Source organism: Lampetra fluviatilis, chromosome 4 (genome assembly GCF_964198595.1).
Source record: "Lampetra fluviatilis chromosome 4, kcLamFluv1.1, whole genome shotgun sequence".
In the NCBI taxonomy this organism is placed as follows: Eukaryota; Metazoa; Chordata; class Hyperoartia; order Petromyzontiformes; family Petromyzontidae; genus Lampetra; species Lampetra fluviatilis.
In genome coordinates, this window is record NC_136278.1 from 27,525,273 (window position 1) to 27,669,451 (window position 144,179).

A 144,179-nucleotide genomic window follows, 5' to 3' on the forward strand; every position below is an offset into this window, starting at 1 on the left:
GGTAATATTTCACTCTTACTGCCAAATATGTTCTTTCTGTCAAAGTGACATTTTGGTTCTGTATTTGTCAAGCGACTAATGTGCATTCATACTCCAACATGCTTTGCAATTTATTTATTTTATCATCAAATTAAGCACGATTGAGAATATGCCGAAAATACAGACAGTGTTTTAATTGCAAACGGTAATTGACAGACGTAAAAATAATATACTGAAAGTATATAATATGCATATTTTACGTTTCTCTCGATATGTGTGCAGCAGATATAATTATGAGTACAGTACTCGGTAAAGTTGCAGCCTTGCAATTGCTTGCAGATGCCACTGCTGGCAGAAGGGCCTCCACTCGGCGAAGCATTTGGCCTACTCTTCCATGCTGACTAAACACACCCGATCTGCCGATCGACGAAACGGGCTGTATCTGTGCCCGTCAATGGTGAGCACACACTTGGCATCTTAGTTAAAGCACAATTATTGAGCCCTTCATACCTTGACAAGTTAAATCATCGCCGTAGCCTGCGATGAAATCAGCTCGTGTGCTGGTGCTTAAGTGTCTTATTACAAGGGGAGGGCAGAGGAGTGACCCTCGCAACAACGAGCGGAGCGCCGGGCGGCTAAAACACAGCAAGTTGGCACAGTCCGTCAACCCACGGCACCTGGGTCTGTCCCGTGACCTCATTGTCAGCGAGCCTTCGACACTTCACGTGGCCTCGGAGTGCACCTGGCCTGGCACAAGCGCCGTGATGACGTCACCGCCACTTAGTGGCGAATGGCGACTGCCGTTGTCGTTATTACATCGGAAGATTGGCGAGAGACGATGATTATTTGGGAAGCCCTTCAATCCAGCAGTGGATTGATCATGACCGCTGACGATTACGAACAGCTCATGGAGAAACTCTGGCGTCCACAGTCATGATGAGGGTGATGGATTGTGCCAATCAGCTAAAATTGTGTATTTGGTGACGCTCCATTGGAAGTGGTGCACAAAAAAATACTCAACGCGTCTGTTAATAACACTGCCTGAGAAGGAAGATATGTAAGCATATAATAGGAGACGTTTTCAGGCAATGCTCCTTCAGAGCATATCACGTGCCATGAATAATCTTGATTTGAAGCTTTCGTGACTGCAGGAATCCATACTCTTTAGTTCTTTCGGTAAAGTCACGTAGGTATAAAAATAAAATATTACCACGACGTTTCGGGCGCAACACAAGCGTCCGTCACCAGGTGGGAAAGCATATCCTGCTGCTGATGCAGACTGTTTAAAAAAGTAAAAAAAAACAGTCTGCATCAGCAGCAGGCCATGCGTTCCCACATGATGACGGACGCTTGTGTTGCGCCCGAAACGTCGTGATCTATTTTATTTCATTTTTTATACCTACGTGACTTTACCGAAAGAACCAAAGAGTATGTGCTCTGAATAATGGCAAATTTGAATGGCCAATCATCATCAGCTATGATCAATCTATTGCCACCTCTCGCAATCCTGCGGTGCAACGGTGAAGCAGCTCGCAGCTGTAGATGAGCTCATTGTATCGCTCCATCTCCTTGGTAGACGTCCTCTCGGGAAACACCAATATACTTGCCCTGGAAAGGGCGCGACATACATTCTAAATAGAATAGAATGTAATGCTTTAATGCGTCTCGCAACTTAAGGTGGATATGCAAAGAAATAAATTCCAGCCTTTAGCATCATTGTGTTTCTTAAACCTATTACAGCCATGTGTTCTTCCCTCAGTTGAGCCCCCGTGACAACGCAGCGACAACGAAACACATCGTTCCTCCAGAGGGGAGGAAAACATCTTACAAACCATCTGGTGATGTACTTGAGTTAACCAGCTTCTAATAGCTCCGCTCTGTCCTTCACCTTTGATCCTTTCTCGTCTGACTCACGGTGTACTAACCAGCTGGAAGCAATCCTAAACAGTATTGATGACTTTGGTGTTGTTTATCTTTAAGCAAAAAAATACTCATCGAAGGATATCGACAGGACAAAACAAACTAAGTTATGCGACAAAGAGTCGGCGCATCCTGTGTCTCGCTAAGAGGTTGAGTTTTTCAATCGAAAACACTTAAACGGAGCAGTTTCATGATTCATAATACAGATTTTTTTTGGGGTTAGATAGCATAAAATGAATGTGTCGTTAAACCCGCCACAGCCAATCTACAACATTTACAATCAGTTGCTCTCAAACACACCGGTGTGCTGTAGTAGTCACGAAGTGACATGTTCTGTTTACGTGACAAACCTTACTAATTGGCTGTGTCGGGTGGTGGCGGGTTTAACGACACATATTTATGCGATCTAACCCAAAAAAACACGTATGATGGATTATATTGGTCACGAAAGCCTACGTGTGAAACTGAGTTTCATGATTGACGCTTAAAAAGATTGCATCAAGCGCATGTATTTGCATTTCACTCGGACACATTTATTAATTCATTCATATTTCGTTGCAACACTGTCAAAGTCATTGGACACTAATGCGGCATGTGCACTTTGTGAACACTGTAGTTTAATAAGAATGGCATTTAGGTGACAGTCGTAATCAAAAAGAGTCTGTTGAATTGCACCAGCGAACTGGGCCAGTGCATTATAACCTCATACTGGTGGTGACACTGCCCAGGGGTAGCGAGTTCGCAGCTCATTGCGGAGGTTTGCTGGTTGAACCTGGCAGGCCGCCCTGGTTATTACTGTGGGTGTATTAACCATGAAATACAAGCAGTCTGCTGCACAGCGAGCTTTAAAAATCCGATAACGTCATTTTAAAAAAGAGTAGGCCATTGCGCACCAACGACAAGGTCAGAATCAGAATCAGAAAGGGTTTTATTCGCCATGAAAGTTTGCACAAACAAGGAATTTACTATGGCAGGAAGGTGCAAATAATTGGTATACAGTCTAACTATACTAAAATTACAAAGTCTAACTAATACTCAGGGGCTAAAGTATGTACAATTTTGAATAAGTATACAATATAAAATGTAAACTAGCCGTAATATACAATCTTAAAATACAAAAATACAGATAGGGTAACATATTGTAAATACGGCAAGGTGTAATTTTGTAGATAAAATGTTAAAGTAAGTGTAAAAATCATTTTAAGCCCTTGGCCTTGCTGAAGAATACCAACAAGAAAAACTCAAATTACTTATTGGTAAACACATAGCAGTTTTCCAAAATTGTCACGCCTATCGTGTATGCTCCAAAATTGAGACATAGCAGTTTGCCAGCCCCGACTGTGATAACTTAGCAGAAGCCTCGTGAAAATAGAAAATAGCTGAGACTAGGTCTTCGTTCTTCGAGCTGTCCGTCGCGAACAACGATGACTGCGGAGAACAGCTCGCAGCAGCGTTTCCTCGCGCGCCGGTATGATGAAGGGTCCCAGTCCTTGAGCGGAAGCATCGGCCGCGTTGTGGGCAAAGAGTTGCTGTAATTCTGCTGAGTGGGATTCGAGATGTGGCGCCGCTGCTGCTGCTGGCGGTGTCGATGCTGATAGGGCATTTTTCCATTTTTTTTACACGCTGTTGTTGTCGTTGTATCCTCAAATCTTGTAACTCAATTTTAACCCACTTCCCAATATGGTATCGACTGCAAACTTGGTATACTTATGTCATACTGATGACCATACTATGTTCTATCATAAAAAATAGAATTTAAAAAAATCAACAATCTTTTTTATATGTTATGTTTCGGCTTGGGTCTAATTGTCCACGGTAAACTGACGTTGGCTCTAATTGACCACGGGCCCCTTACGTTCTGGCAAGCTTCGGGGCCACTTCCTGGAGTCGTGGAGTTCTTCCATTTCTAGTACGGTACATTTCATTAAAGCGTGTTTAAAAAAAAGTTTCTTTTAACTATTACTTATTTGACTTCAACCCTCTTGAACGAGTCGGCTACAGCAGCCACTTCTCTCCACTGCTGACATTTCCTCGCAATGTGTCCACGTTGATATTTGTCTGCCTAGAGGTGTATTTTTAAGGACGTTTTTGTAGCGCAGTTTCTTTGGCCACCAGGGACACGCTTTGCCCTCAGTGGTGCTTCCCTGGGTAAATAATTTGTACGAATGCTGTTTTTTTAATTCAGTCTTGAAGGAAAAACGATGACCAACGTGATGTTTTTCCCTTGCATGGGTTTTTCATTTCCTGTAGACATTGCAATTCCCCTTTTGTGAATGTCACGCCTATCGTGTATGTATCTAATGCTTACAATTTACTCGATGCTATTAGCAATTGTAATGTCAATGTATATATATATGAAAAAAACAATTTAATGTTCATATATCTGTAAACTGTCAAGTGGGTGTGAGTGCAATCTAAGGTGTTATCTACATCCTACAGTTGAATAAATGAGCCTACGTGTTTATCTGTGGTAAAAGCATTTTGTCCAAAGGTGGTGGCCTTTAAAAATAATGAATACTGATGCTTTTACTCACATTTTTCTTACACACAATCGATAGATTTTTTTTTTCATTAAAGTAACTTCCGTTGTTAAGACTGACATAGAATGAGAAGGATACCATTAAGCACCCTTTTGGGACTGTAGTGTCATGTTTGGGCCGTACAAAATAATTTAATCGTAAAAAAACTGTTTAACTGGAACAAAATTGTGTTAAAGGGTATTTAAAATAATGTAAAGAGACTTGATAATTATGTAAATTACGTCAGTGTAATTGTTAGTTGATGCTGGTACCCATTTGTAATATACAGGGTGTTTTAAAAACATGGACCAAATTTGAAATCGCTATATCTCTGCAACCACGAACCGCCCATGAATGAAACTCTTACCACTTGAGAGGGCGGGGCAAAGAGAGGGCGGGGCATAGAGAGGGCGGGGCATAAAGTGGGCGGGGCGTAGAGTTTCAAATGATGCATCTCCCAGCGCCCAAACAGCCCCTAGCATCAGTCATTCGCAAGATGGCGACCCCACAACACAAGGCGTTTTGCGTTCTGCAGTTCAGCAAGACTGAATCCGTAATTGCGGTGCAGTGCGCGTTTCAACGGCGTTTTGGCATCGATCCGCCAATGTCAAAGAGCATTCGTCGTTGGTCCCGACAATTTGAGGAAGCAGACTGTTTGTGTAAGGGGAAGAGCACAGGGCGACCACGCACCTCAGAGGAAAACGTGAGAAGAGAGGCGTTTGGGACGAATTCAACTATCGTCTCGATGTTGTCCGTACAGCAGGTGGAGGGCACATAGAGCATTTATAAAATGGTTAGTAAAACTTGATAACTCATTAAACCGTTTGTGACTTTTTGTGTAATTGTAACATGTTACCATCGTGAAATATCCTGCTTTGAAATTGGGTCCATTTTTTTAAACACCCTGTATTTATCCAGATTATTCCACTAAATGGAAGGAGTGTCACATGATCAAAGATGGTGGCACCCTTGCCCAACTGTATAGTAGAAGAGCAACACGACGTTCTTCCTTTTTCTTAATCTGGCAGTGCACAGACAAGTTAAGTGAATATATAAGCTGCAATAGGGTGACAACTATATGAATCATGATGATGTTTACAATATAGTGGAATGGCTCCATTGAGGCAAAAATGTGTTGTGTTCATGTATGCATCTGGCAATAATGCACAACACATTTATCTTGTTTGCTCTGTGGTCTTCTCACATTTTTGGCCCCCAATGGGCACACATTTTTTTCAGGAAATGCAACTTATGGATTACAAAATGAAATGTTCACTCCACACTTTTCCCTACAGCCACTGATTTGTGCTTCATTCCTTTGGCTGAACTGCCTCTTCTTTTCCACAACACCAATTACACATATCTTTTGTGTGAGTGGTCGTTGCCCACATATGCACTAAACTGGCTCAAATTTTCCTTAGCTTGTGAGATCTGCCAATATCGGGCACATTCTGGGTGATTTGGTTATATGCCATTTATTCATATTAGCCTTTAACACAAAATCATCATCTCAATGCAAGTCCTGACAGCAGTTTTCATGATTCATTTGTAGTCATTACTGCACTTCATAGTTTTCAGCATATTGCAGTTTCATTAATCAATTGAATTCACTTGTCTTAACACCCTGAAAGGTTGGAAACCTAACAGTAGCTCACTGCTTTTCTCACGTGCAGTTGTGCAAGGGCACCACCACCTTTTGATCATGTGATACATCTGCCACCTAGTGGAAAGTTCTGAAAAAACTCTATGCAGAAATGCCACTGTGGTTATTTCGAATTCATTATGCATCATATTGTCGTTTTCTCCAAAACTGTATCCCGATTGTGCTATGTCATGATATGAAGTATCCATCTAGATCTCGCGCAAACAAGTACAACCCTTCATGTTAGAGAACAGCCCATCCATCTATTCATCAATGTCAGCTCTGGGTGCAGAGGTTGACTGTCAACATATGCCAGCACTTTCTCTTGGTACAAGCTTTCACCATGTTCCCTTTACTGAGCTGAATCGGCTCCTTGATGTCATTCTAGCGTTTTCATCTTTGTCTTCCTCTTGACCTTTTGCATTCGTGGCAGTCGTGCAGCCTGCAAATGTTACACGATATGCCATTTTTATCTATCTGACGGTATAAAAGCGGCCTATGAAAGTGGACATCACCGAACTACTTCTAAGATGCCTTCAAGTGACCTCTAGTATAGCCATCAAACAAAGACAGTCACTGCATCGGGCACATTCAGATGCGCTTCTGTGACCATCTGGAATGCTTTTCCTTCCGATATTAGGAAGTCACTGGAGCTATTGGACTTTTAAATCTATATTGAAAACTAATTTCTTCAGAACTGCTTATTGTGTTTAGTTTGTTGTCCTTTCCCTGCACCTACGATTAGTGCGGTTTGCTACGTAACGTTCGTCCCTTCAGAATAAAACGAATACTTCTAGATTTTAAGTTTTCGTGACTGCAAGGATTCATACTCTTTGGTTTTTTGGGTAAAGTCACGTAGGTAAAAAATTTAAATAAATTAAATCACGACGTTTCAGAGGCAACACAAGCTTCCATCTGCAGGTGGAACCGTCACAGCAAAATTATTGTATCGAAAACGAATACTGTTTAATTCTTGGAGCCGGAATTCAAATTAAGTTCAAATCCCTACGAAATGCGATGGTTCTAGATTTGAAGCTTTCGTGACTGCAATGATTCATATTCTCAGGTTTTTTCGGTAAAGTCACGTAGGTAAAAATATTAAAATTAATGAAAGTAAAATAAAACAAAACAAAAATAAAATTCACGACGTTTCGGAGGCAACACAAGTCTCCGTCATCAGGTGGGACCGTCACAGCGATGGGTTCCGTGCAGTAATTGGTGACTGAGCTGAAACCATTAACTCACTGCGCTTGGCAAGCCAGTTAAATCACAGGCGGCCGTCTGAATTCCAACTCGTGCCAGTTCAACACTTTTAACATTTCAGCCCACCGGCCACCTCCTCATTATGCATTTCTCTCCCTAAAACACACCGATATAGATTACTGTTTTTGTACGGATTTTTTTTACAGTGTGTATAAATCTAGATTGAAAACTAATTTCTTTAGCACTGCTTTTCGTGTTTAGTTTGTTGTCCTTCCCCAGTACCTCTGATTAGCACGGTTGGCTACGTACGGCGCGAAAGAAGTTCAACATGCATGCATACATACGAACAAATATATTCAATTAACTCATCGAATGCGTGCCGTAAAACGCTAATTAAACTTCCATGTTTGTGTACGCATACTAGGGTCGTGCGTTAGTGTGTATTATTCCAGTGTGTGATGAACATTAACGTCCGTGTAATAATTTTGATGTGAGGATGGAGCATGAATCAGCAAATATGTATCCAGTTGTATTCCATGTAGAATAATTTTAATGTATATTATCACGTCTATAAATAGACATGTAAAATGCATTCATTAATTAATTCCAGCTATTAATAAAAAATATATTTTAAAAAATGATGCTACATTTTCTCATACGTGTGTATGGATGATACATCGTTTTAACCCAGCAGTATAAATGGATGCACCGTAGTCGATTGGCAGGTTGCCTATGGTGGGGTAAAGTGTCGGTACTCTCGCCTCTTCCACGATACCTGGCCAAGGCTCTCTGGTGCTCTCTCTTAGAGGGCGGCCCTTCTATAGCAGGGGTCTGAGAAAGTCATTTCAGGGCCGCGCCTTTACCTTCACGTGTGCATGGATGCTCAGTGATGCAACACAGCAGCACATTTAAACACCACAAAACACACACAAATGCAAGAAGGCATTAAAATAACGGTACATTTTAAAGCGATAATCATTTCAAATATATGGGCAACTGATTCTTTATTTTAGTGTAATTTTATTTATTGAGATGCAGGATACATGCTATGGTTACAAAACACAACTCGGATGCTTACCGCAAGATGACAAAGTCATAATAAAGGAATATATGTTGCACTTGTACAATTCTGTATGTGGAAAATTTACTTTATTTTTCAGTTAATTTCTATCTATCAAACAACAAACAAAAAGTGTCAAAATACACAGCTTATATGCATATGCAAAGCTATCTTAATTTCCTGCAAAAGTGCATTCTGGTCCTTCTACAGAAGTGCATTCTGGTCCTGCACTATTATTCTGTTATGATCAGTTTTTTTCTCCGGTCACAACAGAATATGTAGATCTCTTCTCGTTGCATCTAACACGCCACACTTTTTGGCAAATAAGCAATTTCCATTTAAACTATGAGCAACGGGAAAAAAGATTCCATCAAATTTAAAACCAAGTGGGTTTATTGTCATATGTTATGTGCACACACGCTCACACATGTACGTACAATGCTGGAATATCCATATAGGTTCCATCACTCATATTTGTGACACATTGCATTCAAAGTAGTTTTTATCGAAGTGAGCAATCAAGCACTTTACAATAAAAAATATAAAAACGCTAACCTTTCAGCTGTATGTATCCTGCATATCTTCTATATATGCTTATACTCATCATTTAGGTCATAACCATTTTTTAGGTAACCACTGTTACCTAAATCATACTCATTACAGTATTTAGCTATAGTGGTTAGTGTGTTGTACGCCGAACCCAGTTAATTCAAGTTCAATTCCTGGCAATGGAAACATCACTCTGAGCGGGTGCTTACCCCCCCTCCCCAACCCTCACTCACCAATGCGGTGAAGTATGCTCAAACACAAATACAAATCTCCCCTGTGTAGACTTAACAGACTGTTGGGGCAAGTGCTGTTAGCGAGTAGCACCTATGAAGGCAGGAACGCCACACGAGGGAGTGGCTGGCCAGCACCACGCCCTGCTGCCTTTGTCTCCCTAGTGGCAACGTTTACACACTAATATGAGGCTGAGTCGACCTAGTGGAGACCAAGGAACCGGTTCAGACGATCACCACTGGTGGTGGCCGTGAGCGGGAATTGCACTCGAGTCACCGGGTTCCTAGCGCAGCGTGCTAACCGCTCCACTACCACTCCCCAAACAATCCCCATGATCAGCACAATGTAGCGAGCCTCCATCCAGAAGTAGATTGACAAAGAGCCATGAAGTGTCACCTATTTACCGAGGCAACCACTCTCCACGAAAACATCTACATCCGTCTGCCAAAGACATGAAATTGCAGGATCGGTTACAATGCATTCATAGTATTACAGTGCATATTGATTTTGCTTCAATAATTCACGCTGCAAAAACAGAGAGGCTATTGAAGCTAGTGTTTCACGTTCACGTATTTGAGCTCTCACAAAAATGTTGACCGTTCAAGTAAAGAATGTGAAATATTAACTACACCGTGGGCAGAGGTGCACCCAAGGGGTGAGCCCAGGAACACAGCTGCCACTCGGCCTCTGTCCCTGACATTTTAAGACGGCCGATATGCCGTAGAGCAGCGGTCCCCTGGTCTACGGCTGCAAAAACAGAGGACCGGTACCAGTCCGTGGCCTGTTAGGAACCGGGCCGCACAGCAGCAGGAGGTGAGCGGTGAGTCAGCGCGTGGCCCGCCCCCATTGTTTTGTTATTTACCACTTCCTATTCTTAGGTTTTTTCGGTAAAGTCACGTAGGTAAAAACATTAAAATTAATAAAAGTAAGATAAAAATCACGACGTTTCGGAGGCAACGTCGTGATTTTTATTTTACTTTTATTAATTGTAATGTTTTTACCTACGTTGCCTCCGAAACGTCGTTAATAAAAGTAAAATAAAAATCACGACGTTGCCTCCGAAACGTCGTGATTTTTATTTTACTTTTATCAATTTTAATGTTTTTACCTACGTTGCCTCCGAAACGTCGTTAATAAAAGTAAAATAAAAATCACGACGTTGCCTCCGAAACGTCGTGATTTTTATTTTACTTTGATTAATTTTAATGTTTTTACCTACGTTGCCTCCGAAACGTCGTGATTTTTATTTTACTTTTATTAATTTTAATGTTTTTACCTACGTGACTTTACCGGAAAAAACCTAAGAATATGAATCCTTGCAGTCACGAAAGCTTCAAATCTAGAATTTACCACTTCCGTCCGCACCTCTTTCCCTGCACTGTTTTGGTAAGCCCACAAGCTCACCCTAGTAGCCAAAATGAGTAAAGTAAAAAAACAAACGTCGCTGGAGAGCTTCTTTGAAAAGGGGGAAAGACCCAATGATGACCACCCCACCCCCCCCGGTCCGTGAAATAATTGTCTTCCACGAAATCGGTCCCTGGTGCCAAAAAAGGTTGGGGACCGCTGCCGTAGACATGTTTTTGTTGTTGCGACGATGACCACGGAAGGGTTTCGTGGTCGTGCCGTGCGGCTGCCTGCCTGCTGTGTTTTCAGGCCGTACCCCACGTGCAGTTTGGCATGACGGGATATTTTCAATCTCAATTCCAGGTCAATGAAGAAGCTCTCGTCCACGTTGAGCGAAACATCCGACATCATTCCAAGCAACACGTGGTGTAACCTTAAAACAAACGCGTGCCGTTATTTCATATATATGTAAAACGGTAAAAAAAAAATTAATACGGTAAATAGATATTTGAACAATTTGCCATCTATGATTTCCTTTTGTTTAACTGGGTGCCTCACTGACTGTTGGTAGATACGTGTTGAGAAATAGGTCAGTGGATAGTGCTGTGGTAGCATATGTGGTGGGATGGATTGGGTCGTGGTGGGGCGGGTCTGGATAGCAGCTGGAGACCAAGATAAGACAAAAACTTGAAGTAATAATCTCAGGTTTCTGTCCACTCTAGAAAATAGTTGGATAAGTGGACTGTGGTTTGCACTAATACGTTCTCTGTCACCGTATCACTCTAATTATGATTCCGTTTCTGGAGTATCTACATTTAACTGGGTAAGCAAACATTTTGATTCATGAATTAAATTGAAATACTGCTGTGTATTTTATCATGTTTGGCCATATCTTACCATGCTGGTCAAATCCACCAGGACCACATTCAAATGCAATATCAGGCCTCGAGTTAATGACTGCGGAAGTGGTTTCCAACATTTGTGGACCCTAACACCGCTATCAACCAAAAGTGTTGTGAAACACCATGCAAATCGCTTCTGAAACAGTTCCATGGACTACGTCCCACGAGCTTGTGGAGCACCATTGGACCGGGGACGTCAGGTTTGGGAACCGACAATGGTCTAAATAATCCTTAAAACAGTCTTTTGTAATTTGAAGTGTTGTTACAATTTTTGTGTAAATTGCATATTCCTTTGTTTGTGCACGGAACATGCCAGTCCATAGCTGGTTATGACCTATACATGTCTGTGCGATTCATTATTTGACTATACTTCACCAGAGTGGTAAGTGTTGGTTGGTAATGGTATTGAGAATATGAAACTAAACTATTTAAACTTTTAATTTTCTTTTACCAGGTAAGGCCCACTGAGCTATATAGCTCTTTTTCAGAAGTGACCTGGCCACAAATGAAAGCTTAACGAAGTGGCTTGTCATATGGACATTTATAGCTGCCAAATACTCTTAAAAGCATGTTTTAAAATTAGCAGGGAAAAACTGGAGGAACCGGAGAAAATTTCACGCGATTACGGGGATAGAAACATGCAAACTCCAAATATGCAGGCGTCGGGGTCGGGATCTAAACCAAGGCATCCTGCAAAACAGCGAAAGAGTTAACATCTCCAACAATGGATTTTGCTACTCTGCCCTCTACTGACCCATCAAGCCATGTGACAACCTCTACGTGTGCATGGTGATCCCCTATCCAAGCACTATCCAGGCCAAAGCCTGCTTAACTTTGGGTACGTTCTGAGTGATTCAGTCAAAAGTGTTGTTTATTTATCATACTTGATCAACAACATTTGTGCATTTTAATTAATTTTGAGGTGTCGTGTTGTTATATTACTGCAATAATCCATGCTTTGCTTGGATAAGTCAGCTACATCAGAATGTGTCGAAAATTGTGCCCACTTCTCCCAATCCACTCGGTAAAACATATTTGCATATATATTCCATGAGGTTAAAGTTCATTTGAATTGGTAAATTGGAAATTAAAACTCAGCTATCCCATTCCATTGTCTCTGCATTGAGCCATTGCTTGCAATGTGAATCCCATTACAGTGTTTGTACGAACTGTGATAATTAGAGATGACACCGGCCAATTAGCGTACTAATTGTATATTCAACAAGTGAGGCGTGTGTATCGGATAGGTATTAATACAGGGTTAGACTTTATTTTATAGTTTCAGAACTCGCTGTCAAGGTCGGTCCCCAAATGCAATTTTTTTGCACGACGCACAACACAATCAACAGCGCTTTCCTACCAAATTTGGCCTTCGCATGCAAGGGCAACTCCACATCGAGCGGTGGGTCACTCTGTGTACCATTTGAATGAGTCCCCTTCCCGTCAATAAGAGCTACATTTCCCCACTGATGCCAGAGCTAGACATCGACAGTAAACTGACTCATGAGCGAATGTGAAAATTATACTGTTAGGTTTTTTCGGTAAAGTCACGTAGGTAAAACATCAAAATAAAAGTTAATAAAAGTAATAATGGAAATAAAATACAATAATAAATCACGACGTTTCGGAGGCAACACAAGTCTCCGTCATCAGGTGGGACCGTCACAGCTAAAATTACTGCATCAAGTGATGCAGTACGGTCCTACCTGATGACGGAGATTTGTGTTGCCTCCGAAACGTCGTGATTTATTATTTTATTTTATTCCCATTTTTACTTTTATTAACTTTAAATTTTATTTTTTACCTACGTGACTTTACCGAAAAAACCTAACAGTATGAATCCTTGCAGTCACGAAAGCTTCAAATCTAGAATGTGGAAATTAGCCAATCATAAGAGCATATTAACCTCCTCCACCACTCCCCAACTCATGTTCGTTCCGAGGTTGGAGACTATCAATTGACTTTGCGTCGGGACCCCGGAACCCCTGAGGCTGACTGTGCACTGGTTGCTCTCTGCCACGTTTAAATATAGAATTGACCCCACGGGTGGCTCTCGGCTGCTCGAAGCCCCCGCGTTCAGACGGGATAAGGTTAACGATTAAGGAAAGGGCAGCGAGATGGGAAGGAAGCTCCGTTTAAGCGGGCTGACCGATATTCCTCGCGAGGGTCCACAGCCGTGTTTGTTTCGCAATGACTATTGCTAATTTATCCTCGGGTATACTGGATGCTAAAGAGGACAACACTGCAGTAATTGGTCAAAAAGGAGAAATTGGTGAACGGTTTGGCGACATACTACGCATGTTGTATAGATTTATATTGTATTAGTATCCAACGTATTGACATTTAGAAAGGAGGTTATGCCCTGGCGAGTGATGAAAGTGTCACTTGCAAGATCCTTGTATGATGTTTTGATCCTTGAGCTGACTAATTAGGGATAAAGTACTTCTCAATATTGCTGTGGTTATGGGCTGCACATGCCACGTGCAACGTTTAGAATGTGTGTGCTTTGTTTGGTGTTCAGGCTTTACAGAGCTCGTCCAATACACTAACACAAGCGCGAATTGAACCAGAGTATTATGTTTGACATTCACACGGACACAGTACCGCTTGAGTGATTATTTTAAAATACCTGGTCTTTTGAACACGCTCTGCGGGAAGCATCTGTGAATACTGTATACAATGTATTGTTTCCCTCAAGGGATTGACTTAATGTCTGAAAGCATCGTCTATGATTTGTCCAAACAAAAGCTATTTATTCACAAGCATGAACATGTGTATACTTTGGGTCATGCCGTATTATAAAGAGTCTTACATTGGTCGCTTTTATGTCTCTTCTCACATTGTTATTGTAAACATTCTGAAGCTGACGTGAACGATAGCGCGGTGACTAGCGGATTGCATGATGAACCCTGAAAGGTGAGTTTGAGTCCTGGCCACGGCGGACATTAGTGGCAACATGCATGTCGTGGGATATGATCAAATATCCCCCATTACTGACACAGCATGGGAAGTTCTTCATCCAAAGGTGACTGGCCCTAATAATGATTCACACTCCAGATGGGGGTGAATGGAATGTGTAAGATTACTACTTGAATTATTTTTTGAATAAAAAAAATTCGTATAGCTTTGTGTAAAACGTGAAAAGCACAGCCCTGCAATTCCATCTTTCATGCCACTGCTGGCGGAAGGGCCTCCGCTACAAGGATTCCTGGGGGGTCATTTGACCTCCGCTTGCACGCTATCTCATTGTTGTGGAAGAAGTTGAAGAACCTACATTTTACCCCACGGCGCACATTCTGCCGACCGACTAACTGCTTGCGTTGTGGCCGAAAAGTCGTGAGAATTGTATTTTATTATGTTTTATTTTGATTATTTTATTATTTCCCTTCCTCGTGACTTTACCGAAAGAACCAAGAAGATGAATCCCTGCAGTCACGAAAGCTTTACATCGAAATTTAAGTGGAGAACTTTTTGACTTTTTGAAGCTATTGACATACATTTGTTATCATGTTACAGTCCATTACGCGTTCTTTTTCCATTAAAACTGATGGTCCCATGTAAGTGTTAACATTTTTTTGAAGCACCCCCTTTGTCTTCTTACGATAGGACCCAACGGCAGTGAACTGCCAATACAGGGTAAATCTCACTCCGCTCATTGATATTGACAATGGTTCGATTCATGCAGCTGTAAGGTTGCCACGCTGTATCAAAGTGGCCCATCGCGATATCGTGATTGTGTAGCCAGATCTGACTTTGTGAGGTTCTCAGCTTAATCTGACACTTTTAAAATGCCACCTCAATCGCCTCATTAACATGCGTGCAATTATCTTCTTGGTTCTTTCGGTAAAGTCACGTAGAAGGGAAATAATAAAATAATAAAAATAAAAACAATAACATTCTCACGACGTTTCGATAATTTTTATGTTTTGTTTTTAGTATTTTATTATTTCCCTTCTACGTGACTTCACCGAAAGAACCAAGAATATGAATCCCTGCAGCCACGAAAGCTTTAAATCGAAATTTAAATGCGTGCAATTGTTCACCCCCCCCCGCTCCCAACCCCGGGCCCATTCCTTCCAACCCCCTCGAGGGATGCCATGAACTCCATAACATGTCATCATCATGTTCGTGTCCGGCCTTTTGTCAATCCACTGCTGGATGAGGTCCCTCTCAACGTCATCGCGAGTCGATGAATAACAATACAAAACAATAATTGCAACTTACACATGCGCCTCAATGCACGACGCCATCGTGAGCTTAATAAAGAATATCAATTGATGAACTGATGCATGAGTACACCTCTTCATTATACCCGCTGTTAGATATTAGTTTTTTTTTGTAAATGGTTAACATTTCATTGCTGTTGTATAGTACGTATGTTGAACTTATTTCCCACCGTACGTAGACGAACGTGCTACTCTTCGCTGTAACGTTGTCCCACGTTTGTTCCGCAGACATACAACCGTTGATCATTTATCACTCCGTGTCCAATGCCCATGTTGCCAGGGTAGCATACTAAGCTGTGCATGTGGCTAAGTCTGCAATATCACGGTCGTTAAGAACAAGGGGGCAGATGTGCAATCGGTCAATTGTGTGCACATGAAAGCGTGTGAGGAGTTCGTACTCTTAGCACGAGGAGCTGGTATCGTTCAGTTTGTTGGTGTAATTTTGTTGTTTGTTACATATATGCTGACTAACGGAATCCTGAAAGTACACGTCATGCTGCAAGTTGCCTCGCACAATGACTCACCCTGACAATCCCGACTCGATGTGCTTTCACCGCAAAGCAGGGGGTGTACAGAGCCAGAGGTTGACTAATAAGTACGTCAATAATAAAATGTGGTTAATCCAAGATGTTCCTTTTGCAATGTACTGTTGTTATTAATATCATCGGTTTTTTACAAACAAAGACTGAACACATCTCGTACAAGCTGAAAATTGAAATTAAACTGCGATGTGCTGTTGAAAGTAGAGTGCTTAATGGTAACAACTCGCGTGTGAAGTCGTCACACATTTCACATTTACAAACCAACCATGTCAGTTTTAACTGACGTTGGATTTACTAATGGCCAATTTACAGGCAACGAATGGCATCTGCAATCACCCACACTATCCATTCAACAAGCTCTTCTGCAAATGTTGTTCAGGAGTGGCTCTCGATGATGACACAACCAGCTTGGAGTCATTATCATTTTAGTGTTTTTACAAACCTCGTGACAAGTCATCCTGACATTGCCATCCATTGTTGTCATAAAATGAAATTCTGACTTGTTTTTTTTTTCGAAGACTATTAGAAACGCTTGAAAGCTTTCGCGACTGCAGGGATTCATCTTCTTGGTTCTTTCGGTAAAGTCACGTAGAAGGAAAATAATAAAATAATAAAAATAAAACATTATAAAATAATTCTCGATTTAAAGCTTTCGTGACTGCAGGGATTCATCTTCTTGGTTCTTTCGGTAAAGTCACGTAGAAGGAAAATAATAAAATAATAAAAATAAAACATTATAAAATAATTCTCGATTTAAAGCTTTCGTGACTGCAGGGATTCATCTTCTTGGTTCTTTCGGTAAAGTCACGTAGAAGGAAAATAATAAAATAATAAAAATAAAACATTATAAAATAATTCTCGATTTAAAGCTTTCGTGACTGCAGGGATTCATCTTCTTGGTTCTTTCGGTAAAGTCACGTAGAAGGAAAATAATAAAATAATAAAAATAAAACATTATAAAATAATTCTCGATTTAAAGCTTTCGTGACTGCAGGGATTCATCTTCTTGGTTCTTTCGGTAAAGTCACGTAGAAGGAAAATAATAAAATAATAAAAATAAAACATTATAAAATAATTCTCGATTTAAAGCTTTCGTGACTGCAGGGATTCATCTTCTTGGTTCTTTCGGTAAAGTCACGTAGAAGGAAAATAATAAAATAATAAAAATAAAACATTATAAAATAATTCTCGATTTAAAGCTTTCGTGACTGCAGGGATTCATCTTCTTGGTTCTTTCGGTAAAGTCACGTAGAAGGGAAATAATAAAATAATAAAAATAAAACATTATAAAATAATTCTCGATTTAAAGCTTTCGTGACTGCAGGGATTCATCTTCTTGGTTCTTTCGGTAAAGTCACGTAGAAGGAAAATAATAAAATAATAAAAATAAAACATTATAAAATAATTCTCGATTTAAAGCGTTCGTGACTGCAGGGATTCATCTTCTTGGTTCTTTCGGTAAAGTCACGTAGAAGGAAAATAATAAAATAATAAAAATAAAACATTATAAAATAATTCTCGATTTAAAGCTTTCGTGACTGCAGGGATTCATCTTCTTGGTTCTTTCGGTAAAGTCACGTAGAAGGAAAATAATAAAATAATAAAAATAAAACATTATAAAATAATTCTCGATTTAAAGCTTTCGTGACTGCAGGGATTCATCTTCTTGGTTCTTTCGGTAAAGTCACGTAGAAGGAAAATAATAAAATAATAAAAATAAAACATTATAAAATAATTCTCGATTTAAAGCTTTCGTGACTGCAGGGATTCATCTTCTTGGTTCTTTCGGTAAAGTCACGTAGAAGGAAAATAATAAAACAATAAAAATAAAACATTATAAAATAATTCTCACGACGTTTCGGCCACAACGCAAGCAGCCGTCTTCAGGTGGAGAACAGGTCTGTCGAGAAGGCAGAGTCTGCCTTATTATTTTATTATTTTCCTTCTACGTGACTTTACCGAAAGAACCAAGAAGATATTAGAAACGCCTTTGCAAATAGCATCATGCGATACGGAATGTGCATAAAGAATGTACGAACAACAGAGATATAGTTGAGCCAATTAATAAATTCAGTGTAAATGCCTGGTATTATGTAATTTCCATTTGTGTGTGTGTTTTTAAAGCCGTTCGTGAATGGGGGTGGGGGGTGATAATTGTTTGACAGGGTATAATGTCACTTGCCTTCTCTCCGTTTAGATGCAACGTGTCCCCTAGTTTTAAAACGACTTGATGCCTCACGTGATAACGTCAATGGAATGTCAAACTCAGGATTGGCCGCTTTCGGAGATATCCGAGAAACAGTCTCAGGGAATGCTTCGGGGGTGTGGTGGCTTGTGCGGCGTGGTCACCCTGCCGATTTAAACACACTGGCTCAGAAGTTTTCCAAATCAACATCTGGATCCTCGCCAAGGACCACCAAACACAAGCTCAGGGTCCCCAAGGGTGCTCACGGAGTCCCTGATTCAAGAAACAAATAGGGATATATTTTGATTTAAAGCTTTCGTGACTGCAGGGATTCATATTATTGGTTCTTTCGGTAAAGTCACGTAGAAGGGAAATAATAAATAATATTGTTTTATATATATATTTTATATATTTTTATTTCCCTTCTACGTGACTTTACCGAAATAGGGATACGTACAAAAAATCAGCTTAAATTCCAATCTTGATCAACACGATGACAAGTAAATCAATCTCTTTGCACCATGTCGTCCGAATAGCTCTCCTCTATGACTATTCATTTACATTTCTCTACCACTACATCTACATCACTTGTCTACATGTCTTCTGTCATCTAGCTGGGACCTAATAACTTGAAAGGTAAGTGATGGGAGGCGTGGGAGGGGAGGGGGGCCCACAAACATAATTTCTGCTAAGGGCTCCCAATGGGTGAGTAACACCAATCATCCTTGCCAATTTCCCAGTCTATGATCACCACCCAAACCTCCCCGGAAGGAGCATCGCAGCTGGCCAGGGTCGTGGTGTTTGATGTCAAATAAATCACGAAACACCACCTGGCCAATGCGCCACTTGTGCCCTCCCACTGGAAAAAAAACAACAAATAAAACGTGGGGTGGGTGCCCCTTGGTAACCAATAATGACCAAATTCTAACACGCAGGACGTAACATTACAGAGTACGTATACAAGTCGAGGTCAATGACGCATGCACGACTGGAATATCTGTAGAGATATAACACGGAGAGAGAAAAATGCACTTTTGAAAATACTAATATGTGACTCGAATGATGTTGAAATGATTCTGGTTAGAGGATTGCTCACGGCATGCCAATTTAGTTAATTGTTGCTTCTCGTATTAATCCTCACCGAGGCATAAATCCCACAAGAGTAATTCTAAATGCTTGTATTTTCACATTTCAGTGAACCATTGCGCAACCAGATCAATGACCCAATCAACTTTTGCTGAAGTATGCAGTATATAATCTGCATGTAATATATGTATATTGAGTGCATGCGTGTGTGTATACACAGGCTCATTAAAGGTTGGATCAATTTTCATAAATAATTACAAGTGATTACCGGCCAATTCTATGGGCTGTGTGCATTGCATAAGATGTTTACAACCATTCTGTTTCCACGTGCATTTTCATAAATAGTAATATGTATGTTTAGGACAATTACAAGCCAGGTACTCATAGGTATAAATACCGTAAACACAGTTGAACACGTAGGGTTTCGGGACCAATAGTTTCCATAATGTCGGTGTTTTGGGTTAGATCGTGTAAAAAATAAATGTGTCGTTAAACCCGCCATCACCCGACACAGCCAATTAGTAAGGGTTGTCACGTAAACAGAACGTGCCAATTCGATACTCGTACAGCACACCGGTGTGTTGGAGAGCAAATCCACAACATTTACAATCTGAGTACGACGTTTCGCCTGATCGGTGGCTGTCTGATTGTCGGCCTGATGATGCTAGTTCCAATGACTTGCTCTCCAACACACCGGTGTGCTGTACTAGTAACGAATTGGCACGTTCTGTTTTATTGACAAACCTTACTAATTGGCTGTGTGCGATGGTGGAGGGTTTAACGACAAATTTATATTTACGCGATCTAACCCAAAAAAATTGTTGGAGAATCCCATCACGTATCAACAAATTCTCGACTGTAAACACGCATATCAATTAATTATTACAAATTCCTGCGATTATTTTTTGGGACGACAATCGTTTCCATACGTACATATTCAGCCCCGAACGCTGCCCCTCTATGATTCATGGTTTCTTGTTGAGTTCGATCGTGTTCGTATGCCACAATCGGTGAAAATGTTAAATGTAGTACATTTCATATCCGTGCATATCTCATAGCGTAAGGCTACCACCACGAGATGTGCTACGTTTCACGTCCATCGTCTGCAGCAGTTGTCACAGTCGAGGTTGATGTAATTACGTTGCAATCCCAAGTGAGTGATTTGCAGGTAATTTTTCAAAGTTGACACATTTTGACCATGGTGCCAGCACACAATGGCCTACAACTTTTGTAATGAAGCAGACGGCGCGTAAATTATGGTTATTACACACGCAGTAATAACCAGGGCCACCTGCCAAATTCGAACCACGAACCTCTGCTACATGCGGCAAACATGCTACTAATGAGCCATGCCATTGCCCCAGATGTACGTACTATATAGATGCTTGGATGAATGAACTGATGGTTATATTGGGAGGTGGATTTATTGAATGGCTTATGGATTTATCGAGATGCCGTTGCATTTACATGCTTAATACATCAACTGTGTAATTGGATGGATGTGTTTATAGATGTATCATGGAGGGAGGTTGGATGTATGTACGTATTAATACAGGCTAGTAATAATGTAATTGGAAGGACGTTATTAACCAGGTAAAGTCTTAACTGACTGTGATGTTTCCATCCAACCTGCCTATGTCAGCTGTTATTTCGACTCTCTGTGCCTCTCTCTCTCTATGCCTCTCTCTCAGATCTCTCATGCTCACATGGCCGTTGCATTGCACTCTCGTTCCTTTGGATTGCGCTCTCATGCTCACATGTCTTTTGGATTGCACTCTCATACTCACAGGCCCTTTGGATTACACCCGTTGGGTTGCACTCCCTCGGAGAGGAGGCCGTTCTTCTTCTCCTTTTCTACAGTTACATGCTAATCTCTCACATTAACATCATGCTGATCCCTCACATTAACATAGCCACTTCCGTGCCCTCTAATTTCTCACATTAACATCATGCTGATCCCTCACATTAACATAGCCACTTCCGTGCCCTCTAATTTCTCACATTAACATCATGCTAATCCCTCACATTAACATAGCCACTTCCGTGCCCTCTAATTTCTCACATTAACATCATGCTAATCCCTCACATTAACATAGCCACTTCCATGCCCTCTAATTTCTCACATTAACATCATGCTGATCCCTCACATTAACAGAGCCACTTCCATGCCCTCTAATTTCTCACATTAACATCATGCTGATCCCTCACATTAACATAGCCACTTCCGTGCCCTCGTCTAAGAGGCAACTCTCCTAGCTTAATTTTACATGCTAATTTCTCACATTAACATCATGCTAATCACTCACATTAACATAGCCACTTCCGTGCCCTCTAATTTCTCACATTAACATCATGCTAATCTTTCACATTAACATAGCCACTTCCGTGCCCTCTAATTTCTCACATTAACATCATGCTGATCCCTCACATTAACATAGCCACTTCCGTGCCCTCGTCTAAGAGGCAACTCTCCTAGCTTACTTTTACATGCTAATTTCTCACATTAACATCATGCCCTCACATTAACATAGCCATTTCGTGCCCTCTAATTTCTCACATTAACACCATGCTAATCCCTCACATTAACATCATGCTAATCCCTCACATTAACATAGCCACTTCCGTGCCCTTTAATTTCTCACATTAACATCATGCTAATTTCTCACATTAACATCATGCTAATCCCTCACATTAACAGAACCACTTCCATGCCCTCTAATTTCTCACATTAACATCGTGCTAATCCCTCACATTAACATAGCCACTTCCGTGCCTTCTAATTTCTCACATTAATGCCATGCTAATTTCTCACATTAACATCATGCTAATCCCTCACATTAACATAGCCACTTTCGTGCCCTCTAATTTCTCACATTAACATCATGCTGATCCCTCACATTAACAAAGCCACTTCAGTGCCCTCTAATTTCTCACATTAACATCATGCTAATCCCTCACATTAACATAGCCACTTTCGTGCCCTCTAATTTCTCACATTAACATCATGCTGATCCCTCACATTAACATAGCCACTTCTGTGCCCTCTAATTTCTCACATTAACATCATGCTGATCCCTCACATTAACATAGCCACTTCCGTGCCCTCTAATTTCTCACATTAACATCATGCTGATCCCTCACATTAACATAGCCACTTCTGCGCCCTCGTCTAAGAGGCCACTCTCCTAGCTTACTTTTACATGCTAATTTCTCACATTAACATCATGCTAATTTCTCACATTAACATCATGCTGATCCCTCACATTAACATAGCCACTTCCGTGCCCTCTAATTTCTCACATTTACATCATGCTAATCTCTCACATTAACATCATGCTATTTTCTCACATTAACATAATTCGCTCCGGCCACTTCTTTATGACCCTTGGGCTACACCCATTTCAAACCTTTTAACAACAGTACTGCCTCAGCAGCAGATCATGCTTTCCCACCTGATGATGGACGCTTGTGTTGCGCCCGAAACGTCGTGATTTATTTTATTTTATACCTACGTGACTTTACCGAAAGAACCAAAGAGTATAGTGATATTGTAGTTTAAGATGTTCTGCTCGAAGGAGCTCATCTCTTGTTAACATACACTGATGGTAATTCCACATTCCTGTGATGAGGGAGGATCATGGTGAAAAATAAGAGGGCACTATCCATAAACATTGACTCGCCAAAGTAGTACTGATTTTATCTACCCTAGTGGGATAAGGGGTTCAATGATGCATGCACACTGAGCACTGCGCCATTGAAATTGATGTACGTGAATGTATATTTAATGGAGATGGAGCTCCTATTTTACACGACAATGTCAGGGAATCCCATCACATATCAACTAAATTAGTTAACGGGGGGGGGGGGGGGGGTGAAAGGAGTTGTTTTCCTGATATGCCTGGGTAATGTTATATTCAATTATTCACCAGTCTGTGAAAACTATAGGAATCATTTAGTGGCCATTGTTTGGCTCCTTATATCTATCTGCAAAATCGTGGATGTAATCGGAAGGCCGATCCACAGATTATGGAATATAATTAGCAGATCAGCCAGACAATGTGGGGTTAATATAGCAGATAATAATCGGAGAGAAGCAGGGTAAAAAAAAAACTGATACAGCCCCCCAGAATAGCAGCCCTGTTAACAACTCGTAAATGTCTTGAGGGTGTGGTTGATGGTTTAACCCTTTTATTCACATATCCACACTATTATCTGCGATGGTGTGGCTCTAGTCGTAAATGGCAAGATGATGTGACGCCTCGAATTCACTTGCTTATCCACAATGGGATCTCCCCACACACACACACTCGTCGCGGATAAGAGGTAAACAATTCCACCCGTATTGTACCCCCTGTATCTGTACGACGTCGTTCAGAAACGTGGTCATTGACAAGGATGGAATAAAAAAGAGGAACCCATTGATTAGAAAACAAAGGTTAATTATATCCTTCAAACTGTTAAGGGCGGTTATTTGTTGTCCTTCCCCGCACCTCCGATTATTATCACGGTTGGTTACGTACGGTGTGGAAGAAGTTCAACATACATATTTCGACATGATGGTTGGTAGTCAAGAATAATGACGCAGTAGCAGCCGTGGAATGAAACGGAATGCGTTCGAAATGATGATATCAGCAGGCGCTAGGTGGATTAGTAGGTTGATTATTACATCTTAGGATCGTTAAAGATGGTCACGGCCTGCATTTAGCATTGAATTGACCATGGCTGAGTATTATGAAGGGATGAAAGCCGATGGTCCAATAATAAATAACGCAGCTGCACCCATTCCAAGTCATGAAACGCGATCGAGAGGACGTCAAACGGATGAGACGACGCGATGAGATAAACGGTGAATTATCGCAATGATGATGATGAACATAGCAGGATCGTGAGAGATGGCGACGGCTTGGGGAAACCTGCATGCCAAGCAGTGGATTGATCTTGGGCTGATGATGATGCCTGCCGCTGCCGCTGCTGCTGCTGCTGCCGATGATGAATTGTATAGAGAGTTGCGGAGAGGGCATCTAACGCGCCGCGTCACGGAGCCCCCCCAACCGCCGCGCCCTATAAAGTGTGGAGCTGTTCGGGAGCGCCTCCCTCCTCCTCCGTGCAAGGCTTCACAGCTCCATTCGCGAACAACAAAAAAAAGGATCCCTCGCTCGCACGCTGGCTGGCTTCCACCCGGCGTTGGGCCATCCCCACGGCAAAAATAACATTTGGGAAGAAAACGCAGTAATTCTCAAAATAAATAGAAGACGCAAAAAAAGTAGACGCATTATTTTTTTGGGTGGGGGTTGGAGGGAGGGAGGGGGGTGTATTGTTTGTGTCAAGAGAATCTGTCTTCCTCCACCTATTTCCACGAGGACGTCCACCCCCCAACGCCCAGCCTATTGCTAATATTCTTCCTCGAGCGGCGTTGCGGCAGTTGTTTATTTGATCGCTGCTCGCTCACGTATGTGCGTGTCTCCTGCGCATAATTCTCAAAGTGTGAAAATTTGTCGCCAGCAGTTCAGCTCCCCCCCCTCACCTCCGTCTTCATCCTGCGTCTGCCGGTCCGCTGCTCAGTGTTTCGTCAAGTAAGGAACCACACGCACCTAACACGCGCACGCACACATATAACAGCTAAGCAATGCGCATTGCAATGCCAGATCTAGTAATGGGTGACTCTTTGAAGTGCTTATTATAGGTGTATACAGGATCGCTGCCGGCTGTGTGTAGCTTCTGTGTGCTTGCCGGCGTTGCGTGTGATGCACACATTTTTATTTTTTGACGACCGGGTTCCAAATACAGCCGCAACTGCTCCGATCATCTTTGCTCTCGGTTGTATCAAAGGTGGTTTCTCTCTCCATGTGTTATCCCCTAAAGCCCATCATCTTATTATCTTCTTCCGCGCAATGTTGTGTTTCCCCGTTCGGATTGTGTGCCGATCAATTGAGTTTCGTCTGGCGTACGATGCTGGAACATTGTCGAGCGAGTAAAATGCCAGACCCTGCGCTGAGTGTGGATTTTGAATGGTCGTTGTGGTGACTTATTCCCCAAATAGCTTTCGTTATTCAGGTTGGATCTTCAAAGAAGGGTGACTGTTGCAAGGGTGAGGGGGTAAATGAGGGAATAGGGAGTTAATGGGGGAAATAGGGGGGCTGTTTGTTTTTTGGTAGGAGGGGAGGGGTGGTGTTAGGAATACTATAGTATGCAGTACATACAGTCTATTGTTATAATTCGTAAATCTAAATTCACTGCGTAATCGTGCAATTAACGTACTAGAAAAAAAAAACCAGCATGCAAATAGAATCCCTGAAATACCCTTAAGGAATTGAGCTCCCCAACAGAGTGCCTCCTTATCACTCCATTACATCTTGCCCGTTCGCCTGCGGTGCCCGCTTGCAGCCTCGTGCAATCATTCGGGGCATGCGTTCCTTCATTTCATTCCTCTTTGCGACAATCGGTGAGTGGGGGGTGGATGGTGGTGGGGGGGGGGGTTCGTGTGCAGGTTGTTTCACGTTATTTAATGTTTTACTCGTTTGTGTCTCCACACACACACACGCACAGAGAGAGAGAGACACACTCACAGACACACAGAGATGTCCAACCTCACGGATCTCGTTGGGCGCACGGCGCTCTCTCACGGAGGCATCCACATGCCCCACAGCGGGCCGGGCTACGCGTGGGAGTGCAACCAAAGCCATCACCTCTCGTCGTTGGCTGACAACGGCACACCTCACCACCAGCTGGCCTTCTTGTGCAACAAGAGCGACGACATGCTTGACGACGACGACGACTACGATGACGACCCCCACGTCACCTCGCTGGTCGTGGCTGTGGTCATCACCGCCCTCTACTCCATCGTGTGCGTGGTGGGCTTGGTCGGGAACATCCTGGTCATGTACGTGATCGTCAGGTGAGATGCCACGCACGCAGAACGCACACACACACACACAACGCACACACACAACACACATACAACGCACACACACACACACACCGCGCGCACACGGCTTTCACACACACACACAGGGATACATTTGTCATGGGATAGATTCTGCTCACCCCCACCCACCCCTTCCCCCGCCCACCTCCACCATTCCTACAAAACTTGGGGAGGGGGGGAGGGCTGGTGGAAGAGGGGTAGGTGGGGCAGGGACATTTTCCAGAGCTAGGTGAATTCAAGCCCCGCACGTGCGCATGGTTTTTGTTTTTTATCGACGGCAGCAAGGGGTTCTCTAAACTGCAATTCTCGCGACCCACCACGGATGAGTCCTCCCCGAGTTTACCAATTTGAAACCTCCTCTCATTTGTACGTTAGAAATTGAGTCGTTGCTTTCGACCGGTGATTGCAAAACGTGTCCCACGTGCTGATTAAACTGCCCAGGCGTCTCGCGTGTGGGTGTGTGCTTACGCGTACCTGTCCCACTATGACATAAGAGCACAGGTTGATAGGTACCTTGTGAGTGTGTGTGTGTGTGCATGTCACATTATCTGTCCTGCACCCCGTACCTTCGATTAGCAAGGTTGGCTGCGTACGGTGCAAAATAAGTTCAACATACGGTGCATATATATTATAGGGAAGTGGTGAGCTCAGCGGTTGGAGCACTGCCCCACGAATTCAATGACCAGAGTTCGATTCCCATTCGGGCCCAAGAACAGTGACGATTATTTGAGCGGGTCCTGGGCCTCCCCTAGGTCTACTCAGCCTCAAATGAGTACCTGGTGCGGTGTGTAAACATCATCGCCACTGGGGATACAATGGCGGCCGGGCGTGGTGCTGGCCAGCCACCCCCTCGTGTGGCATTCCGGCCTTCATAGGTGCTCGCATAGCAGCACTTGCCCCAACAGCATGTCACGGCTCTGTTTTTCTTCGTCACATGCTATGCATGGGAACATTCATAGATCTATTGTGTATGTGCGTCGCACGTGACATTGGGGCACTCATTCAAATGCAAAGAGATTCTGTGTGTGGTAAACATTTTGCTTTTTTGTGTCTAGTGTTGCTCGCTTGCGGATAACATATGCTACCAATGCTTATTCGTATTGAGTACGAGTCGATCCTTCCCTTTTCCCCCTTTTATATGTAAAAGAAAAACGTATTCCCCGACACGCGTGAATGAGATGCGATCAGTGGCCATACAATTCTCAGATATGTAAGGTCCCACAATACTATAACACTGAGTTCTGCCACACTTGGATAATATATACAGCACAGCGACAAACTCCAAATTCCTCAACGATCCAGTATTGTAGACGGCTTCGTCTCAGCAATCCCAAACCCTGCAATGATTCGATAATATATACAGCATCACCACAATAAGCCTGGATTCTGCAACGATTCAATATTTAATTTCGATTTAAAGCTTTCGTGACTGCATGGATTCATTTTCTTGGTTCTTGCAGTAAAGTCACTTGGAAGGGAAATAATAAACATAAAACATAATAAGATAAAATTCTCACGACGCTTCGGCCACAACGCACGGCTGCTTGCGTTGTGACTTTACCGAAAGAACCAAGAATATGGATTCAATATTGCTTCAGATTTTCCGATATCAAAAATCGCCACTTAGCTCAAAGTCAGTAACACCACCTCCATTTCACCATTTTCACTTTGGCTTTGTCAATGCACACACCGTCCAATTCACCAACACCAAGAATCACCACTTACTTCATAAAATGAAGACCACCTCCGTCTCCTGCCAAAACTCTCCCTTTCACCAGGTGCCTCAATTCCCACTCTTTTTGTCTTTCCCCCTATGCCTCCATCCATTTCTCCCCACCCACACGCACCCACTAACTCAGCATCCCAATCTCACTCATTCCCGTATTTCGACGTTGCACTCAGAGTATGAATCATTGTCTGTGTCTTTATCTCCCATCCTCCCACCACTCTCACTCTTTACTGCAATATTAAACCAAAGCACGGAGCATACTCGCACCTGTGACGAACGCCTTCTGGCCCCTCTTGTTCCCACACGTTTGCACTGTATTTTTAGATTTGCGTGAGTTTATGTCACTGTTAGACGTATGTGCACATGAACCTAACACTTCATGTTTCACTTGCACTGTTTTTTTTACTTGAGTGTGAGTTTCGTTTATGACCGTTAAACACCTCGTTTGGTAGTTGTGCAGTATCCCTAATGGACCCTGTACTCGTTCTCTGCAATATCGACGTCGTTGTCGGCTGTTGTCGTTGCTGTGCTCACGCACCGCGGATCTCACTCGTAACATGGCCGGGTGACTGGCTACACCAGACCATCCGTGTGTAATGACAGGGCTACACCTGCTGACATGACAAAGTGACACCTGCTGGCCTGGGAAGGGATTCACGGGTGCAGGCACAGAGGTAGCAGCCAATCAGGGAAGGAAGCGGACCTGGGGCAAAGGTAACAGGTGGGGTTAACCGAGATGCTCCGAGAACCTGCTCGAAGGTTCCACGAGAGGGCGTGGCCGGAGGCGGGGCTTAGCCACGCCTGGGGGGATATAAGGGGGAGCGGACCCGGAGCTCGGGGCTCGTGTGTGGGGTCCTGAGTCCTGGCTCCTGGCTACGTCGCTGCTCGCCGACATCTCTCTCTGTCGTCTGGCCACGTGGAAGATCTCCTGCGTGAGTTCCATCGCCGTCATCGTCACGCCGCCAGCCAGCGGCGGAGACGAGTGAGGGCGAGGGTACCCCGCTGAGTGATCGGCTGTGCGTGTAGCCGGTAGAGGTGTTATTGCCTTGAGCTATATTCGGTGAGAGGAAGAACCAGCGTTGGCCTGTGTTGTGCCCAGTGTGAGAATAAAGAATAACAACTCTCTATACGATGTGTCGTGGAAGTCACTCATTACACGTGTAACAAATCATGTGAACTTAAACTCTCTCCTTGTCTGTCTCGCTCTCTCTCTCTCGCAACCGTTGTGTCTATCTCTCCTTGTCTCATTGTCTCCCGTGTCTCTGTGCCTTTCTCTCCTCGTCTCTACGGCATGACGTTAACTCTCTCTCTACGGCCTGCCTCTCCCCTCTGTGCCCCGCATCTTTTTTTTAATCCCATCTATTCCGGCCTCCCTTCTCTCTCCCTTCTTTCTTCGCTCTCCCTTCACTCTCTCCCTCACTGCACTCGGTAGCCACAAAACTGCATCTTCCCCATGGGTCATAACATGCGTGGGTGCCGTGTGCTTTCCTTCATAGGCGCTCGCTAACAGCACGTGTCCTACTAGTTGCGTTTAAAGTCGATCTGGGGGATCTTTGTCTTTGCCCAAAATAACGCAGGGAGCACGATGCAATTTGATCAACGCTCTGCACAGTCGCGTTGGACGCGTTTTAGCAACCATCAGGCGCGTGGAAACGACCTTGCATGAGAATGCAGGTGGACTTGTTGTGGGCGAGTGGTTGATCAATGGGGTTGGTAGGAAAGGCAGCGAGCAGATCACATGATGCATATTAATTTTTGCACACTGGCGTGCCACAAGGCAGGTAGGCTGCTTGCTTACGCAGCTGAATGCATTCATTTAAACACGTGCACGTTCCCGACAAACAATGGAAGAAAACAGATGAGGAATGAGTTTAGGATTTAAACAAAAATATGTATTACTATGCCCAGTTTTGGATTTCATTAGTATGGTTTTTATGCGAATTATGGAATGTTACTAAGGTTTTCTGTTGTCGTTTTAGACGTTAATGCATTCATTGTAATATTTTACATAAAGTGTCATTCGTAAAACATACGTTTTTACGTGAAGCGTTTTACATATTTTTAATATATTACGCGAAAGATATTTGGCAGATTATAAAAATCATGTCCGGCAACAGCACTTACATGAGCAAAAGCAGACACATTATACTATTGAGGTGATGTCACTTCTGTGGCGTCACATTTTTGGATCAATCCGCAACTACATTTATTTTGGATCATCCGAAATCTACGTTTTGTGACTAATCTAGAAATCAGGAGCACATCTCTTGTACACAGCTTCTCTGCACGGTGTTATTCTTAAACGAATGTGTTCTTAAATGTTGGTGAGACGATCAAGTGCGGCTCAAACATATTAGCAATTTCCGTTACATTTCTAAATACTTGACCAGTCACTCACTAGCACATCACCCATCGGTCACATTTTCTCATCTCCCTTGCATAGAAACGGGAGAATCCCACTTAACATCAAAAGTGACTTCTCAAGCATGTACGTTGTAGGTGGATTCTGCTGTGGTCGAATGGTTTATCACACTGGACTTTGCAATACAGAGGTCGCCAGTTTAATTTCCGGCCGCGGCAGTTGCCACCATTGCAAAGTTTCTCAAATCTCCCCACCTCCGTCCACCCAGCACCTATAAATGGTTACACCAAAGTCACTCCATCGGCAGATTGCGTGTGGTGAGGTAAAGTGTGGGCACTCTCACCTCTATCAAGATATCTCCCCGTTGTAGAAGAGTAGGCTAAATGCCTTCTAGAGGGCCTCTCTAGAGCTCCCTCTAGTGGAGATCCCTTCCAACAGCAGTGGTGTGAGCAAGCTATTGCAGGGCTGCACCCGTACCTCAACTTTTTGGAGCCAAGGCTATGCAAGCGAAACGTTATCACCATGGGTTGTCGCCGCTAAAAACCGGGGCGATGACTTTGAACACGAAATGTGCATCTCGCTAGTTGATCCGCAGCCATTGTGCGCGCCCGTGTCACCTTTGCATTGCATAAACCTCCGTTATCCTGCCAGGTAGAGTTCAACGACAGAGCGAGTGGTTCACTTCGTGTGGGTTAACTCGGCCCATTGTCCCTCCTGGGTCATTCAAATGAGTGGCACTTTTTGCGTGTGGAAATCAGCAGTGTTTGCCGTATGCATACACTCGTCCCCCCCCCCCGCCAGAGAAACGTGGACATGTTTTGTTTTCCGCGACTGCCTCTCGCGGCTTTAACAAGATATGAGCACTGCCTCAATGCGCATTTGATCAGGAAATCACTTTGACCTTTTGACTCATTTCCACTAAGTGCCCCGCAGCTGTCATGGTTATGATGCGTGCTATCAGCTTGACAGCGTGCTGATGACGTACAACCTGCGCCAGGTGTTTGCGCGGCGACTTCGCGTGAAGCCCAACGGCTGTCGACAATAAGCCGAACTTATTTTTCGCACGCTTCGGTGTCGGCTGCATATGCATCGACAGCTTTCAAAAATGGGAACAGCTGCTCGCAATGAGCTACGGAGCATTTTACTTGCCACAGGGAGCCACTCGCAACCAATGCCACCGGCTTTGGCACTGATCTTGCAGATTATAGCCCACCACCGTGGTATTTAAGATGTAATGCTTTTGTAATGGCAATTTAACGCATTGGAAGCGGTGACCCCCATAACTTCTGTCAAAATGGGGTGGATCAAATCTGTAAATTTGTCCACAATTTATACAAGGGAATATAAATGCATTGGAACCCATTTAAATGTTCCAAATTGTGTTTAGCTATTCATTTTACACGTGTAAAAAGACTGTCGATTGATAATCTATACTAATGAAGGATTATAAAATGTAAATGCTGACCTTCAGAATAATATATATGCATCACTGCACCTCCAATTAGAACGGTTGGCTATAGACGGTGCAAAATAAGTTCAACATATATCCATGCATGTGCTGAATGTGATAAGTTATAACAAGTAAGGAAATATGTTGAATTCTTACATACTGACACTAAATAATGTAATCTATTCATTACAACATTTTGAAATGTACTACACTTAGGAAATCTGAATAATGTATTTTTTTGCCACAGCAAAAAACATTAACACTCAACTAAATGTAAAAAAAATGTAGCATAAAAAATTAACACCCATGGTCTGCATTCTAAAATGTTCTGTAAAACATGATGAGGAAATGAATTGACAGCACTGAGGAGGGTAAATGGAAGCACGGTTCTCCGAGACAGGATCCAGCGAAGTAACGTAACTGACCTTTAGCCAGACATGGGGGTTTGCGTATCACAAAGAACAGTCCCTGATGCCTGGACCACATGTGGACTTTAGAAAACTATATTTATTGGCCCTTGCTTTTACAGCCACGTCTCACTATGCCTTGAAAGGTCTGTCAGTTTAATAAGTGGGAGAATATCTGGTGACGTTAGCTCATGCAAACTTACACTTGTGCAATGCTTCATTGCAGGCGCGCTGGAGGAACTGTGTATATTAAAATGTTCTTCCCCGCTTGTCGCAATTATCGTTTTACATGACTTCTCTTGTTCATCATGTTTCAAATGTTTATGATCTTCTCTTTCAACAGCCGACATTTACAAACTGGGTAACTTTTTTTGGTTCATATAATTTTCAGTAGTTTTAATTGTGTTGTGTTCAACCGCTAGGGAACTTGTTATTTGTGTTACGTGCGGGATTCAATTTGCCGAAGAAACCCTTACGAGCACTTGGGAAGATGTCCTTTTGGATGGAAATTTCTCACTCGGGAAAGAAGGGCAATTGTTCATAACATTGCTGCAACTGTATTTTATGCGTACTGTATATGATAACGTAACTAGCACACGCCATGAAAAACATGTTTGCTGGGATTTGTAAAATTAATTTTCTTGAATTCAGGCATGCCGATCAAAATGGTGTCACTTTTTCAAAGTGCCATTTTTCCCGTCACACGTGTGCAGTAAAAAAGGAGCAAGTCTCCATGTAAGATGCATGTAAAGGTGCAGCCCTGCAATGTCTCACACCACTACTGGTAGAATTGCCACCATTAGAGGGAGCTTTGGAGAGCTCCTATGAATTGTATTTTGCCTACTCTTCCACACTGGCCAGACGTCTTGGAAGAGGTGGGAGTAACTGCACATTACTCAACCCACCACACGCAACCCGCCGATCAAACTGTGGGTCTACCCATGTATGCTGCTGGGTGGACAGTGGGATTTAAAATTTCAACTGCCATGGCATGATATTGAACCAGTAACTTCTAGTCCAATGTGCGAACCATTACAGCATGATGGCATCGCAATTCTCATGTATGGAGCTAGATGTTATTCAATTACGATAGCTTGGCTAGACAATGTCAAAGGTCGACTTGAATTAAACTTCAGTTGGTCAATTGCTTGGAGCGCCATGGTGGCGAGATGTTAACTACCTCGCCTGGCATACAAGAGACCGTGAGTTCAATCCCAACCCTGATGCCTGTATGTTTGTAGTTTGCATGTTTACTCCAAGGCTGCGTGTTTTTCTCCCCCCCCGTGATCTCTGTTTTTCCCCCTCTACATCTAGAAACGTGCATTTAGAGCATTTGGCTGCTATAAATTTACGTAGAAAGACATTGGGCTATCATTTGTGGCCAGGTCGCTTGTAAAAAAGAGCTATGTAGCTCAGTGTGCCAAACCTGGGGATAAACATTTGTTTGAAAGTTAATTTACAGACTTTCTGTGCAGTGGAAACGTGGCAATAAACCTCCTAAGTCACAGTGGTCGGCCTCAAGTTGGGTCAAATCAATAGCCAGAAGTCTTCCCCAGCAAATAAATAAATAACTCCCTACATATTATAAATACGTACAATTTGAACTTCCTTAGACCCCCAGAAGGAGAAATGTGTCAAGACTGAAAGGAATTGACAGGTCTAAAGAAGAATAGGAAGCCACGTGGACACATCGAGGTGTGTATCCATCATGATGCTTAGACCTTGACAATGTTGGGGCGTCCAATTTTAGGAGATTTTGTCCCAATCATTTTCCTTGCCACACAAAAAAAAACACACTTTGTGTGGGTGGGAGAGATTTACTCCCCATTACTTTGCATGACATGGAGCTGCCTTTTTGTATAATATTGCTCTGATTGATAATGTTCCATTCGCTGGGCATGGTCTTATTACCGGAGGTTTTTTTGTCTTATTTGTCTGAGGAAGCTATGAGTCAGAACCACAATCAGCGAATTTGTGAAAATTGTCTCTCAATATCAACACAAGGAAGACAATTATTAAAAAACAATGTACTAAATGAACCCCAAAGGCGATATCTAGAGAACATTATTTTTACAAAGTATGAAATGATAATGAAACGTACTCTTGGGTTCTAGATTTGAAGTTTTCGTGACTGCAAGGGCCCATACTTTTTGGTTTTTTCGGTAAAGTCACGTAGGTAAAAAAAAATTAAATCACAAACACAAGCTCCGTCTTCAGGTGGCACCGTCACAGCAAAATTACTGGATCAAGTGAAGACGGAAGCTTGTGTTGCCTCCGAAACGTCGTGATTTAATTTATTTTAATTTTATTTTTTACCTACGTGACTTTACCGAAAAAACCAAAGAGTATCGACCCTTGGGTCTTTTGGTCAAGTCTTCGGGAGAAGATGATTCAGCTGAAGACGATTTCTTGTGTTGCGATCGAAACGTCGCGATCTATTATTTGTATATACGTGACTTGACCGACAGACCCAAGAGTCTTCTTGGTTCTTTCGGTAAAGTCACGTAGAAGGGAAGTAATAAAATAATAAAAATAAAACATTATTATGTTTTATTACTTCCCTTCTACGTGACTTTACCGAAAGAACCAAGAAGATGAATCCCTGCAGTCACGAAAGCTTTAAATCGAGACCCAAGAGTGTGAATTCCTGCAGTCACGAAAGCTTTGAATGAAGAGATAATGAAACGATTTACAACGTGAACATTTTCATGAAGAGGCAAGACAGTTTTCCAGTCGTGACTAGGAATCCCGGAGCCCGGCTCAGGGCCTCCTCATTTGGCCGATGGAATAGGTGAGCCCTCAACCGTCTCTCGAAAGCAGCGGTGGATGTGATTATGTGTACACATAGTGGGATGCAATTCCAAACGATCAAGGGAGCAGCCAAGGAGAAAAGGCGCTTGGCCAAAACAGTCCTGGTTAGATGCACAGCAAGCGAGTTGAGGGACGAGGTCCTTACCTACACGGGGGTTTGACTAAGGCCCGTGTTTTTGAGGAGGACAGCCAGATAATGTGGAAGACCTTGGATTGGAGCATGATGACAAAAGGCGACAATCTTGAACTTCAATCCCTAGATTGATGGGCATCCAGTGCAAGTGTTTGAGCGCAGCAGGAGGGTTTTGTGCGACCTTGGCAATACCCAGGACAGCGCGTGACAGAGATTGTTTCATAGTCTTTGAAGTCTATGTTTTTGGCTGATGCCCGCATGATATGAGTGGCATTACAGTATGCAAGACGAGAACCAATAATACTGTACTGCAGCCATGGTGTTTGTCGAGGTAGGAGTCAGTAATGGACAGATATTCCAGAAGTCCCTAAGATGGTAGTTGCACGATTTGATTAAGCCGATTATATTATTGTTCATTGATGAGGTGGAGTCGACAGTGACGCCAAGAATATTGAGGTGGTCTGGCGGAGGGGTCAGAAGACCAGCGATGAGTAAACTTGGAGAGTTCGTCTTATAACCAGAAACAGAACTATGGACTTAGATGCATTCAGAAAGAGGTGTTGAGACTAAAACCAGCATTGTAAGTTTGTTGTTCAGTCGCCCATGAACCAGAACTTACACTGTGTAAATGCGTGTGCCATGTGGGGTAGATGTGATATTAGCTGTCAATTAGGGTTGTCAATAGGTGAGATGTAAGTTGAGAAAAGCAAATGGCTGAGTACACATCCTAGTGGGACCTCAGCAGTTAATATGGAGAGCGTGGATACACAGTTGCCAACTGTGATAATGGAGCGTCTTCTCTGATAGGATTTAATCCACAGAAGCGCAAGGCCAATGATGGCGAAGTCACCAGGCGCTAGAAGAGTTTAGTGTGGTTGATGTTATCAAAAGCAGTGGACATGCCGAGCGCAGCCAATGCGACGAAGGATTTGCATTCAATGAGGGATACAATGTCATGAAAGATCTGGAACAAAGAAGTCTTCATGGAGTGACCTGAACAATAAGATTATTAAAAGGATAGGAACTTCGGGGTGAGATGGAGTGGTTCTTAATTATTGCCACAGGACTCCAATAGTTTTTGAGACTTTTGACACATTTGTGATGGGGGGTGGTAATTAGTTGGATGGTTAGCAATTCAAACCTAGCTCTTTAAGTAAGGGGGTCACCTGACCAAGCTTTAGAGAAGAAGGCAATGGACCAGACTTTAAAAAAGTGCTTGAAATACGAGTTAAACATTATTACGAATTCAGCTGCACATTGCTCAAAGGTAACAACAGGTAAGAAGTCAAGAGGTGATGCTTTATTTGGTGACTCCAGTATCAGAGCTCTGACCCCCGAGGGGTGTGACAGGTGGGAGAGAGGATGGTGAACAAGGCATTGGGAAAGATGGAATCACCAGTGGTTGATCTTGATAGGCAGATATGGATGGTGATAAAAATTTTGACGATTTTGTTTGTAAACAAGAGGTTTGTGACGAGATGTGGTGAACACTCAGGGCCATCTCTGAACCAGGATGGAGAAGCACGTTGAGTATAGACCAATGCTGGAGGGGGTGATCAGCGGTGGAGATGATATTGCCACTTACAAATGACACTCGTGAGGCCGTAGCTTGTTTGTGGGCCTGCATGCCTTATGGTAAAGGGGACTGGTTTGTGTCACGGCTGAAGCGTGAGTTTGTGACTTCAATGTGTCGTATAGTACATTTGGCATTGACTGCAGCTGCAGAGAGCCACCTAGTATTGGGTGAGGTCAAGCCACCGGTTAAACTTTTAGATGTGCCAGTTTGTTCATCATCATGCCTGTTAGATCAAGATAGACTTGAATATCATAGGCTGAGTGGTCAGAAGACAGAGGATAAGGAATGGATTATGTTAAAAACGTTTGAAGCACAGGAACATAAATGCAACTACACATTCTTTAGATAGAGGTGCCACAGTGGCGAGATGTTGACTCTCTCGCCTGGCATGCAGGAGGTCGTGGATTCGATCCCGACCCTGACGCCTGTATGTTTGGAGTTTGCATGTTTCTCTTCGTGGTCGTGTGGATTTTTTCCCAGGTCCTCCGGTTTTTACTTCCACATTTCTAAACACACATTTAGAGTATTTGGCTGCTATAAGTTTCCATGCGATAAGCCACTTTGTTGAGCTATCATTTGTGGCCAAGGCGCTTCTGAAAAAGAGTAATATAGCTCGGTGGGCCTTACCTGGTAAAATAAATAAAAACATTTAAAAGTGGAAAGATAGACTAAGGAAGACAATAAAAAGAAGACGGCAGAGTGGGAAGCGCTAAATGGAGGTAAAAAGAGTAGGTGAAAGGCTAGAGTTAGCATGGACAGAGGAGCAGAGGGGGTGCCAGCCTTAGTAGCACTATCTTCAACGAAAATAGCACAATACGTGTCCATTGAGTGCATAATAGGAACCTTTTTGTAATCATAAAAGGGGGCCCTTCAGATTCACGGTAATGAGCCTTTGAAACCACAAAATGGGCACAATGAAACCTTGACCTGGATGACACTCTCATGCTTCTCTTACATGAGGGACAGATTTATTGTTGAATAGTGGAACCAGAGGTATCTGCTGCAATTTAAATTACATAAAATAGTTGATCAGTGTTTCAAGATTGTGGTGAGCTCTGTATGCCAGTATTCTGCCACTATCAATACAAATGTAGTGGCATCCATGGAGACACACACTAGAACTTGGAGGCAACACGTTTATTACAACACCCCGACTGGGTAACTACATAAACGTACGGGATAACGACATAGGTGGTAGCTAACTTCCACTAGCGACTAAACCACAACGGGAAACTACATAATCGGGTCAGATCAGTATCGTACTACTGTCTCCTCGACCGAAGATCGAGGAGACATAGCACGGCGGGTTGATTCCAGAAGACGGCCTGGATCAGTGCTCGGGATTTCCCTTTTATGCCCCTGAGCATGGCCTGGCCCCGCCCTAGGCCACACCCTCTTCTAGATCCTACTAGAAGGTTCTGGGCCTTATGTCACGTGTCTCTCTCGCCACCCCTTGGCCCCCCTCGCTACCCTCTCCTGGTCACGTGCCCTCTCGGGTTCACCCAGAATATCATGTCCTCAAGTTCCCTCTCTGGCCGTCACCAGAAGCATTCCCCCCTCGGGCCCGCTTTTATGCCATACACACTCTAGTGCCAGAGAGAGATGCTAACATGCACAGTACCACTCTTCTTCCAATAGCTGGCGCTAGACTCCATAGTGACTCAATATACATCACTACACATACATACGCTCAGCTTACCGACTGGCCGTTGCAGACCTTCTCGTGAAATATATTTCAATTTGCTGGTTGTCTCAATGACTGCAACTCAGCGACTCGCCAGCAACAGCTACATCTGGTAATTGTTCTTTACACCAGAGCTGGACACGATGTTGTGCTATGCGGTGAAAGCAGAGGGGTAGTGGAAGTTTTTTTGAAGATTTTGGTGCACAAGGTTGAAGTGAATGGGTTGAGGATCAGTCGGACAAAGACGGAGTACATGGTAGAAGGAGGATTGCAAATTGGAAGTGATCAGTTAATGAAGATGAACGAGTTTAAGTACCTGAGTGCAACAATGTGTGCTGATGGATCACTAGGAGGAGAGATGAGAACAAGGGCTGGATAGCTGAAATGGCTCGAGATGACTGGTGTGGCGTGCGATAAGAGGGTCCCAGTTTGGTTGAAGGGACAAGTGTACAAGACGGTGGTAAGGCCGGTGCTGTTGTATGGGGCCGAGTGCTGGGGCACAAGAAAGAGGGAGGACCAAGCTGTGGCAGTCACAGAGATGAGGATGTTGCGGTGGATGTTGAGTTTAACAAGGAAGGACAGGGTGAGAAATGGAGAAATGAGGAAGACTCAAGGTGGTAAAAATCACAGAGAAGATGAGAGAGGAAAGGCTGGTGTGGTTCGGTCATGTGTTGGGACAACAGGAACATAATGTGGGTCAGAAGGTGCAAGTGATGCAAGTGGAAGGAAAGAGATCAAGAGGAAGGCAGGAGAAGAAGAGATGGGGGGTGTGGGGCGATGTGGTGCGATTGGACACGGTGGCCCGAGGAGTGGAAAGAGAGATGGCACAGGACAGGACAGCGTGGAAAGGGTTGGCAAGGACAGCAGACCCCACATGAGTGGGACAAACACGTGGAAGAAGAAGACCAGAACTGGACAGCTGTTACCACCCACTTGATAATATCATTCATTGTAGAGAGCTTTTAAGTGATGATATGTTGTGAAAGTTCCATTCAGAACACGGGTATGGCTTAGTTTGAGAGATGGAAATTAAATGCAAATATGATTATAAATGAAAGGCTGCAAATCTATCAATCAAAGAGCATAAACCATCAGGCAAACTCCAGTCATGCTCGCAGTGGCTTTTTGGCTAGCCATTGAAGAAAGACAGTCACTGCATTGTGCGCTTTCAGATGCACCTCTGTTCCCGTCTGGAACACTCTTCCTTCTGATATTAGGATGCCACTGGTGCTATGCAGTTTTAAATCTAGATTGACAACTCATTTCTTTAGAAGTGCTTTTCGTGTTTAGTTTGTTCTCTCCTCTCCCCCTCCCTGTATGTAGCACGGTTGACTAAGTACATTGTGAAATAAGTTCAACATACATATATACACACACACAGAACACGTAATTGGAGGTGTGGGGGAAGAACAACAAACTAAACACGAATAGAAGTTCAAAATAAATTAGTTGTCAATCTAGATGAAAAAGTTGCAATGCTCCAGTGGCTTCCTAATATTGTACGGCAGAAAGTTTCCATCGTCAAGGTGTGTAGCAAACGGCACTCCACGCGATGGTCTTCAGCGACATCCTTATCTGTACTATGTCTGATGTGACGTAGAGCGCGGGTGTGGCGAATGCACGACCGGTTCAGCTCGCTGATACGTGATTCAAAGGTGAGATGTTTTTCAAATGTCATACGTAAACAGCTTCAGGTTGTTACGTGTGAATCATCTCGCCATGGCGATGGAAACTGGTACGTTGAAACAATTTGCAAGAATCATGACCTCGGACTTTGAAGGGTTGAGTCGTAGGTTGCTGAGCATCAGCCAGTGTTGTAGAGCTGATGTATTGAATCAGGACCCGAGGTTTTCAATGGGTTGTTAGAGCTGTGTGAGCCTGGCTACTGGATACCTGTAAGCTGCAACGAGCAGGGGGCAGGCTAATGCTGGATATATCTTGTCCATGTTTTACGAAGCTGGAACGGCCAGTCAGGTAAGATCCCATCCAGCAAATAAATGATCATCACACGATCCTGTGATGTAACAATCCATCTAGTGCCTGCACACTTGGCTGATGCCCTCTCAGATGTGCTCCGTCCCTTTTCGAAATGAGAAATAACAACATTCAAAGGTGTGTAGGAAGGCATGACTCCGATCAGGCCTTGAATACCATGTGGTTACCACATTGCAACGTACAATGTTTTCGGTCCTGTTCTGCTCCACCAGCCTCAAATGGACTGAACATGTGGCACCAATATTGTTCAGACCAACACCTCAAAGAGTTGATTTTTGGCCATCCCATCACGCAGGATTATGAGAGGCCCTTGCCGTCATAGAAGCGAATGAGTACCAAAATTAGGATCATGATGTTGCCAGGTCAAGAATATTCCCCTCTAACACCCGATTAGTGCAGCTAAGATGTTTGCAGTGATGGATGAAGATTGGTTGCGAGCCGTTTAGAAGTGGCAGGCTTCAAAGGCTCAAGGGCCAGATTGAATAAATAGCTCTGTGATGTGTTTTTCGTGTCCGTGCACAGCAATTGTAAAAAACATTTTTTAAATATAATTGCCTGTTTATCCCAATACAGGATCCTCCTGAAAAGTATTATTTGAAACTCAGTAGAGCTTTTGTAGGAAATCATTAGCATTTGTATTCTTGTTACTATTCTATAATGACATGATTTTATGGGAGAGTTGTTCGAAACGCGTAGCTGGTCTTCATTACATAAAAAATATAGACAATTCTGTGATGTCTCAATTATAGATTTATACGCATCATATTTTGGGGGGATGCTACTGTGGCATAATGATTAGCTCACTGGACATCCAGCGTTTGCCAGTTTTATCTTCCACCATGGTAGTTGATACAATGAGCAATGTCCTTACAGCCAGCCACCCAGCAGTACAAATCGGTGCACCAGAGTTGATTTGCAGTTCAAATGTGGTGGAGTCAAGTGGAAGAGGAAGGTCAAACGCCCTCTTGAGCTCCTTCTAGTGGAGGCCCTTGCCAGCAGTGGCATGAGTAAGATATTGCAGGGCTGCGCCTCTAAATGTTTCGCTTTATAGTTGGAAACAATATATAGGGAGTACATTCACTTTATCCGATGCCAAATCTTGTGGGATCGATTCGCCATCCTTCGTTTATGCCTCGCGTTCTTGTTTAAATCTGCAACCGCGATGAATGTGAACAAAAAAATACGCATGTCATCTTTTTTTAGCTCCGTATCCACAACATTCCTTTGGAGCTTTCCATGTGCTCTGTAAAAATTGACAAAGCTTGCACCACCATCACTTTCACACTGCTGAACATAAACGGATAGCCGAAAAATGCTTGCAAATGTTTGAATAACCAAAACGAACGGCATGCATTCATATATCGTGTAATTTTTTTTTATCATTTATTTGAAGCAGCCTTGCAAACGTGAATTGCATCTTTAATTCCGATGGATCTTGAAGGAAGGCTTTATTTTGCCACAAGGGAATAACCTTGTGTCTTTTTCCTTGGCAGAGAGATTTTCGCTCGGGGATTGTGCAGAACATGAGCAGTCAGCACTTTTGCAAGTGCATATAACAGTGAGTCGTTTCAGGGGCGTGCAACCGCACATGCAAACACCGTTAAAGCATGAAAATAAGAATAGCTTTTACCCTGCATGGCAATAAAACAGAATGTGTTAAGATGTTCAAACACAAAATAGAAACCTTTTTGCAAGAAATCATGTCTGCATTAATCACACTTACTTGCGGTGAACACGCAAACAAACATGCTCTGATAATATATGGGCATTGTCTTTGAAAGTGATTGACCTACACTAGAGACGTATTCATGGCCCAGTCTCACCAGCTGTGTCAGAGCAGAGAACGCGAAAAGGCGAACAGTACAAAGACAATGCACGTATCAGAGCATTGCATTCCCTCTAAATACCGATCACGAATCATGGCAATGCCATGGAGTGTAATATTTAGCACATTGGATTTGCAGGACAAAAGTCTCCAATGGTTGCAAGTTGATTTGAATCTTTCGTGACTGCAAGGAATCCATACTATTTGGTTCTTTCGGCAAAGTCACGTAGCTAGAAAAATAATAGATCACGACGTTTCGATCACAACACAAGCAATCGTCATCAGGTGGGACAAACACAGCAAGAAAAAAAACTGCTGAAGTAACGACCCTACCTAATAATAATTATCGGGGGACGTTCCATGGTGCGTGATTCATTATTTTCTTATCACACTTCTTGCCACATTATTATATGACAAGTGATTAATTAGTTTTGCACCTTTACCAGAGACATTCCAAGGCATACATTATCTTCCAAAGCACAAAATGTTTTTTTATTATCTCATCATGTGACCTTTAAAACATGTTTGGCACACAATTTATTTCATATTTAGATTCTTTCATTTTTATTATAACGAGCCTTTTGCCCGTCCAAGGACGGGTGTATTGCAATAAATCTGAAACTTGCAAGCAAAAAACAGACCGCGACGTGATATATTCATTGCATCAATTCGTGTGCAATTTGTAGGGCCGCGGTGACACAGAGTTATTTCATTTTAAGGTTCTAATCCCTTGTTCATCATGACGTCCTTTTTACTTTGATGTCTCAACAGCGTGACGGAGATCACGTGACGTAGTGAGGGTTTTGCCTTTGTAGTGAGGGTTGTGAGTTGACGCCGAGGAGGGGGGAGGAGGCGCCTCGCCCCCCCATGTGGAGTGATGTCAGTCGCTAATTATTATGAATGGCAGGGGGGGGGGTCCATTTGGAGAACCTCACCTGTTAATGATTATTAGTGAGGGGGGGGGGGGGAGTACTCCATAATGAGTGACGTCACCCACTCATCTTCTTGGTTCTTTCGGTAAAGTCACGTAGAAGGGAAATAATGAAATAATAAAAACATAATAAAACAATTCTCACGACGTTTCGGCCACAACGCAAGCAGCCGTCCTCAGGTGAAAACCAGGTCTGTCGAGGCGACAGCGTCTGAATGGGTCACCCACTCATGATTATGAATGAGGAGGGGTGGGGTGGTGTCCATTTGGATGACGTCACCTGCTCATGAATATTCATGAGGGGGGCTGGTCGATGTGGAGTGACGTCACGAGCGTTAAGGACAGACATTCCTGGGTGATTATAGTAGTTGTGATTTCAGTATTAGTCCTGCAAGGAGCTGTAATAAGAGTATTCATGGAATAGTTCATAGTTTAAGTCAACGTGATCGTGCTCTCATGTAGTAAACTAGTAACATGCTGCTTGTGCTTATCATGGAACCGTTTTTTTTCCAGTATCAAAGTTTGAAAAATAAGACTTGGTTTTACCCTTTCTGGAAATTAAACAGGTGTTAAAATGTTCAAACACCAAACTGAAACATTTTGCAATGAATCAAGTTTGCATTAACCACACGTACCTGCGGTGAACATACAAACAAACATGCTCTGACTTTGTTCGCCTTTTGACTCTTCGCCTTTTGATGTTCTCTGGTTTAACACTGCTGAGACAAGGCCATGAAGAAGGCTGTCGCTGGCGTAGGCTAATCGGTTTCAAACACAATGCCATTATATTACACTCGTCAACAACAACAAAAACATTTTTTTCTGGCCTGGACTTTTGCAGCTGTTTTAGACTATTTTTAGACTAATTTCAGGGTTCTGATTCCAAATCTGATCTCAGATTTGCTCTATCACATCTCATTTTATGCTATCGGCATACCCCATTTTCATTGATTTTACCCGAAATTACCTCTATCACTTATGATTGCAAGTTGTTGCGAGTCAGTGACTGCTTTAGTGTTAAAATATGGTGCTGTATTTGTAGGATAGTGTGTTTATAATATAATTTTATGTAGATATCCACATTTATTGAATATTTTTATTCTGCAGTTTTTATTGAAAATGCAATATTTGATATCTCAAAAACTTGATATGATAGACAAAAACTGATGCCAGATTTGGAATCAGCACCCCAAAATTACCTTAACCCCGTTGGAATAACTTATGCCAGAAAAAGTGTGTTGACCAGTGTTATCAAAGCATGTTTTGTTTGCATGTTCACCAGAAATACGTGTGGTTAATCCAAACCGGATTCCTCAATAGAGCTCCTCTTGTGAGGGTATTTGGCCTACTCTTCTCCACTGGCCAGACATATTTGAAGAGGTGAGAGTACCCACATTTTATCTCACCACACACTCCGCGACCTTCCGTGTAACTGTCATGTAACCATATATATATACTCCTGGGTGGACAGCGTTGGGGAGAAATGTAAGACAATGCCCATCTTTTAGGTATCATTTACCTGCACTGACCAGCATGGTAAAGTGTGGTCAATAGGCCCTGGCCGACAAGATTAAACAATGGCCCCAAGTCCACAACGCCCCTAGCATTGGCTGAATAGGTGAAGGAGCTTTGGGTTCTCAGAGTCATTGGGTGTGAACAGGACACTTTCTGGATGTAATCATACTGGTAGGAACCTCCTGGTTACACCAGCCCACAGGGGATTATTGTGTCCGTCCGTCGTGCATCCAAAAATGGGAGGGGTGGGACTGGGTGGAGAGGGGAGGGCGGGGAGGGGCTGGTCACCCCGTGGTGCCCTTATAAAACTCAACCTTTAAACCTACTCACTTGTGCCCGCCCTCACAGTCGGCCATATTTGCGGAATACACCACGCCGCCATTGACCCTGGCCATTGACCGAGCAACCCAACGTTCCTACCAGCTCCCTCCGCAGGAATGTGTTCAATATACACAACTCAAGGACTCAATTAAATTATAAACTATTTGTATTTTGCCAGGTAAGGCTCACTAAGCTATATAAGCTCTTTTTCAGAAGCGACCTGACCCCAAATGATAACTCAACAAAGTGGCAGCCAAATACTTTAAATGCACGTTGATTGTAAGCGTGGAAGGAAAAACCAGAGGACCTGGAGAAAAATCCACGTGACCACGAGGAGAACACACAAACTCCAAATATAGAGACATCATGGTCAGGATCGAACCCACGACCTCCTGCATGCCAGACGAGGGTGTTACCATATCACCATTGACTCAAGGTCTGAATCTGGTGATTAATCTGGTGATTAAAACCTTGTCTGGTGATTCAAACCTTGCCAAACTGAAGGTCGAGCTAAAATAAATTAAATGGAAACAAAGTAGGACTTGGTGAAGTGGAAATTAAATAAATTAATTCCGTACAGAATTTAGTAAGCTTTTTATCACTGAAGGAGAATTTACAGTAATTATGGAGGAGTATAATTCTGACTTTTTATAGCAAGAAAATGTTGTTGGAAAATATATAAGTGCTACAGATAGTTGCCTAGGTAATGACAAGACTCCTACACCACTACAAGTTAAGGGCAATTAAAATGTCACCCCATACAACAAACCATTAATATGTAGAAATGTACAAAATGTATTCAGAAATTAATAATTTTATAAACGAGGTAAAAACACATTGCAGTGCCATAATGGGTAACTAAAATACAAAGGTAGAACAAGCAGCAGAGATGAGAGGGCGAGTAGTGAATGTGTCATTGATGTGAGGTACAAGAAAGGGGAATATTTTTTTAGAATTCAGCCAGCAGAAACTTGAAAATAACGAAGAGGCTTTTTATCCCAATAGAAAGATTTTAGACATTTTACGTGAAGGAGCCCAAATGGGGAAATTACAAATACAATTGACTCATCGACAGACACACAGAATGAGAATATGTATTCATACTGGAGGGATCCGATGAGCTATAAACCTTTATTTCACAGATGTCCGGTAGGGGCACGGGGTAAGACCGTTACATGAACAAACATTACTAAAACACGATAGCAGTGCAAAGTACAAGAAAGGTAAACAAATCACCCAAACACGTACAAATACAACACGAAATCATCCCCATCCTGCCAGGCAAAACCCACTGAGGTATACACTTATTTGTCAGGAGCAACCTCCCCGCAAATGATAGATCAACAAAAAAATGGCCTATCATATGGCCATTTATAGCACCAAAATAATCGAAGTGAACCCCAGATTCATCTTCTTGGTTCTTTCGGTAAAGTCACGTAGAATGGAAATAATAAAATAATAAAAATAAAACATTATTAAATAATTCTCACGACGTTTCGGCCACAACGCAAGCAGCCGTCCTCAGGTGAAGAACAGGTCTGTCGAGAAGACAGCGTCTGTCAAGAAGATGAATCCCTGCAGTCACGAAAGCTTTAAATCGAAAATTGAACCCCAGATTGTTTCAGATGTCTCTGTTCTCGAAAAAAATTCAACACAGGCTGAGTTGATAACAGGTTACACTTCAACATTGTGAAAGGGTAAGAAGAAATAATAACATCCAAAAACAAGAAGATTTACATCAAACATCTCGGTCAGGAGATGGTAAAATTTATACTGATTTCAAGCAAAATTTATATTCCTAGAGTAGCAAAATGACAAAGTGGATGTCATATATGCTGAAACAAACTAATATTGTACCTGACCAAGTGCACCATAAATCGAGGCAAAATAAAAATGCAAAGAACATGCTTTCGGAATCTACAAAGACCATGAACAAAAGGATAATTTGAACAAGGATTCAATTGCAAAAGAAATACTTTATAAAATTCCATTGGTCAAGTGGCAACTATGTGAAATCAAATAGCTACTAAATGCAAATCGTAAGAGAAGTCAAGCGAGGAGGTATGTTCTCACCAATGCTATTCGCAGATAGAAAATTGGATTTGAGAAATTAAATTGGATTGGAGAAATAAAGGCATGAATATCTCCGATAATTTGACTGCATAGTTATTTTACAAATCATTGCAAATTAACTATGGTAACTGATTGAAACACGTAAAGGGGAATGCTGCAAAATTAGGCTAAAATAAATGATAATGAAACTAAAGTTAAACTCAACAAAAGGTAATAATTGTTGCAGATACATTATTTAAAAATACAACAAAATACGTATATCGTGGGACATTTTTGAAAATGGATGACATTAATAGGTGCAGAAGAGCAATATGGATGGCTTTTAGGTAACCGAATTTGATAACAGAAAGCAAGATACTAATGTGCCTATTGCCTACGGTGGACAACACAAGGGAAAAGTACACATATTCTTAGGTTTTTTCGGTAAAGTCACGTAGGTAAAAAATTAAAATTAATAAAAGTAAAATTAAAATAAAATAAAAATCACGACGTTTCGGAGGCAACACAAGTCTCCGTCATCAGGTCACACCGTCACAGCCAGATTTGCTGTATCAAGCTTCAAATCTGGAACAAGGGAAAAGACCACGGGCAGGCGGAAGACCACAAGGCGACGCACCGTTCAAGACCAACCCAAGACCATGGGGGGCCTGTCTTGGGGTGAAGCAGAGAAAGCCTCAAAAGACCATCCGGCATGGTGTTGGCTTGTTGCGGCCTGATGCTACGTAGGGTTCATAATGTGCCTATTGAATATGTTTTGTTTTAAATATTGCATATTGCCTGCCATGACAAATGGGTCAAAAACATGGGCGCTGACAAAGAAAATGGAACAAAAGCCAGGTCTGCCTTCTCGACAGACCTGTGCTCCACCTGAAGACGGCTGCTTGCGTTGTGGCCGAAACGTCGTGAGAATTATTTTATTATGTTTTATTTTTATTATTTTATTATTTTCCTTCTACGTGACTTTACCGAAAGAACCAAGAAGATGAATCCCTGCAGTCACGAAAGCTTTAAATCGAAATAAAAGCCATAAAGTGCACAAAGGACCATGGAGAGATGCATGCTTGTCATGAGACTTCTTCATTTGTACGGATGATGTAGACGCAGTGCAACAACAGCAGTTTCACGTCCAGGTGGCCAAGCCCGATAACCGCGTCAGGAGCAGAGGAGTGTATCGCTGTGATGTCTCCTTCCTTGTTGTGTATCGGGGCATTGCATCTTTATGTGTGTTGTATGTTCTGGATGACCACAGTCACATATTACTGGGGAGTTTTTAATTTTCCATTTGTGCATCAGGTATCCGCATCTGCCATGACACTGAGAGACAGAAAGAGGAACGCACAGATGAGAAAACAAAACATAACTTACTGTTGGAGGCATCACGTTGATTGTCAACAAACCCGTGTGGGGTTTGGGTAGAGATGAGAGTCGACTGACAGGACTGGTGATGTGTTTAGTAGCCAAAGGTGAAAACACAGCCAAGAGGATGATCATCATGGGAATGGCGTGATTATGTCAGCTTTATCTGCCATTCCAAAACCACAATGAATGGGGATTGTGTGTGGCAGGCCTTCAACCAGCCATAGATAAAACTTAACTAGCAAACAGTTTTTTGTATTTTACCAGGTAAGGCCCACTGAGCTATGTAGCTCAGTGGGCCTTACCTGGTTTTTAGAAGTGACCTGGCCACAAATGATGGCTCAACAAAGTGGCTTATCACGTGGAAATTTATAGCAGCCAAATACTCAATCGCACGTTTTCTAAATGTGGATGAAAAAAATCGCAGAACCCAGAGAAAAAAACACGACCACGAGAAGAACATGCAAACTCCAAATATACAGCAGGCATCAGGGTCAGGATCGAACCCACAACCTCCTGCATACCAGGCGAGCTGACGATGGTGAAAAATGCCAATTATTAACCCAGGAAAGCTTCACAGTCTCCAGGCTCTTTTTTTCAGGAGGGTTCCTCATTGGATGATTGGCCAAGACCATTGATGAGGTGTTTGACCGGTTTGTTAAAACCAGATTACCTGGAGAGAGAAAAAACCCGAACATGCACATGAGGTTGCGAGACTCAGCACTGCCATCTCCTTACAGCCCCATGCCTCCAACACCTGGTAACAGCTGAGGTGACCCACGCAAGTACAATACCAATCTTCATCGATTTAGAATAAGCTTTACTGAAATTGTGGAGACTGAGTAAATCTAGTAAATACTGTACAAGAAGATGAAGACGCTAATGATTGCGTCATATAATTTAGTGTAGAACTTGGACCCATTTGTTAAAGAGAGGGTTCTTGTCTTTTGCATCTGGCAGTTGACTAGCATTGGTTTATGTCAAACCATTCCAGTGTTTGCTTGTATTGGACCAATGTGCTGAAAGTATGCGCTTAAAGAAGGCCGTGTGGCTGGTGAGATGTGTAAAAATATGTGATTTATTTTTTGACGCAGAGGCACCGATATATGCAGGAGATGTACTATCTGCCTATATATTCTCGACTATGCTTGACTTACGAGAACTGATTATATCAGGTGCATTCAGCAATACATGGTCGTAGGCATAAGTACGTCTGAAAATGTAATGGTGGTGATTGTTTACATGGATTATATCGTGCATGATACGGCAGTGATGTCCCTGTTTAAGTGAATACATAATGTGTGTGTGGTGCAAATCGGGATTATTTATTCCTCAACCTTTTGGATTTCAGTCGTATGCCAAGGAATGCTGGCCAATGCAGGCATCTATATTCTGTAAGATGATCAATACTTTGGTTTCAGCTGCATTGTAACTCACCAACCATACATCACCTAGACCTGTAGGGTGCTTACCCCTTTGGGGATAATGAATTACTCTGATTAGTTGCAATTTCGCGAAAGGACATCGCTTCAAAATTTATAGTCGCCATTGTAATATAGCCCCCACAGCGTGGCTGCACCGTTGGGCCCATGCAATGCTGATTCAATCTTTTGACAAATATATCGTGCAAGTTCAGAGCCAACTAAATCAAACTAAAGCATGGCAAACTTATATTAGTGAAACTTATTTTTACACTTTTTATAATTGTGAAATTAATTAGATTTACAGCCCATCGTGTCAATCAACTGGTAGATGAAGGCATCCCCTTGCCATTTGATCATGGGTTGTTTTGATCATTTTTCACCAAACTGGTCATTGCGGGTTGCTTAAGGCCAAAGGTCAATGAGGAAAGGTTTGGATATCACTCCACCAATGCCATACATTCCCAGGGTCACTGTTGGAAACAAGACAATACTGGTCTTTTGATTATCTCACATGGTGAAACAAATAAACTTGAACTTGATGGCCCGGAATTAAACCCAGGTTTCCAGGTATATAGCATTGTGCATTAAACCACGACACTATCGCTCCACACAGCCTGTTTTACTCATAAAATACACTGCATTGCAAATGCATCGTATACATACAAGTCTCGAAAAACAAACGGTCTTGTTTACAGTTGCACATCCACCGGTGTTTTTACGTTTTTATTTTTAGGTGGCCCTGATTTACGAAATTGATGCGTCTGTCCCATAAATGATGCAGTAGCTGCTATTAGGTGTGATATAACCAAATTAAATGGTGATTTTATATGTGGGTGATATTTGTGCTTTTTGATTTTGTAAATTTCTTCAACGATTGCTCATTGGCACTCCATGAACCACAGTTATATTTCAAGTATTACCTGACAATTCAACAATATTAGCTGTTCATCCATTCCAGCCGTAATTTTTTTATACACCGAAAGTTCAACCATCAGAGCAGCCAGACATCTGCCAGACAGCTTTATGCAAAAAGCACAGCCGTACATTTTTTTTATTTTATTTTCTCAGCGCTGTATGGAGAACACGTAATCCAGATGGAGGGGCTGCTTTTTGAAATGACAACGGTTCCTTCTGTACAGAACCTCACTTTAAACAGAACTCCAAACCCGGCCCTTCGCCACAGTATACAGTATCTCGAAAATAGCACTGGGCCTCTTAAATTCTGGTTCAAAAAACATTTATCAAAAAAAATGCTGGTTTGCCCATAGACAAAATGTACGCAGTGTGTTATCGTACAACAACAATAACACAAAATACATCAAAGCAAAGGCCTTGGTGTAGCGTTCTGTTCAGTTCCCCATATGAGGGTAAACGTTAAGGTGCAGCCACGAAATGCCTGGCTCTTGCCTCGTTTGATAGAAAGGCTTCATTAGAGGGAGCTCTAGAGCGCCCATCTCGATGGTATTTTAATCTATTCTTCCATTCTGGCCAGAGCTTTTGGAAGAGGTGGGAGTCCCCATACTCTATCCCATCACACACAATCCTGTCAGTCGACCAGCCGTGGTATACCTATTTATACAGCTCGGCGTATAGAGGCAGGCGGATTTGCCCCCATTATTTGAACTGCCACGCCAGAAGATCAAAAATAAGCGGTGACCTCTGGATTGCAAGCCCAGTGTGCTAACCATTTCTCCTGTTGCAACTCGGGTAACAATGACAGGCAGTGTGGGTCTGCCACAAGGCGATTTTTTTTTACCATGAAGATAGCCTCTACACTGGCTTGTGTACCCACTGCTAAAAGTGAAGAGGACACTGCTGACTTGCTGTTCCTTCGTGTGCAGATCCAAGAAATAAAACGATCTCGCTCATAGTATGCAGTTCTGCAATTTTGCGGATTTATAGGTTTTTTCTTCTTTCAAATCGCGTCTGCTATTCGGGCCGCTGCTGAATTAAACTCACCAAACGTACCAAATGTGGCATTGTTATCCCGCTGAATCGGACACAGCGGGACAGTTGTAATTGTTTTCTGCTCTGCGGGTGCAATGCCCAATTTGCCATAATTTTAAAAGCATAAAACAGTTGCGTGTTTGCTGTAACTCACGAATGCAATGGGACAAACTCATTAAATAGTTCTTCAAATGGAAACTATACTTGGAGGCTCTTGTCAATCCACTGCCGTGTTAAGGCCTCGCCAGACCTTTCGGTTCTGAAGGTTGTTTGACCCGATAAAAAAAAAACGAGTTCGTCAACGCTGATTAATTATTATCGTTATATCAGAGGCAACTCTCTCGCTACTGGTTTAGATTTCGCTCGCCAAAGATGTCAGGCATGGTCAGGTCGTTGGGTTCACAGCCGGGTGTACGAACCACTCTACCCCTGCTCCACCCGGAACTAATTATCATGATCGCTCTGCTAAGAAGAAAGGGTCATTGCCAAAAGTGTCGCCTATCATATATTAATATTTCACTAATATATAGTTTTCTTTACAGATATATTACATTTTAGGGCAGTGTTATTGCCAAATGTGTAGCGTTTTTTTTTATTGTGCACCAATGCCTATTCAGTATCACATTTTTTTGTATAATACGCGGGTCATTCATTTAGAAATACTTCACTGATTTCGAATGACACTTTTTACTTTTGAATGGGTGATTGAGTACTGTGAATTCTGCATGTATTGTACAGTTGATGGCTCCATATATTGGAGAAGAATGTAAAAATATTGCATCAGTGTATTGAAATGTGCAGGAGGAGAGGCGTGGAGGTTATGAAATAAAATACTGTATTTTCATTGTAAAATATCCCTCTTAATGAGGTATAGAAAAATTTATCACATTGTATCTTGTAAAAACGGTAGATGTCTATGCCTATTTTTTATACTTTATTCGAAAATAGAGCAAAAAGCATGCACCTATTCATCCATATTTAAGTGAGTTTTTTTTCGATTCTTAAATGTTATTTGTGATGGGTCCTTGTGACCTTCTATGAAGCTAATAGTGACAGCCACATTGACCACAAAAAAAATCAGATCACGGGTCTACATTGTGGCTATTTATTAAATCATTCGACCGAAATGGCTGCAAATATTAATTCTGCTGCAGAGGCTTTTGGGTTGTACCTCGTATTAATTCTAGATTTGAAGCTTTCGTGACTGCAAGGATTCATATTCTTAGGTTTTTTTCGGTAAAGTCACGTAGGTAAAAAACATTAAAAAGTAAAATAAAATAAAAATTAAAAAATAAAAATCACGACGTTTCGGAGGCAACACAAGCTTCCGTCTTCAGGTGGTACCGTCACAGCCACGACAGCTGTATCAAGTAAATGAGAGATTGCAGTAGCTACCACTCCGTTTATATAATGGTCATGATTTTTATTTTGTTATTTTTATTTTATTTTACTTTTTAATGTTTTTTACCTACGTGACTTTACCGAAAAAACCTAAGAATATGTACATCGTATTGTTGGGTGTGATGTCCAAAGTTTCACTCGACGTGCTGGGAACTTCTGAAGCGGTTGTATGTATGTTGAACGTCTCTCACACCATACAGAGACAACCGTGCTAAACGGAGGCGTGCGAAAGGATAACAAACTAAACACAAAAGACATCCTTGTTCGATGGGCAGCCAAAAGTCGCTGCGAGGCAGAGGTCGCAAACCGGTTTTGATTCCTTACCCGTACCCGGCCGCACCAGGGTCGCAAATGGGTACCCGTACCCTACCCGTACCCTACCCAAAATGAGTGACAAACGGTTACTCACCAGTGACTCACGGCCTACCCGTACCCGGCCGCACCAGGGTCGCAAACAGGTACCCGTACCCGTACCCGGCCGGGTACGGGTATCGGGTACCCGGTTGCGACCTCTGGTGCGAGGATGATGGGAGTTAGCGTGATGGTTTATGCTTCTTGATGAGATCGGCAAGGTATTCTAGTTCACTTTTGGCAAGCACTTTGTGTGTAATGAGTGGAATGCCGGAAATCATGTCAAACAAGATTCAGTACAACCCAAAAACACATCGGAGAGCTTAAGGTAAAACATGGCATTCACCTCAACATAAAATATATCCAAGATGCTCACATAATTGACAACATGTGTGAAAATTGTATCAACATTACCTAATTGAATGCATATACGTTAATGACGCTACTGGTTTTACCTTCCTTTGAATTCTTTGCACGTTAGATATCGCAATATAATAGGTTTTAGGAATTTTCAAGTATGTGCTTTAATGTTACGTAGTCTGCTTACAAACTGATTACACTTGAAAATTTAGAAGGTAAACAAAATTCACGTAAAATCTAATCTTGAAATGACTACATAACATAATGGAATGAAATTGGGTCCTTTTGTAAGTAAATTAATCTTGGCAGAAAATGAATGCCGGTGTATAGCAAATAATTACAATTTTACAAAATGCCAAATTACACCAATTATGCATTTATAATCATTTTATCATGAACCGATTTAATTATTTTCCAAAATAGTAAGTGAGTTTCTTTTCGTGACTTAAAGCATTCGTGATTGCAGGGATTCATACTCTTGGTAAAGTCACAGTAGACAGATGGCTCATTGGGACAATGTCTACAGGAATGCCACCCACGCGGATGCCTATCTAAAACCTGACTACCACCACCATCCAGCCCAGAAGAATTCCCTCATCAAAACTCTACACCATAGGGCTCGTTGCATATCCGACCATCACCACCTAGCCAGTGAACTGGGGCACGTACACTAGGCCCTCAAGATGAATGGATATTCGGACTGCACATTCCGTAAAGCTGTCACCCCAACCGTTTGGAGAGAACCATCTGAGGACCCAATCAAAACCATCACCTTGCCATACATAGCTGGGGTCACCAAAAATATTTCCCAAATCATGAGCAAACACAAGATCCAGGTTCGATTCAACACAGTACATAAAATTCGTGATCTGATCCCATCTGTGAAGGATGTGATCCCTGACATGCAATACCCCGGTGTCTACAAACTAAGTTGTGCCTGCGGCAGTAGTCACATTGGGAAACTAAGCGACATCTCTCAGACCGTGTTTGTGAACACAAGGCGGATCTGAAACACGGTAGGACCAATACCTCGGCCATGGCTGATCATTGTTTTAACACTGTGGGCACACATGAAATTTATTTCTCCAAGACGAAGGTACTCTGCAAACCCACTGGCTATCAACAAAGATTTGTTCATGAAGCCATCCAGATATATAAACACAGACAAAATTTCCACCGAGAAGATGGGTACAAACTGAGCAATCATTGTAAGGACGTTATTAACCAGGTAAAGTCATAACTGGCCGTAATGTTTTCATCCTACCTGCCCATGTTAGTAGTTATTTCCGACTGTCTGAGTTGCATTACCTTGTTAAATGTCTTTACATTAACGGGCTAAATGTCTCACTAACATCACCGCTGCTCCCTTTTTCCTCGATGTGGCGGTGGCTCTCGTTGTTTAATCGGCTGAATGTCTCACTGGCACGGCCACCGTTGTTGCGGTGGTTCTCTTGCGTTGACATGTTGGTCTCTCACAGTGCAGTGGCCTATTGTTGCCCACGAGGTGGCGTTGTGCCCGGTTCTCTGACACTGACATGCCAATCTTTTCATTAACACAGCCGCTGATTGCGGGAGCCGTCTCACATTGACATGCTAATCTCTAATCTCTAGCAATACAATGGCCGCCTCTTCAGCACCGTAGTCGTGGGGTTACATTAACAGATTGACATGCTAATCTCTAGCAATACAATGGCCGCCTCTTCAGCACCGTAGTCGTGGGGTATATCTGGCTCTGCGATCTAACATTTACATGCAAATTACATCTCTAGCCCCGCTCACTTACCCTTGGGTTGCACCCATCTTAAACCAACATAACCTCTTGCTGGAGCAGCTCTCCCGCTATATTTCTCATGTCTCAGCAATTCTCCTGCAGTATTTTCTCACCTGAAGACGAATGCTCGTGTTTCGATCGAAACGTCGTGATTTTTAAAAATGATTTTTCTATCTACGTGACTTTACCGAAAGACCCAAAGAGTATAGTTTCTTTACCGCAAAATTACATACACTTCGGAATAATGTACCTTGAAGTTCATTGAAGTGAGATAACTGCTGTTTTAATGAACAGGTAAAACGTATCTGATAAAATATAGTGGTGAATATGGTTGTATGCATTGCCATTAGTGTATATACATTCTGCACTCTTTATGATAAATGATAATTGTCTTATCTGGGCTGTGAATGTGCGTATGTGAACTCGCTATGAATGTTTACCCATTTATAAAAAAAAAATACTTTTACATTTACATTGTACTTGTGATATGTAATATTTTAAAATTGACACAATATAAATGACATAATTTGCAATCTATCATGAAATTACTTGTACAATCAATAGGTTATAGCATTGGTTGGTTAAAGTGCTTGAATACAATTCTAAACTTGACCAAATATGATACTTTAATGAGCGCAATAATTAATTTGGTCGTTGTAAAAAATATCCTGCGCGGATATGGAAAGGAAAAAGAACCAATGTTATCAGATGTTTTGATTAATCCCTACCATTATGTAATTGTGATTAGATCTTGTACGGAAAGCTAAAGGCATTACTTGGTTGCAGAATGACGCACATCTGGGCCACCAGAAGCCAATATTAATGGCCCATTTCAGAAATGTGTCCTACAACTGTTAAAACCTAATGGATTTACAGCTGTTAATCGTATAACCGTATAACAACTTGGAAAACGTTTTTGTTACAATCGTGCTCACCTTTTCACTTGACGCCTTCACATTGTAGCTCGCGATCCTTAAATGCGGATTCGTGAAAAACAACAAACACCGAGCTCCCGTATGTGGGTGGAATTAATTAAAAACTTCCCAAAATTTAATAAGATTTTCTGCGCAGCGAAGCAAGTGATTGGGGCAAATGGTTGGTGGTCAAGGCGAGGATTTTCCCTGGTGGCGTTGTGGCAGTTCTGAATGATTATTTTTGACAAAAGTTAAAGCTAGAATTGTCACTCAGATGGAGTCTTATATAAATCGTAATGTGTTTTTGCTCGCAGCTGGGAAACGATTAGCTTACCACTCTGCCAACACAGATTCCTGGTCACGTGGGCACCTCGCAGCCGAGGCATTACTAAAGAATTTATGCCATTTTTTTGCCATCTGTGATGATAACTTTATATGAAAATCCAAGGTCAGGTTTGGTTGACATGAGATTGAATTAGCATGAAAATGGAATTCTCCTCTATATGATAGAGCACCAGTGGCCATTCTTACTGTGCACTTTTTTTCTGTTTTATGAAGCGTTATTTATTTATAACACGTACTCAATTTCAAGAAGTAATTCCCTCCGTCAATTATTTTGCAGCACTTATTAATTTACATGTCATTGTCATTTAATGCCTTCTAATGTGACAGTATGATGACTTGTACAAAAATGGTGTACTTACGGACTTAACAATGATTCACAGATTTTGTATTCGTTGTGTGTGGGATAAGGAAAACCCTGCTTCATGGTAGTCATGGAGACTGCTTGACCACACCTAACCTTGCCGTTCAGTCTCAGTTGGCGAATAGAGACCAGCACCACTCCACGTAAAAGTTTCCACTGCTGTTTGTATCATAACGCAGTGCGATAACCAATATGGCACCCCCCTCCCCCATCCCTGCCCCTCGAGTAAAGAATTACTTGAAATTTGAAAATATATCCCATCAGACTCCACAAGAGTTTTCATTTTAAGAAGATCATTTTAAGTGCCATTTTAGTAAATTGCAAACGTGTCATTTTAAAGTAGATAATTGAGGACAGCACAGGGAAGTGTTAATATTGGTAGACAATGATATTTCATCTTCTTGGTTCTTTTGGTAAAATAATAAAAATAAAACATAGTAAAATAATTATTATGTTTTATTTTTATTATTGTATTATTGCCCTTCTACGTGACTACCGAAAGAACCAAGAAGATGATAAAATTATTTTATTATGTTTTCTTTTTATTATTTTATTATTTCCCTTCTACGTGACTTTACCGAACGAACCAAGAAGATGAATCCCTGCAGTCACGAAAGCTTTAAATCGAAATGATATTTCATTTGTGGGGCCTCTGCTCAATGTTGGACCATTGCTCTTTGTAAACAGTTGGCCATTAACACGTGGCACATTAAGAAATAAATGAGTGTGAAAACACCGAATGATGAGTGTGAGAACGCCTAATGATGCCGAGGAAGACAAGAAATACAGTTATTGTACAACAACTCATTGGGCAATAAGCGAGCTATGTAGAAGCAATATGCCACGTGCATTCAGTGGGTTACTCTGTAGCATACCTCTCAAATGAAATGATGGTTACATCATGGATCTCCTTTGCCAGTACCAAAATATGAGAATAGGTTTTCCCATTTTTTCTGGCAACAAAACAGTTGTGTTAAGATGTTAAAACACCAAACTGAAATAATTTACAAGGAATCATGTCTGCATTAACCACAATACTTGTGGTCAGAATGCAAACAAAAACGTTATCTGGTCTAACGCCTTTTGGCGTCCTCTGGTCTAACACCTTTTTGACACGAGGCTCAAAAGAAAGCTGTCTCTGGTGTGGACCAATCAGTTTCAAGGACAATGCATATATTATCAGAGTATTTTTGGATTTAAAGCTTTTGTGACTGCAGGGATTCTTGGTTCTTTCGGTAAAGTCACGTAGAAGGGGACAATAAAATAATAAAAATATAAAACAATAAAATTCTCACGACGTTTCGACTGCAACACAAGCAATCATCATAAGGTGTGAAAAACACAACAAGAAAATAATCAGAGGATGTTTTTTTTTTCATTCTGACCACAAGTATTGTGGTTAATGCAGACATGATTCCTTGTAAAAGGTTTCAATTTGGTGTTTTAACATATTAACACCTGTTTTGTTGACAGAAAAAAGGGGAAAACCTATTACCATGAAATTATGGCTCACGCAGTTTTTTTTCCCACCCGAAGATGCGTGAGCGTTGTTGTTAGGGGTTAGTGTCGATATGAAGGCTAAACTTCTGGCGTTGGGATACTTTGATGGGAGGCTTAACAAGATAACACTCAAGTTATAACTCTGTAGCAGCATTGCTGACATCTCCAGCATTTAAGCTTCTAGGCAGATGAAGAAAGAACACTTGTATCTTCCATACTTTTTTTTGCACAGTTTGCTGGGCATAGGCCCAAAGGCTCGAAAACGTCAAACGGGCCAGCATCAACACAACATGATCAAAGTTGTAATAGATAAAGGTTTAGCACGTTCCTTGAATTTAGCGAGGTTAGTACGAGCTTGGGAAAAGAGAGGATGCAGAGACACTTCCAATGTCGAGCAGTGCGAGGGAAGAAGCAGAAAGGGTAGTGTCGGGATCTGCAGTGGTGTGGACAATTGTGTGTATGAGGCAGAACAGTAATTCTGTAAGGAGTCATTAATTTTGATGTTTTACCTACGTGACTTTACCGAAAAAACCTAAGAATATGATTCCTTGCAGTCACGAAAGCTTCAAATCTAGAATTAAGAGTCTGGAAGAATTCCCACTTTAAAAAAAGGTTCATGGTTTCATTTCAGCACAGTCACCTACGACTAAAATTCATTGCATCGTGGGTCATACTTTTATATGATTGTGTACTTGGCTTTACGAACACTTGAAATGTTTAACATTTTGCCATTGGTTACCTGTAGAACGATAAAAATTGAATATCTACACATCTCTTTGTAAATGGATATTCCTAAAGCGTTCTAGTGGCAATGCACAGTGAGATTAGTTTTTTATCCCAAGGCATTAAGGTGTGTGAACAACAGCAACAAAAACACACTGATGGTAAGACTGGATGACTTGTGTTTAATATTAACTTTTAAAGTCATGCACATTTGTTTTATACGGTACAATGTTGCATATCCAACTAGCTGCGAAATTGAGGTAGCGGTGGATGTTCGATAAAGTTGCATATTGGTGGGTGTGTGAAAAGGCCAGATTTGTGAACATTTATAGCAATGTGCAGTTACACGCAATCAATAGAAAGTATTTTAAAATTGTGATGTTAATTCTAAATAATTGTTCTTTATTTCTTTATAGCTGTCAAAGTGTTCATATTATGTTGGTCACCATCCGGAATGTCGTTCAGAGAGCTGGGCTCCATATCAATGAGTGAGCGAAGGTCGATGCCCGTAGGCTATCTCAATCCAGCTTCTGCACCCGATCATCTCCAGCTCGGATCGAACACAGCCTGGGCCAATTTTCAAAGTCTAAATACATGGATCAGGATCGGCATCAGACAATTCGGGTGCTGTTGAGAATATAGCCATGGCGATCCTAATCGGCCGTGAAAAGGTCTATCGATCACATATTGGGAGCAGCGTGTTGATTCTGGGCTGCACTTTTCCAGGAATTGTGTTCAGTAATGCAATTGGTTGCTCGTATAACCGAGGGTGGATCTGCAACTGACAGTGTGACACTCACAGCACAACGATACAAACTAAATAAAGGGAGAATACACTCTCACTGTTGTACTGAGTTAAAACTAAAAAATTTGTACCAATATGAAGTTAAATCATATTTTTTTAAAACCGTAGGTCAGATGCCGTGAGTGATTAACGTCTTTCTAAATTCAATGTGATATCCTGCCGAATGCGGGAAATATATTTGGCAAACCCATTCCATGGTTGTTAACTTAATCTGCAGATATGTTTGATTGCTGTATCTTGCAGCTGCCCGGTTGTGAACTTGGGATAAACAAGCCTGAAAATTGGGGTGGCAGTCCAATTTAAAATTTTAATCTGTGCTTGCAATGCAATCTCAAATGTTCTAAGAGGGGAAATGAAAGTTTATTAAATTGTCAGGAGAAAAGTGCGAAAAGCCAGCAAGACAGATGGCTTCCACCGACAATTAGAAAAGCCGGTTTGTAATCGTGTACTCAATCAGCGTGTCTTACAGGAGAAACTTGGTCACTGCCATCAGCATTAGCATAAATGGATTAATCCAATGCTGAGAGTGTTGTTGGTAATTTAAGGAACGAATATGATATATAATCATTTGTGTCTGGTTGCAGGCAGTAAGTGGTCTGAAATAGAATGTTTAACTCAGCAGAACTATTGCCACGTATAAATCAGCCAATTGGCTTATACTATGTATGTCTTTACCCATAATTCTTCACGACAATGCATGCCAAGTCCAATACAATTATATGCAGTTCTTAATTAAATCTGCAACAAATGTACGTTTTAAAGACAGATTACACAATAAATATAAATGTAACATTTACGGCCAACCAAATCTTGTTGAACAAATATTTAAACGTAGTGTGTAAACAATGTTAATTGTGTATGACACAACTTTATCAGTTACCATTAAATACACAACATCGTGTTTTTTTAACGTATAATATATTTTATTACGTTATCTAATTGCAAGGTAGCCCAAAAGTTAGATGGTCAAGAAAACTGTACTTATTATACAACATATCTAGTTCAACTAATGCCTACTTCAGCATTTTCTTGCTGTGGTTGTTCCACCTGATGAAGATTGCTTGTGTTGCGATCGAAACGTCGTGATTTGTTTTATTTTTTTTATTTCTAACTACGTGACTTTACCGAAAGAACCAAATAGTATTGATTCCTGCAATCACGAAAGTTTCAAATCAAGATGAAATACTGTAGACATTCTTTTTGCCCGTATTGAAACGGCTGTACGCCGTATGGACCCGAAAACTCAATTTCCCTGGACAAGAATACGGGGTAAACCGTATGGGTTGACAGGTATGAACATGCTACAGTATGAGCACGTTTTTTTTTAAATCCCCCATCATTGTCCACCCAGAAGTATAAACAGACACACTGCAGTTCGTCAGTCGCAAGGTCACGTGGGGTGGGGTAAAGTGTGGGTACTCCCATGCCCTCCCAAGGTGATAGATGCTGCCGGTGTGAGCTCACCTACGATTAATCGCACGTAAAATTGTGTGCTCTGTAGCATATGGAAACCTAAGACACCATTTTGCATATCTACGGGGTAGATATATCTACGGGGTAGCCAGGTGTGTTTTTTATTAATCTAATTTTCATTTAACATCAGGCGAATGGTGATTGGAGATTGAACTCCAAGCTCCAACGTGCACAGGAGAGGTACGAAGCACGCCCCAACGTTAGATTTGGGCGAATTTTGGACCGAGGAATTCAGCCGCGGTGTTGTGAGGTGGAGGGTATCTCCGATCGCTATTGCAGATATGCAATTGCCCTTCCGAAGAGGACATTTGGAATAAAGTTGTGCCGTTTCACAAACCTGTCCCACCCCCCCGGTGTTCAGCTGTTGTTGAGTCGCCAACTTCTTCGGAGGACAGAACACAAAGCAGAGTGTACTCATCGTCTCCGAACTTTATAATGTTTTATTGTTGTTATTGTTATCTATTTAGCCGACCATATCACCCCCACCCCCCCCTACCCATTAAATGGACTTATAATGGGAGGAGAGGGGAAAGGGTGGACCGGCTACACTAGCCAGCTTGGAATGGACGTCAAACATCCCTCTAAAAGGGGCTATGTAGCAGAGGTGTGGACTCGAGTCATGCGACTTGGACTCGAGTCAGACTCGAGTCATGATTTTGATGACTTCAGACTCGACTTGGACTTGCCTCATCTTTGACTCGACTTGACTCGGGACTCGAGAGCAAAGACTTGAGACTTACTTGTGACTTGCACAACAATGACTTTGTCCCACCTCAGAGGTGTGGACTCGAGTCATGCGACTTGGACTCGAGTCAGACTCGAGTCATGATTTTGATGACTTCAGACTCGACTTGGACTTGCCTCATCTTTGACTCGACTTGACTCGGGACTCGAGAGCAAAGACTTGAGACTTACTTGTGACTTGCACAACAATGACTTTGTCCCACCTCAGAGGTGTGGACTCGAGTCATGCGACTTGGACTCGAGTCAGACTCGAGTCATGATTTTGATGACTTCAGACTCGACTTGGACTTGCCTCATCTTTGACTCGACTTGACTCGGGACTCGAGAGCAAAGACTTGAGACTTACTTGTGACTTGCATAACAATGACTTTGTCCCACCTCTGCTATGTAGAACTCCAATCTATTGGAGGCCCTTCCATCGGCAGTCGAATGAGTGAGCATTTGCAGGGCAGCACTTTTGGCGTTTTACATTTAGCACGGCCCGAATCACTGTATCACTGTAGGTAGATGTAAGCTGGCTTTGCCCCCCCCCCCCCCCTTATTAATGCTCTGGCAAAGTTTTCCCTCCGGATGTCGCGGTGCGCCGAGTGAATTGTAAAGCAGGCGAGGCTGGCGGACGCATCTTAAAAGCAATCATTCGCCATGTTAGTGATCTCGCGGGACGCTTTTTTAAACATTTAAAACGTGTATGATTGTGGTGGGCTGAGAGAAAAATAAATAAATGCATTAGGAGCCAAGTTTTGGTCTATTGTATGCAGCATTTTTGTGTGAGGGAAAGTGAAATGTAAATGAGGTTGTTTAAAAGATAATTTGGATTTATTTTTGGATTACGTAATTCCACAAACTATTAGGTAATCTAAATAGCAATAGCATTAGACCGAATGCAAACAATGGGTGCTATTGCATTTAATTAATGTAATAATTTCGGTGGAACAACCGCCAACACAATTACGGTTATATCATTTTACTTTGAGTGTCCACGTTATTAAAACATGCGCAATAGCAATTGCAATTAACTATGAAGATGAATTAATGCATTTAACCTGCTGTGTCGCCCCCCCCCCCCCCAATCAGATTATTTACCTGCCTTATTTACATACTGCATTTCATTGAAAGTATTAAATTACGAAATCTTTTTTTTCTTTGCCCAATTATCCACAACAACCTAATTGCTCCATGGCAGCGGGGGACACTCTAAAGCACGATTGTGTTTGAACATGGGCAGCGTTGCACACATGTAACCTCCAAATTCACTCACAAAGAGGCATAGGAAAGAACTCGCCAGGCACTGAGATCTAACTGGATACGTGAAAATGAGCAATATGTGAACATCTGTGGAAATTATAGATCCGCCGTGCACAAATCTTGCGATGGGTGTGGGTGGTTAATTGACCAGGATGGACATGTGAAATCGGATATGCGACATGCTGTGTGCCTAAATGCGGTCTCAGCAAGTTATATTTAGGGGGTTCATATTTTCCTTTCATTTTCAGTAAATATAAATCGATGGCTATGTTCTGTGGATGAAAAATACATCTGAACATTGTCAAATCACCATTTAACTCTTACAAATATGTGTTAATAGTTTAATAACAACAATAATGTACAGCGCATTGTCAGTGCACCGCTGTATGAAGGCCTTCCCCATGCTATCATGGTCATGGGGATTGTTTGACCATACTTCGCCATGCTGGTCGAGTGCGGATTGGTTATGGGGGAGTGCAGGACCCATTTTAAGAAAAAAGATAATTCTCCACGAATATCAGCTGTGGCTGAGTTCATGACAGTAAACATTCTGTGAGCCACCGCTCTCTTTCCCTGCTTTTGCATCAGAAATGATGGAGATGAGGCATGAAGACAGACAGGCAGTCCCAATACACAACAACAACCGCCATTCGCCACTAAGTGTCTGTAACGTTACTACAGCGCTTGTGCTAGGCTTTGTGCACGTTAAGGCCACGTGAGGTGTGTCTGACGCCAGCCGGCAGATACTATGGGTCGACTGATTGCGATGACTGGCCAATTCACCTGTGCCCCCTACTGTGCCAACCTGCCGTGTTTTATCCAACCGGCGCTCCGCTCGTTGTTGTGAGCGTCGCTCCTCTGCCCTCCGTTGTTGTTGGAGGGCCACTGCCTCCCACTGCCCAGTAGCGTCCTTCACGAGCCACCTCCACTGAGGTCGATCTTGACATCGCTGGTACCAGTCATCGGCAAGTCCACTCAGCTCCACGTCCTCCTGTACCACATCACTCCATCTCTTCTCTAGCCCGTGCCACGCTCGTTTAGCCCTCTCTATCTGACCCATACACAGAGCTACACAACAGGCACATTTCAGGAAGACCACTCTTCTCACCGTGCACTGTGAATGCCGGAGTACTATTTTCAGTCGAAATTTGGCCAGGTTAAGTATCTAAACCCCTATTTTGTCACAATATACGAATGCATTCAACGTGAAGTCACTTTATTACATCTGCGATTAGTCATAGATTAGCGTAATGGATTTCGAACGCATAGCTGCAGTCGATGGCAATCGACTGAAGTGCCCGTCCCACCGTCGTTCCGTTTGCAAGGCGACCGTTGAGAAATATGCGTAGAGGTCGACGTTTCATCTAAGTTTCAACTTCCGTGCATTCCTGTTTACGTGGGGCCCAGCTCCTGAGAATGGGCTCATTAGTGCGCAGCTAAAATCGTAGCTTTCTAAAGCAGCATGTACCCGGTACCTTCTTCCACCTCCAGCTATTGATCATCTCAAGGCCAGGCGTAATAGGATCTCCATAGCTCCCCAGAGAGGTAAAAACCCCTAGACACGCGTGTGTCAGGCATGCGTAATTGAGTCTGTCATTTATCGGTTGCCTCCTGGAGACGAAGTCACGGGGCAGGAATGTAATGCTACGGACAAACGCAACTGATGTGCTTATCTTCTTGGTTCTTTCGGTAAAGTCACGTAGAAGGGAAGTAATAATATGTTTTATTTTTATTATTTTATTACTTCCCTTCTACGTGACTTTACCGAAAGAACCAAGAAGATGAATCCCTGCAGTCACGAAAGCTTTAAATCGTGATGTGCTTATGTTTGTGAGACAAAGATCCCCCGTGTAGCCTTAACAGACTGTAGGGGCAAGTGCTGTTAGCGAGCACCTATGAAGGCCGGAACGGTACACGAGGGGGTGGGTGGCCAGCACCACGCCCGACCGCCTTTGTCTCCCCAGTGGCGATGTTTACACACCGCACCAGGTACTCATTTAAGGCTGAGTCGACCTAGGGGAGGCCCAGGACCGGTTCAAATAATCGTCACTGGTGTTGGCCGTGAGCGGGAATCGAACCCGGGTCGCCAGGTTCATAGCGCAGCGCGCTAACCGCTACACTACCGCTCCCCACAAACACACAGCCATAACGATTTTGCAGGCTTCCCAATTATAATTTGTGTTCGTCATCATCGTCGGTCATGGTCAATCCACAGCTGGATGAAGGCCTCCCCGAAGCTGCCGCCGCCCACCTCTTATGATACCGCAGTGCGATAAACCACCTGACACCTGCATTACAGTTTCGTGTTTGATTTGTTGCTGTGCCGTGATTCACAGTGCCTAATCAGCGATGGAATATTGTCCAAGCGTTCGGTTGTTTTAAGTCCGTGTTTATGAAGACACTTGCACCACGTAATCTCCATAATACAGTTTTTTTGTGAAAGCCTCCGTGTCAAACTGACCACATAATCTGTTTGTGGAATTGGATTTTATTTTGCAGTCTTGGAAAGTAATACGCTGTGTAAACGTGGCGTAAATCAATTTATAAAATGAGCTTAGGAAAGATGGAAATCTTAATGAGATTAAGAAATACGGCTTGGTTAGCCACGACGTAATTATGAACGGTAGCTCATTTAATTACATATTTTATTTGTATACAAATTTGTTGACACACCTATTCATATTAACCTATGTTCATCTTCATTAATAGGGTTCAACTTTAGAGATGTACAGTTGATATTACATTTCACTTACATCAGCGTATTACCGTTCGATAAAATGCCATGCGATGAAGTGGCTTGCATGCTTTTAAACATCCGTGCTTTGGATATTTGAGAAGTTGTGCACAAGTAGGCAATGATATGGAGTCACCGAAATATAAGTGTGGCCAGAATAATCCGTGGTGCCTGTATATTTGGAGTTTCCATGTCTCTCCCACCGTGAGAACATGCAAACTACAAATATACACTTCATTGAGCTGTCGTTTATGTCCACGTCGCTTCTGAAACATAGATAAATAGTTCAGTGGGACCTTGGTAATTATAAAAAAAATTAACCCGTAAAAACAAAGTTTTTCACTATAAATCCTTTATATGCGTGGCGGCTAGAGTCCTCTCGTCCTCTGGCTTGAGATGGCTGCCTCCTATGGGTCAGATGATTGTCTGCCACCAATAAGCAATTGGTAATTAAATATTTTTAAAAAAATTCCTAAAAAGTGTAAAATTTTGGGAAAAATTTTTCACGAAAATAAATTGTCACGCACAACGAGTCTGTGTGCAAAATGTCAGCTCGATTGGATCACGGGAAGTGGGTTAAAAAACGACCAAAAGATTTGCACAGTCGTAAGCGCGCAAGCAAGCACGCAAGCACGCAAGCAAGCAAGCAAGTGAACTTAATATAAAGGATTTAAAAATATATACAGTTGAGTTTATAGTTTAGTTTCGTGGCGTTGGTACACTGGCAAAGCCAAGGTGAAAAAGTTGTGCACTTTGGGGAAGCGAGAACGCTTGGACGAGTTGGCCCTTTGAAATGATATTCGAATTACTCAAAGCTATGGTTGTCACATGTTCTGTTTGAAATCCCTTCTGCCAATTTGGGACGGCAGTTGCAGCTCGTCTCAATAAAATCATCATCTCGCCACAAATGACCCAGGGTCCGAGAAGAATTTTGTGTGGCTCAAATTTAAGGTCTTGCATTGTGGTCAATGCTACCCCGCACCACAAGGTTCTCTGCTGACATACGTCCCTCTCGGCAAATCTTGCAGCTGGCGTATGCCCTCAAAACTGCTTTCATTGAATGGTGCGCGTTACCATAAACAACGGTGCATTTTGCAACATGGCACATGTTTATGATTTGCAGTGTAAGCCAGATAGTGGGACACATTAAGTGCCACTGCCTGTTGTAATGCATTATTCGTTATGCTTCAGGCATGCTGACATCCGTGATGAATACATCGCTGTTAAGAAGGAAATTGCTATCGTTTTTTAACAAGCCTACAAATCATTTTCCCACGTACCCTATTTACTACAGAAACCAATCGGTGCTTATCATCGTGACCTTTAAGGATAGCTCATAGTGTAATTCATCCATTGTAATTTAATATACTTTGTTTTGAATGGTTCTTATTGAAAAGTTTGCTCTTTAAAGCAAAGTATTCAATGCGCATAACAATAATGTCATGAGCTCAGAATTTGCGATGCCACCGAGTGTTTGGACATGAAATTCCCTGCAAAATTCATGAACCTATCGTGATTTCAAACTGCTCGTGGAACCAGGAAAAAAAAAACTCTTCTGAAATACACGGCTGGGTTTGAATTTCCAGCATCAATCAACACCATCACAATGCACGTAACCAGTGTTGCGAATCCCCATCGGGAAACCACACTGTGCACAACTTCTTCGGATGAATTCCCAATGTACGCTGCACATTGACATTGCTGATGTCATCCTATAGCTGTGCGCCTCCCTCCATTGGGAATGCAGGAGTCAGAAATGTTCAGCACTTCATAGTGGAGCCCGAGATTGAGTTGTGCAGCTTCAATCTTCAATTCATGACCTTACCTTCATTGTCATCAGAAATTACAAAACCATTCAACTGCACTGTCTGGGTAAAAAAAAATGTTTTATGTCTTTTTCTTCACTGCATATCACAGCACTTTTGCAAGAAAGTATCACAGGTGTGTCACTCTCCTGTTTTATCGTCCTGCCATGAACAGTTACGTTTTACTCAGTCTTTAAACTCATCATTTGACCCGGCGAATTTAGCTGGCCTTGCAGTTATCACGTGAATGCTTTAAATATTTACGTGGTGTCAATTTTTATTTTAGATTTTACTCAATTGCATGCTGGTTATCACACTGGAATTGCACTCCAGAGGCTGCCAGTTTCATCTCCCCGCGTGACAGCTGAAACGATGGGGACGCTTCTTAAATCTCCGCACCTCGGTCCCACCCATCGGTACGCCAGTGAGTTGAATGGAACGAGTTATAAAAATGTGTATTTATCCGGGAGAATCCGATGAGCTAAAGTTAGGACACTCCCACTTTTTCCGAGGCATCTGCAAGAAAAGGCCAATACCCTCAAGAGTTCCCCCCTCGTGAAGGCCCTTCCACCAGCAGTGACAAGAACAAGCAATTGCTGGGCTGCACCTTTGCCTTTTTACCTTCATGCAGTTGTGCTTAAATCAGAAAGAAAAACATTGCATATATGTATTTTTTGTGCCTGTTTTTTGAAATCCATGTCCTTCCTTGAATGTTTACTATTTGACTTAAATCTTTCGTAACTGCAGAAATGCATACTCTTTGGGTCTTTCGGTAAAGTCACGTAGATAGAAAGATAATAAAAAAATACATCACGACCTGTCGATCGCAACACAAGCAATCGTCTTCAGGTGAAAAATAAAATTCACATGAGGACGATTGCTTGTGTTGCGATCGAAACGTCGTGATTTTAATTTTTCTATCTACGTGACTTTACCGAAAGACCCAAAGAGTATGTTTACTCTTTGTGTACATTTTTAGTACCAGTGGCGTTTGACACAACTTTGACAGTACGTGCACAGCACTTTCTGTACAATCCATGGCCAGATGAGGGCCTTTCTACACCATGTCAACCTTGAGGGTTGTGTCGCCACACCTCACGGCTAACAGGGGTTGGTAAAGGTGGGGGAGCATGGATGTGGAAGCGTAGAAATTGAGAACAACAATGGATTTCGCTGCACCACCATCTACTGCAAACCACCCCAGCACTTTTTGATTTAAAGCTTTCGTGCCTGCAGGGATTAATATTCTTGGTTCTTTCGGTATAGTCACGTATAAGGGAAATAATAAAATAATAAACATAAAACAATAAAATTCTCACGACGTTTCGATTGCAACACAAGCAATTAGCATCAGGTGTGAAAACCAAAGCATGCATTTTTTTTTTAAAAGTGGCGGTTTTTAAATCCTTTATATTAAGTTCGCTTGCTTGCTTGCGCGCTTATGACCGTGCAAATCTTTCGGTCGTTTTTTAACCCACTTACCGTGATCCAATCGAGCTGACATTTTGCACACAGACTCGTTGTGCGTGACAATTTATTTTCGTGAAAAATTTTTTCCAAAATTTTACACTTTTTAGGAAAAAATAAATTTCATATTTTATTTAAAATACCAATGTGATAAAAATGAAACTCTTACTCAAGAAAAACAGAAATGAATAATAAAATAAAACCGATGCCACGCATATAAAGGATTTATAGTGAAAAACGTTGTTTTTAAGGGTTACATTTTTTTCATAACCTGTGTGTGCATGGAGATCGCCCAATCAGGCACGTTCTAAGCTCAACCCCTGACTCGACAGTAGTACACTGTTACTATTGTATTACTGGCAGAGGTCGCAAACGGGTACCCGATACCCGTACCCTACCCGATACCCGGCTACCTGTACCCGACCGGGTACGGGTACCCGTTTGCGACCCTGGTGCGGCCGGGTACGTGTACGGGTAGGCCGTGAGTCACTGGTGAGTCACTGTTTGTCACTCATTTCCCAACGTCTTGTCTCTTCTCACAATTCAAGTTCCTAGAATCAACCCACCCGCGCCTGCAACATGGCTTCATCCCAGAGGTCGCAATCAGGTACCCGATACCCGTACCCTACCCGTACCCAGTCGGGTACGGGTACCCGTTTGCGACCCTGGTGCGGCCGGGTACGGGTAAGGAATCAAAATCCCGCTTGCGACCTCTGATTACTGGGTATGAAATAACGTTGCACACAACTCTATCCTGAATATCTTACGAAGAGCATGGCAATATGCTGCCACCTGCTGATACGTAATTGGATTCACACTTCATGTGCACGGTAAATTGTTAATGCGACATCGCTGCAAATATTAATCGGGTATAACGTTTTGCGATGAATTATTACAGAGCTGGTCAAGCTAAAAGTATTATATAAACAACAACAAAAACCAACTAGATGCTATCATACAATTGTGTCAAATGTGTTTAAAATGTGTATGCATGCGCATGATATATATTACATCTGCACGTGGGCTCAAGGGGAAACAATTTACCACGCGTTCTGGAAGCTCAATTAAAAAAAACATCAATGCACTAATTCTAGATTTGAAGCTTTCGTGACTGCAAGGATTCATACTCTTAGTTCTTTCGGTAAAGTCACGTAGGTAAACAAGTGAAATTAAAATTAATAAAAAATAAAATAATAAATGAAATTAAAATTCATAAAAAATCAAATAATATTTCTTTATTAATTTTAATTTCATTTTTTACCTACGTGACGTTACCGAAATAACTAAGAGTATCAATGCACTAGGATATCAACTGCAATGCAAAAGTGTTCAAACGAATGTACAGTTTCTTAAACAATTCCGGTTTGAACACGCAGCAGGATAATACATTGGTGGTTGGTCAGAATCGAATCACGACATGAGTCCAGCACCAGGTCACGTGCGCGTGTTTTGTTTCCTGTTAAGAGCACTGCCAGAGGCTAACACATGTTTGTATAAAAACAACTCTAAGATGTAATCCTCTACTACTGACCTTAACCCTGTCCTATATCATTCCTGCACAACCAGGTATCCTATTCCTAACCCTTCAAACTTACTTTAGCCCTAACGCTAGTCCCCAAATCGCTTGTAATAATAACTGAACAGTGACTACTCCAAAGGGTGTATTTTGTACATGTATGTATGTTGAACTTCTTTTACACAGTACTTAGTCCACCATGCTAATCGCAGGTGTGTGGGGAAGTTGAATATTAGAAGACACAGTAAAAAGCCAAGTGAAATCCCGTCATGTATTTCCCATTCTAATTATTGTGACAGTACCCCCATGTGAATGCCCATCGCACATTCAGTTGAGTTTAATAACCAAATCTGCCCCGGGCAAAGTGGTGGGAAACAGCTGTGCCGTGCGACATCACAGGCTGGCTGCCTCCGTCAAAGATTATGACCGTAACCGAATTGTGGGGGGGGGTGGGGGGTTGGGGGCAATCCTCCTACTCTTTTCATTATTCTATCGATAGATGTACACCGGCGGTGGCATGGCCTAGCGGTGTAGCACCGTCGCCAGAGGTCGCAAACGGGTTTTGATTCCTTACCCGTACCCGGCAGCACCAAGGTCGCAAATGGGTACCCGTACCCGGCCAGGTACGGGTTCCCGTTCCCTACCCGTACCCGTACCCTACCCGAAATGAGTGACAAACGGTTACTCACCAGTGACTCACGGCCTACCCGTACCCGGCCGCACCAGGGTCGCAAACGGCTACCCGTACCCGGCCGGGTACGGGTAGCTGGGTATCGGGTAGGGTACGGGTATCGGGTACCCGGTTGCGACCTCTGACCGTCGCCGCTTGGCGTACAGGTTCACGGTTCCGAATCGCGTTTCGGAGTCCAACAGCCACCACCGATGTTAACGCTGCGGGCGACGAAACCGCAGCAGCGCGGCACCGCCCGGCCTCACGGTTGTCGATCAAGAGACCCTGGTGTCAGTACGAGTAGGGCACCGCGTTCCCGTGTCGGGGTCCTGATTTGCCAAGGAATAAATTGGCCCGCATGTCAATCAATTTGGGATTATAGATCGCAATGTTCGGCTCCCTCCTGGCAGACAAATGCCCCCGGGCCAATATCGCAAACAAGACGATGTTGGTCTCTTGAGTTCTCAAACTGATTACGTGAAATAAACTTGACGTGGTTTTGGAGTCGTCCCATGTATCGTTTCGCATGCTGGGAGCTTCAGAGAAACATCGGACAGCATACCAAACAACTCCGTGGTACAACCGAAAACACATCGGACATCATACCAAGCATACCCAATGCATGGTCCTCCTGAAACTGAGCCCTCAGACTCAGTGGGGGACTCTTCCCTGGGAAATAAAAAAAAAGTTAAACAAAATAAAAAAAGATGGGCAGCGCAGCAACATTCATTTTGTAATTTACGATCCTCAGCAACCCGCATTGACCTGCGAGGCGAAGTATTTTAAAATGAGAACATCATATCCACCCGCAATTGCTTGGAGAGGCCCTCATCCAGCAGTGGATTGATCAATGGGGCCGTGCAGGCTGCACATTATTCTGTCATTTGATCTTCATGGCGGTACCCCGGGGTAGCAAATAATACAGAATGGCCGAGGCAACTAAATACTTTTTTTCTGGGACACTATTTTTTCCAGGGGTGTTACTTCACTCCGCGACTGGGTTACCAATCAATTTCGAAATCGGTGGTGCCACTCAACGAAGTCGAAACGCAACGAGGACGACTGCGCCGAAACCCTGAACGCTCGCGGTACGCACCGTAGTGGTGCATCGTGTACAGCTCGTCGAGATGAGTCGATTGCCGCATCGCCGACTTATCAACAGACTCAAAACGACTGCATCACGGACATTGTGCGAGAGCCGGGGTTACTATGGTACCCCGGGGCACCGCCACGAGGTTCATTTAACAGATTTTCTTTTGGACCGAGATAATTTCTCACGCGAAATTGCGTTCCTCACACCCACCACAACCAACCTCCCCACCACCACCACCACCATGGAGATTTTGCAGTCGTGACCGTCGGTGTGTTTCCAAACTGCATTGACTGCCGTGGCCAATTTGTGGTGGGAATGGCCATAGCGAGTGATGTTGTCAGCTGGGGGGGGGGGCACCGGGTGCGCATTAGCTGCGTGTAGTTACGTCCACACTGTGTGCATTATATCTGAGCCTTTCTGTGGAGATGTTTTTTTAAATTTCCATGGCAACCTCAGCAGTACTCTTGGGAACTGGTGAGAGATTGGGACGCGTTAGCGAAGGTGTCTGCGCGCGTATGCATATTGACGAGACGCGAAGACACAGAATGGCAGCAAAAAGAAAATGTCACGAATTCTCTTCGCGTTTTCACTGCAATCGTTTCAATGGTCGCAACTGCCACTTTTGATCACAGCCCAGCGATTCATTAGCAGATGGACATTCGAATGCGATACACTGGAGTCTTCGTTGCAAATATTTCACGTACCTTTTTTTCAATGGAATATATTCATATATTTTGCAATTGAAGGCAATATTGTGTCGAGATGAAATGTTGAATGTGGCAATGGCACCACCAATAATAATTTAAAAGTGACAAAACATTCTGTGAAAATCGGCCACAGTACAGAACGGAATTATTCAACAACTGAACAAGGAAAAAATCCACATTTAGCATTCACCCAGCACACACACACACCTGTGTTTCGTTTATGGAAATTTTATGTCGCATGAAATTGCCGATTACACCACAAAAAACTACTCTGCTCAGTCAATTTAATCTCAGGGAGGTGGGCTAATTTAAAGAACACAATATTATATATTGCTGCAATTATAAACATGGCACATTCAATCGTCAATGCATGAGTGGCCCAGAACACACGATTGTTTTCTTTAGCTGGGTAGTGTGAACAAAGTGGGCTCGGCACTGTGATCCAACCATTGTGGATGAGTGCCCAAATACGGACGAAGCTAAAATAAGCGAACGCCTTCAAACCACAAGGTGGTAGCATTGCAGCTTTAATAAAAACCCGCCTGAAGTGCTCGTTTCGTTTACCGATTCCGTGTATTGTTCCAGGATGGTTTAACATCGTGAAGCACGGGATTTTTGGTACAAATGTTATTGATTTATCAATGCCTTCCAGATTTTTTAATCCACGTTTGTGTTATTGGTGAGGTTTTTTAAAAAATGTAATTGCAACTATTTGTAGATAGCACAAGAAATAGGTTTGACTGTTGCGTATGTATTGTTATAGTCTATAGATGTGTGTGTTTATGTGTATACAGCGGGGAGCGGTTAGTGCAGCGGTTAGTGTTCTACGGTCAACACCACTGACGATTATCTGAACCAGTCCTGGGCCTCTCCTAGGTCGACTCAGTCTCAAATGAGTATCTTGTGTGGTGTGTAAACATTGCCACTAGGGAGACAGAGGCGGCTGGGAGTGGTGTTGGCCACCAACCCCTCGTGTTCCGGGTTTCATAGGTACTTGCTAACAGCACTTGCCCCAATAGTTTTTTCAGGCTATATGGGGGATCTTTGTCTTTTTGTTTTACAGTATATTCAACTCGCTCAATTATTTATAAACGCATGTTGAAATGTATCTCAACATATGAAGAGCAAATCAAGCTTTAATACGTTCTTCTATCGAGCCGTCCATATATGACGTCACGCACCTAGGGGGGGGGGGTCAGACATTTGTGACGATGTGTGACGAGGTGCGGGGGGGCTTGAGAAATGTGACGTCACATCAAAATGCGCAACTTTAAATAAATATAGACGACACGTTCTTCTTAATTAAATAGACTTTTTAATAAATGTTTTCTCCTACAACATCAGAGTGCAGCGCCACATTAAATACGCACTACAATAACAATAGTTTAAAGCGATTTGAAGCATGTTTATTTTCAAAATGGAAATATGGTTTTGGGGGGGGGGGGCAGAACTTTGTGACGTCATATTTGAGGGGGGGTCTGACTTTTTGTGACGCCGTGTGACGAGGGGGGGGGGGTAAAAAATCGTCCAAAATCGCGTGACGTCATTTATGGACGCACGAGTAAGAACGTTACTTGGAGAGAAAAAAAAAGTTGAGGAGAAAGCAATCAAATGTCCAGACAATCCTGAATTTTTTTTCTGCTCAAATACATATTTAGATGTGGCCAGGTGACTCAGGGAATGTTGCTTGTGCCGTGCGGCTGAGATCCAGAGTTTTAATTTTAGGTTTCGGCCAACTGTGATTACGCTATGTTGTCCAGTTTAGTGCTGTCTTACTCTGTGCCTGGTCATTAAAGAGTGCATAATCCTAATAAAAAAAATAAACTTTCACCTTACGTTTGAATTTCACATAATTGTGCCGGGAATTGCTCTTTGGATTTAAACGAAATTATTTCACTGAACTCAACATTTCACCGTTGCGGGGTATGTGGGAAAATGCAGCAGTCCCTAAAATGGATTTTTTTTTAAAGGCCAATTTAAAGGAATCTAAGTACTGCAGTGTTGTGATACCTTCCCCCTACAGGCAGTTATATGCCACAATGTAACACACCGCTCTGAAAGTTCAGTTTCAGTTGTATTTATTAGGTTTAGCCCTGTGAGCCATTCGGCTCTTGACTCGGGTGCAACTGCAACAAACAAAAACATGAACAAAGAACATCTTAAAGTGACGACGCACAACAGAAACATCCAGGAAAAAACAGCAAAGTCTTCCAGAAAAAAGCACCGTATATCAACGATGTCTGCAAAAATCCCAGTGGAATGCAAGTCAAACAATAACAACCATAAGACAATTTAGATTAAAGTTATCAAGTTATCTCCGTACTTCAACAAACAAACATGGCTTAATCATACGTTTTCGAAATCACCAATATACAGCTATAAAAACAATGTAACAGTGATCATAGGAACTGTTGTTCAAATTTAACAATAAACGATATCCATAACATGTACGACCCATCTTTGCAGCCATAGCTGGCAGCCTGAGTCACTCCATAACAGCAGTATCAACATGTTTCAATGAGTTCCAATTGGATAATGCTGCCGACAGCAATATTGGGAATACATAGGGCAAAGATGAGATGAATGAATACAGTGGTCAAGACACTTTTTCTGGCATAAGGTATTCCAACGGTTTTAAGGTAATTTTGGGGTGCTGATTCCAAATCTGGCATCAGTTTTTGTCTATCACATCACATTTTTGAGATATCAAATATTGCATTTTCAATAAAAACTGCAGAAGAAAAATATTAAATAAATGTGGATATCGACATAAAATGATATTATAAACACACTATCCTAAAAATACAGCACCATATTTTAACACTAAAGCAGTCACTGACTCGCAACAACTTATAATCATAAGTGACAGAGTTAATTTTGGGTAAAATCAATGAAAATGGGGTATGCCGATAGCATAAAAATGATGTGATAGAGCAAATCTGAGATCAGATTTGGAATAAGCACCCTGAAATTAGTCTAAAACAGCTGCAAAAGTCCAGGCCAGAAAAAAATGTATTTTTTTTGTTGACCAGTGATAAGCATGAAAAATAAAGAAAGAAATACGTTTTTCAAAGACACCGCTGTAATCGTGTGTGTGTGTGAAAAGGGCCAGCATTAAGCAATAATGTGTGCAGCTACACCTGATTGTTTAAAGCGCATGTTAAGAGTGGATTTACACGGTGTTTCAAAAATAAATTACACTCACAAGAATTTGGTACAATACCACCAGAAATGTGCCTTCGGGCTTAGGAGACCACCTGGAGAAAATTCCAGGCACGCGTTGACAACGATGGCGAACAAGTGGAGAATCTTTGACTTTTTGAAGCTATTCACATAATTTGTTATTATGTTACAGTGTAGTATTATCCGTTCTTTTTCCATTAAAAACGATAGTCCCAGAAAGTGTTAACATTAAATTTCGATTTAAAGCTTTCGTGTCTGCAGGGATTCATCTTCTTGGTTCTTTCGGAAAAGTCACGTAGAATGGAAATAATAAAGTAATAAAAAGAAAACATAACGAAATAGTTATTTATTTAATTACTTTTCTTACTGCTATTTTTTTTCTTATTTCCATTCTACATGACTTTACCGAAAGAACCAAGAAGATGAGTGTTAACATTGTTTTGAAGCACCTTCTATAATCCATTCCACAGCATATTGCCTGGTGCTTATGAAAGTGCACATATTATAGTGAGACGAGATGAATATTTACTAGTGGGTACACATTCCTTTATTTTTATTATTACTAGTATGTGCCCAAGTGGGCATTGCAAATTAAATTAAAATCATTAAAAGTAAAATAAAAATAAAATAAAAATCACGACGTTTCGGAAGCAACACAAGCTTCCGTCTTCAGGTGGAACCGTCACAGCACGATAGCTGTATCGTGCTATGACGATAGCTGTATCGTGCTGTGACGGTTCCACCTGAAGACGGAAGCTTGTGTTGCCTCCGAAACGTCGTGATTTTTATTTTATTTTTATTTTACTTTTATAAATTCTAATTTTTTACCTACGCGACTTTACCGAAAAAACCTAAGAATATGAATCCTTGCAGTTACGAAAGCTTCAAATCTAGAATTCAGCCAAAATATTGCCCCAGGACGAGGCCAGCCGAGAAATGGTCATCCTCTTTCATTGGCTGATGCCATCATTGACATTTGTGTCTATCAATACACGCTAGTCCTAATTAGGTTAATCTGCTGTCCTAAATATAGAATATTTGCAAGTTCATTGCCACGTTAATATTTCCATAGCATCCAGTTCATGATCGAGCACACGCATGCAGGAACTTCACACGACCCACAGACCTAGAATCCAAATTAACAGTTGGAAATATCGCTCATAGTTGCCCCTGCCTACCAAAATATAACGTTGCTCGCCTAAGTGTGTGTTTCGGGTTTTACCCCGTAACGTTTGGCATGATGTGTGACGTTTCATTCTGAATCAGTTCCTGAAGAAGCTCCCAACGCGTGGAACATTTAACATCGGACATTATGTCAAATAACAACAACACGCATTATGCAACACAAAAACATTGGCGCGCTATATAGCATAACCGCGAAAACATCGTCGCAAAATATAACATTTGTACATTGCAGCGATTTATATGTGCTGGGGATGAGCAGAAATCCAGCGCGTATCTGTTGCAACCCATCTAGAAAGTGTGAATGACAAAACGAGAAAGATGAATGCCCCTGGAGTGAGCAAGGCGATCTCTGCTGTGGTGAGGTCATTGTCTGCAGAGATGACCTTTACACATCCCCAATGTGCAAGCAAACCATATGTGCACATTTGTAAAAAAAAAATGTTTAATACAGCAGGCTTTAGCTGGAGAAGGGACGAAAAAAGTTGCTGTTATTTTGAGAAATGGCTCGTGCAATGTACCGGAAATTGTGACATTAACACTTGCTCTCCTTTGTGGGATTTCGTTTCTAACCAGGTATACGAAAATGAAGACGGCTACCAACACGTACATCTTCAACCTTGCCCTGGCAGACACATTGGTCACCACCACCTTGCCCTTCCAGAGTGCCGATTACCTCATGGGCTCGTGGCCTTTCGGAGAGGTGATCTGCAAGGTGGTGATGTCCATCGACTACTACAACATGTTCACCAGCATTTTCACGCTCACGATCATGAGCGTCGATCGCTACATCGCTGTTTGCCACCCAGTGAAGGCTCTGGACTTTCGGACGCCCTCCAAGGCCAAGTTGATCAACATCTGCATCTGGATCTTGTCGTCAGCCATTGGCATTCCCGTCATCGTCATGGGAACGGCCAAGAAAGAGGAGGGTAAGGGTGACTTTAGCGTTTGGAATGTTTTTTTTTCTCTTAGTTTAATTTCATTTTCAGTGTCCTGCCTTTGGGTGGGATTTCTTATCACAAGTTACCAGGCATAGGAGAAGTATTGGCAATATGCTAACGATAACTGTGAAAATGTATGTTTAAATGTCTATTAGGCCTCAACTTAATGCAGCTTCATTTTTTTTAACCAAACTGTCCATGAAAATATTTCTACGAACCATTTACATACTACAACCCGGCATTTACATTTCAATATCACTCTCGGTTGAGATTAATGTAAGACCCCCACCACCCCCCCCCCCCCCCCATATCTATTTATTAAATAAAGTCATCAAAATGTGCTTCGGTCAATTCACTGCCAGAGGAATGCCTCCACCAGACCATCACCATCCCTCAGAGTCCTGGATTTAATAATCCACCTCGCAACTGTAACGTGCCGATTTCATTGCTCCATCTCCGCAGGGCACCTACTCGTGGGTGTGTTCCCTGAGCGGGCTGCCACGTCATCATTATTCATAAATCGGACCCAGAATTTGCATTCAAATGGCACTCTCCATTTATATTTACGTCACGCCATCCAATCAGTTTATTTGGTACAGAATGCTGGAGAAATTGTGTTTGCATTAGATTTATATATTTTTTTTATATTGCTCGTTACCAAAAAAAAACATTTGCACAGTTCAAGATATAGAATGGACTGGAAAAGCGATTGACTAATTTATCATCTTTAATCGTAAAGCCATTTATTATTCAAATGTACAGCGCTTTGCCAATCCACTGCTGGGTGAAGGCCTCTTTCAATCCATTTTGGTCCTGGGGGTTGTTTGACCCTACTTCACCACGCTGGTCAGTGAGAGTTGGTGATGGGGGGGGGGGAGACAAGGTCCAGTTTAAAATCCCTCGCCACTGATGTTAGTGGTTGTTCGAACTGAGATGGCCGGATTCACACAGCATTATCTTCGTGATCTTTTTTGCCAGAATGAAATTGATGAAAAACTAATAATAGGTTCCACCCTTTGGGTCCCATAGATATAACTGCTCAACTCGAGGTACAAATGCTCTCATACTTGCATTGCCTTTGTGGTGTTCGCCCTTTGGCATTCTCTGATCTGACACTGCTGAGACAAGGCCATGAAGAAGGCTGTCTCTGGCGTCGACCAATCGGTTTCAAGGACAATGGATATATTACACTGGTCAACAACAAAAAAACATTTTTTCTGGCCTGGACTTTTACAGCTGTTTTAGACTAATTTCAGGGCGCTGATTCCAAATCTGATCTCTGATTTGCTCTATCACATCTCATTTTTATGCTATCGGCATACCCCATTTTCATTGATTTTACCCGAAATTAACTCTGTTAGTTATGATTGCAAGTTGTTGCGAGTCAGTGACTGCTTTAGTGTTAAAATATGGTGCTGTAATTTTAGGATAGTGTGTTTATAATATAATTTTATGTAGATATCCACATTTATTTAATATTCTTCTTCTGCAGTTTTTATTGAAAATTCAATATTTGATATCTCAAAAATGTGATGTGATAGACAAAAACTGATGCCAGATTTGGAATCAGCACCCCAAAATTACATTAAAACCGTTGGAATACCTTTTGCGAGAAAAAGTGTGTTGACCAGTGTTATCGAAGCATGTTTGCACGTATTGCCACAAGTACGTGCGCTTAATGCAGACGTGATGCCTTGCAAAAGGTATCCATTGGGTGTTTGAACAACTTAACACCTATTTTATTGCCAGAAAGGGTGAAACCTATTCTCTTTTTTATCATCATCGTAATGCATTATTGCGCTAACCACTTGTCCACCGCTCCACCCGTTAATTAGTTGATATGTTCCCATTTTAATTGCACGATTTAAGCACAGCAGGATGGAACACAATACGCCTCGTAAATATCCTGTTGTTTATTGACCCACATTATTGCGTGGATTACAGATGTCATAAAATATTGCACAGTAATCACCGGGATGATTTGTGGTTAAAATGCAGCCCATGCGAATGAATCAAAGCTATTGGAGGTAACTAATTATAACTGAGTAGATCGGGTAAATGTTGAAAACCTGCAAGGAGTGCTTTAGATGCATGACTCACCCAGGCAGTCAATAAAGACGGGTTGAAGTTTTAAAGCCCTGTATGATCACAATGGGATGTTCGCTATCAACAACAAGGCAACTCCTATGACTAATTGGGAATGGGACGCAAGCGTAGGATTGATCACACTGTCGCTGGCCGCCTTTGGGGAGGGTGTATAGTATGAAAGGCTGAGACACCCTAGGAACCAAAGGTTCACTACTGACGATGCGCTCCCCAAATTTCACCAGGCTCACTGTTCATGAACTCTTGGAAGTGCTTGCACAAAGGATAGTAACATCTCATCCTGTGTTCTTGGAATCAAAAGAGCATTTTACATCCTCGGTGATGTGGTGTGTTCATATAAGGTGGTATGCCCAGTGGGCATATGCCACACTTGTGGTGAGCAATGCCTGACAATAGTCAAGTAAACGCTCTACACTGGAGACGAGCGGGTGACTCAGAGGTCTTATCATTGAGCTGTCACTCCAAAGATGCGGGGATCAAATCCAAGTTTCAGCCAACCGTGATTTAAACTGGCTTCTCGAGTGTTAGACGGTTGATGGTCTCAGCACAACAACAATTTTACATCAGATTAAATTTAGTTTTTGAACTTGTAGGAAATAAAAAAAGGCCACTTGAAGCGGGGTTTTTTTTCTTCCTGGAGATGCCCTGTCAAATTTCTCTTTTGCAGCCATTCAACCGCTGACAATCGGGGAACACTGCACTTAAATGTTTCCAAATTGATTCTTAATATTATCACATGATGCCGATAGAACAATTGCAATTAGCAAAACATAACAAAATAAGTAAATGCATTAACCAAGAACTCCAACAAACACGAGATAAGACTTTTCTCTTTGTACACTTAGTTTACGTCCCGTGCACAATCAAGAGGCTGTCATGGTACAATGGTTAGCACACTGGACTTTGGGTTACCTGTTCAAGCTCCTGACACGGCAATTAAAATGATGGCGCAAGTTGATTCAATGCACTCGCCTCTGTCCACCCAGCAGCATACACGGCAGGTCGTGTGTGAAGGGGTAAAGTTTGGATCCTCCCACCCCTTCTAAGATATCTGGGCAGCGTGGCCGCCCCGTGGGGCATGCAGGGCCCGGGACAAATCACAACCGATGCCTTCAAACTAAACCGGAAGTATCACATCTGACACCGTGATGTGGAAAGCACGTGGCCCCCACAATGCACTGAGATCCCCAAAGCGCCAGGGGTCTCGGGGCGTCCATCCAGATTCGCCGTATCCTCGGGATGGCCTTTGCTGGCCACTGTAGAAGAGTAGGCAAATTTACTTTCGAGAGGGCCTCTCGATAGCTCCGTCGAGTGGAGGCGCGCTTGCATCAGCGGTGATGTGAGCGAGCAATTGCAGGGCTGCACCTTTATCGTTCTTTGTTTGTGAAGGGAATCAAACGTTGAACCAAATGTACAATTTTTCTGTAAAAACATCTTGTCATACAAGCTGTTCACACCTTTTTTAAATCCTTTATATTAAGTTCACTTGCTTGTTTGCTTGCTTATGACCGTGCAAATTATTCGGTCGTTTTTTAACCCACTTCCCGTGATGCAATCGAGCTGACATTTTGCACACAGACTCGTTGTGCGTGACAATGTATTTTCGTGAAAAAAAAATTCCTAAATTTTACACTTTTTAGGAAAAAATTAATTATATTTAATTACCAATTGCTTAATGGTGGCAGCCATTCATCTGACCCATAGGTGGCAGCCATCTCAAGCCAGATGACGAGAGGACTCTAGCCGCCACGCATATAAAGGATTTATAGTGAAAAACTTTGTTTTTACGGGTTAATTTTTTTCACGTATACAAAACGTCGGGAATCACTAACAAACGTCGACCGTCACTTTCGATGCGCAGGCATCATCGAGTGCATCCTCGACTTCCCGCATCCTGCCGTGAACTGGGAGAACCTGCTCAAGATCTGCGTCTTCATCTTCGCCTTCATCCTCCCGGTGCTCATCATCGTCGTCTGCTACAGCCTCATGGTGCTTCGCCTGCGCACCGTGCGCCTGCTCTCGGGCTCCAAGGAGAAGGACCGCAACCTGCGGCGCATCACGCGCATGGTCCTCATCGTCGTGGCCATCTTCGTCATCTGCTGGACGCCCATCCACCTGTTCGTGATCATCAAGTCGCGCGTAAGCATCAGCGACACGCCGACCGTCTCGGCCGCGTGGTACATCTGCGTCGCGCTCGGCTACACCAACAGCTGCCTCAACCCCGTGCTGTACGCCTTCCTCGATGAGAACTTCAAGCGCTGCTTCAAGGAGTTCTGCTTCCCGGCCGCGTTCCGCCGCGACCTGCAGGGCTCCAGCCGTGCGTGCGGCAGGCCCAACCGCGGGCAGGCATCGGCCGCGTTCAGCCACACGGAGAGGACTCGGCAGCCGGCGTGACTAGGCGTGGAAATGTCGAGTCTGGCGTCCCAGGCTCGGCCACGCGAGGACCCGAACTCGGAGTTGACGCAAATCACCATGGGTCTGTGAAAGGGGGGGGGGGGGGGACTGGCTCTGCTTGACCGGTGTTGAGTTTAGTTAAGCGGTGGGGGGGTGGGGGGGCACATTTCGCGACGAAAATATTCGGCAAAGGTGTTTTTTTTTCCGATTTAAAGCTTTCGTGACTGCAGGGATTCATCTTCTTGGTTCTTTCGGTAAAGTCACGCTGTCGCCTCGACAGCGTCTGACGCGTCTGACGCTGTCGCCTCGACAGACCTGGTTTCACCTGAGGGACGGCTACTTGCGTTGTGGCCGAAACGTCGTGAGAATTATTTTATCATGTTTTATTTTTATTATTTTATTTCTTCCCTTCTACGTGACTTTACCGAAAGAACCAAGAAGACAAAGGTTTTTTTGTTGTTGTGTGTTTTTGTTTTGCGTCGACGACCATCGACTAACCCCGTCAAAGTTCAAAGCGTCACCGACTCTAGCGAGAGTAAATTATCCAGCGCTGAATGAACTCGGAGAACGGGTCATTGACCAACTTTAAAACAGAGATTGCGATGCTATTGAGGAATACCGAAAATGGTAATTGGCTGTATCTCACTGATTGGCTGATCTGATAGTGTTGGAGTGGGTGGGGGGGGTACTAATTGCATGCTAATATTTAACAATTATGATAATAATTGGCCGCTCGAGTCGACGACGCTTAGAGAAATTGGTGCACGAAATCCGTAGATTAAAAAAAAGTGACGAATATTTCACAGCTTGTCGCCGTCGATCAGACCAAGGGTGTGACCCCCCCCACCCCCGGGACTAAATCAACAACTCTTAACTAAATCAACAACTGGTGGGGCGCCTTTGCCTGATGTGGACGCTCCTGCCAGGGCGGTGATTTGTGTGACGCTCACTCCGAGTCGGGCTCAACTTTACGATCTACATTAGATCTTGGGGGTGGGGGTCGTTTTTGTTGTTGTTGTTGTTGTTGTTGAGTCACAGGATGACGTTGAAATCAAAAGCGTGTTTGATCTCTTGCGCGTATACCGCCAGCAGGTATGCTACCTTGCCTCTCTAAGGCCACAGCCAGCAGTGGCGTGAAGCAAGTAATTGCAGGGCTGCGCCTCTATCTTCAACCCAGGCCACACTTCAAACGTATAATTAGTTTAACAATGATGAAACGATAAAGGTGTATGAATATTTAATAGATTGATGTAATATAGATGATGTTACCTCCACAAGGCTTGAACAATCTCGTCATTAGGCATCTGTGCCCATTTTACAATTACAGTACCAATCCCAAATTGTGATTGCAGCAAACATCTAGGGTATTCACAGCAGTCTATTCTGTTTATTTCAGGCAGGCCTTCCTTTAACCACAAACATTGTAACCACCGGCACATTGAAAATAAATACATTTCAATTTGCAATTTTCGAATAGGTGAACCATTTTCAACGTGGTTTTAATACGACACGTAAAATTACTCTTTGAAATACGTTGAACACAAGCCATTTATGTAGGGAAAAAATATGTTATTTAAATCGTTGGCGTGTTGTTAAGTGCATATCAAATATTTGTCTCGTATAAAGTATCACCAAGATGGGTGGAGATTCTACAATCTACTAGCAGAATGTGCTGCATAAGCTCGTGTTGTAATATACGGCGTTTCAGGTCATGTATATGTTGCTGCAATGCAGAATGTTCTTATCTTTGTTCTTGCTGAATTCCACTAGTTATTCACGAGACAATGAACATAAAAACAGTGAATATAGAATATATATATAACGCTTTAATCTTCGTTAGCAATGTTTCTGACGGTTATGTACGTTGAACTTCTTTCGCACCGTGCGTAGCCAACCGTGCAAATAGAGGTGCCGGGTAAGGACAACAATATAAAGATGGATGCTTTCCACCTTTTACGATATTTAGAATCTCAGTGCATTCCACACAGTCTCGTCAACTCTACCGTATGCTTAGGCTTCCCCCCTCTTCACTTCCTCTTTCCCTTTTGCAGAATAATCGTCATCATTTCTGCATCTTGCCCCTCGTAGGATATGCCCCGCATAACCCGCCTCACTTTCTTATGATCATTTTTGACATTTCCTGCTTACAGCCATTCCCTATCAGCAACCTCCCCATTCTGATTCTTGTTGCAAGAGCTTACTCTGACTGGCCGCCTTTCACATCGCCACATCTCCAACACATTTATCCTTCTCATCCCATCCTTCCAGAATATTCTTGTTTCGCTTGCACATTCCATTACGTTCCACACCGAGGCTTTCAATATCTTCCTCCTTGCTTTTTTTCTGTTTAGCGCCTGCAATGTGACTGTTCTGTGCACATTTTCAAAAGCTGTCTTGGTCATTGTGGTTCTTATCCTCAAGTCTTATCCACACCAACAAAAGGCAATCAAATTTATCACCCGTTCCATCAGATCTTCTCGCACCCATACAATGTGAGTTGGTACACCACCTGTGCGAATTGCCACGATCTTTGTCTTCGTAATGTTGACATTCATACCACACCACCTACCAGCAGCATTCATTCCTGGTGGCTGGCCTTTGAGTCCACAATAGCTACCATGTCAACTGGCAAAAGGCAGAGATTATTGATTACATACCCCTCAGCGTTTAACCCATGCTGTACACCCTCCACCGCATCTCTCATCAGGTATTCACTAAGTATTTTGAAGCGATATAACGCCGTGCCGCAACCCTGTCTCGCAATTGTATCGATTTGAAAGCTCATTTCTTTAGAACTGCTTTTTGTGCTTGTATGTATGTTGAACTTCTTTTGCGCCGTACGTGGCCCGCCGTGCTAATCAGAGGTGTTTAGAAAAACAATTATTTACTTATTTTATTTTTATTATTAAATATAACAAAAAAATTATATTATTTTATTTGTATTAATAAATAACATAAAAAGTATATATATTACTTTTTATTTTATTTTTCTACCTACGTGACTTCACCGAAAGAACCAAAGAGTATGGATCCCTGCAGTCACCAAAGCTTCAAATCAAAATCAGAGGTGTTTAGTTTGTTGTCCTTCCACCACACCTCCGATTGGCACGGTTAGCTACATACGTTGCGAAAGAAGTTGGACATACATACATGCATGCATACGTAATAACGCATTGGCATTATCGTGGGCAGTATTATACACTATGTGTACATGTACAATATATAAATACATGTTCATTTTTAATTGCATCGTACACGCACATCCCGATGCGTCTGCTGCTCTGCTCTAGGTTGGAGAGAACTTATCCTATTTGACATTTAAACAAAACGATGATATTCTGTGGACTCTCTCAACCTTTAACACCGGCTCTTTGTTTACATTGACAACAGCACGATATTGATTTTAAGCCGTTTCTCGAGCACTGAGGCTCGGGCAGACAATGCCAGAGGGCACATTGAATATTACAAATTGCATCTGAGCAGACACGTAATCACCCTGAGATAGTCAAAAAACGATGCCAGTGGTTCCTAAAGAGTATTTAAAATGTTTGAAAAAATAATGTCCTACGTGTCTCTGATTTGCATCTTCTTTTTTCGTCATCGACCAAATTGAATTGTTCAAGCATGAAAGGATTCTGGAGATCCAGGGTGTTTGCTCTGTCCGAAGGCGTTGTTTTTTAGAGCCATTCAATGTAAGCAAAGGACAGGTCACCGCACAACCATGTTTTCACACCGTGCCATGGCACGTAGTTACTCTGCAGCTTGACTTGCCTGCCCAGGGCTAAGCCAGGAATGAACCCATCCACACACCTACTGAGCAGCACACTGCAGTCTTTATTTGCACGTTGATCGGCCCAGCACGCATATGAAACGCTTGGCACCAAAAAATGTAAAGTGAATGGAGTAGATCCTGCTAACGTAGGTTGCTCCGCGGTTGTGCAGTGCATCTCTCCGGTGTGTTTGTCGGGTTGTTATACCGAGTGGTGTCGAGTCTGCATCTCGATTGAAGCCTTGTGCACACGCTGGACAACTCATTTCATTCATGTTGCGGCACCCCACAACATAAGCATCGCACCTTGTGTGGTGTTCGACGCGATGCGCGACGTTTCGTTCCTTGTGCTGGGAGCTTCTTCAGGATACGACATATTGAGGCAGCATACAACGTGCGGCACAACCCCCAAAAAAACACATCAGAGGGAATTGAGAGAATATCGACAAACATGAACTGTCAGGACCATAACACGTGCGGCTCGTCCAGCTTTGCAATGAGCTGTCAGTTTGCATCTTTGTTGAAGCCTTGTGCACACCCTGGATTGCTAATTTCTCTCATGTCGGAGGGTGGCCCGAGTAGGCTGTGTTATGTTCTTCAAATGGCAACTATGAGTCGGAGGGAGCGATGCTCACGCTGTTCATTTCGCGATCCGTTCGACGAAGCCCTCGGCGCTTGTTGTTCATGAAGCAGCAGCCTGATGTGCCCCATGCACAACTGACCCACCCCTCCTGTGCGGGACGATGCCATGTTCCCTTCCAGGGCTCTGAGGCGTGAATCGCAGCAGCAGCAGCAGACAATTGACGCTCATTCTGTGATTGTGTGCAACCTATTGGCTGACGGGGAAACACCACGACGCTTTGATCCAACTGCATGCCGTGGTACACTTCCCCAGTCCCAATCTGTTTTGCAACAACAACAACAACAACGCAGAAACTGCCGAGGAAGACGATGATGCCCACTCCCTTTCCCCCTGGGGAAGATGCCTTGATAAAATATTGACAATAACAATGATCGCATGGCTTCACATTTACTTTGGCGAAGCATGCATTGTTCTGTACCTGCAGATGAACTCTCAATGCTGACATTTTCAGATGGCTTGCTTTACGCATGGAGATGCGAGCTGGTAATTCGAGGATCTGTTACTGAGATTTACAATGTTTCTCGCAAGCGGCGATGTTTCTTCACATAATGTATTAACTTCCGAGTGACATTTCACAATATGTTGTTAACATACTAACGACGTACCCTGGATATATTTTATGGAACAGAACTGTACTATGTTTATATATTTAAACACACATCTGGATGCACATATATTTTGCACACCATAGCTATGTATACAATGTTATTTCACCTTTGAAATAATGACAACCTCAAGGATCTAAACACATTTCTCTGGAAGTTCCTGCTTTAAAAAAATGAACATTTTGAATCTACCCAGGGTCTTATTCAGACATAATAAAAATGCCTCTGCCAAATGCAAAGAAGCTATTTAAACAGTCATTGAAAAGGTTCATAACATGGTGAAAGTTACGATTGCAATACTATTCCACAACGATAGGTTTTTTTATTGACATTGAGCTCAGCTATTAAAGTGAAATGAAGGTTTTTCTGCCTTAAACATTATTTAAATGCCTTGGAACTGCCCAACCCAGATCTTTGTACAATATAGCACCAAATTTGGTCACCCAGATCAATCCTGCTGAATCGGGAAGGGTTCTAATTTGAAATAAGTTTGCTTGTTCTCCCTGTGGTCGTGTGGATTTTTATCCGGGTCCTCTGGTTTTTCACTTCACATTTAGAAACATGCGTTTCGAGTATTTGGCTGCTATACATTTTGACACGATTAGCCACTTAATTGGGCTATCATTTGTGGCCTGGTCGTTTCTTAAAAAGTGCTGTATAGCTCAGTGGTCCTTACCTGGTAAAATAATAAAAAATGTGGTCAGTTTTAACCGTTTAAATAAGATGTACGTGTTATGCAAATTTCACAACGTTCATTTGCCGATTTGATCATCTTTACACCTCACTCATTACAATGAGAACTTGAGTGCACGCTGCCAGGACAGTATTTGTGTACAGGTCGGTACATTACTGAAGAGCAGCCGTGGCCAGCCGGCGTCTCCCAAGCCGCATGCGGCTTTATTAAAGGGGCACAACACAGAAGACACTCTCACAGCAGTAGCCAAAACATAGTTAATGTCTCCCGTGCTGTGCCAAAAACTGTCGATATATTAACACATATATACATTCAATTGGCTCTTTGCAGAACCCGCGGGTACCTGCTCTAAAAAAAACACACTCTTTCTTTCAGCATGCTGTAGTGCTGCAGTTTTACCCAATCGTCTCATGAATATATCATTGATGTACCATCAACGGGACGCATCTCCTTCATGAATGGAAAATTCAAGACGAGCCACAGTAGTGATGATTGTGGCCATGCAACTCAAGCTATGGGCCACCTCGTAAACCACAATTGCCTGCGATCCTTCAGTTGGTGAGGAATATCAAAACGACAACAACTCCCTCCTGAAGCCCTCTGATCGCTAGCAGACTTCGACATTGGCATTTATTTCCTTAACATATTGCCATACGCAGGAATAGAATAGAATGAATGCGTCCATAACCCAGATAAATAAGTCAAGCAATTCCTAGGCCAGATGGATAAGTCACTGGCACAGAAAATTCCTCTGTTGATCACGCATATTCTGTTCTGTGAAAAAATTCACGAAAAAAAATAGTCTCCTTGCTACGAACCATACATTGCCGCGATTGTTTTCCGATGTGGTGAATGTTAATTGCCTAGCGCAATTAAAGCGTCGTCGAGTTAGTACAGAGGCCAACGTTACCTTCAGCAAGTCGCAAAGGTGCAAAGCGACGTGGTGGTGGTTGTTTAAAAAAAAACTCTACCAAAGATGAGACCGCTAGGATGACCTCTGGTGCCATTCTCCCAGAGGTTTCTGTGGCCACTCCACGTTACTCCAATCTCCACCCACACTCCACACACACACACCAATACCCAATTATGTGTGTGGTCAATGCGTGCGTTGCTTATAAGAGCACAAGTTTGGATTGCGCAAAAAAATATCACTTGTTCACAATGTGTAGCTTTTTTATTATTATTATTATAACTGTGCAGCTGTGAAAAAGTTTACCTGCTTACTTGCGTTCCCAGTGCGCTCGATTAATCTGGCGCCGCGTGTGTGCGTGTGTTTATGGCTCTTAAAAAGGGCGGTTTGTGAGTCGTGTACAATTGTTGTGTGATGCCAAGGTCCTCGAAAACGCATAACAAAACCAAGACTTTGGGACCGATGCGTGAAATTGCACTTAAGATTGTCTTAAGTGGAAGTTTTTTTTGTTTCGTACAATACTGTATCGCTGCTTTAGCGGTCACTATGAATGTGTAGACATTTCAGAACTCTTGAACAACACAAATGATGTATTTTAAAAGGGTTGCATGGCTTTAATGCACTCATGTTTTGTTCTGTAAAAATGTGTGACATGCAGTGAATCACATCGTTTAAAGCTATCGTGGGATTGCACGGTGTATTATCGATATTATAAAAATACAGCTTAATTTTTTTGGAATACGTTATAGCTCGTGATCGTGATACATTTGTGTGCTGTATTATCTTGACGTGTATATATTGTACCAACATGATTGCCTTTCAGTGAAACACAATAGTACAGTCAACTTTTTTTGTTGCAAGAACTGTATACCTTTTGATCTGTGTGAGAGTCTCAGTAATTACATTCAGATGGGTGCAAAGAGCATTATTATAATTGTATAGTAATGAGAAATCTTATTTGCATAAGCTCATATATTCTGGAGCACAGTTCAAATAAAACCCTGGCCTGGATTATGTTATCGCCACGGGCTCGGAGTCATTTTTGCAAAACGTTTCTCATGCAGGTCAATCTATGTTTTAATTAATGTAGACAGTTGCTGGAGTTAAATAAACTGTGAGCAAATTAAACTTTCCTCACCGCGAAAGACTGCTCATTTTAAATTGGAGACCATATTTGGGGGAGACTATTATTACAAATGAAATAGGAATGAGAAATAATTAACTCATTAATGACTACATCCATATTCTTGGTCTTTCGGTAAAGTCACGTAGATAGCTTCAAATAAAATAACAAAAAATAACATTCACGCGTAAACATACATTGTCTTCAAAAAGAAGTATTTATGTATCGAAAGTAGAGACGTATTTTGATAATCTTGAGTTTTAAATGCTTTATACAACCGCTGTAAACGAATCTAGATTGTAAATACATTATTATGAACGCGTACAAGAAATGTAATACGAACATACAGAGTTATAGTCAACTTCTAACACCGATGCACTCGCTCTATGGTGAACGTGACAAGTATGATAATTAGGCCTGATATTCAGCCGCGGATACTTTTTGTGTACGTCGATTCAAATCTATTTGACTGCCACCCATCTGTGTGCGTGTGCGCGCTGCGCATATATAACACGTGATATTTAAAATGGAACAAACCAGTACTTATTGGCTTTTTTCTGCAAAAATGCATGTGGTTAATTGTGGTGGAATCCAGTGAAGAGAGTGAACTTGTGCTGTGCAGTACAATTGTTTTTTCTCACGTCCGGAATACTTCGTCGTCTATGATTCTAACACTACAGCACATGGTCACGTGTAGACTACAGTTTGGTCTGTTGACACTTTTCGCCTTAGCTTATATAATATATGAGAAAGTTAATGTTAAAGTATATGAATAAACGTGTGTGAAAACTGAGTCGTAATTGTCATTTTATCACAGAAATGTCAAGACACTCGTGTCAGTACCATTTTTGCAATCCATATGTTTTAATGGGGGGTGGGAGGGGGGCGGTTGGCAAGAAATGTAAATATTCTCTCAATTATATCAAAGTTTACTCAAGTTTATCATTTAGTAATGATCTATCGGTCCGAACATGATAATCACGAAGATGTGTATTTATCCTGTTGTGATTGCAGAAATGTAACTGTGAATGGGAGATCGTATGTTAGAATTTTATCTCAGACAACATTCTAATTTCGTATGAAAATTGAAATCTGGCATCAAATTTAAATGTTTATTAAGCCTATATATGTCAGAATTTTTTTTTGCATTAATGAAGGCCACTAATTTTAGTGAACATATATAATCAGCAATTTATATATTATTTTTAGTTTTTTTTATTTATTGCCAAAGATTAAACTGCAAACAAAATTTTTGAGAATTCAATAACTTCAAAATGCTTTTAAAAAGTGCCAGACTTATTATAACTCTTCATTATAACGCTTCATGAGAAGAGTTATAATAAAGACCAGGTACCAGCATTTGATTGACAAAGGGCTGAATATAATGATTACAGTATATAAGTTTGGTCAAAACATATACTTACATTAATGTCTTCATTTTACTGTTTTATATTTTTCTCTACTTTCCCATGTTTGAATACCATTCGGTTATGACATGTTTTTTTATGTTTTAAATTAGGTGGTTTTCTTTCGTCTCTTTGTTGATAAATAGTGTACATATACTGTACATCAGAACTGATTCATGTCAATGGCACGATATGCTTCTGAAAATTTGCTTTGATGTAAGAAGGTCATGGCTACATTTCTTAAAGCAAACTCACAACGAGAACACTATGGCTGTCCAACGATAATGAATAAATGTGGAATATTTTTTGCGTGTATTTGGGTATATTTGCCCAACATCATGTTGATATGCCAATGCTATGTATTTTTTTCAAATAGCTTTGAAGCCAAGAGGTGTTTGACTTCAACCGGATGACATTGGTGCAATGGCCGTGTGCCCATGTGCTGTCGACAATGTCCTCTGCCTATGTTGTTTTCATATTTTATCACAATATATGGGAAAGGTTGAGGGATAGGGAAGCAATTCGAGATATGTTCCCTGCCACGTTTGTCACATTTTTACTCAGGATTTGAATTCATAGAATGACACAACGTGGTGTTTTTCCATTCTAGTTTTAATGAATATGAATCGGGATGTGATGGAGCCATTGGTATTTATTGAAACAAAATCTTTACATTTATCAACATTATATGAGAATACAGTGCACGATGAAACAAAATGAGCATTTTCAAGTGCACACTATTTATGTTATATCCGTGTTGACTTGTAAACTGTGCCCGTACTTTTCAGCTGTATGGATTGAACGCACATGACACAATCCGACATAAGCGAGATCGATATTTAAAATCGTTATCAGTACTGTCATAAAATAACGTAACTTTAAGCGTCAGTCCATTTTAACGTGGTATTATATCGAGCCCAGAATAACAATTTCACAGGCTGATTCTACATTTTTTAAAAATAATACATTATAATATAATCTGCATGCACATTTATCACGTCCGAGTTCACGAAGTAAGGATTCAGGTGGCTACCTTACACTCCAGGAGTTTCTGGAAGTTATTCCTAAAGTTTACATCGAGGAACGCGTACAGGAACGGGTTGAGGCAGCTGTTGGCGTAGCTGAGGCTCGTGATGAAGTAGGAGATGCCGACCACCACAGGGGTCTCCTGTAGATTCCCAGTGAGGGCTATCACCGTACTCAGGTGGTAAGGTGTCCAGCAGAAGAGGCACACGGCCAGCACGATGAACACCATGATCGTGACCTTCCTCTTGGCCTTGTCCAGCGCCTTGCCATTCGTGTTGAGACGCATGTTCCTCAGCTTGTACAGCATGGTGGTGTAGAGGATGCAAATGGTGGAGACGGGGATGGCGAAGCCGAAGACGAGGGTGTAGATGCGGCTGCCCTTGAGCCAGTTGAACTCCGGCTTGGGGAAGTCGAGGCTGCAGTGATTCCTGTCGAACTCGTCCACGTACGTGCTGGCGAAGATGGTGAACGGGAGGATGACGACCGACACGAGCAGCCACACGCCCCGGCTCACCAGCTTGGCGTTCCTGTAGGTCCTGCGGGGCAAGTTCTCCGATTTGACCGTCGCCGTCACCACGAAGAAGCGGTCGGCGCTCATGACCGTGAGGAAGTAGATGCTCGTGAACATGTTGTACTGGTCGATCGAGAGGATCACCTTGCACATGGTCTTCCCGAAGGGCCAGTCCTGCAACAGGTGGTTGGCGATGTTGATGGGCAGCACCAGGGTGAAGAGCTCGTCAGCGATGGCCAGGTTGAGAATGAACATGTTGGTCACCGTCTTCATTTTGGGGGCGCGCAGGATGACGTAGATCACAGCCGTGTTGCCCGTCAAGCCGATGGCGCAGATGACGGAGTAGATGATGGGCAAGGTGATGTAGAAGTCACTGTTGTAGTCGACGTGCGTCCTGTTCGTTCCGTTCGCGCTCACCGCTGTCTCGTTGAGAAACGAGGTCGCGTTCGCCTGGGTCCAACCTGACCCCGGGGCCTCCATGTCGAGGCGTCGCTTCTCTCTCTCTCTCTCTCTCGCTCCGTGTTCGTTCCTTCCTGCCTCCCTCTGTTATTTATGAATGAACGAAGTTTCTACCCCGCGTGGATGAAACCACTGCGCACGCCAGCAGGCTCCCGTTTCTTTTTCTTCTTCCAGTTCAATCCGTCCTGTGCCGTTAATGCGAACACGCTTTGCTAAAACGCCATCCAGTATGTGCATGTACGTCGAACCTCTTTCGCAGCGTGCCTAACCAACCGTGATAATCGGAGGTGCGAAGGGGGGGGGGGAAGACAACAAAACTAAACACAGAAAGCAGTTCGAAAGAAATAGGTTTTCAATCTGAGTATCGAGTTGGCTCCTTCCTAGGCAGAAGTTTAATCGTCGCGAACCGATTGAGACGATCCTTTTCCGACCGCTCCAAACGCCTCCCGAACCCACAGCGTAACTCCCAACGCGGAGAGCAGAAAACACCACGGCTCTGAGCAAACACCGTAGCGAGTTGCGACGCGGGGCCGCGGCGGTAGGAGGAGTGATCGACGGAACTTAGAAGGACGGCTGCGTGTCCCTTGCTCATCTCGTTACATCGCAGCGGCTGCGGCGTCCGTTTGAGATGGACGACGATTCAGGCTCTTGTTACGCCGAATTAACGCCAACAGAAACATTTGCTGAGAGGGTAGGGGGGGGGGGTTTCTTCCATTTGTTGGGGTTGGGTGGAGTGGGGGGGGGGGATCGGAGGGTGGCTGGCATTGTTGTTGATGATACGGGATGAGAGAGAGAGAGAGAGCCGCGTGTGTGCGAAGGCGGCGATTGTCATCTAGCCGGAGGGAACTGCACTGTCCCTTTCAGCACCAGCGCGGCGGCGAGCAGGGGATGGGGTGGTGGCTTCTTCCATCCGGAGAGGCGCGAGAACCTATGTGCGCTGTAGCGCACAAAGACAAAGATGCCACCGCGTAGCCTTAGACAGACAGTTAGGGGCAAGTGTTGTCAGCGAACAGCTATGAAGGCCGCAACGGTGCACGAGGGGGTGGGGGTGGCCAGCACCACGCCCGACCGCCTTTGTCTCCCCAGTCGCGATGTTTACACACCGCACTAGGTGGTCATTTGAGGGTGAGTCGAGCCGAGGGAAGGTCCGGGACCGGGTCAGTTAATCGTCACTGGCGTTGGCCGTAAGCGGGAATCGAACTTGTGGGTCGCCGGGTTCGTAGTAGTGCAGCGCGCACACACACAGACGTACCGACAATGGGAGCACACATTGTCACGTTTAATCGTGTTCTCTGTCAAAGTACCCAGCTCCCCTAGCGTCCAATACAACTCATGCAAACAAACGAATGTTTATCTTTTTACCCGTTAATTACTGCAATAGCATGCATATCCTCTATCACCCGCTACCCGACCAATAAGATATTGTATAAATATGAAGCAATTTATTTGCGGTATTATAATTAAGTATAGCCTTTTTAATGCATCGTCTGTACAGTAATTGGATGAAGTCTATAGCCATACGCTTTGCCTAATTCGTAGGATCAAACAGCTATTGTCTCTACAAATTGCCTATTGCCTCTATAAATACGTTGACATCTGTACATACAAGTATGTATGTGCATGCACATGTATGTAAGTGTGCGTGCGTGCTGTGTGTGTGTGTGTGATATATGCGTGATTGCGTGTGCTGGGTATAACAGCCCGTGTAAGCGGCCGTACCTGAGCTGGCCACGCGTGTGCGCTGAGCTGCAAGTCCACACTGCTTGTGGCTCTTGGTATCACCGTGTAGCCAGAATCCCTCCAAAGTGCCAGTGGCGCTGCGCAGCGCTTTGCAGGTTGCTTTATTATCATCCAGCGTGGGGCGATGTTACGTGTGACACCGTCTCCGAAGTCACCAACTGCCGACCTCAAACCTGTGGGAGAAAAAAAGCACCGCAGCGGCCATGTGTTTTTGTTGTTGTTGTAAGGAGAACAATCTATAGAATTAGAATGTCATTTTCAAATGTATAGATGACCGTCCATTGATGTTGGTTGACGTGCGGGGAAAGAGTGGTGAGTGAGTGAGTGAATGGTAGGTATTTCCCCCCGCCAAAAAAATAAAAATATAACGAGGAACAATTATGTTTCAGCCCTCACATAACGGGACCGCAATATGCTCGTGGCATTGAACTACCGTCCCCTCTCCTTCGAGTTGCAAGTACAATCTGTCCACATTTAAGAAGGGTGAAAAAAATCTGCACAATTATATATATGTACGTTTCTGCGAGCATAAAACCTCACGAGATCACTCATCCCATTGTACAAATACATTTGAATATTCCTCGAATTATGTTCCCAAATGTTCAACAATGCGCTAAATAACTAAAACTGGTTAAATATGTATGTATATATTATTTATTTCATGTTCGCTGCTGCAAGGATGAGTGGTAGCCACATGTTCATGAGGATATAGAAACTGCTTCAGCAGTCCATGTATGTATGTTGAACTTCATTTGCACCGTACGTAGCCAACCGTGTTAATCAGTGGTCCTTTTTTATGGTATTACTCTTTCACACCATAAAAAAAAAACTTGCAACACCACCCATATTAATTACCATCATCAAGGGGAAGAATAGTGAATTAATATCCGACCCACAGATCAAATCTGCAGATTTGCTGTCCATTGCTGTGAGGTATTGGAGAAGGGAGAAATCCTCAGCCCAAACAACATTATGGGGCAGAAGAGATCTAACCCTGTGATGGAGGCTAAGCCTCAAAGGTTGTGAGTAGCTGGTTGTTGTAGCACCTGCTGAAGAGAAACCCTAGGTTGATCCGGAGCATCTCGCAGTTGCGAGATGTTGACAATCTCGTCTGGTATGCAGGAGGCCGTGGGTTCGATGCCGACCTTGAGTTTGCATGTCTCTCTCTCCCCATGACCGCGTGGACTTTTCTCCGGGTCCTCCGGTTTTTCCCTCCTCATTTAGAAACGTGCGTTTAGAGTGTTTGGTTGCTATAAATTTCCACGCGATAAGCCACTTCGTTGAGCTATCATTTGTGGCCAGGTCGCTTCTGAAAAAAAGCTGTATAGCTCAGTGGGCCTTAGCTGGTGACAAAAAAAATCGTTGAAATAGTCTACTTTCTTGGGCTGCTGCTGACTTGATTATATTATCCTATCGTATACTTGCTGCCCATCACTGTCTCTTGAATTCTGAAAATCGTTTAGTTTCTTAAACGGCTTCGCTCTGTTGTTTACCGTCCGTCAAAGCTAAACACAAACTTCAGGTCTGACTTTGATCGTAATTTAAAAGCAGGTGTCTCCTCCACTCTACTCATTACTCATGATTTGAACATCGATTTTCATAATTATTTATCTAAAACCATTTCAACCACCATCTAGTCTGTCTTGGAATCCATAGAACTCTCTCACCTAATCTGTCTCATAATCCTATAGCCGCACTCGCAATCTCCGTCATCACCAGCACCAAATCTATCTCTGTCACCGCCACCATTTCGCCTGTCACTTTTAACGATAACCACCTCTAGAACTTCTCCTTTCACTCCCTAGGCCACCTCCTTCCAGGTCCCAAATCTCATTCCGCCCACCAGACAGCTGTCTCCTTCACGTCTCTACTCCTGCGTTCTGTCACTCGATCCATGATTTGCGTAGCCCTCCCGCCCAAATCCTTCCGGCGAGCACTGCAATGCCACATTGTCTACTGCAAGCGAATGAGCTCACGCCTCTGAAGTCTGACACGTATTATACAACCTCCTTGGTACGTCTGGCAAGCAATCACCACGTGTGTGAGCGATAAATCATTGCTAACAGTTGAACTTTTCTCTCTGTAAAATAAATACGCGCAATTTTTGTACTGCATATGTGGCACATGGTGTCAGTTAGATGGCTGATGAAGAGAGCTCAATGCTTACCCAAGCAGGTTAACACAGAGCCCCCGCCGCCCGCCCAATGCCCTTTCACCCCTGATTTTGGCCGGAAAACCAACATCGTATTCGCAGCGGTGAAGTTGCCAACCTGCGAGACAGTGAGAAAACGGGCTGAAATGAAAAGCGTTACTTTTTGTTTTGCGTACAGGAGCGAGGGGTTCGAGCTGGAGTCTCAGATTCAAAAAAAGAAAAGCCAACTCCAAGACGTCTCCACGTCCATTGTCGTGCGCCCGTTGGCACCTGAATTGACTGATTTGTCTTTATTTTTTAAACAATTAACATGTAGCCACCGAACTGGACATACGCTCCACAGTTGGGAAGCTGCTTCACATAGCATCATCAGATGCAGCGACATTGCGACTCTAAATTCAAAGCGCAATGTATATTTGATCACAAATTAAATGCGAGCGTTCCCCAGCAAGAAACAACATGTCGCATTACAAATGTCTGCATTTGTTATGAAATTCAATTTTGCAAAAGGTGGCTCGAGGTTTTGCCGTCGAGCTCTGCTGTGCGCTTTTTGGGGTCGTGTCGCGTGTCCTCCCGGCGTGACATTTAATCTCACGTGCCAAACACTGCACTGCATAACCTGCAACCACATTAGAGAACTATTATATGAAATTACGTCACTTCATATTGTACCAATAAAATAATTAAATTACCTTAAAATATTACATAAGCGTGTGTCTTCCCATTTCAACCTGTTAGATTTAGCGCTGCATTTGTCGCAATGTATTACAGAACAGCATTTGCACATCAATATCATCTCTTGCAAAAAATAATTATTATATTATACGTAAGCAAATTATTTTCTTCTTTCGAGGTAATTGAGCCTTATTACCACATCTGTGAGAGTAATTGTGGTTTTAGTTTCGTGCTTCGAAGTGTTTTTAATTGCATTCGATGTTTGGGTCCTAATGCTTTCTTTTAATAAAGTCATATCTGTCAAAACAAAGTCATTACACATTTGTCCAATGTATGATTGATTTCTTTTAAACACTTCACTTTGCCTCTTTGTATACAGGTAATACTAAATGATACATACAATCTGTACATCGATTTATTAAAATACATAATAGCGACACGTCGATTGCAAAACTCACACTTATTAAGTGTATAACATCTTTTGTGTATTTTTAATGGTTTGTTTTTTTGTAGGATCCCTAATGAGGTCTACTTCAAAATGTGTGGTATAGTGGCAATTGTCATGCTGTCTCCTAGATGGTGTCCCATGCCGCAAATTAAAATTGTGGTTATTTTAACTAGGAACAAACATTGCATATTTATAAAAAATATTTGAATAGAGGGGACATCCATTAACATTAAATTCTCTGCAAAATAAAACAAATATATATATATATTTAAAACGTGCATTTCTTAAACTGAGGGGACATCCTATATACCTCAGATTAATTACGTGAACAAACAAAAATGAGATACAATTCTGTGGCATGCTTTGTCCATGGCAACTGAAAAGACATTTTAGTCTGCACTTTAAATGATCATTATAACTTTTTTAGTAAACAAATTTTAAACATTTTTTGCCGTCATCATGTTTGGTGTTAAGATGTGAACTCTATTGCAAAGTGTTGCACTATTACCTCTTTGCTGTTGCTGGTTATGTGGTCTGTGTGTTTTGTTGCACCACCACCATCATTATGTATACCTCACTTCCCGTGCAGCACACAATTAATAACAAGAACAACTCTTGGTAAGGGAGTGATCGCATGCCACATGCAAAGTGGACGTAACAATGAATTATGGACAAAATTCACGGGGACAATTGAGAATAAACTAAATTGGAACGCTATATTGTGCTTGAGATTCCACTTTCTTAATTCACTTAAATTGAGTTATTCATAACCTAGATGTCTTTCATTTAGTCTTAAATTAATTAAGAGTGGGTAAGCTGTTCCCACGGTAGAATCTTCGCTGTTACAATGCATTTATTTTGACCCAAGATCTCATTTGAAAAACAGACTTGTGACCTCAGAGGGCTCTCACCATATTTTAAAGAAGCGAAATTAATGAAACCAAATTGATTCATTCGTAGAGCATTGGCGTGGGTATACATGAACAGCATAGCCGTATCCTTCATACTCTGTGAATCAGAATATCACTTTGTGGTGCACTTTAAGTTCGGAAAAGACATTCTCGGGCGAAATCATTCACGAGGACCTTGAACAGCATGTAGCCTGATGAATCACAAGGGGAAACAACGTCCGTTTATATTTTCATTGTATCACAGGGAATAAGAGATGTATACAAAAAAGGTGTTACATAAATGTGCTCGCTATTTTCAAAAGCAAAAAAGTCTGTGAGTTCAACAAATGACGTGCCAGCACTCTGATACGAACGTCAATAAGCTTGTCATGTTTGTTCTAACAGTGTGACTGTAATCACAAAAAGGTAATGGCAAAAATGTGAGTGGTCCCAAATTATAGCACTGCTTTATTTCAAACCAAGACATTCAATGTAACGCAATTCAACAACCTAGGAAACAATGTTCGCCAGAAAATATGCCTTCACTTAGCAGCTACTAAGTGCAAAACTATGTGCCCATTACAACTTGACATATCTTAGTGTGTCTACCACTGTTCCATTCTTCAGATTGAAGTGAAATGCATTGAATATTAACAAGAATTATGAATAAATAAAAATCTAACAAAGTAACAGCAATACGAGCACAGTGTAACAAAAATTTTTATTCAAACAATCACGTGCTAATAATCCACGTGGACCACTTTGATACTGTGTCTCAAGTGCACCTCATGTGCAAACTCAGCCAGCCATGCCAAGATCCCCGTGCCCTTCGCCGGAGATATTCGCCCCAAGTCCACAATGTGTGGAAGCTGGAAATCTGTGACGAGTAAACCAACGTAACCACAATGGATGCCCCCCCCCCCCCCCACTTTGCCTGAAGCCACGTGAGCAGTTGGAGTTTCCAGCCCTGAGCAGTGCGCGTCAGCACTGATGGGCGACTGCAATCGTGACGTTTGCCAGCGGGTCGCTGTCACTGTTCGCTTGGTCATTGCGCCCTGGTGCACCAAAGAAGACCCTGTCAACATTCTCGCCCACTGGCCCAGTTACCCCCCCCCAATCCCTTATTTGTTGCTAAACATTGTTGGGGATGTGGGCGGGATGTTGTTCTCGCTTGGGCTGCCAAAATGCCCCCTCTCGCAACGTCGTCGCCAAGAGATTTGAGCCCCTTTTCGACATTTTCTGGCTCTTCAGAGCCTTCTCCACAGGCCGAGATTCTGTTGGCGGATGCAATTGGGATCAGGCAGAACGGAAAGGCCCGGTACTTTAAGCCGACTTCGAAGCAGCATATCCGATAGTCACATATTGTACAGTACGTAACAGAAAACTATCCAGGTGGCCCAGTGGCATAGTGCGAAGCGCAATATCAGAAGGCAGTTGGAATGGGATAGAAGTCTTTGCCTTCAGGCTCTCTGTGTGAGTCTATGGGTCTCTCTCTATGTGAGCCTTATGGGTCTCCATGTGTGTCTATAGGTCTCTGTGTGAGTCCTTTGGGTCTTTGTGTGAGTCTATGGGTCTCTCTCTATGTGAGCCTTATGGGTCTCCATGTGTGTCTATAGGTCTCTGTGTGAGTCCTTTGGGTCTTTGTGTGAGTCTATGGGTCTCTCTCTATGTGAGCCTTATGGGTCTCCATGTGTGTCTATAGGTCTCTGTGTGAGTCTATGGGTCTCTCTCTATGTGAGCCTTATGGGTCTCCATGTGTGTCTATAGGTCTCTGTGTGAGTCTATGGGTCTCTCTCTATGTGAGCCTTATGGGTCTCCATGTGTGTCTATAGGTCTCTGTGTGAGTCTATGGGTCTCTCTCTATGTGAGCCTTATGGGTCTCCATGTGTGTCTATAGGTCTCTGTGTGAGTCCTTTGGGTCGTTGTGTGAGTCTATGGGTCTCCATGTGAGTCTATGGGTCTCTGGGTGCGTCTATGGGTCTCTGTGTGAGTCTATGGGTCTTTGTGTGAGTCTATGGGTTTCTCTCTATGTGAGCCTTATGGGTCTCCATGTGTGTCTATAGGTCTCTGTGTGAGTCCTTTGGGTCTTTGTGTGAGTCTATGGGTCTCTGTGTGAGTCTATGGGTCTCTGTGTGAGTCTATGGGTCTCCATGTGTGTCTATAGGTCTCTGTGTGAGTCCTTTGGGTCTTTGTGTGAGTCTATGGGGCTCTGTGTGAGTCAATGGGTCTCTGTGTGAGTCTATGGGTCTCTGTGTGAGTCTATGAGTCTTTGTGTGAGTCTATGGGTCTCTGGGTGGGCCTACGGATCTCTGTGTGAGTCTATGGGTCTCGGTGATGTGGAGGAGATTGCTATACACATTGTGGACGGCTGCTCTATCAGCTAAACACTGCTGACACAGTGGCCACCGTATATCTCAAAACAATTTGACTCTTGCTTCAGTATTTTTTTTTTGACACGGGAATGCGGAATTGCCACTACTGGTGCGCAGCTGTACAAAGGAGGCGAGTGCCACCGCATCTGGGCAGGAACCCGCTCTGACAATTTTGACGAGCGACAACACCAAAAAAGGGGGTGCCAATTAAATGCAAAGAACGGCGGTCCTCCTAACGCTCTGTGCTCTTACACGACCTGATCCAGCTCGCCGTTTGTGCAGGATTAGACAAGCGGATGATGATGATGATGACCCAGGAAAGTCAAATTATATGACATTCGGTAAATGCGGCGCCTGATGATTTTAACAGCTTCATCCGTAACTGTACATGTGTCAATCCCTGTGTTTACTTACTAATTGCGATTTCGTGATTTTTTTTTAGATATATTGGTTCATTAGCGACTGTCATAGCCATGCATTTGTCTGCCAAATAAATATTTTCAAAATCGATCTCTCCTTCTTGGAAACTATGCTCCAGCATCCTTACGATGATTCCATGTTACTCAGCCACCTCCACAAGTATTTAAGTGGCTTCCTTATATCACGAACGGATCTTTGTGAATGTCAAGATTACCTTTGATGTAAGGGTTGGAAAAAAAACATCACATCCGTCTAATAAGATATTAGTCACAAATGTGAAGGGTTGGAAAAAAAACATCACATCCGTCTAATAAGATATTAGTCACAAATGTGAAGAGTAATTGGAATATCTGAAGCATAGGCTTAGATTGTGTTAACTGTGGCAATTTCAGTATTATAACCAAGCACTATTATTCAGAATGATGCTAATCATTGTTTCATTATGCATGATTGTGTTGATGCATAATATGATACGAATCCTGTGGTGCACAACATTTATAACCAGATTTTGTTTTCACTTGTTCAATGGCTATTCTAAGGGGTTTTTTTCTACACATATAAAGTGTTAGTGGGCAGTCGGACCTTCGTATAAAATGACGCGAGAAACTCGCATGACCCGCGAGGGACATTCACCACTCACCTGACCCTCATCACTCACCGGTTTGTACAATATAATGGGAATCATGTGGGGCTTCAGTGGCTATCCTTGCCCTCGCAAACGTCATCCCCAATAGGCCACGCTTAACCCACCGCGTTGTTCCGAGAACGGAGGGCCGTGTGTGCCAACTATTTAGTTTCAAAATGTAGAACGTCGTTTCAAAATGTAGAACGTAGTTTCAAAATGTAGTCGCTCGGAAGATAGCGTTATTCATCATTATCAACCATGATCAATCCACTGCTAGATGACGGTCTTCCATACCCTCACGGTCCTATGATGTAACAATCCAACTAGCACCTGCAAGCAAGATAATGTAATATCTGTGGTGAATGTCTTCTTGGGCGCATTCCATTCCATTGCTGCAACTCCGTTGTTATTCTTGACCATCGGCCATCATCATTTCTAGGGACCTGTCCTTCGCAAGGCCCACGTAGATTTTTTTTCTTCACATTAAAACATGATGTCTCCAGCTCGCGTTTAGTCTCCGGTACAAGCGTTGCTCGTTTGGTGTAATTCTGAGCATCTGTGCACCTCTCAAGTTCTCATTCCATTGTCATCATTGATGTCCGTGTTTCTGATCCTGGCAGTACGCATCCATTAAACACGTGTTTGATACTTCCAAGGACAATGCATATTGGAAAGTGTTGCAGTATCCACGTCTGTGCATGACTTTTCTTCCTTTTACTATAACTACGAACAATAACCAGCCACAATACCAATGCAAATCCCAAATGCTCTATAGTCTATATGATTTTTGGTTTTAATATGTCAACCTAATGTTTTATTCAGCAGCTCATATGCAGTGTTCTACGGGTTTTCTCATCTCATATTTTTACGATTAAACATAACCAATGACATATACATACATAAATACATTTGACGTCATTGAAATGAATTTCAACTGAGAGAAAAACTTATTTCAGTAAAAGAAAACGTATATGGTACACAAAGACGAAGATCCCCCGTATAGCCTTAACAGACTGTAGGAGCAAGTGCTGTTAGCGAGCACCTATGAAGGCCGGCACGGCACACGAGGCAGTGGGTGGCCAGCACCACGCCTGGCCGCCTTTGTCTCCCTAGTGGCGATATTTTTACGTACCGCACCAGGTACTAATTTGAGGCTGAGTCGACCTAGGGGAGGCCCAGGACCGGTTCAGATAATTATCACTGGTGTTGGCCGTGAGCAGGAATCAAACTCGGGCCACCGGGTTCGTAGCGCAGCGTGCAAACCGCTACACTACCGCTACACACACACACATCAATAAAGGCAAGTCTTCATTTCGATATCAATTTTAGTACTTTAATTATTCACTCATGCATATCTATATAAAAAATATGGTTGAAAAGCCACATTTACATGTAGCGCTTTGAAATAAATTTCAGTATCGTGTGATAACAGTTATAAACCATATTTTAAATCGTGACCTCTTTGTGCCGCCAACATAATCGATCAGGATATTGTGACCCTGAGCCTATGAGAAACACGAATGCATGCATACATACATACGTACAAATTAAATACATAGCCAATTTAAGAAGTACAGTGCTATACAAAGTATTGTTTGAGCAACACTGTACCACCATCAAGAAAATATTTCTCAGATGAAAGTAAATATGTCCACATGTTAATAAAGTGTCCTTAAAACAACCTTGGCTTTGTGAAGCCTCACAAAAACATAAATGAGCATTTTCCAAAGTCATGATATTCTGTAAAAAAATGAGCAATAGAAGAACCACGTCGGAGATTGGATAACCTTATATATTTTTAAATAACTACATTTATCTTCTTGGTTCTTTCGGTAAAGTCACGTAGAAGGGAAGTAATAAAATAATAAAAATAAACATACTAAAATAATAGTGAGAATTATTTTACTATGTTTTATTTTTATTATTTGATTACTTCCCTTCTACGTGACTTTACCGAAAGAACCAAGAAGATGAATCCCTGCAGTCACGAAAGCTTTAAATCGAAATTTAACTGCATTTAGCCATTCTCAATCCACCAGCAGATGAAGGCCTTCCCATGCCATGTCAGTGAGGGGTTTTTTTGGGACCATACTATCATTATGCTCGTCGAGGGGGCTTGATTAAGTGATTACACTGGTCAACAACAAAAAAATAAAAAAATTTCTGGCTTGGACTTTTGCAGCTGTTTTAGACTAATTTCAGGGTGCTGATCTCAGATTTGCTCTATCACATCATTTTTATGCTATCGGCAAACCCCATTTTCATTGATTTTACCCGAAATTAACTCTGTCACTTATGATTGCAAGTTGTTGCGAGACAGTGACTGCTTTAGTGTTAAAATATGGTGCTGTATTTTTAGGATAGTGTGTTTATAATATCATTTTATGTAGATATCCACATTTATTTAATATTTTTCTTCGGCAGTTTTTATTGAAAATGCAATATTTGATATCTCAAAAACCTGATGTGATATATAAAAACTGATGCCAGATTTGGAATCAGCACCCCAAAATTACCTTAAAACCGTTGGAATACCTTATGCCAGAAAAAGTGTGTTGACCAGTGTTATGGGGGTGGGGGCAGAAGGTGGACGGTGGACTGGCTTAGATATCCCCTGTCGCTTAAGATAAATGTAGCCGGGAATTGAATTCGAGTCGTCGGTTATCCAGAGTCTGATGCTAACAAACTGTACCACCACTCCACCCCTGGATGACCTCATGGGGCCAAAAATAAATAAAAAGTGTCCCATAGCAGCCATACGCCACCTGTTTTATGCATGGTGGTCATCAATCTGAGCACTTTCCAGGCTGAAACATGCTTAACATGTGAGATCTACAGGGCTAAATTGTCAGCAGAAGCGGCAGTGGAACAAAATCCACTGTTGTACAGTACTATGCCCTCGAGTATATATGCTGCCCGCCGTCACCAATGTGCGCTGACCGGGGTGTTGTTGTTTGGGCATGTAATTTCCATGACCCAAATGGTGTGGGGAGGCCCACATCCAGAAGTATATATATATAAAAAATAACGTTACAAGTTCAAAGGAACATTTACATTTTTATTCAAGTTGATCGAGAACATCATAGAACACAATCAATAAGTTGAACACGTCAGCTTTCGCGACCAATATCATCCATAAGATAGTTGTTTTGCGAGTTAGATCGCGTTAATAGAAATGTCGTTAAACCCGCCATCACCCGACACAGCCAAATCCCTCTGTCCACCTGATGAAGCTGGTTGTAATTACTGGCAAAACGTCGTACTCGGATTGTAAATGTTGTGAATTTTCTCTCCAACACACCGGTGTGCTGTACTAGTAACGAATTGGCACGTTCTGTTTACCTGACAAACCTTACTAATTGGCTGTGTCGTGTGTGGTGGTGGCGGGTTTAACGATACATTTATATTAACGCGATCTAACCCAAAATAAAATCTATCTTGTGGGTAAAATGAATCAATTTAATTAAAATGTGCACATGTTTCATCACCAGTGAAATATCAATTCCGCGGAAGTGATATCCCTAAAAATGCATCTTACTTGCCCACTACTTTATCTGAAATGTGTCTTCTCCTTGAGATCCTTTGATAAACCTCGATCCTGCCTTATCTTTGTAATAGCTGCACTGCTACCATCCCTATCTATGGATGTCAGAGGTCATTTGTCCCCCTGTTTTAATTTGTTGGGACGATACTTATGCTGCAGCTATTGACATACCATGTTTTATTGACTTAAAAGTGTGTGTGCATCTGCATGTTTACGTGTTTGCTCGCAAGTGATATACAGAATACCATCGTTTTTATATTAATGACATTTCAAAATATGTAGATGCCGCACTGCAGATCTTGCAAATATATGCAAGAAAAACACATTGAAGTGGAGCTTGATTCCTTTACACTAGTGGTTCTTAATATGGGCTGTACGCACTGCCCATTCTGAGAACCAAAGGCGTGCAGACTGCAGTGAAGGTGAAGAACCGCTTAATCGCCCAAATACCAAAGTAATACGACTTTTGTAAGCACTTTTTAACTCGTATTGTAACACTTGTACGATGCTTTGGCGTTTTCGAAATGAAACAAGCAGCTTCTTAAGTTCTTTAAATTACGTCTTTGAATTAAAGTTAACGTGTGAATTACAAAGAGTGAATATGAATTATGCCCATGTACAATTAATAGAATTCGCTAGAGCTCGATGAAGATTAGTGTTATTTTGTCCCATCAGGTGTATGACGCAGACACGTTAATAGTGTGGGATGCTACAAAGGAGAGGGCCGGTTTTGATGGCCATTTGAAGCGAAACATTTTCGAAATTGTGTGATATGCCATTTGTGGCATAAATTGATTTCCCTTTTAGTTGCTAATGTAAGCAGGCAATGGACCAGACAATAACGACCATTTCATTTCAAAGGGGACACCGTATGATAGACAGGGCTGACATCTTACCGTGTAATCATCGCAGCAGATGATTCGTTGCACCTGACAAAATATTCTTTGTTGCTAAGTTGACATTTTAAAAAAAAGTGGCAAAAAATGCCCGAGAATTAAAATGTCAGGAGGAGAGTTAGACGGTGTTTTGGTTGAAAGGCCCTTTATCGCTTTGTCATAATGAAAGGTTATAAAGCTTATTAACTTAAATTTATCCTGCATGTAATGTTGCGTTACATTATTTTATTGTTTTCATGTTATATAGCAGCTCTTCATCTTTCACCAGATGAGTGCATGATTACAAGCCAAGGGGACGATGCAGATTTCGAATGTAATTTATATGTTTTAATATTTCAACCTGGATATTCCCTTTGAGATTGAGCATCTCGTTTGTAAGGGCGTCTAGGGTGTCAAGTGGCACACAACAGCAAACACGTAATGACACTCATATAAACATGATTTAATTTATGGCATATACAGCATGTGCTTACACCAAGTTGAATATATTTAGTGATTGTCAGGAAGAGGAGCAAGCCAGCCAAAGCTGTGCACATGAATATCTCACCGCCATCACACCGCACACATAAGTAAGTGGTCTACAGCACCATTTCGTTTCTAGAATGCTCTCTAGCTGTATGTAGAGACACATAAGGGAGTCCTGCTAATGAATGCTTATAGCCATAATTATTTACAGAATGCATGACTGTGTGATACAATATTGCCTTTCTGTTTTGAACAGATCCCCATAGTTGAGATGAAGTGATCTCGTTTAGTGTCATCTGGTAACCCAGCAACGTTTCTTTAATTGGCCTCACTTTTGAGACCCGGACAGTCAAACAAGGTCAGATATTACATTCTTGGTTCTTTCGGTAAAGTCACGTAGAAGGGAAATACATTAAAAATATATATATAAAGCAATAAAAATTATCACGATGTTTCGACTGCAACACAAGCAATCATCATCAGGTGTGAAATCCACAGCAAGAACATTTTCAAAAAGTGTATTATTTTTTTATTTCCCTTCTACGTGACTTTACCGAAAGAACCAAGAATATGAATCCCTGCAGTCACGAAAGCTTTAAATCAAAATTCAGGCCAGATATTGTTCGCTTAAACAAATGGCGCTGGATAATATTAGATCCGGAAAGCCTGATGGACAAAAAATAGTGCTCATTACAATATGGAGACGTTACATATAGTCACGCTTATACGTGACCTGTACATAACTCGATACATGTATGTATGGTAATGCAAGTATGAAGGCCCAACCCAGCAACAAATAAACGCATACACAGATTTAAGTATTCAGTACAATTTCTAATTTCCCAGCTCTATTAATCAAATCCCCAAGTGTTGTTGTGTGTTTTACCCAGCACACGAGATTAATTATGTTTGTGCATACTGTATTGCAGAATGCAATAATCAGTTTTTCATTAAAATATGAATACTACATGAAGGACTTTATCATATATTTTTCCTTTACCTCACAGCAGTTTGCCGGGAAAGAATGTATAATCAGTCTTGGGTGCTTGAGACCTGCCCCGAGGTAGGATCCAGGACATCTCCTCAGGTCTCGCCCTTGACCTTAGTCTCAGGAGTAAGGCTTCAATAAGAAGTCTTGCCTTCGAGCAGTGTTCTTCATTGCAAAGCCCACAGACCACTGGCAGTCCCTACTATGCGACCCTCTGACAATACACAAATGTGAAAACACCCCCATCGAGCTGTCAAACCCAACTGGTTTCAAATGTGTGCTGGCCCGCACACCAATGTCTCATAGGTGAAAGTGCCCCCCCCCCCCAACTCTGAACATTAGTGAAGAACACTGCCTTAAAGGCATTGACCTTGACCAAAGTCTAGAGGGCTTGACCTTCACTGACCTTGACACTGGCCCCAACCAAAAAACAAGTAAACCCGTAAAAACAAAGTTTTTCACTATAAATCCTTTATATGCGTGGCATCGGGGCGGCTAGAGTCCTCTCGTCCTCTGGCTTGAGATGGCTGCCACCTATGGGTCAGATGATTGTCTGGCAGCATTAAACAATTGGTAATTAAATATTTAAATGTTTTCCCCTAAACAGTGTAAAATTTTGGAAACATTTTTTCACGAACATGCATTGTCACGCACAACGAGTCTGTGTGCAAAATGTCAGCTCGATTGGATCACGGGAAGTGGGTTAAAAAACGACCGAAAGATTTGCACGGTCCTAAGCAAGCAAGCGAACTTAATATAAAGGATTTAAAAACCCGGTCTTTTACTTCAGCCTTGGCCTTGTGGCTTTTGTTCTAGAATAAGGGTTTGCATGTACAGTATATAAAAGTAGTCCAAGCTTATTTTGTCTGTTGAAAGTGCAATCTGAGCTTAAATTAAGTCTGGAATAATCTGTTTTTATGTAATCGCAATCATTTCCCGCACCTCCGATTATCACGGTTGGCTATGTACGGTGCAAAAGAAGTTTCAACATACATTGTAAATTAATATAATAGGTATTCTATTGTCATCATCTGAGATGATAATTATAATGAGACTGATACTGAAAGGAGACCTCTCTGTGTGCTTATAATACATATGACGGTCAGGGTTGGATTAAGTTTGATGGGCTATTAGAGTTTTGGGGTGCCCTTCTTTTAATATTAATTTTCCTTCTATTGAATCTATCACCGCCACTCGTAACTAATGATATAGCTAAATCAAAGTTGAAAAGCGGACAAAATGTTTGAATGTTGGGACATAACCAGTAATAACATGCATAGCGATGCTCTGGCTTTATTTACCACATGACCTATAGGATTTACCACAGAGCTATACTATTACATTTCAACTATTATAAAGCTGAATATATTTTGGACAGGCCCTCAAAATCTGAGGCCCCGGGACTGCAACCCTTTAAGCCTCCGTGTTAATCCGCCCTTGACAACCATGCTCACAGCTGCCATTCATCTCGCATTTTTTCTCCACGGACCTTTCATTTTTTTTTTAAACCCCAGCTCCTCTTTCTCCATCCCTTTCAACAGTTTCCCTTCCTCAGTTGCTTTTCCGTCAATAGCTTTGTCCGTTTGTTGCCGTCCCTCCAAGGAATGTGTCGTTGTCCAAGTCAAATTCAGATGTTCAAGAGGTAGCAGTTGCCTGCTTATGTCGCCGAACGTTGGAAGGGCCTTCCCTAACAGGGAGCTCTAGAGAACACCTCTGGAGATAACATCGGTCTCCTCTTTACCCCCCAACACACAGACGAGCTGCGAATCGACTCAACGCGGCGTGCCCATTTTCAGTCGCGCGTTTGCAAATGCGATTTGTAGCTTTCATCATTACCTGTGTAGTTCTGGATTTGAAGCTTTCGTGACTGCAAGGATTCAAACTCTTAGGTTTTTTTTGGTAAAGTCACGTAGGTAAAAAATAAAAATAATAGAAATAATAATAGAAATAAAATAATAAATCATGACGTTTCGGAGGCAACACAAGTCTCCGTCATCAGGTGGGACCGTCACAGCTAAATTTACTGTATCAAGTGATAATGTAATCAGAAGTATTTAATGTATTCACTTGATACAGTAAATTTAGCTGTGACGGTCCCACCTGATGACGGAGACTTGTGTTGCCTCCGAAACGTCGTGATTTATTATTTTATTTCTATTATTTTTAGTTTTATTATTTATTATTAATTTTTTTACCTACCTGTGTAGTATCCATAGCCTGATGTTGATGTGCCGGTTTTTTTCAGGAACTACTACTGTGTGGTGTTACCTTGGTGTGGTCTGGGACTGTTTTGTTGTTTTTGTTGCCTTGTCCAATCTTGAGAAATCAGAAATATTTAATGTATTCATTTATTATTTATATTGAGTGACTTGCTTACCATTTTCACTATTTTGCAGTCTTCGATTTTTTTTATCGTTTGCTGTTGTAACTCGCTGACCCGCTTCATGGCTCATCGGATTCCTAGTCTGAAAAAAGATTCTGATACAAAAATAAAAATAAAAATTCTGATACCGCTGGTTGGCTCAGAGTTGGAGGGAATTCAAGGAACCTGCACAATGTTTCAACGGTCGTACCAGGAGAGTGAAGGTGACCTCTGGATTTCAAGTCGAAATGTGGCAACCGTTAGACCACGGCAGCATCCCGATGTTAAAGAATACCGCTTTATCTGCACCGTGTGTTCACGTCCGGAGAAGCAGAGTGAAGGTGGAATGGAGGGAGAGGAGTAAAATGAGGTAAGATTGAGGGGAGCTGTGTTAAGGTCACACATAATCACAAATACCCACGACCCTGATCGGTGCCTGACTGCAGAATGCCGACTGCTGTATGAAGTGAGAATTCGTTTGGTGTGGTGCCAGCTCCATTGGTTCCACATAGTTGAACACTTAACAACCTGCAACGACATTTAACAAACAGAGACGCCACCAAGCAGCACCCAGCTTATGTTTTCCCACAGGGCACTGGACAATTTTCGCTAAATGACTACAAGCAGTGTCAATTGTTCGTTTTTTTATATATAAAATTGTTTGCTACACACTCTATTAATTTCATGGATCTCAATTGGTATTATTCCTGCTATGTTCTCTGGGCAAAAAAAAAATCGATCGAACCAAATAGCGGCAGCTTTTACAGAAATAAATATATATATATCCCCTTATCAGGGCAAAATTGCCAAGGGTTCATTTTTCTTTGATGAAAGCCCTGAACAATGAAAACTAGGCTGTGTGAGTTGTGGCGCGTTTCTTTAGCACAGCAGATCTCCCTGTCTAGAGCATCTGGCCAGTTTTTGGCTGAGAGTAATCGAAGAATTATCTGTGACTGTAACAAAAAATAACACGTGTGCACTTTCAGCAGGTGTTACGAGTTCGGTCCTGTGCCAGTTAAACTATTATCATGCGGCTAATGCAGGAACTTTTATAATGGTGGCACACTGGTACACTCCTATTAGCACATTCTGTCCGCAGCTGGAATAAACCTAATCTTTTCATTCATACTGAGCAAATTTGATTTATTCAAAGCCATAGTGATGGGTTTTGGTAGAATTGTTATTGGTGTTATTATCATCCATTCATTAGTTAAGTTTTCTTCCATGTTTTATTGAACTAAAGATGATTATCAACTCATTATTATTAGAAACAAAAAATTGTTGAGGATAATTAATGAATTGCTGAATTATATCTTAATATACAGTATATAAGTGGAGCAGTGGTGTGGTTGTATGGCATACTGCGCTGCAAACCTGGCAACCTAAGTTGGGTTCCTGGCTAAAGTTGATATATGAAGCACCGCGGTGGCGAGATGTTAACTACCTCGCCTGGTATACAGGAGGTCGTGGGTTGAATTCCGACTCTGACGCCTGCTGTATATTCGGAGTTTGCGTGTTGTTCCCCTGGTCGCGTGGATTTTTCTCCGGGTGCTCCCGATTTTCCCTCCACATTTCGAAACGTGTTCAGAGTATTTTGCCGCTACCAATGTCCACATGATAAACCACTTCGTTGAGCTATCACTTGTGGCCAGGTCACTTCTGAAAAAGAGCTATTTAGCTCAGTGGGCCTTACCTGGTTACATAAAAAAAATAGTTTTAGTTTTGTTTCTAAATGATATCTGAACAATTTGCGGATCTGCACTCCATACAACCGAACTGTGCCAGCATGGTGAAGTGTGGTCAAACAAACCCCACGCACAACGCACTGTGGAAGGGCCTCACGCTGCATTGTATTAAAAAGGGGCCGTACATTTGCATACGTGAATAGCCATGATGGCATTTCCAGGCTGTAACATTTTTTTTGGGGGGCAAATAGTCACCAGCTGCGACAATCGATTACATCACGTTGTGAATAAATCAAAGAGCAGCTTGACAAATGACAACGTTTACGGTACTTTGCTTCGCATAAGAGGAGACTTGCTTTCCCGGAAATGGATGGTGTGCTTTAGAGAACCGCAAGCAGTCTGAATCAATGTCACGTCGTTGTTTAACCCAGCACGTCAAATCTATATATACACGTTTTGTGCCCGCAGGTTTGGGGCGCACTGCTACACAAACGTAAGTAGTGCAATTAAGATGTTAATGTTATCAGACGGCGTAATTATACTCTGTTCCCTTCGTGTTTACATAGGTGCTACGGTATGCGTATCCATTAGCCACGAGCAAAGGTCAGAGAAATGGGATCACTAGAAGACTGTGGATTAATTAGAATGCCACACCTTTAATGGGGTCACACTCTTCAATTAGCAGCCTGTACCTCGACTGATTCCTAAGGGTACCTGTGTATTCACCGATGTAATAGTTCAGCAATGATGCATTCACATGGCAGACAGAGATGGAATGTTAAATGGTATATTCCTGGCCACCAATCTGTGACTTCGTTGCTGAATATAGTCCATTTTATCTCACCCCTATCACTGTCCTCTTCAGTATCCAGATCTCATTTGCGGCAGCATACCCTTGACAATAACACTTTATTTCCTGGGAAATCTTTATCTTACCTCGCGATTTGTATGTACAGCACAAAGCAGAATAGGGTCTTAAATCATATCAAGCTGAATAGACGGGAATGCATACTGGAAAATGTTCAAGTTAATTGTACCGTTCATGCATTTTGAAGACGAAAATATGTATTTCTGCTTTCTGAAATGTAAACTGGAATATGGTACAAAAATATAAAAGTATTTAAGGAATGGAAAAATATTGTCGTGTTATTTGTAGTTAAGGTGATAATTGTGAGATAAAAAATATATGTGAATTAAAAGTGTATTTTAGAGATATTTTGTATAGGATAATATGGTCCTAAACTAACATGCATGCATTTTTACCATTTGTTTTAAGTTTGCAATACCAGTTTTAGAAAACCTTCAAATAAATAACTTATCATGCATTCGCTCAGTTGTAAAACAACAAATATTTTTTTAGGGATGAAAGAGTATGGGCTTTTCAACATGTTAATAGCCAGGAGGGATCTCCACTATGGTGAATGTTATCCAGAGGAAGTCACTCAATTTACAAAAGTGCACTCAGACTGCCAAAGGTTCATGACTTTCCTTTCAAAGTGGGCATGTTACCTGCAGCATTTCACATTTTATGATGCTCTGTTTTCTGCACCCATTACTGCCTGCACATATACAATAAAAATCCATCTATTTTTGCTAAAGCAACTGCCTGTCTTCATTTCATGGAGGCAATCTCTAAGCATGAATAAATAAATGCCGGAAATTTACCGTCAAGCAAATTTACTTGCACAGTTGGTATTGCATATTCTATACAGTGTATTACACTCGGTTGTTTATATAAACTATACTATTCATCAAGGGACGCCTTGCTGAGTCTCAAGATCCTTTTAAACGTGGGTCTTGTTTTGAGATTGAAGAAGGGTTGCCTATATATTGTCGTTTTCCCAAATTGTGTCTCAATTGTGCTTTTGCTTGATGTATCTATGAGATTAAGTTTTCCATTTAGACCTTTCCCAGAGCAGGGAGACCCTTCACGGTAAAGAATGGCCCAATGGTGGAAACATTTCACAGAGCTCCTCCGAACGATCCCTTCCCTTGACCTCCGGTCATCACAGTGGATGGAAGAACCATCTCATCGGTCCTGCATATGAGAGTCATATTATTTTTTTGCGTGAAAGTAAAACTCATTTTTTTATTTTCAGAGCAGCAGGCATTTTTTTTTGCCAGTTTCAGTGCACAAGCAAACATTTATGTAAATTGTTTTTTTTTGTTACACAGTCGGTGGTAACTGGGCAGATTTGTTAAACATGAAAAGTCGTTTGTTCATATTTCATGCTGATCTCTTTGTTAATGTTTAATATTACCAATAATTTGTTTTTTTTTGTTAGATCGCGTGCATATAAATGTGTCGTTAATCCCGCCACCACCCAACACAGCCAGTTAGTAAGGTTTCTCGCGCACACACAACGTGACAATTCGTTACTAATACGGCGCACCGGTGTGTTGGAAATTAAATCCACAACGTTTACATTTGAGTACGAGCTTTCGCCAGTAATTAATTGCAACGAGCATCATCAGGCAACAGGCGGATTTGTGGAGAAAACCTCTTGTTTCGTTCTTAAATAAAGAGATACATGTGATGTCGTCACTGGTGAGCCCATCACGTGTGAAGGCCGGTGGGGGGGGGGGGTTAATGAATATAAATTACAATGGTTACCCATAATCCGTTGGGTTATTCATATGGTATTCAACGTACATTATGCATGCACATTGTTTCTTGGACATGCTGTCGTTTGTGTGCACGGAAATCGCAATACCTGCCATTGTTTACTCAGATAGTTAATTGGCATCGACGAATGGTGACCTGTATAGGCACGCAGTTAAATAGTGTACTATTACTTGATAATTCGCTTACAAGCAGCACTAAGCCTATAGATATCCGAACGGTTGAAATTAATTTAAATTTCTCTCAATTTCGATAGATTATAATCTAACTAGTCTTGGCCAGTAGTAACGAATCTTGATTTGAAGCTTTCGTGACTGCAGGAATCCATACTCTTTGGGTCTTTCGGTAAAGTTACGTAGGTAGAAAAATAAAATAAATCACGACGTGTCGGACGCAACACAAGCGTCCGTCATCAGGCGAAAGAAAAAAAGAAAAACACATTTTTTTCCTGATGTCCGAAACGTCGTGATCTATTATTTTTCTACCTACGTGACATTACCGAAAGACCCAAATAGTATAGTAACCATATTCTTGGTTCTTTCGGTAAAGTCACGTAGAAGAGAAATAATAAAATAAAATAAATATATAAAACTAAATCTATTTTTATTATTCCCTGCAGTCACGAAAGCTTTAAATCAAAGTATAGTGACCAGTTTTGCAAAGAACTTCAACATCAAAATCAATTGAGTGTCCTTGTTGGCACGCGTGTTCTGCCACTGCCAACTGTTGTATTTGGGAGTGTTTCATGTTCCTTTGGTGTCCTTTACTCGAACCGCGAAATTGGCGTGTTCTGTTTACGTGACAAACTTTACGAATTGGCTGTGTTGAGTGGTGGCAGATTTAACGACTCTTCACTGCTATGCACTTCTATTGCTGAATAGAAAACATACGTTAACATATTTTTCTCTGTATTCAAATCCAATAAAATTCTGATTTTAAAAAATTGTAATTGTTTTGCATTATCTTTTCAGATCGTGAATTTGAGCATACATCTGTCAATTTGATACACATCATACACTGATTTATTTCAAATAATGCATTTAAATATATCTGATTTCCTCACCTCCTGAACTACATTCTTCATGCTAATTGTCTTGTTTTTGATGATAGTGTCATCACCATCGCCCTTTGTTTCGTAATCACATATGTATGTTGAACTTCTTTCACACCGTACATAGCCAACTGTGCTCATCGTGGAACATAAGCAAGTGCAACTTACATCGCACACGCCATGCGAGCACATCCTGTGCTGCATTTTCTGAGGACAAATGCCGCTTTGGTTTTTGGGGTCTGCCCGTGAAATACAGGCAGTGTAATTTACAATTTCTCTGTTTCGGTGGCTCTATGTTTATTTTCTGCACTCCTTTTTCTTAAAGGTGTTCATTATCTTACGTCCCTGCTGGCTGCAAACCCTAATATTCCTTCTCCCTCATTCCTCACTGCAATACAGTATACCAATCATCCTCTCATCTCAGCACCCATTACCTGCCTGTACACGGAAGTCACCCATCATGATTTTGTAGTGTGTTTTTCCACATTCATCATTTGTGTTCTTTGGGTCTTTCGGTAAAGTCAAGTAGATAGGTTCAAAGAAAAAACCAAAAACTACGACGTTTCGATCGCAACACAAGCGGTCGTCGTCAGGCAAAGGAGTTAAGCCTCTGAAGGCGAAATGATTATCACGGTTTGGGGATGGCGTGGCCCAAGTGTGTCGGTGGCAACCAGGGTCATGGGCAGTGCACCACTGACAATGCAGCAACAATGACAATGCCGCACTACTGCCACTGCAGCAGCTGTGTTAATGTGAACAGCAACAATGACAATGCCGCACTACTGCCACTGCAGCAGCTGTGTTAATGTGAACAGCAACAATGACAATGCCGCACTACTGCCACTGCAGCAGCTGTGTTAATGTGAACAGCAACAATGACAATGCCGCACTACTGCCACTGCAGCAGCTGTGTTAATGTGAACAGCAACATTGACAATGCCGCACTACTGCCACTGCAGCAGCTGTGTTAATGTGAACAGCAACATTGACAATGCTGCACTACTGCCACTGCAGCAGCTGTGTTAATGTGAACAGCAACATTGACAATGCCGCACTACTGCCACTGCAGCAGCTGTGTTAATGTGAACAGCAACATTGACAATGCCGCACTACTGCCACTGCAGCAGCTGTGTTAATGTGAACAGCAACAATGACAATGCCGCACTACTGCCACTGCAGCAGCTGTGTTAATGTGAACAGCAACAATGACAATGCCGCACTACTGCCACTGCAGCAGCTGTGTTAATGTGAACAGCAACAATGACAATGCCGCACTACTGCCACTGCAGCAGCTGTGTTAATGTGAACAGCAACATTGACAATGCCGCACTACTGCCACTGCAGCAGCTGTGTTAATGTGAACAGCAACATTGACAATGCTGCACTACTGCCACTGCAGCAGCTGTGTTAATGTGAACAGCAACATTGACAATGCCGCACTACTGCCACTGCAGCAGCTGTGTTAATGTGAACAGCAACATTGACAATGCCGCACTACTGCCACTGCAGCAGCTGTGTTAATGTGAACAGCAACAATGACAATGCCGCACTACTGCCACTGCAGCAGCTGTGTTAATGTGAACAGCAACACTGACAATGCCGCACTACTGCCACTGCAGCAGCTGTGTTAATGTGAACAGCAACAATGACAATGCCGCACTACTGCCACTGCAGCAGCTGTGTTAATGTGAACAGCAACATTGACAATGCCGCACTACTGCCACTGCAGCAGCTGTGTTAATGTGAACAGCAACAATGACAATGCCGCACTACTGCCACTGCAGCAGCTGTGTTAATGTGAACAGCAACATTGACAATGCCGCACTACTGCCACTGCAGCAGCTGTGTTAATGTGAACAGCAACAATGACAATGCCGCACTACTGCGACTGCAGCAGCTGTGTTAATGTGAACAGCAACAATGACAATGCCGCACTACTGCCACTGCAGCAGCTGTGTCAATGTGAACAGCAACATTGACAATGCCGCACTACTGCCACTGCAGCAGCTGTGTTAATGTGAACAGCAACATTGACAATGCCGCACTACTGCCACTGCAGCAGCTGTGTTAATGTGAACAGCAACAATGACAATGCCGCACTACTGCCACTGCAGCAGCTGTGTTAATGTGAACAGCAACATTGACAATGCCGCACTACTGCCACTGCAGCAGCTGTGTTAATGTGAACAGCAACAATGACAATGCCGCACTACTGCCACTGCAGCAGCTGTGTTAATGTGAACAGCAACAATGACAATGCCGCACTACTGCCACTGCAGCAGCTGTGTTAATCTGAACAGCAACACTGACAATGCCGCACTACTGCCACTGCAGCAGCTGTGTTAATGTGAACAGCAACACTGACAATGCCGCACTACTGCCACTGCAGCAGCTGTGTCAATGTGAGAGAGTAGCATGTGAATGTAAGATCGCAGAGCCACAGACACGTCGGTGCACGAGGTGGCTGAGAAATTTTACCTGTTAATGTAAATTCAGAGAGCCGAAAATAGCAACTAACATCGGAAGGTAGGATGGAAACATCACAGCCAGTTATGACTTAAACTGGTTAATAACGTCCTTCCAATGATTGATCAGTTTGTACCCATCTTCTCGGTAGAAATTGTTTCTGTGTCGATATATATGGATGGCTTCATGAACGAATCTTTGTTGATAGCCATTGGGCTTGCAAAGTACCTTCGTCTTAGAGAAATAAATTTCGTGCGAGACAACCGCATTAAGATGTTTCCATCTTGTCAGCTTCCGATGTTAGTTTTAGTTTATTTTACTAATTTCTCCAGGGCTCAGATTTCACATTAACGTAACCATCTCCACTTGTGCTGGCCCCAGAGCTCTTGTGCCCCACGCAACACACAAGTTGACACTTGGGCTACGCCCATCTTAAACCTCTAAAAACAGCTTGCCTTTGGGAGCTTCCCCCCCCCCCTTTTTACCACCTAAAGACGATCGCTTGTGTTGTGATCGAAACGTTGTGGTTCTTTGTTTATTTTTTAATTAATTTTGAACCTATCTACGTGACTTTATCGAAAGACCCAAAGAATATGAATTCCTGCAGTCACGAAAGCTTTAAGTCAAGATTTTTCTGTATGGCTTATTATGAACGCTGATATTTTACTGTTTTGTAACTTATAGATTGATTTCTCACTGTTCTGTCTCCATTTTAATGGTGGGTTATTTTGTCATATGCAGTGCTTAACTTCAGCCGGAAACAGTCTGGAACGCTGTGGCAGAAATTATTTTGGCACACCACATCCATCTCGCCTTGTTTTGTCCTCATGATTCTGCGGTGGTGCGTGGGTGTGGTGGTCCGTGTGTGTGTGTACGTGCGGTGATATGCGTGTGTATACATGTGGTGGTATGTGTGTTGGAGCGGTAGTGTAGCGATTAGCGCGCAGCAATACGAACCCAGCGACCCGAGTTAGATTCCCGCTCATGGCCAACACCAGTGACGATTATCTGAACCGGTGCTGGGCCTCCCCTAGGTCGACTCAGCCTCAAATGAGTGTGTAAACATCGCTACTGGGAATACAAAGGGTGTCGTGTTGGTGACCCACCCCCTCGTGTGCCGTACCGACCTTCATAGTTACTCGCTCACAGCACTTGCCAACAGTCTGTTAAGGTGATGTGGGGGATCTTTGTGTGTGTTGGAGAGTTGTAATCACCAGCGAAACGTCGTACTCAAACTGTAATTGTTGTGGGTTTACTCTCCAACACACCGATGTGCTGAAGTAGTCACTAATTTGATCGTTATGATTACATGACAAACCTTACCGATTGGCTGTGTCAGGTGGTGGTAGTGGGTTGACGACGACACATAAATATTTACGCAATCTAACCCATAAAACCTGAAATAAATACATCAGTTATTAAATCTATTAAATTATCTCATCGCCTAGTCTCGTCACTTTATCTCTCATTGCTGTATCTCATCACTTTCTCTCTCATCACTGTATCTCATCACTTTCTCTCTCATCACTGTATCTCATCACTTTCTCTCTTACTCTCTCCCTCGATGCAGTCGTGTCGAGTTCCAGATGCGAGTCGCAGACAGCCAAAATCGCGGAAAGACAGTTCGCGAATAACGATAGGAATATCGTTTAGATGATTTTCAGATCAATCACATTTTCTCACAGTCACATAAGCTACCTAATGTGTTCAGCTACTTAGCTGTTCAGTTGAATGTAAGCTGTATTCCATATCACGCTGTTCAAACCCCCTTGCATATGTTCTCCCCTGAGCATTTTAATCCTATAGAGAAATCGACGTTGAAAATTTCTTTACAATAGCGGCAACGACTTTAGCTGAGACCTTCAGCTAACCTTCAATTATCTCTTATGCCTCCTCTTTTACTGGCACTCCATTGAGTATTCGATTCGCGGTGTCAGGCTTGATACCAATCTAACACCCGTTAACCACTGAAAAGTTTTGTCATTAAAAAAATAATTGTTTTCAGACATTTCTAAACAGCAAACTTTTTAAGGGCACTATATGTATCATGCAAGCCGTGCAGTGTAGACACACTAATTGTGTCTGAGTTGAATCGTTGTGTCCTGGAGCACTGTTACGTTTTAATTTCTACACAAATGTAACTTTTCATGAATTAGGCAATTTTAACTCGCATTATATCACTTGTATATAAAGTTTACGTGAGTGTTTTTTACAAGTTTTTATTACATAGCAACTTGTCTGCGCTCAGCAGATGGCTGTGCTAAAAACAATAACATGGTGTTCATATTTTTCAAAATAAAATGTTTACTTTATTTGCTTTGGTATAAAGCATAGCTCCAAATGTAATTGAATCATTACAATAACATAATCCTCTCTCTGATCATTTTCTCTTCCCAACCTCCACTAATCCCCCCCCCCCCCCACCTTATAGACAAATAAACTGCATCTTTCTCACAACTACATAATACATGTTTTAAAGTCAGAAAATCTCTTTAACAAACCATTCACGGCTGGAGTTGGAGAATATGTATTTCATAATTATAATTACTTTGGATAGCAAGTCACAGTTATACGAATAGGTTTTACCAGTTTCTGGCAATAAAACAGGTGTTAAGATGTTAAAACGTCAAACTGGAATCTTTTGCAAGGAATCACGTCTGCATCAATCACATATACTTGTGGTGAACATGCAAATAGAAAAAAAACATGCTCTGGTAGTATGTGCATTGTTCCTGAAACTGATTGGTCCACACCAGAGACAGCTTTCTTTAGAGCCTAGTCTCAAACAGTGTTAGACCTGAGGTAAAAACATATTCTTATATCTTGACACTGGTAAGAGAGGTTCAATGAAGCAAGTCAAAGTGTTTGCCTGTTCCCATAAGGTGGTGCTCAGCTCCTGTTACAGTGCATTGCCACCCCTGGGGCAAATTCCACATTTCCATGGCTCAGGCAAGTCTGTCCATAAGATAGTAGTGTTGACCATAAAGAGGATGAAGCTAAGTCAATCATTGCTGGGAATTAAATTCTAGGTCTCCCTTGAAAATGAGACTTCTGGTCTCAATGGAATCTAAAACAATAAAATACGATCATTTAAAGCCAATTTACTGCTTCGTACAGCAGTCAACTGGCTGCTGTATGAATACCTCCTTTGTCAGTCATACAGGCAGTTTGACCATGCTTCACCACACTGATCAGGACCGGTACAGATATCACTTGCCGCTGACGTTAGTTTTGGCCAGGAATGAAACTCGGGTCGTTGGGTTCAGGGCGCAATGTGCGTTAACTGCTACAACAATCAACTGCTTGAGTTTAGGTATATCATAATGTAGTGATATTTTAGGATGGTTTATTGGATCAAGTTCTGATAACTGGATGCCACGTCAAGATGAAATACTCCGATGGCTACTAAGGTTGATTGTACTATTCCATACACTCTTGGGAGTCACTATCTCAACAAGTATGTGCATTTATAAATAAGGAAAGATGTATTTTTTCATGGAATATATATTACAGCAACCTGCCTCTGTGCCCGACCTGAATTACCAGTCACTCGGTGATGCCTTTTTTTTTATAGACCCGCTTAAATAAAATATGTTATGGTCCTCTAAAATTCTAAAACTGAAAAAATGCCATTCATGTACTTGTGACATTATCAGCTACTGCCCTTAAGGATTTTTTGAAAAGGAGTCACACATGAAGTGATGTCTGCCTATAACAGTGAAAGATACGAGTATTAGCGAAGTTAAAGGTGATACGATCATTTAGTTAATCAGAATTATCTCTAAACTGGAATTGTTTACTGCCCATGAAAATGCCATCAGATAAATCATATAGGCCAAACGTAGCAAAAGCAGAAACTGTCACCCATATATTCTTAGGTTTTTTCGGTAAAGTCACGTAGGTAAAAAAATAACATTAATAAAAGTAAAATAAAAAGAAAAATCACGACGTTTCGGAGGCAACACAAGCTTCCGTCTTCAGGTGGAACCGTCACAGCACGACTGCTGTATCAAGTGAGAGAAATTCCAAGAAAACAGTCCTTGAATATATACTGGTTGAGGGTGGGAGGAGCCAAGGTAGGCCCGTGTCACCCATATACTCGTTATGCTGATGTAATGACAGGGTGACACCTGTTGGCTGGGAGTGGTAACTACGGTCATATCTGCATTACATAATGCCTCATTATAAGGGGGCGTATCTGGGGTTAAGGTGAAGGGCGGAGTCAGTCGAGAAGCTCCGGGAACTAGCACTAAGGTTCTGGAAAGGAGGCGTGGCCAGAGGTGGAGATTGGCCACACCGGGACAGATATAAGGGTGACCGAACCAGAGGTTCGTGGCTGTTACGGGTCCTGGGTCCGGGCTGCATCGCTGTTCGCTGTCATCTCTTTGTGTCTGATCACGTGGCTGATCTTCTGGAAGACTCTATCCATCGCCATCGCTGCGCTGGTCGAACAGCTTGTGTAGCGAAGCCGGAGATGGGGCTACGTGTTAGGATCGCCGATGTGTACCTGCGTTACACAATGTAATGCCCAGTGTGTTTTTAATAAATAACATGTCTCAGAAGTCGCTCACTACACTTGTATAGCATAATAAATATACAGATAAAATGGTATGTGCTTTGAGTTGGGATCGTGTAGGTACATCATAAATGCATGTACAAGCGAATTAAAAATAAATCCAATTTCAATGCAACATTTAACGTTCTTCACTGACACTTGTAATTTAGTGCCATGTTTCAAAGAGAAGAAATCCGAATTGAAAACTGTACGCATACAAGGATAACATTTACACAGTGCATATTGTCCGTCTGGTAAATGTCATTCTATAACACGCTTGCCACATGCTGAGAGCGTTGCCACGTGAGATTGTATGTGTAACACCCTCTTTACGCCTCTGCTCATGCATTTGCATAGGTGTTCAGCGGGTGCGATACATTAATTCACAAGAATGCCCATAGGCAATGCGACACGTATCACCGCCGGGCTCTCTGCTTGCGAACATTAATGTGCCGCTGCATCCCAGCGTCACCTGCACAGATTTATTCTCTGCTTTGTTTTGCAGTAAATCGTTAAGCAATTGCCCCCATGAATGTTTGGTGCATGCATCTGGTTCAGGTCATAGTCTTTTGTTGCGAATTTAGAATTAAAGTGCAAATGTACTTCATTGTAAGCATATCACGTTTAATAATATTGACAAGTAAAGCCCAATATTACTTATGCAACAACAAAACTTAAAAATATCTATGCACATTTTGCATTCTCACCAACCCATTACAGGCACTCAGTGTCTCTAAATCTCATATACAAGCTGTAGCTTGACAGTGCTTGGGTAGGTGACCACCGTGCGTACAAGACTGGCGTTTCTTCCGGTTGCCGAACAAATGTATTATAAGGTCGCATTCGTTAAACACAAAGTGCTTGCCAAAACTGAACCACAATACCTTGTCGATCTCGTTAAGGAGCATAAACCATCATCACGCGAACTCTTGTTATCCTCGCAGCAGCGGCTTTTGGCAAGCCATTAAACACAGGCAGTCACCGCATTGTGCGCTTTCAGAAGCACTTATGCGGCCGTCTGGAAAAATCTTCCTTTCAATTTTAGGAAGCGACAGGGAGATATTCCCTTTTAAATCTAGGTTGAAAATCCATTTCTTTAGAAGTTGTTTTTGTGTTTGTTGTCCTTCCCACACGCCTCCGATTAGCATGGCTGGTTATGCACGGTGCGAAAGAAGTTCAACATATATATGTTGTGAGCATTGCGGCAAAATCTATTGCTGTTTTGCACTCCTGCCTTCACTAACATGCACTGACCAGCACAGTGAAGTATATTTTTCATCCCACAGTAGATTGACACTAAAGCAGGATGGACATGTGCAGTGTATATATTCGTTGACTTGCTCATGTCAATATCAGAGACTGGAAGCAGTGCTTCATTCCCAGCACACAAAAAATGTTTCCATCTCAGGAAAACGTTATTATATCAATAAACATTTACGCGCAGATAAACGCCAGATGACTCGGCAACAGCTGTAAGCATTGGAATATATTTTATCGCAGAGAATGATTATAGTAATTTTTCTCCAGCTCCTGTTGCTGTCCCATGGGCTGTCATGGGGCATGGTACTTAAGTAATTTGTCAGTCAAGGTACCTTCTTGGCAACAATTATTAGTTCTCAATTGTAGAATGTTCTTTTTGACCCCACTGTTCCTCTGGAATCAAAGCCTGTGTAAAGGCTGCTGCAAATGTTATTCATGTGTAAATGAGCGTGGCATTTCCTGAAAGGCCACCGTACACCTTCGTGTTGATTGCTGCAGATAAGTAAACATGGGAGGCTTCATTAATACTTCACGAGCTTCAGTGACAGCCAATATTATAGTTTTTAAACGTAATATTTATATTTTCAATTAAGCAAACATATAAAACCAGAATCAGTATGCAAATGGTCTCCGTGCTTGGCACAGACATATGGATCTGGAGAAGAATCTGTGTTTTAAGGCAGCAGAAAAAAAGAAGTGGATAAGGAAGAGAGAAAATAAAAAAGAGATAGTGGGGAAAATTCAAGAGACAGTGATGGGCAGCAATTATACGATGGGATAAGGTCATCAAGTTATCAGCAGACCAACAAACTAAACTATTAAAAACACATTTTTATTTTACCATGAGCTATCTAGCTCTTTTTTGGAAGCGACCCGGCCACAAGTGATAGCTCAACGAAGTGGTTTATCATGTGGAAATTTATTGCAGCCAAATACTCTGAACGCGTGTTGATTATAAATGTTGATGGAAACCCCAGAGGACCCGGGGCGACACGGTGGACCCGGAGTAAAATCGACGCGACCATGGGGAGAGCATGCAAACTACAAATATGCAGGTGTCAGTGTCGAGATCGAACCCACGACCTCCTGACATACCAGGCGAGGTAGTCAACATCTCGCCAAAAGAGGAACATACCTCCCTATGGACAGCCAGCAAGTCGTACAAGAGAGCCCCAAGCGATGTGAGTGTGCGGATACCTCGTCCATCAGATCCAAGACAATGTTCTGAAAGTGGGTAGACCGTGAGTTTTCCAGGATCTCATTTGTAAATTGTCTTTCCGACAGACCTGTTCTTCACCTGAGGACGGCTGCTTGCGTTGTGGCCGAAACGTCGTGAGAATTGTATTTTATTATGTTTCATTTTTATTATTTCCCTTCTACGTGACTTTACCGAAAGAACCAAGAAGATCATTCCCTGCAGTCACGAAAGCTTTAAATCGAAAAATGCCTAAAGGTTTTAAAGACAAATTTACATTGGCAAAGCACCCTGGGAATTCAAAATCGTTTGTGGCCAAATATCCGTTTGGCCGCGTCTTAATAGAGTGGCACGGATGTCCCAAATAAGTATTGAGATTGTGGCTAACCTTTGGGCGGTGACAAAAGGTAGGAAAACAGGTCCGTCTTTATAAGCCGGTTCAGGTAGTGAGGGCTCTGGCGTGAGATGTACCTCACTCTGTGCAGTGGGCATGTGCGTGATATGAACCGCGATACAGTGAAATCGACACAGATGTTGGCGTGGATAATAAAATACCATTCGAAAACAGTTGAACGTGGAATCCCAAATCCAGTACCAGTCTCCCTCTTCCAGGAGAGACAGTGTAGAGTCTTTCTGCAACTGAACTTGCCTGTCCTCTCTTTATTTTGAATAGTGGTGACCGTAATTATCTAAACATCCGATACTGTGGGAGGAGACAAAGGGTTAGAGACCATTGAACGGAAACCCGGAGATCCATTCAAGTCCTTACAAGCACTGCTAATTTGTAAGTGTTTGAAAAAAATGTGTCTGGGTATTTCAAATGTGTCTTCGTCTCAAAAGGAACCAGGGTACCCAATTCCGAGAAGAGGTCCCCAATGTACTCAATCCCTTGAGTGCACCAGTCACTCCATCTCAGGCCGCACTTGCGCATCCTAATCAGAGGGATTCCTTCACCAACGCTCACTGTTAGGTAAACAAGAAATGCATACTAACGCCCTGGTAGATTTAATGAGACATTGCATGTACAAAAGCTTTCAGTCTTATCTCGACCATTGCTCAATAGAACTCAATGCACTGGCAGAGCCAGTGGTGGGGAGTGGGGTGGCACGTGCCCCCCCCCTACCCCAATGATCCGATCTAAATCCCTAATTTCGTTCGGATCATTTTGGTGTATTAGTAATACATCGGCATTTTGCGACCCCCACTGCCACTGTGTAGCATACTATTACGTGCCAGGGACTCTATGAGATGATAGGACAACAGTCTGCATCTATAATTGGCGAAAAGTAACAGCAAAACAGTTTTAAGTGACACACAGAATTTTTGCGCAGTTGCGTATACAGTTCACGACTTCCCTGAAGGAATTCACCTTCAGTGAGCGCGATGCCGATCCCACAAGGTTCAAATTCGACCCTCAATCGATGGCTGCAGCCATCGCCGCACACGCGTCGAATAAAAAGCAAGGGACAAGTCCTTACTTATGAACAACTCCTATCATTTTCCATTTCTGGAGGGGTTGCCGCCCGCTACCTGAAAATCCTGGCTCCGCCATTGACTCAATGTACGGCCATTTTGTCGTTTAGACCACGGCTTAAAGAGTTAATAAAATGTGTCCCTTTCAATAGGCAGCAGTGGAATAACGACACAATAACATAGTAGAATAACATTTCAAACAAAAAAACACGTGTCAGAACCATTCATCTTCTAAAAATGTAACAACTGACCCAAACTACAGAAGAAAAGTATACATAGCTGATTCATCATTCATAAATATATGATTCATACATTTATACAGATATTTATAATGTCCAGTCATAGTGAGTATTTGTTATTGTTCTTACATATGCTTTGTTTAGAATTCTTAAGAGGACCGAAAAGGATATGTCAGTACATCTTGGATAGTTTGTTTGCTTAAAGACAACTGTACTTAAATTGTGTGGTGTTTTCAGTACAATATGACTCACAATGTAGAACATATAGTCAGGAACATCTCTGTGAAAGGAGATAAATTATATTTCGCTGGACAAGCCATACAAGAAGCTTGCAGCATTTGTAACATTTAATAATATCTTGTAGTTATCAATCACAAATATAACGCAAATATCTATTGTATGTGACGCAATTCAAATTATTGTACGCAAATAATGAGATGTTTGTTTAAGTATTACATACCCCGGGCCATATATAGATATATAAATTAAATCCATAAATCGTCTGCATAATCTTTTTGACATTTCCCAATTATGGAATATAAAACCAAGAAAGTGATTAGGTTGATGGAGCCATTTAGGTTGTGACCGTTCGAGCCAGAGAATGCAGGAAAGTATCAGCAGAGCACAGGTAGCTTTTGCTCTCATTAAATGCAAATCATCATAGACCAGCACAGTGTACCCCCAAAGGTCAGTCTGCCAGTTTCAATTAAGTCGCAATTATACTGATGCCTGAAGAAAGCAATAGGTGTAATATCGCTAATGTTGCTCCAAGCTTTGTGGAGAAGAATAACAAATGACCGCGAACATGCATCATTATTTATGTCACTATTGGCTGTGTGTTTCAGGACCCGAGAACCTTGGTTTTGCACATCTCTGAGTAATAGAAACCATTGTGATCTATAAATTAGCCATTGTGATGACGATGTATTGACTGATAATCGGCATGGAAAATATTTGTAGACAAACAAATAAATGTGATAAACACTGTAAATGCAAGTTATGTTCATTATACAAGTTATGTTCTTTATACGTGACTTTACCGAAGGAACCAAAGAATAATTCCTGCAGTCACGAAAGCTCCAAAATTAAGATTATGTTCACAAGTTGCTGTCAGTCAGATTCAGCAGTTTTTGTTATATATTTTTTGCTGTGCAACATTGCTAATTTCAAATACGAATTCATTGTAATCTCATTGCATACTGGTGGGTTTAAATTTATCTTGAGGTTCATTGTGGGTTCATACCCAACATAATAAGAAAGGAACACCAAAATTGACTAGAGGGCAAATTGGACTAATGTACCATTTGAGCATATTGAGCAAAGAAGTTTCGAATTATTGTTATGAGCCCCGAGGAGGACAAATATAACATTTAATGTCTCCCCTTCCCATATCTGAGGTCCCTGTGCATGAAGTTTATTGATTGACTGCAATTACAGTTACACACACATATAGGGATGCCGCTGTGCCTTCATGATTAGAACCACAGGACTTACAATCTAGAGGTCAATCTAAGAGGTCATCAGTTTGATGCAATCTACAGCTACCAGCGCAGCAGTTGAAACACTGGGCGAGTTACTGAAATCGCCCCCCCCCACCTCCACCTCTGTCCACCCAGCAATATAACAAGGTACATGACAGTCGATCGGAAAGGTCACATGCGGTGCAGTTAAGTGTCGGTACTCACACATCTGGAAAATGTAGAAGAGTAGGCCAAATACCCTCGACAGAGCCTCTCTCGTGCTCCCTCTAGTGGGGCCCCTTCCACCATCAGTGGCGTGAGCAATAAACTCCAGATGCGAATTTGTTTTCTCTCTACAAATATAGAGGTCAAAGGTTGTTCTTGGCATTTCGGTCATATGCAGCTCTGGGCATACATTTGCTTGAGTGGTTGTTACGCTAACATCTTTTTGTTTCACTTTTACATCTCATCGTTTTGAGTTCACAATTTGAACTGTTGAGCATCTGTACAAGATTACGGTTATACCATGAACAATCACGGCACTCGTTCTGGGCGGTTAAATGGTCAGGGCGGATATGCGACAGATGGATATTATAGTTCACTTTTACATCTCATCGTTTTGAGTTCACAAAGGAGACTAAGCTTTGACGTCAGCTCGTGTGAAAGGAACTGGGTGTGCTATGAACATCGCAGGATTGTTAGGGATGGTGCTGGCATCTGGCTGTGGATTGACCGTGACTGATCGTGGTGATAGCTTGGAGTTATTAAATGAAGTACATTTTAAATTACCACTTTCTCTTTTTAAATTGATGCCTATACAGTACAATGTCCAATATGCGACCAACTGGGACTGAGGAATAGGCGGATGTTATGATGAGATTGTATATGTTAACATCTATAGAAAATCAGCATTAAACCACCGTGGCAAATGTTACTGGACGAAAATATTGAGCAAACTGCTTTCATAATGGATATTTGTTTTTATTGTGCTTTAGAAGTAAGCGAATGTACGCAACAATTTGAACTGTTGAGCATCTGTACAAGATTACGGTTACACCATGAACAATCACCGCACTCGTTCTGGGCGGTTAAATGGTCAGGGCGGATATGCGACAGATGGATATTATAGTTCGAAAACATGTACATTAGGAATGTGGAATGTCCACTACTGGCTTGGGGGTTATAGGCAGAAGATGAGCAATGCCAGATGGTCATTTAAGTGGAACATTGCTTTGACTTTTGGCATAATAAAAATAATATACATTTATAAAAAAAAATAGACGGATGCAGCCGCGCCATTGATCGCGCATGCAACTGCTGGCGGAAGGGGCTCCGCTTAATGGAGCTCGAGAAAGCTCTCGAGAGCTCCTCTAGATTGTATTTTGGTCTACTCATCCATCCATGAAAGACGTCTTAGAAGTGGTGGGAGCACCCACACTTAACCCCACTACACGTGAATTGCTGATGGACTAACCTTGGCCTACCCATATCCACTCGGTGGACAGAGTCCTACCTTGATGTCATGAACCACAATACGTTGCTCATTTCGTTATAAACCATCATGCAAACTCCGGTCATCCTCTAGTGGCTTTTGGCTAACCATCGAACAAAGACGGGCGCTGCATCACGCGGTTTCAGATGTCCTTCTGCGGCTGTCTGGAATGCTCTTCCTTCTGATATTGGGAAGCCACTGGAATTATGCACTTTTAAATCTAGATTGAAAACTCATTTCATAAAAACTGCTTTTAGTGTTTAGTTTGTTGTCCTTCCCCCACACTTCCAATTAGCACGGTTGGCTACGCAAGGTGCGAAATAAGTTCAACAGACATGTAAAGTCTAACTTTACGCTGCTAATTTTGCAACCCTGTTGCATTGTCAATATATGATAAGGAAAAATGTATTAAATACTTTCCAGTTTAAATTGTGTTTTAAACAGTGACTGCAGTTTGTTAATTAAAAATACAGATTAATAGGTTATTGGGGTTTTTTTTATTTGGTATTTCCATATGCAACTCAACAATAGGCATTATTTAAAATTTAAATTGAAGTTCAGGAACCGGATTGCTTGCACAGCTAGATGTTGATTATGCAATGCTTTCCAATCCGTTATGTATATATTTAATCACAAAGAAGTGTAATTATAAACTTTGGCATGGGCTGCATTTAATTACCACTGTTTGTCCTGATATGAATTTGTATTGCTCTGGCATTGTAATGATAAGCAACATATTTCATAATTTCAAAATTTGTGCTGCAAAATAAATACCAGTTTTAAAATTGGCACCAAAGTTAAAGAACAGCTTACCCAGAAATATGATTACCATAATTCACCATTAATGCACCGATCATTTATCAAATTACCACTATATTAAAGATAGCATACGATTCATCAATTAAATGAACTGGGATAAAACTGCAGTATATACCGTACAGTGTTTTTTTCTCTCCTTTGTTGCATATATAGTGTATCATGTATTATTTTAACAGTGTATTTGTTCCACAATCACTTCATTATTCAGCAATTATCAGTAATACCCCAATATGTATGACCACGAATATCGTAACGACGTAAATCAAAGCAATTTCACAGGTTAGGTGGAGGCGAAGGCTGAGGTGACGGGACATGTGAAAGGATGGATGAAGCTGTCAGCGACGTCGGTGTGGCTTGAGGCGACACAAATCTGGTAGCGGTATTAATCATTGTAATCTGACGTACGTATGTGTGTTGAGCGTCTTTCGCACTCACGTAGCCAACGGTGCTAGTCGGAGGTGTAGCAACGACGTATTTGCGAAATTACATAAAAGGGGGGTGACGTAAATCAGCGTATTACTGTAGCCCATTTTTTTTAGCCCACATCGAGGTCTACTGCCATGTGAGGTGTGGTATGAACAGTATTTGTAGTTCATAACCATACACCGAGATTCAGATTAATACAGATGCAGCACAAATGCAGCTATTTCATTTTGAGTACAAATATTTACAACAGCAACAGTAATAGGAGTACATATCGTCATAATATTTTTTTTGCCACCAGTGCTCATGGTTTTAACAAGACAATTTGCATACAACGGTGTCTTGGGTACATTGAAGACACCATGCACACCGTGCACCTGAAGACAGCATGTAACGTGATTATGAATATTTCAGAAAAAGAGTAAAAAAAATCATATATGTAAGTCTCAGTTGCTAACATTGAGGAGGCACATATTATACATTCAAACTTTATAAATGAAATCAAATTGGAAGCTGATCAATTTACAACATAATAGAGATATATTTAAATGCACAATACAGAAAGCCACCTGCAATTTGAGACATATCAGCATTTGAAGCACAATTCTCACCGTTTAAAAATGTTTCAAAGAGACACATTACCTGCTCTTAATTTGATTGTTTTGTTATGTAAATGTGCAACTCTGAAATTGCTTGCTCACAACACTGCTGGCAGGTGAGCCTCAACTACATATATCACAACATAGCCCAACTCTGGCCAGATGTATTGCCAGAGGCTGGAGTACCCACACGAAATAAGGAGATAAAATGTTCAGAAAACTATGCTAGAAAAGATCGATAATATAGTGTATTATACTCCTTAGAATGTGGCTCTCACAGTTGACAGTTGCTGACTGACTCACGTGTATGTACGTCGCTATGTTCGCGCACGGGTTAATTCCTACCAAAGAGTGACCAATAACCCAATAAACTCAGAGCATATGGGACGCGACAGCGACAGCCATGGGCACAGAATTAATTTCTAGTGCTTCCCCTACGCTACATTAGCATCAGTGGAAATGCCAGACGCTTGTGCACACACAGAGGTGTTTGCAGCACAATCATTCATCTTGCTTCATGGGGTTGAAGGTATTTTTAAATTTGACCCCCGATGAGAACTTAGGTTGTTAGTAAACCCACAAGTCATCCCGAGAAAACTCATCCAAATGCACCAATCTCTTGTTTTAATGGAGTGCTTTGCTCTCGGGAAGGTCATGCCCTTGCACAGTGCTTATGCCGTTGCATTCAGAAGCACTTTCCGAGGGAATTGGGTAAAGTTTTTTTCACATTTTCCAGACTGGTTTGTGAGAGATAGAGGTACCATCACTTTTAACCCAAAACAGGCCACCTTCGAACTGATTGAATCGTTGTCATCAGTCTTAGTCAATCAATTAAGGCCATCCTAACCCACTGTCATTTGAGATTCATTATGAACCAGTGATGCAACAATTTCCCCAGCACCTACCGTATGAGTTGGATTTCATGAAAACAAATTTCGGAAAATGTATTAAGGAACGTGAGCAAATGGAGTTCATCAGAGGAGATGCAATGATGTCTGTGAAATTTAATGTTTAAAAGATGGCGTTTGGTCAACACATTCACTAAATAACGACGACCAATAATTGTTATGTGTTTAATGATCTAAATACAACACTACAAGCTCAACGGTCACTTGAAAATGTATCACGGAAAGATCTGGCTCACTGGGAAATATAGATGTTTATTTATACATAATTTATGGTGCTGTTTGCAATTTTTTTTTATATACAAATGTGTAATGCACTGCTGGGGAAATGTATCATGGTAGTATTTTAGTTTGTAAGTATAGGATATTTTTCCATTTTCCACAGTAGGGATGAGTTCCTCATTTTCGAATGAATCTAACAAAAATCTAAAATCAGGCCTAGAATAGCGATGCTACAGGAAATTAGATAACTTCCATGACCTCACGTCCATATCTCTCCTGCCAACAGTGGCGTCCGTGTGACTAAATTCACTATGCAGTCGTACAATGTTCAAAATACATTTAATGAATTGCTTCGTTTATTTAACTTTACGTAAAAAAAAAATACACACAAATGTATCTTTATTAAAATGACTACTCTTTTTGTATAAACAAAGAAAGTTATACTTTTGTTACGGCTTTCATTCCAAAAGTCTGTAGGTATACAATAAAATCTGAAACGTGGCCTCAAAATCTGAAATGCAAAAATCTTAATATCCCTGCTTTCCCTACCGGACCAAAAAAAACCCTGCAATAACTAAATCTTGACTTAAAGCTTTCGTGACTGCAGGAATTCATATTCTTTGGGTCTTTCGGTAAAGTCACGTAGATAGGTTTAAATTCATTTAAATAAAATAAGCAAAAAACGACGAGGTTTCGATCACAACACAAGCGATTGTCATCAGGAGGTAAAAAAAAACTACATTTTCATTTTGTATTACTGTTTGCCCGAGAAGCACACATGTATTTCAGAGTGCAAAGGATCAAACAGAGCGCTGTGATTCTCAAGAAAAATAAGTGGCTTTCTACGGAACACATCACAGGGAGGAACGAATATGGATGGATAGCACAAGTGGCTGAATGATAAAGGGGGAATGTGCACATAGGGAATACCAAAGAGCAAATATAAATACGTAATTAAAACTCTTGTGAAATGGGTTACAGCTGCATGGGATCGTGAATGTACTGTGCAGCAACAGAGCAATATTGGATGATTAGTGATGCCACTGGTGATTCCTCTATGCCGGTAAATCAGTCAGATAGTTGTACTAAAATTAAGCCACTATTTATAGGTAAATTAAATCATTTGCAGTTAAACGATTATGGCCGTTTTTTTATATGTTCGACCTTTTAAAATGACCTTTTAGACTTCGCATATGTCCCTACAGGACTCTGCAGTAAATTGACATGAATCCCATAGGAATCTTACATAAATCCAATCAAATATATGTTGTACGAACATTGCATTCTAATAGGATATGAGCAGACATATGGAAAAAATAATTCCTTGGTGCTGTTGAGCAGTATCTTTTCAAGCTGCTCTTATGAAAGCGTACACCGATTTTTAGCAGAAGCAATCATATTTTGCACGTGGCTGCTTTTCAAAAAACGTAAGAGCATATTTGATATTTCACTAAAACACGTGTCATTGCACCTTGAAGCTCCAGTGAGAAACTTCAGACTTTCCAGATAAATTGCTTTGAGTTGCATTGATACTTTCTGTCGCCTTCCTTCCGTGTCTATATATCTCCAACAGCTTCTTTCCCCGCAGCTTGATTTTTTATTTGCAACATCACACAGAAAATCTCACCGGATTTTAAATCTATTTAAATATATTGCGCTTTAAAATTGGATGAAGAAATGGACGTAATTTTAAAAGCGCAATGTCTACTAAAAATATCAAGGGTGTCGTGAACAATGTGTCTATGCGCACATACATACGGTACATCTACCATTATTAGAATGGAAAACGTTGGTTGTGGGCTATCAACATAGGCCCTTAGTAAGAGTTCGTCGTACTGTATTATCTGGACCTGAAGCATAGACACTGACGAACAAGTGCAAAAAATAAGATTGCACAAAGAAACGTGGAGAGTTTAACACGTAGGCTTTCGCGACCAATATTATTCATAATCAACGTTTTTGAGTTTAGATCGCGTTATTTATAAATGTGTCGTAACCCTCCACCACCCGACAACTCGCATCGTAACAATAGCCTGATTACTAATCTAGTATATAATTACAATAACTACCCCCTCAAATCTTTGCACCTGATGAGTTAATGAGTTAATGATGACGTCACCCTGCTGCTGCTCTATATAAGAACGGGAGACACAGCAGAGCCTCACCATTCTGGCGAATTGCCCGATGATGCTGGATTACCAGCGAAACGTCGTACTCAAATTGTAAATGTTGTGGTTTCGCGCTTCAACACACCGGTGGCCTAAAGCAGTGAACTAATTTGTCTTTTGTCAACGTGACACTTTTTTACTGATTGTGCCGTGTCGGGTGGTGGAGGGTTACGACACATTTATAAATAACGCGATCTAAACCCAAAAACGTTGATTATGAAACGTGGAGAGAATTAAACCGAGAGGCGGGCGGCGGGGGGGGGATGCAAACCAGAGACGTAACATTTAAATTATAAATGAACGGGCTTGGACAGTATACATCGATGGACAGGATAATGGCTGATGAACGAGACTGATTAATTTCTCGGCAGCCAAAGAAGAGAATGTGTCCAAGAGAATGTCCGCCGTGGAGATGGAGCGATGAGATCAGCTCACGTGCACGGGTGAGATGGATGGCAGCGTAACGGTGCTACAGGAGCAGCACTTAGACCATATGGGGTGGCGTGGGGAGGCCATCGTGGCTGCTGCTGATGGTAATGATGACATTGTGTGGTGCCGTGCCTGCCGCAGTCACTGCATCCTATAGCCCTGAAGTCAATAGCAGTGTCAACTAGCAAGCCAGAAGTCGATTTCGCGTGGAAGATTCTTCTGGTGGCAGACTCAAATTTCGATTTAAAGCTTTCGTGACTGCAGGGATTCATCTTCTTGGTTCTTTCGGTAAAGTCACGTCATTCAGACGCTGTCTTCTCGACAGACCTGTTCTCCACCTGAGGACGGCTGCTTGCGTTGTGGCCGAAACGTCGTGAGAATTATTTTATTACGTTTTCTTTTAATTATTTCCATTCTACGTGACTTTACCGAAAGAACCAAGAAGAAGACTACAACTTGTAGAAGATACCGTGAGGTGTCCGCCTTCTGAGGAGAGGAGACAATCTTGGGAAGCATCTCGGGCAGGCTGAGGTTGAGATGTTTCAAGATGACGCAAGCAAGTGGGTTGCTCTCAGTCCCATCAAATGAACCTCATGGCGGTACCCCAGGGTACCATAGTATCCCGTATCCCGCATAATGTCCGTGATGCAGTCGTTTTTAGTCTGTTGATAAGTCGGCGATGCGGCAATCGACTCATCTCGACGAGCTGTACACGATGCACCACTACGGTGCGTACCGCGAGCGTTCAGGGTTTCGGCGCAATCGTCCTCGCTGCGTTTCGACATCGCGGAGTGGCACCACCGATTTCGGATTGATTGGTATCCCAGTCGCGGAGTGTCCTGGAAATAAAATATTTAATTGCCTCGGCCATTGTGTATTTTTTGGTACCCCGGGGTGCCGCCATGAGGGTCAAATAATGCCTGAAAACAACCTGGCAAATTGTAACCCAGGGGACCTGCCTGGCAAATCCGACAGCTTTGGAAATATGGATGGACATTTTGAGAGGACTCCTGGTCAGCCTCGCACAAGCCCGGAACTTCATGGGCGGCCTCGACCGAGAATCACTTTGGCTACACTTGAGTGCTCCAGCTCTTTCAACCACCGAGTGATATTGTGTCAACCTACAAAATATGGACACCACCTCGTTAAATATAATGAAATAGCCCTGGGTCAGCCGCATCATCTCTACGTAACTAAAAGGCTCAGTCCCTTTTACATGCACCTTTACATCATCCGCGCATAGTTTACACAACAAAGGCTCATTCCTAACAGCGTGCTTCAGCCGCACCGACCCTCACAAAAATAATATTCAGGGCCTAACTTGGCTCCTCCCACCCTCAACCAGTATATATATACAAATACTGTTTTCTTGGAATTTCTCTCACTTGATACAGCTATCGTGCTGTGACGGTTCCACCTGAAGACGGAAGCTTCTGTTGCCTCCGAAACGTCGTGATTTTTATTTTATTTTTATTTTACTTTTATTAATTAGAATTTTTTACCTACGTGACTTTACCGAAAAAAAAAATAAGAATATGAATCCTTGCAGTCACGAAAGCTTCAAATCTAGGATCAAAACAGTGTTGTTGGTTAGTGATAGACTGATATTAAGTTTACTTCGTAATATAGCATTTCGTGATACAATGTTTGGCTCAGTGTTTACTTCGTGATATAGTGATTTAGTCTACCATTTATTAGAGCGATGACTGCAAATGCCTAACAATAGATCTCAGTACTGTACAGCAAGACCGTAGCCATGGAGTCAACATTGGGGGGGACCAAATCTTCCAGGGTGTCTGGAGGTCCCAACCCAGAAAAAGATCTCAATTTAAAACTAATTTCCTGCCTAAAATATTTAAAAAATTGACTAACACATGGGATGGGCTTTTTATTTATTTTTCACAATAATATCTAATAGTGTATTGTATTACATTGCTCTGTTTTTACTTTTTTAACCATTTCTTGTTTCATTGTATGTAATGGCAGAGATTATGGATTAATAAAGTACAACCATAACCACAATCATATAAACAGAAATCTATGCATTGATGTATATGAGGACAAGTCCAGATATTGTGGCCAAGGTTTAACAAATTGTTATTTTAATTTACATAGCATAGCAATTTTTTTTATAGCAATATATTGGTGGGGGACATTTTGAGCATATTTGAATATTGGGGAGGATATGTCCCCCCCCCCCCCCCGAATATTTATTATAATTACGACCTTGCTGTACAGTGCCAGTGATGAGCACATTGCTACTGGAGTTGCTGGGAAAATTGCTGTCAGTATTGGGTTAACAGTGCCAGTGCCTAAGAATAGATCAGAATACAGTGTTAAGAGGGTGCCAATAACAGTGGCTAATCTCCAGTGCAACTCGGCGATGCAACCTTTCTTAACGTTGCTCGGTCTCTCCCAAGGACCCTCAAACCTAGAGCTGTGCATCACTTTAATTCTAGATTAATTCTGTGCACCACTGGTCGGTCAGTGCCAGAGACCGTAATGCTCTATGAGTTGCTGACCCCTGCACCTTTTGTCTCCGCTTGCGCCCAGTCCTGAGAATCACTGGGGACTTGGGCAGCCCCGCTCCGTCTGTGACCCGTGAGCTTGCGACGTCTGCACCTTGGCTTCATGCCGAGACCTGAGAGTCATTGAGACCTGGAAGCAGCCATTCCCAGGCTACGTCTGCAACCTCTGCACCTTGATCGCCATGTGCCAAAGCCTGAGAGTCTGAGACCTGGGCAGCCATGCTCAGCCTGTGTCCAATACGTAAGATTGGCATCACACCCCTGCTTCCTGGACTGAGCTCTGGACTTCAGTCAGTAGCAATTAGGACTGGGTTAAAGTTGTTATAACATCACCAAGTAACCTATACTGCCATTAATGTTGATCTTGTTCATGTAACTTGTGAAGCCATTGCCTTATACTCCCTGGAAATCCTTGTGTACTCCCCTGTGTTCTTTGCAAACACCAGTTGTCGCCTTGACTCCCTGTCATTTGGTTATCATATAGGTCCATGGTTCGAGACGATACCAACTAAATGCTGAGTCACATCCTGCACGTGAAGCGTGTTTTAGTATACATTGGACAGTGACCAATTCCGGTGAGAATGTCAAGAAAACCAAATTACGACTGGATTCTATCTTGTGTATACCTACGTGACCTTACCGAAAGAACCAAAGAGTCTGCACTAAATGCTCATGTTCAGTGGAAACATCTATCTTACATAGACCACTCAATAAACGTCAAGTGCTTTTTTTTCATGATGTAACCCAAAATTTTGAGCGTTTCCAATAATGTTCCCCAACTATGTCGTTCTGGTAATGGCACTCGTTAAACCAGTACACCGCTGCAAGGAATCCTGTGACACCAGAACCGGCCCTAGACCTTTGGGGGCCCTAAGCAAAATTTGGTTGGAGGCCCCTTTGATGTATGATTTTTTTTCACCCACTAGCTAGCAGTGACTCTAGGGGGCCCTCTGCTGGCCACGGGGCCCTTTGCAATTGCAAGGGTCGCTTAGTGGCTGGGCCGGCTCTGTGTGACACCAACGCAGTACCAGTTCCTAGCAACAGACATTCAGGGGTGTGTTAACAAAACTGTATAAAATCACCCTGCGGTATCAGATTAAGTGAATGCTAATTGTATTTAACATTAGCATGTCGTTAGCCGCTCATGGGGTATTACGATATTCTAGATTTGAAGCTTTCGTGACTGCAAGGATTCATATGCTTAGGTTTTTTCGGTAAAGTCACGTAGGTAAAACATTAAAATTAATAAAAGTAAAAGTATATATACGGAGTGGTAGCTCTTGTAATCTACAGCTGTCGTGGCTGTGACGGTTCCACCTGAAGACGGAAGCTTGTGTTGCCTCCGAAACGTCGTGATTTTTATTTTATTTTACTTTTATTAATGTTAATGTTTTACCTACGTGACTTTACCGAAAAAACCTAAGAATATTACGATATTCCTCTTGCTACAGTTATAGCTCTGTAAAAACCTCTTAATTGGAAGTGAAATTATTCACTTGAACAAGTACATCCATTAGCAAATGGAAGTTAAAGTTATCTTGCATGTATGAGCTGTCACATGAGACTTGTTTCACTGCAGATGAAATGTCTGTCGGGTAATTTGCATAACATTTTATAATACAGCACTGCATATGTAACCAGACGCTATCATTGTGTAATGGTGAAGCACACGGGATCTGCAACACGAATGTTTCGGGGTTCGATTCTATCACCCAGCGTGACAAGTGTTTGCTCATGCCACTGCTGGCAGAAGTGCCTCCATTTAGAGGGAGCTGCGTAGAGCTCCCCCCTCGAGAATATTTGGCCTACTTTTCCCCAACGGACAGACGCCTTGGAGGAAGTGAGTGTGCCAACATTTTACCCCCACCACACGTGACCATTTATCTCTTGCTTGGTGGACAGAAGAAGAATTTAATAAACTCGCCCATTGTTTAAAATGCCAAGAGATCAACCTATTGATCAACCAACTCGGTGTTTCTTCACTAATTTTCAGAGGGGAGCCACTTTGGCTGATAAGACACCATTGTGTGAGGGCTGCCACAAATGTGAAACCATTAGGGTTGACAGCATGATGGGGTATTTTCATATTTGTTTATTATCAGGGGCTGCACTAAAGGCCACCAAGGGCTGCGATCCTTGTAATGAAGAGCACTGAACTAACTGGTTATACACATAATACGGATTGATGGACAGACATGGGGACATTTAAGAAACTCACCCATTGTTTCAACTGGCATTTCAGGAAATTGAACAGGTAACCCAAAGTCCAGTGGTAACCTTTACACCATGGCAACATTACATTTCCTATATGCTAAACATTATGCACGCTGCGACATCAGTCAATAAGTTGGACATTGTTTCCTTATATAATATTGCAAATCTGATTGAATCAAACAAGTGAAATGGTAAAATACTCCTCTGGGCTTCTCCAACAAAGGTACACGAGAATACAGTTAAATTATTAAAAGATTATGTTTTCAGCACCGACAGCTCAAAAATACAACTCCCCCAGCCATCTTGAATTCTGAGAACTTGTGACACCGATTGTAATTCTATGAGGAGCAATTTTACATGAATGCCAGTGGCATGTTATCAAATTTGTCAAGGTAAAAATATTATTACACATGCTGTACCCATTAAGGCCTGATATAAAGCATGCCAGGTGGTGTATTCATCACTGCAAATATCCCAACAATATATTAGACGAGGCAAAGCAAAGTCAACCGAGGCGACCGACACGGGCTTACTTGTAATTGTGTGTTCGCAATGTAACTGTCATCTTGGCATTCACGACGGCTTCTGTTTCGATATTGATACACTGTGGTTATACAAATTGTGTTCATGCTACACGCTGATTATAATAATATGGATGGTTCCAGTGCCCGCTGTCATCATCAGCTAATGTTGGGATAAATGTTCAATTGTATGTGATGCCCTTTTCTGTGCCTTTGACGCGTGCCTCTGCAAACTAAATGCTGAGTCACATCCTGCACGTACAGCGCCAGTGATGCTTTTAACAAACACTGCAATTTCAGTTGAGATGCAATCATCACCCTTTGGTCTCTCAAATGCTTGTATTGCAGCCTCTCAGGACTGGCGATGACACTGGAGCCAACCCAAACTTGTTCAGATGGCATTTTGAGAAGCCTGAGAGCAGGGGCTTAATGCTAGTATCTGACCTCGGGTCTACGGACCCTGTCATCTTGTGAGATGAGGAGGCGAAAGTCACCATCGCCCAGAGATTTTGCCGTAGTGTCCTGTGCGTGCGCGTCACCTGAGGACACGCACGATTTCAACGGCATAAACATACCAAAGTTAAATCAATTTAAACGTAACTCACAACTTTGATTTAAATATAAACATTGCCCAGGAATGTGTATTTGGTAATCACAAAAGACGCTCTGAAGTATGCTCTCGGCCTGCTCTGATCTTTCGATTTTGGGATGTTTTAATTGCAAAAACGTCCAATTGACAGGCATGCATTACGTGCATCGGACAGTTATGACAGTCTACATCATGGGACCTCCTTTGCCAGTGCCAAAATATGAGAATAGGTTTTACCCTTGTTTCTGGCAACAAAACAGGTGTTGAGATGTTAAAACACCAAACTGAAACCTTTTACAAGGAATCATGTCTGCATTAACCACAATACGTGTGGTCAGAATGCAAACAAAAAACGTACCCTGATAATATATGCATTGTCTTTGAAAATGATTGGTCCACACCAGAGACAGCTTTCTTTTGAGCCTAGTCCCAAACGGTGTTTGACCAGAGGACGCCGAAAGGCGTACAGCCTGGGCTGTAGCTGTTCTATCAGGCATTTGTAGCTATCAGACAAATTGTACAACTTGGACATCTTCTCGGCTGGGTGTCAGTATGTCAACTGGAAATACCGGATAACAGTCTAAAACTTTCCATTATTGTGTTGAAGCTCACAATAATCCACGCGTTATCACATAGAATCAAAGATGAACTTGTTTATACAATTTAAAAACTAACATTTTATACCATTTATGTTCTCCAGATTTTACAAGGTTTTTTCCCCCATTTCTATTTTGAGTCAACGTTGGGGTCCATCTGATGATCCCGGTAGGTGTGTGTATGTGTGAGTGTGTGTGAGGATGTGTGTGTGTGAGTGTATGTGAGGATGTGTGTGTGTGTGAGAGTGTGTGTGTGGGGAGCGGTAGTGTAGTGGTTAACGCGCCGCGCTATGAACCTGGC

General features: G+C 42.2%; 2 protein-coding genes across 4 annotated transcripts; one reads left to right on the forward strand and one right to left on the reverse strand.

The window, feature by feature from the left end:
* Positions 1-24,488: 24,488 nt before the first annotated feature.
* On the forward strand, positions 24,489-83,747 carry LOC144931712 (delta-type opioid receptor-like). Of its 3 annotated transcripts, none has more exons than XM_078855922.1 (4): positions 24,489-24,961; positions 25,935-26,268; positions 78,779-79,131; positions 83,111-83,747. In XM_078855922.1, exons 2-4 carry the CDS (start codon positions 25,967-25,969, stop codon positions 83,641-83,643), a joined length of 1,188 nt encoding a protein of 395 aa, XP_078712048.1. In that variant the 5' UTR covers positions 24,489-24,961; positions 25,935-25,966; the 3' UTR covers positions 83,644-83,747. The 3 variants fall into 3 exon arrangements, with proteins under 3 accessions (XP_078712048.1, XP_078712046.1, XP_078712047.1); XM_078855920.1 differs by having other exon boundaries at positions 25,937-26,283; XM_078855921.1 differs by lacking the exon at positions 24,489-24,961 and adding an exon at positions 25,157-25,217 and having other exon boundaries at positions 25,937-26,283.
* Positions 83,748-93,814: 10,067 nt separating this feature from the next.
* LOC144931714 (neuropeptides B/W receptor type 1-like) lies at positions 93,815-96,588 on the reverse strand. The gene is made up of 2 exons (XM_078855923.1): positions 96,509-96,588; positions 93,815-95,726 (listed from the first exon to the last, which is right to left on the reverse strand). Exon 2 carries the CDS (start codon positions 94,808-94,810, stop codon positions 93,815-93,817), a length of 996 nt encoding a protein of 331 aa, XP_078712049.1. The 5' UTR covers positions 94,811-95,726; positions 96,509-96,588.
* Between the last annotated feature and the right edge of the window lie 47,591 nt (positions 96,589-144,179).

Bases quoted from the DNA above. Each gene is read 5' to 3' on its own strand.
- LOC144931714 (XM_078855923.1), bottom strand. From the start codon at position 94,810: ATGGAGGCCCCGGGGTCAGGTTGGACCCAGGCGAACGCGACCTCGTTT.
- LOC144931712 (XM_078855920.1), top strand. From the start codon at position 25,967: ATGTCCAACCTCACGGATCTCGTTGGGCGCACGGCGCTCTCTCACGGA. The intron at 26,284-78,778 runs GTGAGATGCCAC...GTTTCTAACCAG, and splicing joins GTCATGTACGTGATCGTCAG to GTATACGAAAATGAAGACGG. The intron at 79,132-83,110 runs GTAAGGGTGACT...TTCGATGCGCAG, and splicing joins AACGGCCAAGAAAGAGGAGG to GCATCATCGAGTGCATCCTC.